The sequence below is a fragment of the Asterias rubens genome, chromosome 10 (assembly GCF_902459465.1).
Source record: "Asterias rubens chromosome 10, eAstRub1.3, whole genome shotgun sequence".
NCBI lineage: Eukaryota > Metazoa > Echinodermata > Asteroidea > Forcipulatida > Asteriidae > Asterias > Asterias rubens.
The window spans coordinates 10,690,817-10,834,995 of record NC_047071.1 but is presented as its reverse complement, the minus strand read 5'-3'; the positions used below and the strand labels follow the sequence as shown (position 1 = coordinate 10,834,995).

Sequence of the window (144,179 nt, the reverse complement as noted above, 5' to 3'; positions counted from 1 at the left end):
TAATAATACCACGAGCGCTCCCAACATTTGCACCAACATTTTATTGAGATTTTGTGTCGTTTATCGCGCACAAACGGACACCAAATACTTCAGAGTATAGTGAGAGGTGTTGAGTTAATAACTGTAGACTATCGTGCTGCGTAGCTCAGGACTTCGACAGATCTTGGCCCAATTCCACGGCTCTGCTTACCGTTAGCAAAGAATCGGCACTTACGGAAGCAGTGAATTATGTGCTTACGGCAAGCGTTTTTCACGGGTTAGCGGGGAAGTTTGGCTTCTGCGCGTGCGTACTCAATGTTATTAACGGCATTCTACGCTTACAGGGCTATGTGAGTAAATTAGGCGCTTGCACCGTGGCAGGGAATTGTGATCTTAAGCCCAGAATCGACGGTAAGCGGAGCCGTGGAATGGGAATCTTGACGTTTGCTTCTAGAATAGTTATTCTTATTTGTATAACTCTGTATCCGCAAAATGAAAATGAGCAAATGCTCTGGTTTGAAAATTAGATTGAGTCTGAAAGATATGAGACCAACAAAAGAAGAAAAATAGATCTTCGGTGATTAGGTGCACAGTCACAATGCTCTATTTTATTTTATTTTATTTCTTGTGCCATTTAATTTGTGTCTTTTCTCGTTTTTCAATCTACTTTTATTTTAATCTTTTTACCCACGCCCCTCTAGACAATTATTGACTAAAAAGTGAAATAAGTTAATTTCCCGGAAGATGCTTATAGTGCATCTATATTTGTTTCCACCTAAGGTTCTAACTATCAGTTCATGTCAGTCTGTACCTTCAAGAAACCTGAATACTCGTAGTTATGCGAAGCACGACAAGGCCAGTGGTGACAACAGGGTGAACTTGAGACTTCTAAGCCGAATTAAATCGAACCATCTTTTTTTAAGAACAAACAAGTTCATCCGGAAATAACAAGCCCACTTCAGGGACTTTAGTCAATTTCACTTAAGGGATCTGAAGGAAGACTCGGAGAAGCTTAAAACTCAAAGACAGAGAAGAGTTTGTAAAATTAACCAGTTCAGTGCGTTACTATATTTATTGTACATTATACCCAAGAGAAATGTAAACACACTATTATATTGAACTCATCATTGGCTTTGAATTTTGCCCAAGCAGGACAACAATCATGGAGCTGCTTAAAGACACACACACTGCTGGTAATATTGTCAAAGACCAGTATTCTCACTTCAAAATCTTATTCTGAGGTCTCGAAATCAAATTGGTGGGACATTTTTTTCTTTCTCGAAAACTACATTACTTCAGAGGAAGCCGTTTCTCACAATGTTTTATACCATCAACCTCTCCCCATTACTCGTTACCAAGTCAGGTTTTATGCTAACAATTATTTTGGGTAATTACCAATCGGGTCCACTGCCTTTAAGCACAATAAAGTAGCTGTGTGCACAACAAAATAATGCTACTAGAAATGAAAAAGAATACCACCTAAAACAACTATGTCGCGTGTACACTTTGAGGCTGATATCCTGCTAGTTTCTGCTTAGCAGACAATTGTTAAGCATCATTTTCAACTTAAACAGCTTTCATAAACTGATCAAGGTTAACTTAATTTTAACTCACCAATGAGAAGGTTGTGGTAATTGTTTAAGACGAGGTTAATATAAAAAAAACCGTGATGGATTATAACAATGTCGCTGCAAACAGAGACGGCGGTGCTAAGAAGAAAGAATTCCATTGTAATGTGGATTCCCTGGACATAGTCAGCTCAAGGGTATCTCTCGGAAACTACTACGCCCGAAGAACCCCATTAAAGGCAGTGGACACATTTGGTAATTACTCAAAACAATTATGGGCATAAAACATTACTTGGTTACGAGTTATTTCGGGGAGGTTGATTGTATAAGTAAAGATAAGTAAAGATTCTGAAGTAAAGTTGCTTTTGAGAAAGAAGTAATTTTCCACGAATTTTGTTTCGAGACCTTAGACCTTGATTTTGAGGTCTCGGATACAAGCATCTGAAAGCACACAAATTCGTGTGACAAGGGTGTTTTTTCTTTCATATCTCGCAACTTCAACGACCAATTGAGCTCAAATTTTCACAGGTTTGTTACTTTATGCATAATGTTGAGATACACCGAATGAGAACACTGGGTTTTGACAATTACCAATAGTGTCCTGTGACTTTAAAGGAAGAAGAGGAAATAGGAGAAAAAGAAAAAAGAAAAAAAAAAACAATACAGGCAGTGGACACTATTGGTAATTACTCAAAACAATTATGGGCATACAACTTTACTTGGTTACGAGTTATGGGGAGATGTTGAGAGTATAAAGCATTGTGAGAAACGGCCCCCTCTGAGGTGACGTATAGTTTTTGAGAAAGAAGTAATTTTCCACGAATTTGATTTCGAGACGTTAGAATTAGATTTTGAGGTCTCGAAATCAAGCATCTCAAAGCACACAAGTTCGTATGTTAACGGTGTTATCTCGCAACATCGACGACCAATCGAGCTTAAATGTTCACCGGTTTGTTTTTACATGCATATGTCGAGATACACCAAAATGAGAAGACTGGTCTTTAACAATTAGCACTAGTGTCCAGTGTCTTAAAAGCAAGAAGAGGAAATATGGAAAAATTTAAGAAGAAAAAAAAAGAAACACAGTCGGAACAAACAAAACGCAGTAATAGCAGCAATACGTTTCTAATCATCTATAAATACCGTAGCTTTCTTGAGATGACACGGTTCGTTTGTGAAACACATTCGGCTTACACATCACAATTAGATAGGGTATCTCTCGGAAACTACTACGCCCGAAAAAAAAAACAATTAAAAGCAGTATGGACACTATTGGCAATAACTCAAAATAATTATCAGCATAAAACCTTACATGGCTACGAGTAATGGGGAGCGGTTGGTAGTATAACACATTGTGAGAAGGGGTTCCCTCTGAAGTGACGTATAGTTTTCGAGAAAGAAGTCACTTTCAAGGAATTTTATTTCGAGACCTCAGAATTAGATTGTGATGTTTAAAATAACCTTACCATCGCTTTCGCTAGTGCCCTGGTCATAGAGCCAATAAATGTTATATTCTTAAATATTCTTCTCAAGTGTATACTAACTAATTTTAAACAATTTTTTTTCCCGTTTTTGATAAAAACATCGACATACAGAAAGTATGTGTGACGAATCAGTCACTGATTCGAGATGAGCCGGAAATCGACAAAAAGACCATGTCACTATCCAATCGTTAACAGATCTTAGAACAAACGTTTTAGCTGTCTCTTTAATCTCGTTATTGTAGGTTTACAATTTACAAAAATGTGTATGTTCAAGTAAACAGTCATGTATGGTTGGGAGAGGTCGGGGTTGGGGGCTGGTACAAGTTGTTAATTCTCTCTAAAGCCGATCCATGCATGTCTGATTTCTAAAAATTTAAACACGCGGTCGGTTTGAAGGTGTTTTTAAACTCATTATGAGATCTTCCCAACCTATTTTAAATGGAGACATCATTCGATGAGCATATCTACGAAGACTACGAAGACATGAAATTTTCATGAAATGGTGGCACAAAAGTTTAATAGAGGAACGCAATTATTATTAAACTTAAGAAATATGGATTAACAAGGAGACCTTGCTCTTGCTTAGACCTTGTGCTCGCCGCTTAAATTGTAATCTACTTGCAGGTAGTAGTCAATCTTCTATCTCCAGACAAGGTCTTTCCCCAGACACCTTGAGAGACCAAATTGACATAGTTTATGACCCTTTATAGGTATTATGACTCATTTACTCTGAATCTTCAGTAGGAAAACACTTTTCATTCAGACAACAAGTTTAATGTTTCGAAGTGAACAAGATGTACCCCTCAAACGATTGCTTTTCTATTTTGCAAAGACTTCAACGACGCAAATAAAGGTTATAATCGTTAGTATTGTTTTAACGGAAAACTTGGAAATGCTAAATATGTAACCGTGTAGCATGTTATATTTTTAAATTAAAGAAAAAATCACATGGTAGTATTTCTCAAAGACAGTGGACACTATTGGTAATTGTCAAAAACCAGTCTTCTCACTTATATTAGTGTATCTAAACATATGCATAAAATAGAAAACCTGTGAACATTTGAGCTCAATTGATCGTCGAAGTTGCGAGATATGAATGAGAAAGAAAAAAACCTAGTCACACGAAGTTGTGTGGTTTCAGATGCTTGATTTCGAGACCTCATATTCTAAACTTGAGGTCTCGAAATCAAATTCGTGGAAAATTACTTCTTTCTCGAAAAGTACGTCACTTCAGAGGGAGCCGTTTCTCACAATGTTTTATACCATCAACCTCTCCCCATTACTCGTTACCAAGTGAGGTTTTATGCTAATAATTATTTTGAGTAATTACCAATAGTGTCCACTGCCTTTAAGAAACATTACATAATTGGTTTTGCTAACAAAAAAAGTTGCTGACAGTGTAAGAACTTTATGTAATTCACCATATACATAGACTGACTAACCTGTCGAGATCGATCGGCCGTCTTGGTCACGAGAGAATAGTGGCAAACTGATAACAAATTTTGCATTGCATCGATGCCAAAACAAAAATGAATAAAACGCTCACTGAGTGATAAACTACAAACGCGAAATTATATTATTTATTACTCATCAAATATAAAATTTTAGACAGAAATGGCATTGGATATTATGTTTCCGTGTGCCTCCTTTTAGCGCTGGAAACATTAAAGACCCGCACATTCAAAATTAAGTGATTTTTTTATTCAAAGTGGAAACTACACGAAATTTCTTAAGTGATCTGAATACCATTTCTTTGACATATTATTGTGGGGAACTCTAGATGGATGAAAGGGACACTTCGCCCTCAAATTTCCAGTGACCTTATGTGCTACTTAAGAAACAATGTGATCATGAGGAACATTGTTGTTAAGAAATGTAATTTAAGTGCCATGTATGATACAAATCTTCGAGCAAAGGCCACACGTTTTAATGTTATTGGGCCGGATAAATAAAAACTATCAAATACTTATCAAGTTAAAGGTCCAGCATTAGCAAGAAGACTGAAAAGTAAAAGATCAGGCATGAACATTTTGCTCGCTGGATTACCTTTCACTTATAGACATATAAATAAAAACGACATTTTACTAACATACTGTAGCAATTACTTGTATTTTTACAAGCTACTGCATGAGGAGCTTGAGATTTTACTTAAACAACAGTGTTGCATATATGACTCGGTATCGCGTCAGTATTAAAGGGTTATTTTTCCCTTGGCCTAATGATCCAACTACAAATGTTACTTATAAATTTGTTGTGTACTTTAATTGCTCTAAAAGAACCAATCTCTGGATCGCTGGCGTGGAGAGGCTGGATGTTTCCTCATAGCCACTGCCGCCATCAAAAACTTTGACTAAGTGGAAACTGCCCTGCCTGCATTTCAGTTAATCGCTATTGATCAGCGAGTCCATGCTTCTATTGTTATTCTCCTGAATACCCCGATATTGTGCTTTTCTCCGACCACTTACTAATCCGTTCAAGTACATGGTGTTTTTCCAGTAAAAGGTTAGTTATAGAGATTTGAGCAAATTCTCATGCCTGATCTTAAACTTATCGACATTTTGTTAATGCTGGCCTTTATACGGCCCAGTATCTTGTGAAACTATCAGGTAATAGTAAAATGTCGGTTTTGTTTATATCTCAATAAGAAGAGTCCCACAAGCATTGATTTTACCTACTAGTTCGACCAATTACTAGCAATATTAAGGCTTACTTTTATTTATAAGGATTTATATAAAAGACTAGTAAAAGCAAATGCTAGTTTTTATTTATCTGGCCCATTGTGTGTACCCCCATCCAACCGTTGCAACCGCATTATAATAAAGACTTCAACATGCTTTCTTTTCATGCTAGTCTGTGGTCTGATTAGTGCATCTACAATAGGTCTCGGTATTCTAATGGGTAAGACACTGTTCTAGAATTGCAAGGGTCGTGGGTTCAAATCCCAGCCGAGTAATATGCATGTGAATTTTTGGTTCACAGGTCTCGGGAAAGTACCGAGATAAAGTGCTAGACACACATTGCTGTATGGGTGAAAACCAAAACTAATACAAAAGTTCTGTCCAGAAAAATGCAGAAGATGAAGTCAACTTATTTGAATTGTCAGATATGGTCTGTATTGATTAATCCCTTTGATTAACATGTGAACATTAAAGACAATGGACACTATTGGTAGTTGTCAAAGACTAGTCTTCTCTCTTGGTGTATCTCAACATAATATGCATAAAATAACAAACCTGTAAACAATTTGAGCTCAATGGTCGTCCAATTTGCAAGATAACTATGAAAGAATAAACACTCTTGTAAGACAGTGTTGTGTGCGTTCAGATGCTTGATTTGGGAGACCTCAAATTCTAAATCCGAGGTCTCAAAATCAAATTGATGGAAAATTACTTCTTTCTCGAAAACTACAACATCACTTCAGAGGGAGCCGTTTCTCGCAATGTTTTATACTATTAACCTCTCCCCATTACTCGTTACCAAGTGAGGTTTTATGCTAACAATTATTTTGAGTAATTACCAATACTGTCCATTGCCTTTAAGTTTGGAACTAGTTTTTGTTTCTGCCGTTGGTACTGTAACCTGGCTCATTTCGTTTATTTATTAGTTGTTTATAGATCTAGGGTTGCTTGTTCGAAGCAACGAAAGTGGCAAATAATTGGAAAATTACTGAACACATCAATAACTAAATGAGATTATTAAAACTTGTGCTTTAGATAAATTAATAACTACATCAACTTAACAATCCTGTCTCTAATATTAACAGTCGTGGAAATCGTGGAAACTTAAAAAATAACAAGACAATTTGTGCAATTTACGCCCGTTGTGGTACAGTTAAATTAACACCGTGTTCATTTGACTCGTGCCTTCTTTTTGAGTCGACAACTCAATGTCTTTAATTTGACTGGACATCGGAACAAGTGCCTGGCCCTGTGAAGTACCTGCGGCTGTTAACGTAGTGGGTATCCCAAACCTGATTCCAGTGACGTCATCTACTGCATTCTTCCGATAGACTACGACCACCTGTGAAATACAGCATTTGAAATGAACATGTTCAAGTTTATTTAAAGATGCTATGTCAGATTTTTGGCCGATTTGACCCCAAAATATTTGATTTAAAATTCAATCGACTTTTTTAATGTTTGGGTCAACAAATCTGACATATTATCTTTAAGTTTAATATGCTTTCAATAACGAATAAGGAAACCGATTAGAAATAACTTTTATATTAAACACTTTATTACCTTCGGAAAGAACAACAAACAGAGCGAAGCCGTGATGCAGAGGAGCAGGAAACCGGAAACGAGGGCAAAGGTCACACCAATGGAGGACACCGCAAGGAACGATAACGGCACAGCAACGACACAGCAGATGACGGTGTTGTAGATTGACAGACCTACGTAATAACTGTCATTCAGACCAGGAACGTTGATATTTCTGAAAACGGTGAATACAAATAAATGTTCATTAAATTTGTTAAAATAAGAGCGTGTCTCCCTTACACAAGTGTCCTTCGGGGTGGACGTAAAGCCGTTGGTCCCGTGTGTTTGATTAGCACCATATTGCGCCACAGCACCTTGAAAACTATTACATGGGGTGGTATGTAAAAGAAGAATGTCTCATACTTCCAAACGTATTCGTACACATGTAATATTGAAATAGACAACATACGAAGGAAAACTTTTCACGCCATGTTTTCATTCATTACCTTGTAGACCAAGTTAGAAAGACTCCGAACACCACAACAAATGTCTTGTAGATGAGCAGTGCCGCCATCCAGATAGTGTTGTTTGTTGACGTGCAGTTAACGTAGAGAAGCTGACGCTTTTCAAAGTTGGCCAGGTCCGTCTCAGTCTAAAAACAGAATGAAGAAGTTTAATGGACAAAAACTAATGAGACACACATGGTTAAACAATCAATTGTATAACATAATGAAAAAAATATTATGAAGAATCCTAATGTTACAATGTACTTCAGTTAGTCCGGTGTCAGATGCAATTGCGTCCGCCATGCAATACGCAATACTGTCCGCTCCGGACACGTTTGCATATGCAATCGTGTCCGGGGCTATGCAAAAACCGTAAAGTGGACATGTACATGACTGTACATGTATTTGCGTATGTAGCATGAATATCCACGTATTTTATGATTGCAGCAAATACCCGACGGCCGAACATTTCCCATGTCATTCATGACATGCACTTAGCTAGTACAAAATTGAAAACGTGTTCCGTCGGCCAAGGGCGTTTAATTTACTGCAAGGACGGTTTTGCACGGGGGCGGACCCAACTGCATATGCAAATGTGTCCGGGCGGACTCAATTGCATTATGCAGCAGCTTCCGGGCGGACACGATTGCATATGCAAAACCGTCCGGCGGACATTATTGCATATGCAATCCGGATAGTATTGCATAGAGGACATAGTTGCAGGCGACACCGGGACAAATTGCTTTAAAGCCAGTGGACACTATTGGTAATTGTCAAAGACTAGCCTTCACAGTTGGTGTATCTCAACATATGCATAAAATAACAAACCTGTGGAAATTTGAGCTCAATCGGTCATCGAACTTGCGAAATAATAATGAAAGAAAAAACACCCTTGTCACACGAAGTTCTGTGCGTTTAGATGGTTGATTTCGAGACCTCAAATTCTTAACTTGAGGTCTCGAAATCAAATTCGTGGAAAATTACTTCTTTCTCGAAAACTATGGCACTTCAGAGGGAGCCGTTTCTCACAATGTTTTGTACCATCAATCTCTCCCCATTACTCGTCACCAAGAAAGGTTTTATGCTAATAATTATTTTGAGTAATTACCAATAGTGTCCACTGCCTTTAACTATTTATTTGTCAACAACCTCTAACGAAGGCCCTCAGCAACTTGACTTGGATGCAAAAGACATTCAGCTGACATAAAATAATACTTAACACATTGACAAGTAGTACCTACCACTTACGTGCCTGGGCCACGTGCAATCGGTAACAGACTACAAACAAACTAACGTTAGGAATATTACAAAATGAAGAGTTGCTTGCAGAGATATTGAAGCCATATTTTATTAACAAGATTTTCAAAAAAGTTTACTGATGTCCCAATGAATTACGTCGCCATTTTGGGGGACAGAATCTCCACGGGGGACTGCCTGCCACACGGGAATAGTGAAAACGAAAACGGCTTCTCAAGAGGACAAAAAGGCCTTTATACATTTCCCACAAAAGTCACTCGATTTAAATATTTCGTCTGATGTGTCTCTGCTTGTGTAATTGAGCAAGGTTGCCAGTTTTCAATGCTTCCATTGCCTCTTTCCATGAGCGCTAACCAATTTATAATGTGACAAGACTGTCGCAATAAAACCTTGGAGTGGTGAAACCACTCATTTATGGGTATTTTTAGAGTATAATGTGACATACAGTTGTATCAGATGTAAATAAAACTCAGGACACATTTGAATGCGTTGAGTGCGTCGTTTAGTTTCACTGGGTCTACCCCTGGCGCTAACTCGGGTGAGCCCCTGACTGTATATGCATGACCTTCACAACATTCTCATTCCTCTTTCGACAAAAGTGAATTAAACCATGTGTTTAGAAAAAATCCCCAATGTGGAAATCTTTTCCCATTTTAATAAAGCCTGGACATAGTGGCTGTTATGGGTTCTTAATATTGGAGACTTAAAGGAAAGATACATTGACTACTGGACTATAGACTGGTCCCCTGTCTTCATCCGCAAAGGGTAAATACATGTACCTGCTACTCAGATCCAGTGATTCCATTGGATAATAAATGCAGTGACTAAGTAGCTGAGTTTGTTTTGATTGGTCTGAGGTCACCCCGGACGAACAATCAAAACACAGATGTGGCAAGCTTACTTTCGTCGTCAGCATGCTGATGTCCACTTACGTGTGTTAGGACGTGCTTGTGCGGCATTTACTGTTGGTGTATAATTTGACTACGTACCTCTCCATGTGAAAGGTGAATGTACAACGCGGCTGGAGGGCCGGTGTCAGATGCAATTGTGTCCGCCATGCAATACTGTCCTCTCCGGACACTTTTGCATATGCAATCGTGTCCGGGGCTATCCAAAACCGCCCGGCGTACATGTACATGTATGTGCGCGCTTTAGCGAGCGTGCATGCAGTGAACCTACGTACTGCAACATGAACATGCATGTATTTTATGATTGCAGCGAATACCCAACGGCCAAACATTTCCCATGTCATTCATGACAGGCACTTAACTTGTAAATAAAATGGCGAACGTGTTCCGTCGACCAAGGGCGTTTAATTTACTGCGAGAACGGTTCATTGCACGGGGGCGGACACAACTGCATTTGTCCGGGCGGACACAACTGCATTATGCAGCAGCGTTCGGGTGGACACGATTGCATATGCAAAACCGTCCGGCGGATAATATTGCATATGCAATCATGTCCTCCGGATAGTATTGCTTAAAGGACATAATTGCAGGCGACACCGGTCTCTAGCGTTATTCACGAGCCTCGGAGTGTGACGTCAGATGTTCAGGCTACTACTTGACTTTCTAAAGAACTAGAGGGCGGTATATACACACGAATGTTATACTCATAATTCTTCACATAATAACTTGCAAAAAACTTTCGAATAGACTGTTGTTTAAAGGCATGTTAATGCTATACGTTATACAGTATTGAAATCGATGGGTTACCAAAAATGTTTCTCCCAAATAAATTTTATCAACCATCTAGCATTTAGATGAATTGATTCTCGTTAAACTGAAGGCCTAGTGACGAGCTTGAGTGGCCTTTTTGAACATTATGATAACCTTACAACAATAGAAAAAACGTTGGTTAATTCACTATGAAAGACAAATTACTTCTTGTAATATCAATATCTAACCTGACGAATGTGGTGTGTTTCGTCTTCGATGTGAATCGGATCAATGATCTGCCACGGAATGAGGATTAGGAAATCCAGCAACAACATCACCCCGATGATACCGAAGAGAAAGCGGTCTCGTATCACCTTAATTAGACAATAATTATATAAAAAAAAAAGAAACATGAAAAGAAAAGACATAGGTCATCATTTTGAAGCAACATATACTTAAAAACGTGCATGTTTATTGTTGTCTAATAACATCCTTTTTTTCAGTGCGAAAATAAAGTGTCCACATACACAATCCATGGTTCTCATTTTTTTCGTGTCCGTTAAGACATTTTGAAAACCATTAGTTTACTATTTTTATATCTTTGGGCAATCCGCACCATAGCACCCGTGCCCCCTTTCAATCCTCATTGGGGGGAGGGGGCGGGGGGGGAGGAGGGGAATAGTCAAATTGCGAATGGTTGGCCCAAGCATGAATAGGCGGCCCAAGCATTTTGGCCGGGATTTAAGACCTACCTTTCTCTTGGTCTTGTTTGCGATGACGATGCTATACACCCTCCACGTCTTACTGAACATTCCGCCAAAGGCCAAGGTGAAGGCAATAGGAATGAGCCATGACCGAACCTACAAAACACAAAACCAAATTACAGAACGGAGTTTTGATAAATTTGAATAGAGAGCAATTTCCATCTTGTTCATATTTCCCTTGAAATTCCTGAATGAAGCGTTTTGTTGACAGCCATTAAAAAAGACCCGTTAAGGATGCAATCCCAACTCTGTTTCCTTCACCCATACCCATAAGGAGAATAAGACACCTTATCAAAACTTTCCCCGGACAACTTGTGGAAGGGTTTTCCCGAAACCATTTGGGAACAACTGCTGGCTCCCAGTAGATAGCAATCTAAGTGTGTGCGGTTTTACCAATTTTAAACAAATGACCCATAGAACTTTCCTGACAACTTTTCATGGAGTTTATACAGGATGCACAATAATTTTTGACAATCGATGGTAATCTGCTATTATAGTATAAACATTGCGAGAAACGGCTCCCTCTATAGTAACTTAGTTCTCGAGAAAGACGTAATTTTTCACTAAAATATTTGAATTTGATTTCGAGACTTCACAATTTGATTTTGAGGTATCGAAATCAAGCATCTGAAAGCACACAACTTCGCGTGACAAGGGTTCACAGATTTGTCGTTTGTGCATTATGTTGAGATACACAAAGTGGGAAGACTGGTCTTTGACAATAACCAAACGTGTCCAGTGTCTTTAAAGGAACACGTTGCCTTGGATCGGTCGAGTTGGTCTTTGAAAAGCATTTGTAACCGTTTGTTATAAAATGCATATGTATAGAAAGATGCTGTAAAAGTAGAATACAATGATCCACACAAACATGCCTCTAAATTGCACAGTTTTCTTTTTACCTCGTCGACGAACACGGTCGGCCATTTATGGAAGTCAAATTTTTGACTCCCATAAATGACCGACCGTCACGTTAGTTCGCACAGTAAAAGGAAAACCACGCAATTTCGAGGCAAATATGTGTGGATCATTGTATTCTACTATTAAAACGTATTTCCAACCATATGCCTTTTATAAAAAAAGAATGGTTACCAACCCTTTTTATAGACAAACTCGTCCTATCCAAGGCAACGTGTTCCTTTAAGTGTACTGTTTGGAAAATCAATTACATGGATATAGCAGTTGTACGTTGCCGAACGCAAAGGATGTAAAACTTGTCAGCCTCTTTCGAGGAGCATTCCCGTAATTACTTAACATTCATGAAAACCTTACCTTGCAGACTCGGAGTAAGGCATCTCTGCTGACCATCGATCTATCTATACCCAGTAGAATGACACTCACGTACGCCACCATTATGCCGAATGCAATTATGTTGTTCAGTTTGGGGCTCGACATCTTCACGTGTCTGTAGATATCAAAGACAAGAATCACAACTTTTCAAATTAACAGTTATACATGTTGAGTTATATATTAACATAAAACGCCGGTGTCGCGTACATTTGTCCTCTATGCAATACTATCCGGATGACATTATTGCATATACAACAATGTCCACCGGACGGTTTTGCTTATGCAATCGTGTCCGCCTGGACGCTGCTGCATAATGTTATTGTGTCCGCCCGGACACATTTGCATATGCAGTTGTGTCCGCCCCGTGCAAAACCGTCCTTGCAGTAAGTTAAACGCCATTGGACGACGGAACTCGCTCGCCATTTTTTTTACAAGCTAAGTGTATGTCATGAATGACATGGGACAGGGTATTCGCTGCAATCATAAAATACGTACATATTCATGCTGAATATACGTAGGTTCAGTGCATGCACGCTCACTTACGCGCGCACATACATGTACAGTCATGTACATGTCCGCCGGACGGTTTTTGTATTACTATGGATATGCAAAAGTGTCCGGAGCGGACAGTATTGCATGGCGGACACAATTGCATCTGACACCGGACATACCGGTATCCATGTTAACTTTTGGTGCCAATAAATGACTGAATCGTTGCACATATAAAATGTTATATTGATTTTGTTTGTTCTGGTTATATCTGCAATAAAAACAAAACCGCACTTTTCCCACCAATAGGGTGCTTAAGACTTGAGCAAAGAGAAACACCTATATCCATGGTGACTTACTTGTGTTTACGATACCATACGTTAAAGCCCAGGAATAGACTAGCCAGAATGATACCCAGTCCAGCTAGTGTAGATACAGTAGCCATGACAGAAATGGGCGTGGCTTGAAGGACGTCGATAGTCACTGTGATGTCAGAGTCATGGGGCGGTTTGCCTCCTATTTAAACCGAAGAATATAACAAGACAACACATATAATTAAAGGCACTGGACACTATTGCCAATTACTCAAAACAATTGTTAGCATAACAACTTTTTTTTGCAACGAGCAATGGAGTGCTGTGGCAGTATAAAACGTTGCCAGAAACGGCTCCCTCTGAAGTAACGTTACTTTTGCGAAGCGAAAGAGTAATTAATTTTTCACTTGATTAATCAGCTGAAGTATTTTAATATGCATGTGAAATCACACAATTATAAGCAACAATGTTTTTTTTTCTTTAATTGTTCTTTTCAACTTTCGATGGGCAAAAGAGCAAAAAATCTGAAAATTCTGTTATTATGTGCTATGTTGGGACACACCGAGTGCAACTACTGGTCTTTGACAAATTACCAAACGTGTCCGTGCCTTTCAGTATGAAATAAATCGTGCGAATCTTGACCGTTTACTCGAACTTATGAGAATGTTAAAGACAGTGGACACTATTGGTAATTGTCTAGACTAGCCTTCACAGTTGGTGTATCTCAACATATGCATAAAATAACAAACCTGTGAAAATTTGAGCTCAATCGGTCATCGAACTTTCAAGATAATAATGAAAGAAAAAACACCCTTGTCCCTCGAAGTTGTGTGCGTTTAGATGGTTGATTTCGAGACCTCAAATTCTAAACCTGAGGTCTCGAAATCAAGTTTGTGGAAAATTACTTCTTTCTCGAAAACTATGGCACTTCAGAGGGAGCCGTTTCTCACAATGTTTTATACCATCAACCTCTCCCCATTACTCGTCCCCAATAAAGGTGTTATGCTAATACATATTTTGAGTAATTACCAATAGTGTCCACTGCCTTAAAAAGGAGACACTTCATTCGGGTTTGGCGCTTTGGGTTTTAAAAAGCGTAAATTATGAATATTTATGGTTGGAAAGATGAAGCACTCACCACTGTAGTACCACATGTTACCAGTCGGAACATTCCATTCGATGTACTTGGAATGTGTGCCCATGGTACCCAAGATAATAGTTTGACCACCTAAATATAATTAGATATAACGTGGAATCAAATGTATTATTATTTTTTTGTAACTGATTATAAACAAGTACATGTTTCTTTAAAAAAACCACAATTGATAAGAGTGACATCTGTCTCTTTGTCTGCATTATTTGATTTGCTCTATTCAGCCTAGAACGAGACATCTTGGGGACTAAAGAAGTGACTGTTTTAATGATAATAATGTTTGAATTTATATAGCGCTTTTTCACTCCCGAGGGTGTCTCAAAGCGCTTCAAATTAGTACCCCTGGTCACTGGGCCTTAATTCACTCCTTAAACCATCTCAGCTCCCTGGGGAGTATACAGCCTCGTGCAACAAATGCGCTACTCGGCTAAATCAATCACAATAACCATCTCTGCCCTCACAGGTCCCCATTTACCCCTGGGTGGAGAGAAGCAATAATAGTTAAGTGTCTTGCTCAGGGACACACGACAACTTACACCAACCCAACATGATAAAAATGATCTTTGTTAAAAATAAAACTTAGATAGGTTCACTACCAAAATAATTGGAGCCTTTTGTACTGTTATGTTACTAACTAAATGCAATGCACTTCAAACTACTGCTTTTGCCATTTGCCATTTTCCTTTACATTGTTCTAATTAAAAGTAGTTAGTTTTACATATAGCTTGTGTAGTTTTGTATATTAAAGAAGTTTGAACAAAATTGTTCCCGGGGGAAAAAACTTACACCAACCCTCGATTCCCATAGAAAAGTAATAATACTTCTAATAATATTACTATAGCAATTAAAAAGCGCACTAGCAGGATTGGCAATTGTAAAAATTGAGCTCATCTCGTTGGCTCTTTATTGAGATAAAGTTTAAAGGTGTGTGCTCTTTTTATGTTTAAAGGCCTTCCTAATAAATTCGTTACGCATTCGCGGAAGAACGTGGATGGTTCGTTCGAACTGTAAGGCCGATCAAGAGTCTACAGATTAATGTAATGTGTAGCAGCTACGTATTATTTTTGTAAAAAACAAACAAAAAAGAAACCTGATGTTTGATTTAAAAAAAAGGCAAATAAATGACCCCTGAGGATGTCAGGTGCAAAACCACACCAGCCCATATTTGTATGTAGAGTGTCGTTTTAACTACATAGAAAAAAGGACCAAGGTAATTAATCATATTTATCTGACAACCGAAATAACCTCAGGAATACAACTCACCGACATTTTGTTTGATCAGCACATTGTCAAACACATGTCCAGTATCAGAAAACTTTATTGGCCCCTAAAGCAAAGGAGGGAAAAAGAAAAGAAAACAAAAACACATTGGAAATCGTACTCTTAAATGACATTGTCTTTAAGCGAAACTCTGTATTTTTCTCTCAGCTGGGTGACGTCTCGAGGACAATGGTGTTTTTTTTCCATTATTATCTCGCACCTTCGGCGACCAATTGAGTTCAAATTTTCGCAGGTTTATTATTTTGTTGGGATACACCAAGTGAGAGAACTGGTATTTGACAATTACCTAAGCTGGTGTCCAGTGCCTTTGATTATACCAAGATTTGACCCCTTTTAACGCATTCACTCTGCTGGCACGGTTTATTGTTTCAACGAGCGTATGCAACTCGAAAATATCTGCATTCACGAAGAAAAAAATTGAAACCTTATAGCCTCGAGATTACATCTTCACTGATTTACAACTTGTCAAAATTTAGTTGGAAGACTCTAACCTTCATTCCAGTAAATTCCTGCTTGAGAATCATCTCTCCGACAACCTTGGCGAACTCTTTGTCGCCATAACGGAAGGAAACAAGACTACGATTCAGAGCACGTTCTGCATCCTGCAATGCCAGTGCCAGGGCCCACACGCCGTCGTATGCAGAGGCAGTCAGGCCCAGGTATATGTTGTTACCAAAGACTTCAAACATTTCCCGGCGGAACTCTTCTGGCGTCTAAAATAAACAAATAAATAACAAAATAAATACAAAATATTCAGTAATTAATTATAAACAAACAACTAAATAGAAAAAGTAAATTGTAAATGAATAAATATAGGCCTCTAACAAAAATACAATACTTTGTATGATTTTTGGTGCCGTTATGGGCCATTGAGCCACTACACGCCACTAGGCACATTATTGGCGACACTAGGCGCCACAGTAAATTGCAATGGCGCAAACTGGCACCAACTGGCGCTGGCCCAGTGGACTCCTAGCATAATTACAGGCGATTCTAAGGGTTTTCTCTTGATGAAAGTAAAACTATATTTTGTTTCCCTACTAAGAGCAAAATTCTTTTAATTGCTAAACACTAACTAACATGACTACACTAACACCACCACCACCACCAACACCAACACCAACACCAACACCAACACCAACACCAACACCAACACCAACACCAACACCAACACCAACACCAACACCAACACCAACACCAACACCAATAACAAACCAACACCAAACCAACACCAACACCAAACCAACACCAACACCAACACCAACACCAACACCAACACCAACACCAACACCAACACCAACACCAACACCAACACCAACACCAACACCAACAATAAACAATCAACACATCATATAACCTTTCCACACCGCCCGACTTCATTTCTGATAGGTTTTGAGGATGCAATGAAGCCTAAGTACCCCTCTGAAGCCATCTTAAGATCTTCCGCTGAGCAACTGACGCCATCTTGTTTTACTGACTGCCAGTCGTCTGCAAAGTAACCCGGTATCATCCACACGTAATTTGCTCCATATATCCCCAGTTCAAAAGCCTAACATGTGAGTTGGGTGGTGGTATTGTTGAGGGGTGGGCAATGGGAGGGGATTGGGTGAAATAGTTATATTAATAGATCCATAGTATACATAAATCATATATAGTTCACATAAAATGTTCTTTGTTAGGTGTTTGTGGATATCATGTTAACAATCTGTGCATGTTTTAATCTGCGTTCGTTTCCCCCTTTGTTTTCAGTCGAAGTCGTTTCTTGACAGGTAATCTTGATTATATATGCAGCGTGTCAAATACACCATTACTTTGGATTAGTGACTACTTCATCTCAGAGGAACTAAGATTAGAGGTTAATGCTAGACATTTCAATGTTTAAGAGGGGAAAAAGAACAAAGTTATTATGAATCAACTCATGACAAAAAAACAATGATGCAGAAGTGATGAAGATCGATCTTGGAAAACAATAAAGGTTGGAGTCATTATAAAGAGTTAAAAAAAATAAGCAGCAGAAGAAAAATGTGTATAGTTTCCATGAGCATTTGCAAACTTAACACTTACCCTGCAAAAAACTTTGCGAACTTCGCCTTCGAAGAAGGTACCGACTATAATTCGAGCATCCTTGTCCTGAAATGGAAACATAACACAAATACAACCATTGGAGGACTGGACAGGACATCATTCATGCGTATTTCTAACCAAACTTTAAAACAATTTATGAAGTATTAGAAAACACCCTCTACAAGAAGTCTATGCTTCAGATGGTTCTGGAAAAGAATGGTTATATTAGAACTTAATCACGAACCTGACCATTTATTTAGTCTGATATTGAACATGACATTCACATGGTGGTACAGTGAATGTCTTCTTTTCATTTGGATATTGGACAATAATGTCAGAAAATGTGATTGTCCAATATGCAATATCGAAATCGTTGTTCACACCTAACTTGAATGTCTGTGTCCAGCGAGCTTTACTGATAACATTAGATCAGCAGCTATAACTGCATTTGGGCTGATAACAATTTAGAAACCCGGTAGAAAATACAGTTTCATGTGTGCTGTCATTGACAGAAACATGGCAAAATCGAACTGTCCAGACCTTTATACGTTGTAAGGCCTCCAGCGGATCATCATGAAAAGTTTCTGAGATGACGAGAGAGAAGTTGCTTGTTAATGCTTCCGTTTGAAGCATTCGGATGAGCTGAAAGACAGAAGAAGGAGGAGGAGCAGAAGAAGAAGAAAAACAAACATACACAAATTCAGGTCATGGCTGAGAGCGGAGATCCGGATTCAAGCTTTAGGCCTAGTGTTTCTGATCAGCTGGGTGTTAGTTTGAGTCACGGTCGTGGCACCCGTGTCTAGTCATTCACCTGATGGGGCATTACAAAGTCGTAGGTCTTAGCAGTGTGTACGTATTAGACTTGGTAGCGCACGCAAATAATACCTATCGTGGAAGAGTAAAGGTTAACCACGGTGTTTCTGGTTCACATAGCAAACCCTTGTTTACATGTTTCCTCGGGCTAGCAAGTTACACAGCATTTTTGGTTTCAAGATCATGTAATAGGCATACTACATACCAAATAAATTACACTCAACATATACAAAAATAAAAAGCTTTGACAGAACGCACCAATTTTGAAGTTAAATACTTATTTCCTGTTAAATAATGTTCTGTTGCATATACAGGGTTTGTAAATAATATGTCAATTCGTTCCTTTACTTTATTTTTTTATTCTTAATGTTGCTTTTGTCGCGTTTGTGGATGTTGTAGATGTTGTCACTTTTGTTATTGTCGTCGCTGTCATCGTTGTTGTTGTTTATACTTGATGTTACCAGAAATGTTTTTGCTGTAGGTTCGCTATATGCTTTTATATGCCATTTTCGGAACAACGGCATCGGCTTTGGATTCGGCTCAGGCTAGCTTGGCCCCGCCGGTTGTTTTGACAAATTTGTGTGTGCTTTGCGTATACGCGCTCGGGACTTCAGACGAGAGAACGGAGCCTCGAGCCGAATCCAAAGCAGAAGCCGTGGTTTTGAAAAGGGGCATAGCTTCTGTTATTTTTTTGTCATCATTCATTTACCGCTCCATGTGGTTCAATAACTCCCTGTAGAGTAGCAATCTTCCTCCACCCAAACGTACGGATGATCTCAGCTTCTGCTATGCTAGCCTCACTCCATAAGGAACTGGTGCGGTACACGTAGGGATACTTTATACGATCTTCGAAGATGGTGCTGGTTGCGCCAGGACTCATCTCAAAGGGGGAAAACAAACCACGAGTTAATTTTGAACAATCAAGTTTGATCTAGTCAGATTTGCTTTTATTACCTTCCGAGCCGCTGCGGGAAAGTTGTTACATGCTTGACCAAGAGGGCGCGATTGGAAAGCAGGGCCCAATTTCATAGAGCTGCTAAGCACAAAAATATGCTTAGCATGGATTTCTGCCTCGATAAAAACAGAATTACCAACACAATGTCCACATGATTTTCAGGATTCAGCAAACATTAGCTGAATACCAGTAACAAGCAATATGCAACAAATGGACATTTTGTTGGTAATCCTGTTTTTATCAAGGAAGAAATTTCATGCTAAGCAAATTTTTGTGGTTAGCAGCTCTATGAAATTGGGCCCAGATTGTTTTACGAGTAAATAACTGTGTGTAGGGCACAATTCTTTTTGTTATGGTCTGAAACCTGAAAGTTCCTTAGACCCACACACTAAATATTAAAGCATTCTTACATGTTAACATTGTTTTACTTCTATTTTACTTCTAATTTGCAAATTCAAAGGATTACGTGTTGTGCACACATAGGAACAGTGTTGTTCACTTTAAAATGGGTCTATAATGGACTAATCCCACACTATATCACGCAACCTCCAAGTTTACACCCGGCAAACATTACAGTTTATGAAGAGTCGTGTGCAAGGGAAATTGTAACAAAATCAGCGAAATAGATCCACACATTCTGTATTTTTATAAAACAAAAAATGTAGGCTGGTCCAAAAGACTTCCCCCCCCCCCAAGATTTTTTTTTTTTTTAAAGATTGTCACGCCTTAATGCTTACCTGAATAACGTTTCTACGTTTCAAAACCTGTGCCACTACGTCCGCAACTGGAGACTGTACTGGTCCAAAAAACGCCACTAACATCTCTGGCTCTTGAAGCATGTCGTACAGGCTATCCATTGACACCCCGATCTCAGCCTATAGTTCATCATTGTAAAACAAAAATATATACCATCGTGTTTGTTACGGTGTTGAAAACACACACTTTTACATGAGTGTCGTGGCCGATCGATAGGAGCACCGGACTCAAGCTCTGGGCCCAATTACATAGAGCTGCTAAGCACAAAGATTTGCTTAGCATGAGATTTCTTCCTTGATAAAAACAGGGTTACCAACTAGCCCTATATAGGACTCTTTCTCTGTACAAAACGAAAGTGTAAGGCCGCCAGGGCTAGGTTACCAACCAAAATTTACGTTTTAATACTTTCCTGACTTTTGAATCATTTGAAATTTTGACTAGGGAAACGAATCAATGTAAGCCCCTTGGAATAACATTTACCCCCCCCCCCCCAAAAAAAAAAAAAAAAAATCTACTTGAATAGTACAATGTGAGGAAAAGACATTTAACCCAAAACTAATTACAGCAGTGGCCCACATTATAATTGCTTGTAATCCTTAAAGCACCCCCCCCCCCCCCTCCGAAAAAAAGAGTATTGGGAAAAAGTACAGAAAGAGGAAAGGTCGCCTAAATGAAACTGGAAAACGTTAGCAATAACACTAATTATCGAGAGTACTACTGACTACAGGAAACATATTTCAACCTGAATTATACTCCACCACCAACGGTCGGGAGTCAGTGTAAGCTCACCGTGCACAGCGGTCAGGTTGACTGGCCACCGTGCTCAACAGGCCCGGCAGTCGTTCATTATAACACGCTGTGCAAGATCGCTCAGCGGTTATTAGTGTCGACATCTTTCGATTGACACTGTGCCTTTTCTTTGATATTTCAGATGCAATGATTTCAGCAACATATTGAACAATAAACTTAACTGCATTTATATAGCGCTTTAATAATGTTTCAAAGCGCTGTGGAGATAAAGCACAGGTACTGGGCACAAAGGTGGACGGTAATGCTTTAAATGTCAGCATCTTGTGTTTGGTAGGAGTTCATTCAAACTTAACTCTCTTGAAATTCCACCAACATGACTGTTTAGAACTCATAGTAATTTTAATTTTAATAGAAAAAGGAGAAGGACACACGAAGGAAACATTGAATGATGACAAACAAAGGAAGATTGCGCTAGAACTTAAATATATAATGAGAACACACACATATAAGGCGGAGAAGCAAAACAAAAATATACTTATAATGATGACAAATAACGGAAGATGAATTCTTACATCCTACCAAAAAAAAACTTTACCAATTTCATTATAAAGGAAAATCATCGATAACATCTTTGCAATTTTAGAACGAAGAACACAAATTCATTGCCATAAAGATAAAAATGAATTCACACTAATAATACAACATTATTTATATAGCGCAATCAATATGAATTAAACATCACGCCATGTCCTTCACTGTATCAATCTAAATTCTTGACATTTCATTTGGAACTACAATTTCAACCTTATAATTCGCTTTTTAATTTTCCCTTTTTATTTTTTTATTAAATGACGTTGGTCTTTAACTTCGTCGATGTAATTTTGCGTGTAAAGGCACTGACCACCAAAGACCAGAATTTCCACTTGGCGAATCTCAACATAGTTGTGAAAAAAAAGAAAAAAACAAAAACTGCGCAGTTTGAAATTGTCGTCGAATTTGCGAGAGAATACTAAAAGAAGAAAAAACCTTGTCGCACAAGTTGTGTGCTTTCAAGTGCTTGAATTCCAGACCTCAGCTGAGGTCTGGAATTAAATTCAAATTACTGAGAAATTGTTTAAAAAGAACTACGTTATTTCAGAGGGACCTGTTTCGCTCAATGTGTTAAAATATAAACAACTCTCCATTGCTCATTACCAAGAAAGCTTTTATGCTAACAATTAATGAGTAATTTTCAATAATGTCCACTGCCTTTAACGATGAAGAATCTAGTTTGTACACAATCCAGGAACTTCCAAAGTTGCTCACTCATCAATAGCAACAGGCAATATTTTCATTAAATAGAGTTATGCTGTGTGGTAAAAAGTATACTTCTATACATTTTGGGTTGAAACAAAGAACATGGACCAGAGCGGGGGTTGAATCAAAGACCTCCGGCTTAACGTCAAAATCCAGGGTCGTTGGTTCAAATCCATTTTTATATAATTTTTTTTGTTCAATCCGAAGTGATTGTTTTAACCAAGTCAGGTTCCCTTGTGGTTCATAACAATTGGTATTGAAAATATTGTTAGAAATATCAGGAAAAACTCATCATTGCCTACAAGTTATGATTTTATCATTTGTGCTTGACACCTAGGGGATGAGTTTAGACAATCCTAAGTGAAAAAAAAAGCAATACGAGTGTAGTGGCCTTTTTTTCAATGTTATACTGAAACAAAAAAAATACCAGCAAATCGTGTATAAGGCCCCCACTTCAAAATTGATTATTCGGCATTGTTATTTGCTGTAATAATAATAGTTCAGAAACATTCAGACTTACCCGAGTATCATTGTATTTGAACTTCAGCTCGTAGTCCGGCAGCACATCCCTATTCTCATTGATATCTCCAACCGCACGTTGGGCACCAGCAAGGGCAGACTTTCCATAGAATGCGCTCGGTGCACTTCCAGACAAGTGAAGTAACCCACCTATCTGAAGGGCTTGGTTCAACGAAGCGACTCTGCCGATAAAACACACCAAGACGGTAAGAGGTACAAGCTCAACCACCAGCATTTTCGCATCCCATCTAACAAGCGATCCCACTTCAAGATCGCTTTAGAGACACGGATGCTTCGCTTTATGTGATTTCCCCAAGGTCTTTTCTTATTAGCTTTTGTTGAAGACGGCCTTTATAAACCCAGCATAACCATGGCAATAAGGCAAAAATATTTAAACGGGCCAGAGATATAAAACAAACAAGGGAACCAGCGATTTCACTTGAAGGAGATAAGGACTGAAGATAACCACTGAAGACAGCTTCAGACACACGGATTCTTTGTTTGTTACATTTTTTATATGATTTCACAAGGTCTGTTTTGTAGCTTTAGTGGAAGAGTGCCATACAAACCCAGAATAAGTAAGGACACAACCATAATATTAAAAGGGGACGAAATACATATGGAGCTCAGACGAAAGCTCCTTAGAGATTTTGCAATTGGCAAAGTTACCGAAACATGAAAATCTGGGACATGTTGTGAGGGTTGACCTACCAATCCAAATTTCATTTGAGTGGTTTCATTTGAAAAACAATTTAATGAAATGGGTTATTTGGCAGTGATGCCTGTCTCATTCACATTATACTTTGTTACAGGGTAGCGACGAGTTTTTAAACTGCCGTTCAAAACCGAAGGGTCGTGGCGGTGTGATATAAAGGCCCGAGCCGAAGGTGAGGGCTTTTATCGCATGCCACGACCTTGCAAGGTTTTAAACGGCAGTTTACGAACGACTCACTACTCTTAAAGACAATGGACACTATTGGTAATTGTCAAAGACCAGTCTTCCCACTTGCTGTATTTCAACATATGCATAAAATAGCAAACCTGTGAAAATTTGAGCTCAATTTGTCGTCGAAGTTACGAGATAATTATAAAAGAAAAACACCATTTTCACACGAAGTTGTGTGGTTCAAATGCTTGATTTCGAGACTTTAAAATTCTAAATCAGAGGTCTCGATATCAAATTCGTGGAAATTTACTTTTTTCTTGAAAACTACTCCACTTCAGAGGGAGCCGCTTCTCACAATGTTTTATACTACCAGCCTCTGCCCATTACTCGTTACCAAGTAGGGTGTTATATTTTTGTATAGTAATTACCAAAAGTGTCCACTGCCTTTATATTAATGGGTGCGTTCGTTTAGCTTTCCTGGGTCTACCCGCTGTGCTCACTCGGGTGAGCCCCTGACAAGAGCTAAACGAACGACCACTCACCGCTCTCGTAGTGACGTCGTTTACCTGGGGCCAGCCCCCAAGTGACCCACTCCACGAGCAGGGCACTTGGGGCTGACCTGGGTGAGCCCCTGGAATGACGTCAAGAGCTATTCGAACGCACCGGGCAGACCGGGGATGACCCAGGGAAGCTAAACGAACGCACCCAATAATTCCCATTTATAAATGCTTTTTTTGATTAAAAGGCGTTATAAAGTAAGAAACTCTGTAAAACTTGTCAAATTTCCGGCGTATTTTCCTTGAGCTCTGTACGTCCGTGTGTCGCATTTTTATGACTGAGTCAGTTTTCGGATCTGCATTCGGCCCGTTGTAGTAGTAGTAGTATGTAGTAGTAGCAGTATTAGTAGTAGTAGTAGCAGTAGTCTGCATCCTCGTATTCATGGGCCAAAATGGCACGGCGAGTTCGATCACCTATGGTAACGGGGTTGTAGGCTAAATGTATCCGAAATCAACCGGTGATACAGCTGGTCACTATCAACCGTTTAAACACCACACGTGATGTGCTCTTCAACAATAGGAATAGCAAAACTGTCTGATGTGTTAATTATGAAAAAGATTTATAAGCGCTTTAGACGTTTTACTTGAAACCCAAACTATTTCAGTAATTACAGTTTTCACGAGATTTCTTTGATATTTCTAAAAAACAAAACTTATATCAAGAATAAACAAAATTAGTAAAACATTTGGAGTGGATTTTAGTATTTTCTGTTACAATGCAAGCTTGATCAAAAGCCATCTTTTAAATGTGAATTTCCTCCGACTATTGATACAGTCACTACGTATTTTTTGTTTAATATTCTTTTTTAAATTAATATCTCGCAACTTCGGTGACAAATTGAGCTCAAATTTCCACAGGTTTGTTATTTTATACATAATGTTTGAGATACACCAAGTTGGAAGACTGGTCTTTGACAATTACCAATTGTGACCAGTGTCTTTAAGTTATCTAGTGCCTAATAGTCCAGCTGCTAAGGCCCATATGTGGACAAATTGTGCACTTTGTGGTAAAAGCATGAAACTTCCTACAGTTGTTACATACACCCTAAAGATCATTTTAAGACTTGGACCCATCTTGGATCTCACCCATTTTAGGGGTGGGGCTACGTTTTAAGAAAGTGGGGGTAACAAATTTAATATGTCAGTTTTGACTATTTGAAAAACAATTCTGCTCATTTTTTTAGACTAAAATACATGATAACACGTCCTTTCCCGACACTTCGATATGCACGATGTTGCGGTTGAACATGCCCACCGGGACGGACGCGCCCCTCATGGGAGATCACCACACATCCTGGTAAAACTGTTATCATATCGTGACAAAATCGAGATAATGAAACAAGCTAAATCTGCCCTAAAGGATACTGGCTACTTCATCCTTGACGACCTAACCAAAGCTGACCTGACCGAAAAAAAGAAGTGGTCCAAACAAGTCAAGGAACTGTACGATCAAGGGAAAAAACTCAAATTCTCTGCTGGGAAATGGCGTAGGAACGGCCAGCCTTTCACATTCCGTGAAGCTGAATAGAGAGATCTCTTCGGTAAATACCCCCAGGATATTATATCATGAACATTATATAAATACAATTCTCTTTCTGAAATTGTGATATACAATGCATATATGAATGCATATATTATTTGTTATAGCTGGGGGATCTGGTTGGATCTGGTGTAAGCTCACACATGTGCTTACTGGTGTTTTCGTGTATTGTCCTCTGCTGTCTGTTCTCAACTCAATTTTCCTTTTAACTCGTTAGGCCTACTTGTGTTACTGATCACCTTTACATGAGTACCGTAATTTGCCTAATTGTTAACCCATTTATAATTATGTCATTGTTCTGTGTTATTTTGTGTTTGGTTGTTTGTGTAGGTGTAAGACAAGTTATCAGCCCATACTTGACTTATCGAATGTGTTCGATATGAACTCGCCTGTAATGATTAAATCACTATCTTGAGTAATGACAATAATGTAACACATAATGACGTTAATTCTAGTATAGATCCAGATTTAAACTTTGAGGCACCTGATGTAAGTTGTGACTACTATGATCAAACTGAATTCATGAATTACTTTAATAAAAACACTAATGTTAAACTACTACATATAAATGCACGTAGCTTATATAAGAATGTGTCGCATATTATCAACTATGTCAACCTTCTAAATAATTGTTTTTCTGTCATTGGTGTATCTGAATCATGGTTAAAGGATATTCAGGATCCACTCATTCAAATTCCAAATTATTCTATTGAAGGTTTTTGTAGACAAAATAAGAAAGGTGGCGGAGTTGCACTTTACATTAAAATGATCTTGTGTATAAAATTCGTAAAGATCTGTGCATAAATAACTCTGAAATAGAATCTTGCGTTATTGAGATAATCAACTCCTCTCAAAGTAATATAATAACTGGAGTTGTATACAGACCACCTAGTGCTTCATGTAATAACTTCACAGACCATATAAATGAATTATTAGGGAAAATTAGTAATGAAAATAAAAAATGCTACATTATGGGTGATTTCAATATTAATTTATTAAATTATGATGTGGATGTTGCAGTACAAAACTTCATGGACACTTTGTCTTCTCAGTCCTTTTATCCAACTATAAAATCTAAGCCTACAAGAATAGCTGCAGGTAGTTCAACTCTGATTGACAATATTTTAACAAATGACTTGCTGAATCATGTTGCTGGTGTCTTGCTAACTGACATAAGTGATCATTTACCTGTGTTTCTGATTATTGATGCTCTAAAAGATAGAGTGCAAAATAAGAAAAACTATAAAAAACGTTATTTTACTGATAATAATACCCAATGTTTTATTAATGATTTAAATGCAACCGACTGGGATGTAATAACATTGCAAGATAACATGCATGACATGTATACTACCTTCTTAGATCATGTCCTTAAACTTTATGATAAACACTTTCCTTTACAAGAGGTTAAATGTAGATACGATAAATGTAAGTCACCATGGTTATCTGATGGTGTTTACAACTCAATGCGGAGGAAAAACTATCTGTATAAAAAAGTTCTTAAAAATCCTACTCTGCAAAATAAATATAATTATACTACGTACAAAAACAAGCTAAATTATTTAATAAAGGCTTCAAAGAAACAGTATTTTAGTTCGAAATTTGAAAAAAATAAGGGCAATATTAAAGGTACTTGGAAAGTGATCAATTCTGTGTTGAACAAGGGCAACCACAAGCCCAATCCCTCTTATTTTGTCCAAGATGGTGCGTCAATCGAAGGGAACAAAGAAATTAGTGAGGCATTTAATGAGTACTTTGTTAACATTGGCGCTTCACTTGCTAGAAAGCTTCCCTTATGTAACACTACTTTTCAATCCTTTCTTGACGATAAATGTTCCCATTCTCTGTTCCTTAGTCCTATTTTACAAGAAGAAATTGCAGATGTTTTAAATAATCTCCCTTCTGGTAAATCGCCAGGTTGCGATTCTTTAAATTCTTTTGTTATCAAGAAAGCCAGGTACTCCTTAGCAAAACCACTAGCCAAGATTTTCAATAGGTCTATAAGTTCTGGGTTTTTTCCAGACGGGCTTAAAATAGCTAAAGTCATTCCGGTCCACAAAGGAGGGGATAAACATGTCATTGGTAATTTCAGACCTATCTCTGTTTTATCTACTTTTTCCAAGGTATTTGAAAAGTTGATATATAGTCGCCTCATTGCATTCATAAATAAACATAACATTCTTTCTGAGTCACAGTTTGGTTTCAGGGCAAATCGCTCTGCTGAGCTAGCAACGTCTTATGTAATGAATGATTTGCTAAATGCCGTTGAAGAAAACAACATTTCTATTGGTGTGTTTTTAGACCTTTCTAAAGCTTTTGACACGATTAACCATGATATTTTGATATGTAAACTAGCGCATTATGGAATCCGTGGAGTAACCTTGGAGTGGTTCAAAAGCTATTTATCTAATAGAAAACAGTTTGTTTCATATAATTCTGTCCATTCATCTGAAAAACCTATTTCTTGTGGAGTACCTCAGGGTTCTGTTTTGGGTCCTCTTCTTTTTATTATTTAAATTAATGATATCTGTAACACATCTGAAATTATATCATTTTGTCTTTTTGCCGATGATACAAGATTAGTGTACAGCCACAGAAATGTAGATACAGCTTTTCTTACCCTTAACGTTGAAATGGTAAAAATAAGTAAGTGGCTTGTTGCTAATAAACTGTGTATTAATCTACTGAAAACAAATTATATGATATTTTGTCCAAGACAACGTAAATATATTCAATCTGTGCCTTTAATCTTAAATGGAATTGACCTACAAAGAGTAACAAGTACTAAGTTCCTTGGTATAAGAATTGATGAAAAATTGTCTTGGAAAAGTCATATTAATGATGTTGCGAGTAAAATATCAAAGAATATTGGTATAATTAATCGTCTAAAGAAATTTTTACCAAGCCATGTCTTATTAACTCTATATAATTGTTTTGTTCTTCCCTGTTTAAGTTACTCAGTTCTTACTTGGGGTGGTTTGCCTACACAATGTAATAGGCTTCATACTTTACAAAAGCGAGCTGTTAGGATCATTTCTAATGCTGGTTTTCTTGATCATACTACTGCATTATTTTGTAACCTTAAATTGTTAAAATTTAATGATCTTTATCATTTGAAATTAGGTAAATTTATGTATAAGTACATGAGTAATGCACTACCACCTTGTTTTAGCTCATTTTTTACTCTAACTACTGGCATTCATTCATACAAAACTCGAAGCACTTCACAGAAAAATCTTTTTGTTTCTCGCAACCGAACCTCAATGTGTAAAAACAGCCTTGTTCAACGCGGTGTTACATACTGGAATAATTTGGATGGTTCTGTTAAATCTGCAATCACTCTACCTATATTCTCAAAAAAATTAAAACAATTACTACTCAATGCATATTCATTATAATTTTTTCATGGCTTACTTTTGGTATATTGTTGATACACCTACATTTGTTCGTATGTCCTTGTAGTCCCTTGTCTTGTGAGTCTTAATGTTTTGTTAGTCTGTCAATAGGTTAGGGTACAAAAGCCAAGGCTTCACCCAATCCTAAGTTTTGCCCTTCTGACTTGTTAATAACTTTGGCTACTGTTTACAACTGCCACTGTTAATATTTATGAAAAACCAATGATGTATTATATCATGTGAGGACAATACTGAAATAAATGTTTATTGAATTGAATTGAATTGAATTGAATAACAGTTCAATAATTATTTGAAAATTAATAACTGTCTTGAATTTCGCCCATTTTGTGGGCGGAGTCATATTTTTAAGAAAGAAGGGGGTAAAAAATGTAATAATGTTAATTTTGACTAAATTTGCTTTTCTCTGCTCATTTTTTTTAGACTAAAATACATGATAACAGTTTAATAATTATTTAAAAATTAATAACTGTCTTTATTCCTGCCCCTTTTGTGGGGGGAGTCACATTTTTTTAAAGTGGGGATAAAATAAAACATGCCATTCTAGCCCCTTGATTGTTGTACTGATACATGCAAAACCGTGTAAATACATGTACATGTATAGACATTTAATTACAATATTTCTACATTTTCAGTATGCACTACATAGTTGTTTGCAGTAACAGCGTTTACAATTTACCACAAAGAAACAAGACAACACCCTCCACCACAGTTTCCAATGAAAAATAACCAACATTGACCGTTGTACACCAGTTCTTCTTTCATTACCCTAGCATCTAAACACACCCTCTTGTTCAAGGTTCCTACAACTTTTGTCTATGGTGTTCAGGACAGGATAGCCTTTGTCGGAGTTGTGAGTTGGTCTGTTGGAGTTGTGGGTTTGCCAGTCTGATTGATTCAATGCCGCCGTTCTGCTTTCTTTTGTCATGTCGCTCGCCTGGCTGACAACACCCCAGCTAAAAACGCTCTTTGCATCGCCAGCAACTCCAGGGGAGGCCTAGCACCAGCTCCTGGCTGGAAAATATCCAGAGGCCGTCGAAGATCATCTTGGGGTAAACAACTGCCTGGCCTAGTGAAATCGACCACAAAGCTCTATAGGACGTGGCAATTGTAGGGTCACCGCAATGGTATGGACAGCTACAGTTTCAACCAGATTAACACCACCAAGCCGCCCCAAACTTAACTATATGTTCCCATACCCAAGGTCAACCACATACCACTACTCACTTTCTTCCGTGTATGTTCCATCAAGCAGCCATAAGGCCAATATACCCTCCGCTCACAAGAAACTTCATCATAAAACGAGGGATTCTTTAACCGACCACCGAATAGACTATAGTGCTGCAGAGCTCATCACTCTCATTCAGCCTTTTATCTTTGTAATTGAAAAGCCAAATGCCAACTGAACGTCTCCTGGTCTGGGGCTCTTCTTGAAAACTGTGACCATACAGTGTATCTAGGTGTCACCCTAGACCGCTGCCTCTCCTTTAAGACCCATGTTGCGAAGACCAAAGCCAAAGTCTGTGCAAGAAACAACATTGTCAGCAAAGTTACTGGGAACAAGATGGAGTGCCAGCCCAGACACTCTTCGATCAACAGCCTTAGCCCTTTGTTTTTCATCTGCAGAGTATGCGTGCCCAGTCTGGGAAAGATCTACCCACGCTAAGAAGATTGATCCAGCCATCAATACTATATGCCGACTCATCACTGGATGCCTCAGACCAACACCAACTGATAGCCTGTACAAACTTTCTGGTATAGCCAGACCACGAGCGAAACACTCCATTCAGCCACACACCTGCTAAGAATAGACTCGGTCCAGGAAAAGCTTCCTCAACAAAGTCAAACCAAGTGCAGAAGCCGGGGCTCTTCGTACTGCCATGTGACATGAGAGACTTGGTAAACTTCCACCTAGAACATCCATGGACATACGTGCTTCGGAAGAACTCCCCCCTGATGCTGACTCAGGTTGGGCTGAATAGAAGTCCCTCAACAGACTTGGAACATCAACTGGCCGGTGCAACGTGTCTCTCAAGAAGTGGGGATATCTAGACTCTGAAGACGTTACCTGCATATGTAAGACAGAGCCACAAACTATGGAGCAGGAATACAGAACAGAGGACCTTGCAGAGTACAACGATCTTGCTAGGAACTGTGTCCAGTTCTGGCTGAAACACAATATATAGTGTGTGTGTGGACACGATAAGAAGAACAAGAAGCCTTTGCACCGCGAATGCATTAAAACATCAGCCTCCACCTAAGTGACATTTGGCTCCTACTCTTCCTGACCAATGGATATCGACCCTCTATCCACAGCACGTTTCCTAAACCCCCATTAACTTGGGTCGTACTGGTAGATTTCAATGGCCTCTCTAATGGCCTCATCAAATACCAACTCACCACTTTTCCTTTTCCCTGTACATGTTACCTATTTCAGTATTCCGACATGTATGCTACAGCTCAGTGATCATTCCAACACATCCCAACCGAATAACTACACTGTATGAGTGGATTCTTCGCCATATGTTTAACTGCAAACCTTTCTCAAAATTGCAAAAAAAATGCTAATATAAATGTTACTTATTGTTCTGGCCTGCATGGCATGGTGCCAGATCACACTGTGCGGGTATAATGGCGTGATTTGAGAGCTTGAGTTTGCCATAGCCATAGTATACATAACCGACGATTTTACAGTACATGTATGTCTGATGTCATTACTATGACAGAGTATCAGATTTTGCTTATCAGATACTTTTATTCCTGTATTGTTGATGAGATTGTTGGCTGCTTGTGCATTCTTGGCTGTATTACACATGTGTAATTTAGCGAACCCTCGTTTACTACTCTGGCCCCGCCCACAAAAGAGGGGATAAATAAAGAAACTATTTAAACTCATGGAAAAAATGTATTCTTTTATAGTATTTCTATTCAAATAACATAAATCAGCTTAAAAAAACAATTAAAAAACAGTAATAGTTCACTAAAGATAACACTTTGTTTTAAAAACGCCCACTTTTAGAAATATTGAAACTCCGCCCACAAAAGGGCATTTCTTTTTACTAATTTATGTTCAAACTCATAATTATGATTTTCAAGTTTATATTTCTGGTCAAAAGAACAACAAAAAATTTATTCTAAGTATGATTTTGCCCAATATTTATATCAAAGACCCCCCTTTTTATGCAAATGAGGCTCCGCCCCCAAATAGGAGAGACCCAAGATGGGTCCAAGTCTAAAATTGATTATTAGCCCAATACCAACCATCATAGCAAATTTCATGCTTTTACCACAAAGTGCACAATTGTTCACCTTAGCAGCTGCACTATAAGCGTAACTGGGGACTATAAATCATCGATCAGACAGGACCTAACAAATTGCAAATGGCTCATTGTGTAAGCAGATTTTGCTCTTATCGTGATTAAAAACGGCCGTCAAAGTAATTTCCAATGGATTTTTCTGAAAAGGGTGCATTTTTCCACTTTTATTAATTACGTTATCCCGGTGGTTTTTTAAAACCTGAATGCAAACTAGAACGCAAAATCTGAACCTTTATTGACGCGGTTTACTAGTCAGCTATTTTATTCCCTTGATCCATAGATGTATTGTGAATTACCAGAGACTACCAATGTGGCAACTAAGCTAATAAGAATTCAACGACGATGAAATTGCTTGATTTTTTCCACCGATGATGCTGCTGCCTGCTTCTAATTGAGTGAAGTCTTTCAATGACCTTAAAAGGTTTTAGGATTGATTGAGTTGAACAACAAAAAATGTGCTGGTTTTGTTACCATCAACCATACACGCGGACTAAAAGCATTGTACACATTTTGGGCCTCATGCGTTGTGTTACTCAGAATAATAGAGGAAAACCATGAACAGTTTGTTAAATTTTTAACAAGTTGTCCTTCATGATGTGTGCAATAACCGAAATCAGCTGCAACATTTTTTCTAGGTTAAAAACGCAACGGAAAAGAAATAAAATTGTGACGGAACAAAACTAAAACGCGATGGAAACAAATGAAAATGCGACGGACCCCCCCCCCCCCCCCCCCAAGGAGTGGCACATATGGAACACCATAGTTTCCAGATACAGTCTCCATGCATGTTTTTATTTAAGAGGGAAATATTTTTCAGAATAAATTGTTTTTGAAGGGCCTATGAACCTCATAATTGTTAAGCTTGTCGGACTAAAATTAATCCGGATGATACTGTTTAGTACTTGGGGTTTCAGTCTAATGCCGACGAAAATCGCTCCATGGGTTTTTCTCTGGACTCTACAATTTCAAAACTATGTGATTGTTTGTTATGCGTTTAGAAATACGGCAAAAATTGCCTAGTTTATAAATCAATTCCATTCGACAATTGTTATTTATTTCAGTCTAATGCCGACGCAAATCCCTCCATGGGTTTTTCTATAGACTCTGCAATTCAAAACTATGTGATTGTTTGTAATGCGTTTAGCAATACGGCAAAAATGGCCTTGGTTTATAATTAAATTCCATTCGACAATTCATATTTATTTCCATACTGTCAGAAACACAGCATTACAGAGTGCATATACATTGTAACAGCGATCAGAGTAAGGTAAGGTTTGAACAGTTAACGAAAATTAACAGTTTTGAGGCCGATTTGATAAGCCGAGGCTTGTGGAAAACCAGCCTGTGGACGGACAGAGACCATAGATAAACGGACACACAAATGACGTACGAATAGGAACAAAACAACTTACAAACAACAACAACAACAACGCTAAATAAACTAAATGTGAAAATATGTAGTATTTATGAAATGGAAAAAAACATGAAGATATACCTGGCAAGGCAGTCATTTGAAAGAAAGCGACAAGGTAGCTAAATAAGAAATATGATACAATAAATTAATCATTATAGTGCTTATATAGCGCACATTTAAAAAAGGCATTGGGCACCCAGCCTTGAAGACCCAGCAGGGTAGATACGTGCGCATTACATATCTTATTATAATTATTTTTGATTTTGGGGTTGAACAAAGAATTGACTGGAGTGGGATTCGAACCAACGACCTCCGGATTAACGTGCCGGCGCTCTACCAAGTGAGCTATCTAGCCCTATATTGGCGGTGCCCCTATTTTGTCAATATCTTTGTTCGGAGTGCCAGTCAGAAGCCATACAACCGTTAACTGCCGTGTAGCCAGGGATCACACCCAAATTACGATACAACCTGGGAAGCGGCAGCCAGGGGATCACCTTAAGGGGATGCGACTTTTTTTTGTTTCAGGTATCAATATAAACCACAAGGGAAACTGACTGGGTAAATTTTGAAATGATTTTGGGGTTGAACTAAATTTACCCAGTCAGTTTCCCTTGTGGTTTATATTGATATCTATAATTATTTTTATTTACTATTTCTGTTACTCGTGGCGCTTGGGCAGTCTGTAGACAAAACAGAGATATGTAAACAGATGACATAAGAAGACGAACACTGAGACAAAATTACAATAAAGGTCCAATACAGAAAAATTAAATTGAATGAAGTCTTTGTGGAAAGCATTCAGTTCTTACACCAGAATAAAGAAATGATAACGTCATGGTAATTGAATTTGCATCCATGGCACCATCCAAAAATAGGTCGTGTAGGCTAATTCCTTTCAACAAAAGCACTTGCATTGTTTGCATAACATGTTTTTATACACGTTTCTTAGCAATGGTTTCGGCTCCATTTTAGTTCAAATATCTTATTTGATTCTTCTACACTATAAAACGTACACAATTATGTTAAATTCTTTGTTCAACCAGCAAAATCAAATATAAACAATAACAAAAACAGTTAAAAGAAGTTTCTGCAATTGTTTAACTTTGAGGTTTTGCCTTTGAATAGCGTCCCTTATATAGGGTCTATACTCTTACTATTAGTAAATTTACACGTAGTTTGCACAGCAGCGTCTTGATGACAAGTCATTCGCGCTGCCTGTTACAAACACACATTCTGCCGTTCATGCAACAGTCACAGTGCGATTATACACTCATGCAACGGTCGTACGCCTCTCTTAATACTTATGCATGAGGTACGTCACAATGCTAACCCAAAGCGAGGCGATGGGCGCAGCCACTGCAAGTGATGGGGGACTTGCGCCCATAGCCTCATCTTGGGTAAGAGTTATGACGTCATGCATAAGTATTAAGAGAGGCCCCATCACTTGCAGTGGCTGCGCCCATCGCCTCGTTTTGAGTTAGCATTGTGACTTAACTCATGCATAAATATTAAGAGAGGCGTATGATCTATGATCCACACAAACATGCCTCAAAATTGCACGGTCACCCTCGTCGACTATGGGAGTACAATTTTTTACTCCCATAAATGGCCGACCGTGTTAGTTCGCACAGTAAAACGAAAAGCACGCAATTTCGAGGCAAAGTTGTGTGGATCATTGTATTCTACTTTTAAAACATCTTTCCAACCATTATGCGTTTTATAAAAAAAAACGGTTAAAAACGCTTTTTTATAGACCAACTCGTCCGATCCAAGGCAACGTGTTCCTTTAATGGATCGGTCTACTGCGACTGACTCACACTCACATTCTGGGAAGGAGGATGTGTGTACCGTCCCCGTAACTACACCGCGCTTAATAATTACCGACTTGATTTCAAGACTACATTTTTGGTAAATAAAACCTCATTCTAAAATAAGTGGCGAACTAAAGAGGTGGCAACGTCGATCGAGACAATAATGTTTTTTTTTTTTTTTTTTTTTTTTTTTTACAAACAACAAAAGAAAAACCACTGCGAAAGAGCAGGGGGGAATTGTTAACAGGAAAAACATCGATTTCACAAAGGGCCTTCCGTACGACTGGGAAACATCCAGAAATATTTACTACGTCTTTGTTATTTTCTCTTGACATTACACTTGGAGTAAGGTTATTATGGTGCCGAATTTCCATGAGTTGATTCGACCTGCCCTAGTTTTAACTATCGCTGGAAACTGCCTATAGAAGACGGAATAGAAGGCTATTCGTATAGGAAACTGCATCCCTCGGAGCAGAAGCTCCCGAAACAAAACCTTGCTGACAACTTGCGCCTCTATTGGAAGGCCCTTCGAATTATTAAATGGAAGTCTCAAAACAAAAGAAAGGCGCTCTAAAATATTATTATGATTTACCTAAACATTAGTGTCAACTTATTTTGAACAAATCGGTAGGTATACTACTGGGCAATTCATTTTACTGTTTTAGTAATTTTTCGTCAACATCGAACTTCATTGTTTTCAAACGCAGAGCAAACCATTTAAAGCCATTATACACTTTCGGAAGAGAAAAAAAAGTTCACAGATTTACAAATAACTTACAGGGTTTACAAAAGGAAATGGTAAAAGACTTCTCTTGAAATATAATTCCAACTCAATCCTGGAGAACAGGGTGTAACATGGTGTAAAAACCATTTATACATTTATACCTCACCATACAATATCTCAATTCCCATGTCTATCGTATTTTGTAGCGAGAGGGCGCAATGGCGACGTATTTGTTTCAGATGCATCAATCTCAATTCTTTGGTGTAAAGGTAGCCCCTACAGCTACGCAGTGAACCAAAACTTCAAACAAGGCAACGGAATTTCAAAAGACCCCATACATTTATATTACCTGTGTTCGGCCAACCGAAACCTGTTGATATTGCTTTTCATAATACTTACAACAAACTGTGTCCGGTTATTCACGGCATCGGGTGAAGCTGCAGTTGGTTGCTATGACTCTTTGAACACGATAACGGATTGTATCTCTCTGGGGGCCCACGAATGAGGAATAATGTGTTGTCAACTTTGGAACGTGGATTGGATACTGTAGGATGCCAAACCTAATCGTTGAAACTAAGAACGACTTCTTAAAACGAAGGCGAAGTTGATTTAATTTATGCTCAGTTTAAACACATGTTCCCTTCCCTGGTAGCAAATATCGCGGCAACTCAATCTACACGTAGGGGGCGCTAGCAAGACTCAGCAGTGGAGCACTGCTGATAGACTGGGCCGCCTGTCTTTATGGGTGCGTTCGTTTAGCTTCCCTGGGTCAACCCCGGTGTGTGGCGTTTTTTTTTTTCCAGGACGAACGTGGTAATTATCTGCAAACGTTTGTCCTGGAAAAAAACACGCCACACACCGGGGTCGACCCATGGGAGCTAAACGAACGCACCCTATACACATGAATGCAGTTCAAAGGTGCATGAACACACCGGCTGGAGGCCGTTGTCGCATGCAACTATGTCCTCTATGCAATAATAACCGGACTACATTATTGCATGTGCAATAATGTCCGCCGGACGGTTTTGCATATGCAATCGTGTCCGCCCGGACGCTGCTGCACAATGCAATTGTGTCCGCCCGGACACATCTGCATATGCAGTTGTGTCCGCCCCCGTGCAAAACCATCCTTGAAGTAAATTAAACGCTTGGTCGACGGAACACGTTCGCCATTTTTTTTTTACAAGCTAAGTGCATGTCATGAATGACATGTGAAATGTTCGGCCGTTGGGTATTCGCTGCGGTCATAAAATACGTGAACATTCATGCTGCACACTCGTAGGTTCAGTGCATGCACGCTCGCTTACGCGCGCACATACATGTACAGTCATGTACATGTCCGCCGGATGGTTTTTGCAACACGATTGCAAAAATTATGCAAAAGTGTCCGGAGCGGACAGTTTTGCTTGACGGACACAATATTGCATCTGACACCGGTCTCCGGCGTGATTCACGAGCCTCGAAGTGTGACGTCATGTTCAGGCAACACATGGGGAGCGTTTTGGCGGACAAAACCGATAACTGTTTCGGTTGAACTTGTCATCGGTTAACCACTGGCTAGTGACCGAAACATTTACTGGTTACGACCGCCAAAACGCATCCCCGGTTTCCCATTTCGGTCGATCGGGAAAACCTGTTCGCCAGAGAGGGCGTTTTCTGGCTTTGTCCTTCTCCTTCGTGTGTCGAGTGTGAGAAGCCCCGGAACAAGTTGTTTTATTGTAAACTTTACGGGGGCTTAGGCCTACTACTTTGTATGTCGAGCCTTGTTAATAAATAAAAAAATATAAACATGCAGATATTCTTCCTGGCCAGACCTTCAGGTTGGGGGGGGGGGTGTAAGTTTAGCCAAGAAACCTTCAATGGTCAATTTATTGGCAAACACACACGAGTAGACTTACATTTATATGTATTACTAGTAAACTTATTATTGCAAGCGTAATATGTTCACTACAGTTTATCAAAAACACATTTTTCATTCAAACTGCTATTTATTTCCATACTTCATGAAAACAGAGTACAAACAATGTTTTTAAGGAATAACCAATAAACAAAGCTATTTAGTGAGGGTGAGAAAAATAAATACATAGAGTATGGAGGCATCATCTTGAAGCCGAGGCTTGTGTAGGGATGCCTGGGGACAGACAATTAACGGGGACAAGAACGAACGGACTGACAAAAAGAACAAAGACAGACATGATGAAGACAACAATGATGAGAACACAGAGGTAAAGAATGAACGAAAGGAGGTGGGTAAAAGGTTGTGGGTGAATTTGTACATGAAGATATCCGTATGAAGTTGAATAATGTCTGCAAGTGCTAGTGAGTGTAACTGTGCGAAAAGAGGTGCGGTGTGCTCCCGGGGATGCGATAAGGTGCATATCCTGATGGCCCTTTTTTGAGTGGTTAATAGTGAATGGAGTTTGTTTTTAGAAACTTGTGCCCAGATGATATTACAATAGTTAAGATATGGCAGAATGAGGGTATTATAAAGTAATACCAAAGATTTGGGAGGAAGAAAAGCACGAAGTCTAGACATAACACCAGTGTTGCGGGAAATGGTTTTAGTAATGGAAGAGATGTGTTCAGACCAGGAGAGTTGATCATCAATAATGACACCTAGAAAATTAGTGGAGTGAACTTGAAGGATAGGATTATTGTCGATACGAAGAATAGGAATATCTTCTGAGAGATGAGAGGATTTACTGAAGAGCATGAACTTCGTGTTGTGTTCATAGAGGGAAAGTTTGTTTCTTCAACCATATAAAAGCACACAACTACGTGCGACAAGGGTGTTTGTTTACTTCATTCATATCTCGCAACTTCGACGACCATTTGAGCTCAAATTTTCACGGGTTTGTTCTTTTATGCATATATTTAGATACAACAAGTGAGAAGACTGGTCTTTGACACTTACCAATAGTGTCCACTGTCTTTAAAGGCAGTGGACACTATTGGTAATTACTCAAAACGATTATAAGCATAAAACCTTGCTTGGAAACGAGTAATGCATGGGGAGCTGTTGGTAGTATAAACGATTGTGAGAAACGGCTCCCTTTGAAGTAACGTAGTGTTCGAGATAAAAGTAATTTCCACAAATGTTATTACTTGACCTCATAATAAGATGGTGGGGTCCCGAAAAGAAGCATCTGAAAGCACACAACTTCCTGTGACAAGATTGTTTTTTCTTCCATTATTATCTCGCAACTTCGACGATCAATTGAGCTCAAATTTTCACAGGTTTGTTATTTTATGCATACTTATGTTGAGACGTACCAAGTGTTAAAACTGGTCTTTGACAATTACCAATAGTGTCCAGTGTCTTTAAAGAAATTTCAAATTTAGATTGCTACGGTGTTAATAGCACTCGTGCATCCCTTGAGGGGCGACACGTCTGCCCCCTTAGTGTGGGTGGTTTGACTGGAAGAGGGAACCGTTTCCCGATCACGTGCTCTGGCGCCTGGTATTACACCTGGTGCTGATGCCCCAAACCTTATCCCACTGACGTCATCAACTGCATGCTTCCGATAGACTGTGATCACCTGGGAAAGAAAATCACATGAAATGTATTTGTATAAATTAAAAAATTACGTAGAAAAACTAGTGGCACATATTTTTAGCTTCCACATCATTTAACCTAAAGTTATGTTTAAAGTGAATGTTTAAAGTGATTTAATATTATACCACAAGAGAAAATTGATTGGGCTTCATTTTCAAAGCGATTTGGAACCCTGAAGCGTTTAAAGTTTTTGTACACAAGTTATTTTGCAAACCTTACAACATAATGGCCAATAATCGACTGAAAACCAACACAAACATGTTTATAGTTATCTTCTCGTTATACTCGACAGTTTCGTCAGTATTTGCATGGACCTTTTTATTCATAATGATGCCATAGACCGTATCGCAAATACCAATGCGCACGCGCAGACTATTGAATGAGGTGCATTGTGGGATATATATGGATCAAATTAGGATACCAGCAAGACCACAATGCACCTAATTCCTAGCTTTACGCGCGCGCCCCGGTATTTGCGAAAAGGTCTATGTTTTTCTGAGATTCGTTCGGCAACGTACCTTCGGAAAGAACAACAAACAGAGCGAAGCTGTGATGCAGAGGAGCAGGAAACCGGAAACAAGGGCAAAGGTCACGCCGATGGAGGACACCGCAAGGAACGATAACGGCACAGCAACGACACAGCAGATGACGGTGTTGTAGATTGACAGACCTACGTAATAACTGTCATTCAGACCAGGCACGTTGATATTTCTAGATCACAAAATTGAAATGACTATTGTCAATAACGATCATGGGAGCGAGATTGTTGTAAGACCTGCGGCATTAAGGGCGAGGGGAGGCTCGTATTAGTCTGCTACATTCCGCTTGTAACACTCTTAACGCGGACATGCCTGTATCTTAGTAGTCTTGTCCTAAACATCAATGTCTCACAACGTAACGTAACGTTAACAACACGTAATGTAACGTTGCGTAACAAAACGTGGTGGCGAGGCTGGGAAATAATCTGGCCGTTTTAAAGACCTCGGCACCTAGACTTGTATTTTAACTAGCAGCCCCTAATGCCAAACTGACAATATGGTTTGTGAGCCATGTTTGCCAGAAACGAGCTGATTAATTTGACTAAAACATTATAATATCTAAATCGTACAATGCACTAAGCCATTGGACCCTTTCGGTAAATTTTCACAGGTTTGTTATTGTATATAGAAGTTGTGATACACGAAGTGTGGGCCTTGGACAATACTGTTTACCGAAAGGGTCTAATGGCTTTAAGGGTAAAGACATACCAATAGTTATCGGCACACTCATAGTTCCTCCAATACTATTCAGAGTATTATTTGCTAGAGTAAGGAAGTCGCTTCTACAATGAAAGTGAAACAGGGGGTCGGTTTCACGAAGAGTTAGGACTAGTCCCAACGTAGAACTAGTCCCAGGAGATATTAAAAAAAAACGCATGGCTAGTCCTAAGTCCAAGTTACTTGTCCTAACTCGAGATAAGACTATAGTCCTACCTCTTTGTGAAATCCACTGCAGGGACTTTTTTACCCTGGATGTACCCTATTACCATGTTAAAAAATATTACCTTGTAGCCCAAGTAAGAAAGACTCCGAACACCACAACAAATGTCTTGTAGATGAGCAGTGCCGCCATCCAGATAGTGTTATTTGTTGACGTGCAGTTAACGTAGAGAAGCTGACGCTTTTCAAAGTTGGCCAAGTCCATCTCAGTCTAAAAACCGAATAAGCAAAATAATTTCGATCGGATGATTTTGTTTGTATGTGCACGAAAAGTTTTGTGAACCCACGAACTGGTTTTGTGAACATGAATTGACTCCGCACGAAATACAAAGCTGTGCCTACTTTTTCTTACGTGATTGATTGATTGATTGACATCTTTATTTAGTGTTAATTAGTGTGGTTTTTTTTTTTTTTTTTTTTTTTTTTTTTTTTTGGGGGGGGTCTCCCACCTTGTTCATAAGGGACCCTCCCCTTTTGTCTCCATGGAGTGATATTGTTATAATTCTTGAGCACGGTCAGGCAACTCATAGGGGTAAGTGCTTTGACCGTCAATAGGGGACGCTATTCTTATAGAGCATGATGTGATCAGTTTAGGCGTTAGATCTTTTCTTCCGCGGTACAAAAAAAAACAAAAAACAATAATCCCAACCGGTATTCACTGCACGCTTTGAGAGCCTTTTAACCGGGTACGTTCTTCCAGACCCGTTTCGGGTCCGATTTGGAGCTGAATATTAAAAGTTATTGAATTGGTTAGGATTAATAGCTCACCGATCCATCTCCCTGGCCATACTTCCATGGGAGTACATAATGGGCGATTTGTTAGATGATTATTGACTGTGGGGGACTTATCACAGCTTGATGTTGTGTCTTTTATTTGGTTCCAGGAGGGGTGCCAGTTAAGGGTGAACTCGACCGCTGAACAACAATGGCTCAAAAGGAAGCAGCTCGAAGCTTGGCCAATAACCCCGTTGTAAGACACGGTTGTAAGACTCTGGATGGGATACCTGGGGGCGTTTTTTTTCTTTTCTTTTTGTCATTACCGTTGAGGAAAATATCTCATTCATTAATGGCTGGGCGAACACCGACAATTTCAGTGAATCAATCACACATTTTACCACACCCCAACTGAACTGAAAATCTAAATAGCTGAAAGTGTAACTCACAACCGATAAAGCGTTACGGTTGGACGGGCGAAAAAATTGCTAACATCTTTCTGCATTTTGGGATATTGCAGCGTGATTTCTGAACTTGATCGGCGTATTAGAAATCATGGTTGGTTTAATTAGGAAATAATCCAATTACTCGTTCAAAATAGATGTGTCACCTGAGGAACGGGTTGTATTTTGTCTTCGATGTGAATAGGATCAATGACCTGCCACGGAATGAGGATTAGGAAATCCAGCAACAACATCACACCGATAATGCCGAAGAGAAAACTGTCCCGTATCACCTTACAAAAAAAAACCAAGATCATTGCGATTGTTAATTAGTATATCAAAGGAAACAATGAGGAAGAACAAAGTATGAAGCTAAATAAAACCTCAAATTAACTAAACACCACACGTTATGGCAGGTAACTATCTTACATAAGGTAAGACCAGCGCGTGTTTTTATTCTTGCTTAAAAAGACCGGGGACCAGTCTAGCTCGTTAAGTGTTTACGTAAGATTGTTCTTGCAGTATCAAGTGAGGGCGCTGTGTTCCCTTATACACATACTGTGCATAATTTGAAGCAGTGCATGATGAGGTACAAATGTATATTTAATTTTTTTTTCTGCAGTAAAAATGTGTGTGTCTAAATGCAGGTCGATTTTGTTCTTTTGGGAACTGTTTTGCTTCATAGCGCAGCGTATAATTTTCGGAATTCGGGATACTTTTCAGTTCTATAAAGAACTGTCCTTACGTTGAACTACATAGGCGGATAGTATAAAATCGGGCGGATAGTATAAAATCGGCCGTAATTACGACAGCTTTCAGAGAAATGTTATTAACTTCACGGTAGTTCTCTAAATAAAAAAATCTATCTGACCATAAGACACACATAATGGTGTTTCCGCAAACCATTATGACTGCGTCTAAGATGTTCAAAGTGTTCCCTTGAAACAGGATGGGACTGACAGCCATTACAAACAACCAAGTCCTTATGCCTGTATACGTAAAATACCCATTGCACTTATCGAAAAAAAGAAAGGGTTTCGCCCGGTGTTCCTGGCTGTGGCTGCTGTATGCGCCGTAGCACCATGTGAACCCTTGCAATTTGGTCTCAGAATTAATCACTTCAATGACATATCTTTCTGAAACTTTGCATAAACTAAGTACCTCGAGTACCTTGATAGCTTGAAACGTGCGCTATATAATACCTCGATAGTATATTATGATTACTGTCATGAATATCATTTTTATGATTATACCGACCTTTCTCTTTGTCTTGTTTGCAATGACGATGCTATACACCCTCCACGCCTTACTGAACATTCCGCCGAAGGCCAAAGTAAAGGCAATAGGAATCAGCCACGAGCGGACCTACAAAACACAAAAGCAAAAATAACACAGATTAATGCTATTTCCATAAAGAGCCAGTTCCCCCATATTCATGTCCCCGTCACCCACTACAGCTAAAAGTTAGTAGAACAAGTCGCGAATATTTTCGTCTCCTACAAGAACAATTTGTTTTAGCATGTCAAACGTATTTTCGCGACATTGTTTAACTCATTTCTCAAAAAACTACAGTACCTCAACTAGTAATATTTAAAGGTTAGCTTTCTACTATCATTTTCTTCAAACTGTGTAAGTTTAGTGTAAATCTGTGGACATCGAGTTTTGTGTTACAAACAGTATCCTAATCATCTAACAGAGAATATTCCTACACAACATATTGTGGATAATTACCATCGGGAATTTCACTTTTTATTTAATTATTCAAGTGAAGGCGTATCAAACGGTCTTGAGGTGCCTAAACATGCTTTTTTAATATTATAGTTTGTATATACAATAATTATTTTTTTAAGTTAGTAATTTAGCTCAGAAAACACATAACTTGTGTATTCTTAGACTATTGCCTTCTTCAAACACATTATATTTGATATTTCAAGTTTTGTTTGTTGGTACATTCTTACTTGTGGCATATCGGTATGATTTTGAAAAACAAAATCCAAAGGACAAAATCGAATCACTTGACCAAGATAAAGCAGCTGTACAATATTGTTAGTCTCTATGATGGTCTGCACGCATTTTTTTAAGCTTAGGACACTATTGGTAATTACTCAAAATAATTATTATCATAAAACCTTTCTTGGTGACGAGTAATGGGGAGAGGTTAATGGTATAAAACATTGTGAGAAATGGCTCCCCTGAAGTGCCATAGTTTTTTTGTAACGATACAAAAACATAACATTTCAGGAATGAATTGTTTAAAAAAGTATTCCGTTATCACGGAGAGCTACTACATGCATGAAAACCTTACCTTGCAGACCCGGAGTAAGGCATCTCTACTGACCATCGATCCATCTATACCCAGTAGAATGACACTCACGTACGCCACCATTATGCCGAATGCAATTATGTTGTTCAGTTTGGGGCTCGACATCTTCACGTGTCTAAAATTTAAAAGGAGGTTAAATAAAGTTGACAGTAAATTTCGTTCGAAATAAAAAAAATGTATCGAGGAGTCATGCGCGTTTTTAAGACATATTTTGTTTTTATTAACCCATTAATTTAATCACATGGTGATTATTAAATGGTACTTTTAATTGATTTATTCAGTGAAGTTCGGCGGTGTCTCTTGCATTATCGGATGGTCTAAAGCCTAGTCCTGAAATGAGTAGCAAGGGGACATTCGAAGGAAGTACCTTTTCTTCACTTATTTACCTACGGTTCTGAAACCTTAAAGTTCTTTTTTTTTTATTTTCTTCGCAAACTGTTGTACTTTACTTAAACCTGTATAATATTACTGCCGAAGTGTTGTACCAAAGAACTCTGTTTCATGATGACGTCAGTTAAAGTTTTAAACTTTTCCCAAGAAATTTCTAGTAGTGTGGCTTACTAACGATAATAGTGACTCACTTGTGTTTACGATTCCATACGTTAAAGCCAAGGAATAGACTAGCCAGAATGATACCCAGTCCAGCCAGTGTAGATACTGTAGCCATGACAGAAATGGGCGTGGCTTGAAGGACGTCGATAGTCACTGTGATGTCAGAGTCATAGGGCGGTTTGCCACCTTCAACGCACAAGACGACCACCAAACAAAAAACACGTGACATATTTAAGTGAACTTAACTTAAACTGAGTAATTTCATTCCTTTTAAAGGCAGTGGACACTATTGGTAATTACTCAAAATAATTATTAGCATAAAACATTTCTTGGTGAAGAGTAACGGGGAGAGGTTGATGGTATAAAACATTGTGAGAAACGGCTCCCTCTGAAGTGCCATAGTTTTCGAGAAAGAAGTAATTTTCCACGAATTTGATTTCGAGACCTCTTCGTTTGACAAGGGTGTTTTTTTCTTTCATTATTAACTCGCAAGTTCGATGACCGATTGAGCTCAAATTTTCACAGGTTTGTTATTTTATGCATATGTTGAGATACACCAACCGTGAAGACTAGTCTTTGACAGTTACCAATAGTGTCCACTGTCTTTAAATGTTTCAACATTAATATGGCCGTTGTGGCAGGAGATTCTGTGTCCCCCCCCCCCCCCACCCCCGAGATTCTACCCCAGTAATGGGGAGCTGTTGATATTATAAAACATTTTCATAAACGGCTCCCTCAGGAGTAGCGTAGTTATTGAGAAGGGGGGTAATTTCTCACTAAAATACTTTTTTAGGCATCTGAAAGCACACACATTGTGCAACAAGGGTGTCTTTTCTTTCATTATTATTTTTGCAACTTTGATGACCAATTGAGTCAAAATTTTAAAAGATTTGCTATTATGCATACATTGGTAGGCCTATTACATAAAATTAGTGGGAGTACTGGCCTTTGACATTACCCAGGTGTCCAGTGTCTTTCAAAAAATTTTTATTTCATGATCATAAACTCACCACTGTAGTACCATAAGGTTTCTGTTGGAACAGTCCATACAATGATCTTGGTATGGGTATCCATGGTTCCCACGAGTATCCCTTTACCACCTTTTAGTAATGGATTTAAAATGGTATTAACTTGTAAGAATTTGGAAGACAATTCATAATACACGAATCATGAAAAAGAGACAATGTACATCAAGTGGCTGTGTTCAACGTGAATTTTTTTAATCTGTTGTTTAGTTCTTGAGATATGGTCCCACTTCCGGTTGACCTGTAAGTAAAAGGTCAATATGGGTCGCGGTGACCTAAGGCTGATCTCCAATGCCCAATGGGTCTTTAACTGAAAAGGGGTTTTAAAATCGGTTGTTTTGTTCTTGAGACAATGGTCCCACTCCAGTTGACCCGGAAGCAAATGTCTACCCAGGGTCATGATTACCCAAGGCTAATCTCCTATGCCCAAAAGGAGTCTATAACTGAAAGAAAGTTTCCAAATCGGCTGTGTACTTCTTGAGATAAGGCCCCACTTCCGGTTGACCCGGAAGTAAAAGTCAACACGGGGTCGCCCACGGTTACCTAAGGCATATATTCCTATGACAAAGAAATCTTTAACGGAGAAAAGTTTGAAAAGCGGTTGTGTAGTTCTTGAGATATACTCACACTTCCGGTTGATCCGGGAGGTCAACAAAAGTTTTAAAACAAGTTATTAGTTGTGTAGCTCTTAAGACGAAGCAGATCATAGAGGAAATGACATTATGGTATACAACGCACAAAAAGGAGGAACATTGTTTTTAATAGGATGTAAAAAAAAAAAAAAAAAAAAAAAAATCATAATACTCACCGACATTTTGTTTAATCAGTGAATTCGCAAACACATGTCCAGTCTCCGCAAATTTGATTGCTCCCTACAACGATAAAAGTAAACAAAGGGAATGTTATTTTCCTCTGAAATGACATTTTCGCCGACGGCGATGGTTCTTGAGAGAGCTGAGTGCTCAAGATTTTACCTAACAATTAACCTTCAGTTGTCCTTCTTTTAGAAACGTCTAGACCAAAGCTGTAATGTTTTTTTTTTAACTCTGCGTAGGCAGGATTGATCTTGTTTCCGCTTCATATTGTATTGCAAACAAATAGACCGTGTTTCAAACACGAGCTATTATTATCCAATCTATTTAAAAGCAATTGTTGCGAACATTTGATGCAATTAACGTAGGTTTTTTTTTTTCTTTTCTTTTTTCTTTTTAAATCTACTGCCGCTGAGTGGATTTTGGAATAGGGGAGACTATAGCTTTGAAAAGAATTATCCAAAGGAAATCAGCCGTTGTCCTGGGGCCCGGAGACGTCTGTCCCCCCTCCCCCCACCGGAGATTCTGTGTCCCCTACCCCCCCCCCCTACCCCCATAGGAAACTAACACGGGCTGGACAAGGAATATTCCAAAAGGGGCACCAGAAGAAGTTGGTGCATAGTTCGCCGTATGGGAACATAAGGGACTTTTCGTTTTCGACGACAGATGGTTTTGCGACGGTTGTTCAGCTAAGCGTTGTCGTTTTCAGCAAAACGAAGATTCATCCCAAGTACTGTCGTAGAAATTGAGGGACGACCGTCCTCAAAGCCGACGCATGCGCAGATGACGCCAAATGTCATCTTTACCGTCGCAGAACCATCCGTCGTCAAAAACGAAAAGTCCCTATTATCTCCAGGGGAAGGGAACATGATCCCATGCCACACCGCTTTTTAGTGGATGGAGAGGACTTAGTACAAAACAGTTATCGTATACCGAAACATAAATTTCCGACAACGGAGGCCAAAGTCCCCCCCCCCCCCCTCAGGATTCTTACTCAGTTTACCTTCATTCCAGCAAATTCCTGCTTGAGAATCATCTCTCCGACAACCTTGGCGAACTCTTCGTCGCCGTAACGGAAGGAAACGAGACTACGATTAAGAGCCCGCTCGGCATCCTGCAATGCCAGTGCCAGGGCCCACACGCCGTCGTACGCAGAGGAAGTCAGGTCCGGATCATTTAGAGTTACATTGTAACCTAAGACTTCCGACATTTCACGGCGGAACTCTTCCGGTGTCTAAAAAAAAGAAAGATAAAAGAACAAGAAACAGCAAACAAAAAACACCGTAAACTGAATTCAGTATTTTTTTTTTAAAGATGTTCACGGGCCTGTATGATGATTGGCCACTAATACACTAAACACTATTGGTAATTGTCAAAGACCAGTCTTCTCACTTGGCGTATCTCAACATACGCATACACTAACAAACCTGTTAAAATTTGAGCTCAATTGGTCGTCAAAGAATCAAAGATACCAATGAAAGAAAAAACACCTTGTCACACGAAGTTATGTGCATTCTGAGGTCTCGAAATCAAATTCGATGCAAATTACTTCTTTTTCGAGACTACGTTACTTCAGAGGGAGCCGTTTCTCACAATGTTTAATACAATCAACCTCTCCCCATTACTCATCACCAAGAAAGAATTTTGCTAATGATTATTTTGAGTAATTGCCAATAGTGTCCACTGCCTTTAACCCGACCATGAGATGCAAGGAACGGGGTATCACAATGTGCTTCTCCGTTTGTTCAACGTGCAGTTACTAAGTGTCCACAAAAATAAACCATGAACGAGTTGCGATAATTACTATTAATTTTCATTTTACATTTTTAATGTTCGGTTCTTAACAGCAGAATAGTGGAACAATTTACATTCATTATTTCATTTATTCCACATGAAATTATTGTCATCATAAAGAACCCGAAACAAACAAAACGATAACTCATTCTGTTTATTTCAGCAATAACCAAACCAACAAATATAAAATATATATATACACAGAAATAGCCTTCCCGCTTTTTTTCTGAATCCCCCTTAACCCCACTCCTCGTTTTTTTCTATGATTGTGTATGTATTTGTGTTTGTTCTTGATTATGCCTCTGAAGACGGTCCAGTTTGGATCGAAAGCTAAATAAGGCCATCTACCATACTCATTATATATACATAAATACATACATGACAAACAACACCGTACACAAATTATTCTTAATAGTAAAACACCTAAAACTACCTTTCCGCATCGCCCTGTATCTTTACTGAAGGCATGCAAGGCCGGTGTGAAGCCAAAGTACCCCTCTGAAGCCATCTTAAGGTCTTCGGCTGAGCAACTGACGCCATCTTGTTTTACTGACTGCCAGTCGTCTGCAAAGTAACCCGGTATCATCCACACGTAATTGGCTCCATACATCCCCAGTTGAAAGGCCTTGAGGAGAGAAATTGTAAATTTAAAATCATAAACAAATTCAGATAAAACATGGTGGGGGAAACGGTTGAATTAATTGTAGTGCGTATTGCGTTGTCATCTCATATTCAAGAAAGATTCTACTAAACATACATGCCATTAAAGACAGCGGACACTGTTGGTAATTGTCAAATACTACTATTCACAGTTGGTGTATCTCAACATATGCAAAAAATAACAAAGCTGTGAAAATTTGAGCTCAATCGGTGGTCGAAGTTGCGAGATAATAATTAAAGAAAAAACACCCTTGTCAAACGAAGATGTATGCTTTTAGATGTTTTGTTTCGAAGCCTCAAATTCTAAATCTGAGGTCTCGAAATCAAATCAAATTCGTGGAAAATAACTTCTTTCTCTGAAACTACATTATTTCAGAGGGAGCCGTTTCTCAAAAGGTTGTATACTATCAGCCTCTCCCCATTACTCGTCGTCAAGTAAGATTTAATGCAAATAATTGTTTTGAGTAATTACCAATCGTGTCCACTGCCTGTAAGTGTTTTAGGCAATCCTACGAATAATGATAAAAGTGAGGTCGAGTGGAGAAATCTTATATGAAATCTTAAAACAACTAAAGATACGAGTTGGTGACAAAATAGCAAAATAAAAAATACTGTGAGTGTATTGTGTTTTCACTTGTCCTTCGCGAAATCTATAAGTAGGCTGTTAACTGTTTCATGCATAAACATAATGACTGACGGGGGGTTGAGGGGAGATGTTGATTTTGAGGTCGGCTAATTGGACAATACGGCTAACTTGATTGGACAATTTTGGATAAAAGTGGTTGGAGAAAATGTGTAAATAATTTAGTTCTGATATGATCTGCTGGCGTAGACTCAATCAATCTTGCACAATTTTCCGCAGGATGCTGGCTCCACGAATTTTCACTCTCCATTCTTTCTTATCTTTCGCTCTTCGGTGTTCCAGGTAGAATATGCTGTTGGCGATGATGTCATTTATCCATCTCTTCTGAGGCCTACCCCGTCTATTTTTCACATATACTATTTTTACAAATCTGTTTAAGTGTCACAAAACCAATTCCCATGTTGTGCTTTTGTTTTTCAAACAAAGATGCAAGACAACCAGATACCCGCAAAAAAATAAAAAATAAAAAAAAAATAAAAAAAAAAAAAACATCCGCAGGTATACTTCCTAATAAGTCGACTTCGAAATCTACACTTACGCTGCAGAAGACTTTACGAACTTTGTCTTCGAAGAATGAAGCAACTATAATTCGAGCCTCTTTGTTCTAAAAAGGATAATGACAAAAGGTAGACAAATATAAATAAAACATTTTGTTTTCAGAAAAGTGTAAACATCGGTTGCGAAAAGCACCAGCATCGTACAATGACATAATAATATCAAAGTCTTATGTGAGTGAATACAAACTTTCAGACAGGTTTTGCAGTGATGAATTTCAAGACACAATTTATATAGCACCTGTAATGGTTTACAAGGTGTTGCGGCGCATTTAGCAGCCACAGCCAGAAACACCGGGGCGAACCCCTTCTATTTTCGATAAGTTTTATTCTGTACCAATGCTCTTTCATGTGCCTTAAAAATCACAAGTCAATTATATATGATGCCATTGTTTAAAGGCGGTGGACACTAGTGGAGAGCTGTTTGATAGTATAAAACATTGTGACAAAACGGCACCCTCTGAAGTAACGTAGTTTTCGAGAAATAAGTAATTTTCCACCAATTTGATTTCGAGACTTCGGAATTAGATCTTGAGGTCTCACTCGAAATCAAGCATCCGGAAGCACACAACACTTTGTGTAACAAGGGTGTTTTTTCTTTCATTATTTTCTCGCAACTTTGACGACCAATTGAGCTCAAGTTTTCACAGGTAGGTTGTTCTATGCGTATGTTGAGATAAACTGAGAAGACAAGTCTTTGACAATTGTCAATAGTGTCCCGTGTCTTTAATGTATCTTAAACATCACAAGTCAATTATTGTTTAATAAAATATTTTAGTACCAACAAAGAAATCGCCGGGAATAATTTAAAGCAAGAGGATATATTGTGGAGGACATCAAAATATTATATTACAAACCGAATTGATTTGCGATGCAAGAAGTGTATTTCAAGGTCTGACCTTAGTACTGAGTACCGCAGGTGGAACACTAAAAGATTGTTTAACCTTTATATTCTGCAAGGCCTCCATCGGATCATCACGGATAGTTTCTGAGATGACGAGAGAAAAGTTGCTTGTTGACGCTTCCCTTTGAAGCATTTGGATGAGCTGAAATATTTTAAAACAATATCAATGTCAAACTCGTCTCCTGATGTTGACTAGAGCAAGCTAGTCCAAGTGTTGAGACCAATTCAAGAACCGACTCCGTGCCGTAAATTACGATTCTACATAGATTGTTTTGTAACTGTATTTTTGATTTAATCAGGTCGTGAAGCCAGGGACCTCAGAAAAGCCTGATCAATCACTGTAATAGCCGATAACCCAACAATAAAGGATACAAGAAAGGATTGTTGTGTTTTGTGGGAGAAAAACCTGGGAGAAATATGCAAGAGAAATTCCACGCAGTCGGTCAGGGACTAAATAAACATGCCCAAATGTGATTTGAACCGAGGTGCTAGAGATTTAAGGCGATGAAAGATACCAACTATACACCAACCCCTACCAACGGAAATTTACAACACTTTTCAATGAATTTCTACCGACTGTTTGTAAACTATTTAAAGGCTGACAAAATGTTTGCGCTTGCGAAATTAAGTGATCTCTACGACCAAATTAACTTATTTGATTAGTGAAGGTCAAAATTGCTTAAAATGTGAATTTTATGAAGTGAAATGGGCCACGTTTTGCCTCAACTGATTAAGAAAACATTTAATATTATTTATCTTTTTAATATTATGTGTTTTCTTAATCAGTTGAGGCAAAACGTGGCCAATTTCACTTCGAAAAATTCGTATGAAAAAGGAGTAACGCACTTCACAAATACACATTATCTGTTTGCTCTTTCTGCTGCTCTGCTGGTGCATGGAGGAAAAAATCTTCACGGTTGGTGGTATGTCATATCTGTGATTGTTTTTTATTTTTGGTTTTTCGTTTTTATATTGTTGTTGTCCTTTTTGATTAGTTGGCCTTCTTACTGTCATTGTTGTGGTCATCGTCATTGTCGTTATTGTTTATGGTAACAGCTGCTGCTATTGTTCGTCTACAGGAGGAAAAGCTTGACATTGTATGAATTCACTTACCGTTCCATGTGGTTCAATGTCTCCCTGTAGAGTTGCAATCTTCCCCCATCCAAACGTACGGATGATCTCAGCTTCTGCTATGCTAGACTCACTCCATAAGGAACTGGTACGGTACACGTAGGGATACTTTACACGATCTTCGAAGATGGTGCTGGTTGCGCCAGGACTCATCTCAAAGGGGGGAAAACACACGGACGTGGTTGAAACGAGTTGTAATGGTTAACGGCAGTGGACACTATTGGTACTGACTCAAAATATCATCAGCATAAAACATTTCTTTATTACGAGTAATGGGGAGATGTTGATAGTATAAAACGTTGTGAGAAACGGCTCCCTCTGAAGTGACGTAGTTATCGAGAAAGCAGTAATTTTCTACGAATCTGATTTCGAGACCGAAGATTTAGAATTTGAGGTCTCGAAATCAACCATCTTAAAGCACACAACACAAGGGTGTTTTTTTGTTTCATTATTATCTCGCAACTTCGACGACCAATTGAGCTCAAATTTTCACAGGATTGCTATTTTATGCATAATGTTGAGATACATCAAGTGAGAGGACTGGGCCCAATTTCATAGAGCTGCTAACGGTCGATTTTGTGCTTAACGGGTGCACCTAGCAAGTTTTTCATTTCATAGCCTTGCTTAAGCAAGGTTTTTTGCTTAAAACGGCGAGGCAAGCAAGCAAAAAGGGTCCTTAAAGCCCCATTGCTTAAGCACCCTGTTTAAGCGCCGGGCCCAGTTTCAAAGAGCTGCATCCCGTAACGGTCGATTTTGTGCTTAACGGGCGCACCTAGCAAATTTCATACCCTTGCTTAAGCAAGGTTTTTTGCTTACATAGGTAAGCAAACAAAAAGGGTCCTTATAGCCTCTATTTTGCTTAAGCATCCTATTCACACAGCGCATAGTGCAACACTCGTTGCAAACGATGTTATTGTGCCGGCACAGCGGTGATTGTACGTGCGTTTGTATGGTAGGTGTAGCGAACAAACGAGTGTCTAAAATGCTTCACAATCATGCTGTACAATGTATTATCTTCTTGTTTACTTTCAAGTTAGTGTGTAAACCTTTCGAGGGGCACTTTGAACCATTACAAATAATACATATCAGACACAGAAGGTGATGAATTTTTGTTATCGCCACTCGAGTGCACTCCGCATTTATTTCGCCCGCCATTTTGTCAGCACCTTCTTCTTTTTCGCTTAAGCAAACGATCTAAAATGTTGCGCGCGCAGTTTGTTTACGTGCTTAAGCTAGCAACCGCTGGTGAAATAGGTTTACGCTTAAGCAATTTTTGTTGCTACGTTAAGCCAACATATTTGCTTACCGTCAAGCAGCCCTAGGCCATGCACACAGTGCAAAATACACTGCCTTCTTCTGTTTTGCTTAAGCAAACGATCTAAAATCTCCGCGCGCAGATTGTTTGCGTGCTTAAGCTCGTGTACGTTTAGCATGGAATCCGAATGGTTTTAAGCAACTATTTTTGCTACGTTAAGCGAAAAAATTTGCTTACCGTTAAGCAGCTCTATGAAATTGGGCCCTGGTCTTTGGCAATTACCAATAGTGTCTAGTGTTTTTAAAACCCGTAGAAATGGAAGAATTGTGTATGATAGTTACTATCGTTACACAATTCTTCCATTACGGGTTTGACAATTCGTCACGAATACAAAACAAAACGTACATACAGGCAGTACTAAAGTCAAGTTAGCATACAAACTAACTTGGTAAGGAGCAATGGAAAGCTGTTGACAATATAATACATTATGAGAAACGGCTCCCTCTGTAGCCTTAATCAAGGCAGTCGAATTATTCACTCCGAAAAAAGACCGCCCGTATTCACTGTGCGTAACATCGCACGACACGATGCCCCCATACACTATCCGCATGCTGACGGCCTCCCCATGCGGTTAGTGGTACGAGTGCGGATGACTTGTGTGCACAGTAGTCGTACGATATGACAGTGTGTATACGGGTGGGTCATGCGGTGTGATCGCACGCACCACGCACAGGGTATACGGGTGGGTTTACAGCGGCGTTTTTTCGGAGCGAATAATGCGACTGCCTTGAGCAAGGCTACTCCCTCTGAAGTAACGTAGTTTTGGAGAAAAATAAGGTAATTTCTCACATTTCAGACCCGAAGCCTTAACAAAACAAATCGCACTATCTTAAAAAGAAATAAGTATAGGCATCTGAATGCAAACAAGGCATATGAATGCAAATGAATGTGCACAGCAGGGTGTTTTTTACTTCATTATTATATAGAAGAGTTTGCGGTAACACCATGTAATAACAATCTCTAAATGAGTTGGTGTGGTTCTGTAAAGAACCGTTGGGTTAACTCGACGTTTCGATCAGTATGCTCCTCTATAACTTATTTCCACCATGCAAAGTTTCAAATCCTACTTACTTCATTATTTTCTTGCAAGTTTGAATACTCATTATTTGTTTGCAACATTGAACGTTCATTTGTACAGGTTTGTGAATGTATTCTGGTGTTGGGATACGCCAATGAGCATACCTGTCTTTGTTAATAATTACCAAAGATGTCAAGTGCCTTAAAAGGGAGGGAATACGTTTTGTAAACCATTCTTTGAACTTAGTGCAGTTAAAATTTATTGGTGATTAAAGATTGTGCAAGCCCATTGCGGATTATCTTCACCGTGGTGCGTTTCAACCGATCGGCGATATCTCAAGCACGAGACAAGTTTTAAATTGAAATGTCCACAGGTTTGTTTTATTGAATCAACAAACATGACTAAAGCAATCAAATTGTTTAAAAAAAAGGTACACTTTCTCTTTAAGATATTGCGAATTGGCTCTTTTTTAAAGGCACTGGTCACTATTGGTAATTACTCAAAATAATTGAAAGCACAAAAATGTACTTTGCAACAAGCAACGGACTTCGTGTGACAAAGGTGATTTTTCTTCCATTAGTATCTGGCAACTTCGACGACCGATTGAGGTCAAAATTCAGGTTTAATTGTTTTTTTGCATAATTATGTGGAGATACACCAAGTGAAAAGACTGGTCTTTGACATTTGCCAATAGTGTCCACTGCCTTAACAAGGGTCAATGTGTATCCGATCAAGCACAAGCAGAGACCTTACGTCCTGATTAAATCGTGACTATTGAAGTAATTGGGAAATTCGTGCAGACTTGAACAAATAACGAGTTTCCTGTTTAAAGGCAGTGGACACTATTGGTAATTACTCAAAATAATTATTAGGTCAAAACCTTTTTTGGTGACGAGTAATGGGATGAGGTTGGTGGTATAAAACATTGTGAGAAACGGCTCCCTCTGAAGTGCCATAGTTTTCGAGAGAGAAGTAATTTTCCACGAATTTGATTTTGAGACCTCCAGTTTAGAACTTGAGGTCTCGAATACAACCATCTAAACGCACACAACATCGTGTGACTATGGTGTTTTTTTCTTTCATTATTATCTCGCAAAATCGGCGACAGATTGAGCACAAATTTTTACAGGATTGTTATTTTATGAATATGTTGAGATACACCAACTGTGAAGGCTAGTCTTTGACAATTAACAATAGTGTCCACTGGCTTTAAATGGCGAAAAACAGTAGATTGGGTTTTTGCATTCCTGATTGACAGAGAACGTAGGTCAGCATACTTTCCTAATTAATTGATAATCCGTGTCGAGGTCAAAAGCGAGTGGGGACTGTTGTACTTGTGAGGTCGTTCATTCAGGCAAAACAAATTAATTTTGTTTTGTATCACACAATTTAAACTTCTGGTTTTGGGCAATGGCAACCAACAAAGAAAATAATATGCAGATGGTCAAAATTATCACAACTGTCATAATAGTAAAACTCTGGGAAGGTGCTACACTATAGAGGCCCGGGTCCCACTGCAACGATAACGAGAACGATAACGATAACGACGCAAAGAGAACGCATTCTATTGGTTGAATTGCTCCGTAAAGGACACGCCCTCGCTTATTCAACCAATCGAGGGCGTGTATTGATAATGTTGTCGTTGTAGTTCTCGGTGTCGCGGACTGTGTAACAGGGCCTGTGTATGTCTTACAATTCAAAAACTTGGCAAATCTGTCTTGAAAACGTCATAAGCTGCGATAAGAGTAATTTTCATTGCGACACATATTATTTTCATTTTGTACAACACATTTTTAATAATGGGTGCGTTCGTTTAGCTTCTCTGGGTCATCCCCGGTCTGCCCGGTGCGTTCGAACAGCTTTTAACGTAATTCCAGGGGCTCACCCAGGCCAGCCCCCAGTGCCCTGCTTGTGGAGTGGGTCACTTTGGGGCTGGCCCCAGGTAAACGACGTCACTACGAGAGCGATGAGTGGTCGTTCGTTTAGCTAATGTCAGGGGCTCACCCGAGTGAGCACCGTGGGGTAGATACAGGGAAGCTAAACGGACGCACCAAATGTGTGGTTTTAGACTAGATTGACAAACCCGACGACATCATCGGGACAACATCTCCAGTATTTCGCATGCATACCATTTTTAGTAAGATACTTAATTGTACAAAAATTGTGCTTTGCAACTGCCAAAGAAGGAAGTCATCACAATTTTATATTACTTGGATATACCAAGGCTCCGTTTTAACATCGAACACTTAACCGGTCTGAAACCACATTTCAATTAAGCCGAGTCCTCAACAAGGGGAAGAAAGAGACAATTTTACAATTCCAATTCTGGCGGTAAAAATAAGGAAACTCAAAATAGCTAACATAAGAGAAGTGTAGTATATTATTCGTTTCGTACAACAGCCTTGAATCAGTTTTATCCGACGCCTGGTTGAACCGTTGAATGACATTTAATTTGGTTTGAGCAAGGCTAATAACGGAAGTTCCAGTCACAGGAAAAGAACTACAAGTAGAAACATAGCTCACAGAGATGTTCGTTCAAACACTTACCTGGATAACATTTCTCCGTTTTAAGACCTGTGCTATTACGTCTGCAACTGGAGACTGCACTGGACCTATAAACGCCACTAACAACTCTGGTTCTTGCAGAAAGTCGTACAGTATATCCAATGACACCCCGATCTGAGACTTTGTGACAATGACATAAAGCAATTGACATGTAAGTTATAACACTTTAATTGTTTTAACAAGAGGGCTCTTACGAAGATGCACATTGGAGTAAAAGCAACGCCAGTTGGTCCTCGTACAAATAGTGTCTACATAAGGCCTAAAACCGTCAACATTATACAAACAGCTCAGTTGGTTGAGAGTCACTAGGTTAAGCTGCCGGTGTTCGCAGGTTCGAGCCCAGCTCAAGTAGATTTGTGTTTAAAAGGACAAAAGATACGACTGCAATCCCTATTGGTTTTTGTACACAAATGACTAGTGAGGACCCATGAAAACAAAGAACTGACTAGTGAGGACCTATTGCATACACACAGTCGTGTTTGGCCATTAGAGGACACCTATTTTACTTTCTGTTGTTCCTGTATTGAAGCAATTCCCATTGGTTTTTGTACACAAATGACTAGTGAGGACCCATTAAAACTAAGAACCGACTAGTGAGGACCTATTGCAAACACACAGTCGTGTTTGGCCATTAGAGGACACCTATTTTACTTTCTGTTGTTCCTGTATTGAAGCAATTCCCATTAGTTTTTGTACACAAATGACTAGTGAGGACCCATTACACCAAAGAACCGACTAGTGAGGACCTATTGCAAACACACAGTCGTGTTTGGCCATTAGAGGACATCTATTTTACTTTCTGTTGTTCCTGTATTGAAGCAATTCCCATTGGTTTTTGTACACAAATGACTAGTGAGGACCCATTACACCAAAGAACCGACTAGTGAGGACCTATTGCAAACACACAGTCGTGTTTGGCCATTAGAGGACACCTATTTTACTTTCTGTTGTTCCTGTATTGAAGCAATTCCCATTGGTTTTTGTACACAAATGACTAGTGAGGACCCATTACACCAAAGAACCGACTAGTGAGGACCTATTGCAAACACACAGTCGTGTTTGGCCATTAGAGGACACCTATTTTACTTTCTGTTGTTCCTGTATTGAATCAATTCCCATTGGTTTTTGCACACAAATGACCAGTGAGGACCCATTACACCAAAGAACCGACTAGTGAGGACCTATTGCAAACACACAGTCGTGGTCGGCCATTAGAGGACACCTATTTTACTTTCTGTTGTTCCTGTATTGAAGCAATTCCCATTGGTTTTTGTACACAAATGACTAGTGAGGACCCATTACACCAAAGAACCGACTAGTGAGGACCTATTGTCCCTATGAAAAATGTCCTGGGAGGGTAGGCAATACAAACACAAACTTGAAGGCAACAAGATATAAATGAAAAACTTTATAAAAGGCTTAAATGGCTTACTTGATTTTCATTTGAAGAAAATAACCTTGTGAAAATGAAGGCATGAAACCTTTTTACACGCGTCCATTCTTTGTGCCTCAAAGGATTTTCCGAAACAGCCTAAGTTTGTCATTGTCGTCCTCACGTTGTTATTTTTCCTGTTATTGGAGTGCATCGAGCTATTTATATTTTAAAACTTTTCATTCCCATAAACCTTTTCTTATGTCACGTATTTCAGAAATAATGTAGGAAAAGTATAGATGCGAGAATCCTGATCGTATAACATAGGTTTTCTCGGTCAATTTCGGAAAATGAGCAGCCAATTTAATTTTCATGCGTTCGAATTAAAGCTATTTTGCCTCTCCGGTTTATACACTGCGTTTCAAATTCAGAATTCGGCCATTCATTTAGTTTTGAGTCGAGTCAAATTCCTTTAGCACTCTGTTCAATTTAGCGTATCGTCATTCTTTTTCGAGACACACACGTCTGTGAATTTGAATGCTGCTTTGATGAATTGTTAAATTTAATGATTATTATGTTAAATCGAATAACAAAAAAGTACATGAATAAAAGGGAGGAAATTAATGTTTGGTAGTTACTCAAAATACTTTATTAGCATAAAACCTTAATTGATAGTATGATTTCGAGACCTCAGAATTAGATTTTGAGGTCAAGAAATCAAGCACCTGAAAGCACACAACTTCGCGTGACAAGGGTGTTTTTTCTTCCATTGTTATCTCGCAACCTCGAAGACCAATATTATTGAGCTAAATTTTCACAATTTAATTTTTTTATTTTATGCATATGTTGAGATACACCAAGTCAGAAGACTGGTCTTTGACAATTAGCAATAGTGTCCAGTGTATTTAACTGATTGGTCAAAGGCGCGGATTTGGTAACAAACGTGTTTTTTTCTGAATATGGACTGAAATGTTGTTTTTTGTCAATTCATTTTTATGTCGATGGATCCTGCCTACAAGCTTTTAGCCAGCCTCTTTGTGATATTTTCGCCTGTAGACAGCGTTCAGAAGATATTTTGTACCATAAACAAAACAAAAATGCAACAAAAAGAATACAAACAGCTGCATCCGCGAGTCGCCTGATACGATTTTCACTGATTTGTCGAGATGTTATTCGCTCAATTATTATACTATGTCAGCTTCTTCCAATGGTGCTTCTGGTATGCGTGAATCCTAGGGCGTAACCCCCCCCCCCGGCTTAACGCCGGTCTTTTACAACGCATACAAGATGGATATGATTGAAAATGACACATCATTAGGGTGGTGGTAAAACCTCTTGCCAGCCGATATGATCGCCCACCCCACCCTGGTTTTAATTGACACGCATCCTCTTCAAAATTATGGAAGATGTTCAGCTTAATCTGATTCTTTCAGGAAAGCCTTTCACCAGTTCTCCATTTCTCCCTATCCTGTGCTGTATTTTGCAAAATTTCATTTCAAATGCTGGTGTACAACAACCCAACTGTCGAACTAACTGTCGCAAAGGTGAGCCCTCTTTAAAGGCAGTGGACAATACTGTTAATTAATCAAAACAACATAAAACCTGATTTCGTAACAAGTACGAGAGCTGTTGATTGTCCATTGTTATTTCGCAACTTCGATGACCAATTGAGCTCAAATTTTCACAGTTTATTTGATATTATGATGTGTTGAGACACACCATGTGATAAGACTGGTCTTTGATAATTACCAAATAAGTCCAGTGTCTTGAAAACAAACTTACCTCTGAATTGTTGCATTGGAACTTCAGTTCGTAGTCCGGCAACACATCGCTTCTGGCGTTGATATCATCAACCGCACGCTGCGCCCCAACAAGGGCGGTCTGTCCAAAGAACACAGCCGGTGAACTTCCAGACGTGTGAAGCAGCCCACCTATTCGTAGGGGTGCCTTTAGCGTATTGGCAGTGTGAGTCAAAAACACCCAGACGGCGAGGGGTACAAGCGATCTTACAAACATATTTACACGCTGGCCTTTGAGCCGAAAGTGTTTCGTTAGGCAGACTGCTGCCAAGAGCATGTGCATGATAGCGTTGGGTTATTCTGATTTGTTCCATTTTTTTACGGGGGAAGATAGAATAGTCCATTTTCTTATAATACTTAAACAAGATAAAAACTGATTTTAAAACCTCAGAATAATGAGAATGCTTATAAGAAGTAGCGAAACACGAAATAAAGGCAAAACAAAGTCAACTAAATGATGCATTATGACCTGAGGCCTGGTTTAATTTGTTTCCTTGGGCTAAGAATTGGAAATTAGTATGCACGAAACATTTTCACATAAGATGAAATAGTTTGAACTCCTAGTAACAGGCATAAAACACAGCCAACAGCATAGGTGCAGTCTGCTATTATAGCGGCAATTTTAGGACTGATGGGCGAATCATTCGCGGCTTAAAACAAACAAAAAACTACCAAATGGGATTTTTGTGCACATGGCTGTCAAAGAGAAAATTACAAATTAGTATAGGTAAATTCGACCACAGACTAATTCCCAATCTGAACACGTTTATCACCATTGGATGGCCATTTTCAAGAGTCTTCTTCACGTATTTGTTTATGTATGTTTGCTATGACGAGTTTCTAGGCGGGGCCAAAATTTATCCACTGGGTAATGCATAGGGGCCATACACACAGCGCGTGACATAAATACAAAAAAAAACGACGGAATTTTTGTTTTATGTAAAAATGGTTTGAAAATAAATCTGAGCCAAACTCTTCAATGATATAACTCGGGAACTAAAGATGCTAGAAAGACGCAGTTTGTACCCGACTCTTTTTGGCATCTCCTTGCATCCGATTTTTAAAAAGGCACCTGGAAGTGGTATTTTGTCCAATTAAATCTTTTGTCACTAAAATATGTGTTCTGATGAGTGGATTATGAATAAACAATTAACTAAGGTTTAGAAAAACTAGTTTCCATGTTATTTACAAATTTGAAAATAAGCCCGAACCGAGAGGGCGCTGTTCGTGACGTCAATCGAGGTGCGATGAATCGCGTGCAGTGCCAATTTAAGATAGTGATGTCTGGCGCAAGCTAAAAACATGCCCTCAAGGTTGAAACAATACCTTATTTTTTTCACGATAGGCAAATGCTCTTTTAGGTTCGTTACGTCTTCCAGGTGCCTTCTTCGACTTCCCCACTAGCTGGAAAAATTGTTGGGATGGCGTCATGTTTTAGAAAAGAACTTTTCTCTTCATGTCAAAATAGCACGACGGCTCGAAATGTTTGCTGCACAGCGCTGGAAAAGACGTCGGACCGGACCTCTTTGCAAACGGACCCCATCTTTATAATGCAAGATAAAAACTTTTTCGAAACGTACAAGCTCACGACTAGGACTTGAATGTACTTGCACGTACGTTCGTTCGATGTTCGAAGTCTGCCTCAGTTGACGTCACAAAAGGGGTAGGCGGAGTCACCCCCCACACACAACTTTATTTTTGTAAACATATAAATCGTTAAAAACAATTACTCAAACAATTATTTTATTGTTCAGAAACATTACTCTAATGTTTGAAGAAAAAAAGTTCTATTTCCAGGTGACCTTAATAATAATAATAATGTACTGAATAGCGCATTTTCCGTAAACATGTTCATGTTTGTATTACTCATTCGAAACACGCTCCTTTGGTCGCAAGTAAACAGTGCACCCCCCCCCCCCCCCCCCAGCCTGATCGAGTTGCTGAAGTATTGTATGCCTACTCGAAAACACAAATAGGTCACATACTAGTTTGCAAGCATTATTTGAATGTTTATTCATGCAGGTTTTTCTTTTGTATTTTTACTATGACTATTTCATCACAATGACCCGATGAAGTATGTGTAACACCAGATCGAAGTTGGCATTGCGAAAAATTCAAACGCACGACTACACATTTTAAATGAACGAATGCTTGGGTTATACTCTATTGAAATACACTCACAAGGATACACTCATAAGGAAAACGGTGAGTTATTCTTCTCTTAAAGTTTCTTTAACTAACCGCCAAAAGACTCGATCGAACTTTGTGCAGCATTTAGCAACTATAATGTTAATGTCTTTATTCAAAGTGTGCAGACTTAATGTAATTTGACGGTCAGATTAGACAACATTTGTTGCCAAAAATATTGGAAGTACCCATTTTCTTTTGGTACACAACAGATTTCCGAACAAAAAGCATTGTAAACATTAGCCTTGCATAGGAATCTTCCTATGCGCTGTAATATAATACGAAAGTGCAAGGCCGCCAGGGCTATGTAAAATGTACATAAAACATGCTAGACCGAGCAGTTGGTTGAAGTTCAACGCTAGTAAGTAAATTTGTAACTCATCACGTAAGCATACGCTCCAAACTTACATTGAATGTTTTACTTGTTCTATGTTGCAGTGTCACTCAATTCAGTTATACCTATACCTAGTAGATTTATACAAAAAGTTAAATTGCTATTAAAAAAAAAAAAAAAAATCAAATCAGTTCTAATTTGTAGGTTCTTCATCACTGCTACACTATAACGAGTAGGCAAAGTGCAATGTGTTTTGTCGTCATGCAGATCTTGAGTCCCGTTTAATAAAAAATATCGAAGTCTTGTATATAGGGAACGTATCTACCAAACAATGTACTCAGGGCGGTGACTATGTACAAACATGTTATATGCAGTGATGAACTATGAGACCCAAACTATGTAGCACCTTATATTGGGTTTACATAGTGCTAAGGCAACATCCACATCCAGGAACAACGGGACGAACTCCTTCTCTTTTCGATAAAGTGCAGTGGGTTCTTTTACACGTGCGTTACACAACACATGGGACCATTGGCTTTACGCCCTATCTTAAGGACAAATCAATGGTTAAGTGTCTTGCTTAAGGACACAGGTGTTACGGCTGGGGATTCGAACCCACACTCTGCTGATCAGAAACACCAGAGTTTGAGCTCCGTGCTCTTAACCGTTCGGCATGACCTAAACAATTATCTTGAATTTTTTCTTACAGATATGCTTTGTTATACGAGCTGAGTCCTGTCGGGATCTAAAGACGTGTGAGACTATTTCACTCGTCGCCATTACTTCTTTCCTCTACTCGATGCAACCCACTAATAATACACACAATGGCAAATGAGTCTACCACAATCTCCGCGGTGGAAAATGACACGTTTATTGTCAGTACCATGTTCGAGAATTTTACTGATGAAACTTCCTCCAGCTTAATGTCAGGGGACACTTTTACAACTGTGACGAAATTGTTTCAAAGTACAAGTTTCACCACCCCGTACGGGACGTCTACCTCTATGGGGGACGGTCAAACTTTCCGCTTTGAAGACTACACGCAGCGAACCATCATCGGCAGCCTCCTCTGCTTCGTGGCTTTGGCTGGCTTCGTAGGGAACGTCTGGGTGATTCTGGCCGTTGTCTTATACAAGAAGCTCCAGACCAGCACCAATGCCTTCATCGTCAACCTCGCCACGGCCGACCTGATAACATGCATCACGTCACCATTCTCTGCGGTGGCGTTGTTCAGCATGAACGGCTACCCATTGCCTGGGTTGGTTTGCTCCGTGTCAGCTGCCATATACTTCATTACCCTTGGATGCAGCATCATGAATCTTACCATCATCGCCATCAACCGCTACGTACTCATTACCAAATCCATGCAGACATACCAGTCTATCTACACACCCAAGAAGATAGCAGCCATGATGGTGATGACGTGGTTGTATCCAGCATTGGTCTGTTCCCTTCCCCTCTTTGGTATCGGTAAATGGGGCTACTCGGACAAGTACAAGACTTGTGCTGAAGTTAGCTCGAGTAAGTTCAGCGATCTCTTCAGTCAGCTGGGATCTGCTCTCATATTCCCCATTCCACTCATCATTCTGTTCGTCTGTTACTTCAAGATCTACCGCTACATCACAGGCCACATGAAGAAGATGATGGGAGGGGGCACAGAGATGTCTGACACTTCCAACCGTTCCAGCACCAGCAGCACTCAGCTGCACAGGAAACGAGCGGCAAGCTTTAGCAAGAGACAGGTTGAGATCACAAATAATCTCTTCATTGTGGTGTGCGCCTTCGTCGTGTGTTTCGCCCCCTTCGCCGCCGCTATACTGATACCGAACAGCGATCCGGCCCTCCCGTGGACCGGGATGTTTGCAGCCTTCAACAGTGCCGTCAACCCCGTCATCTACGGGGTGAAACACCCGCACTTCAAGGAGGTGTTCCGTCACATGCTCCGGTGTCGGTACCACGCGATTCCAGAACCATCTAGCTGTCTCAGAAAGATGAGATCAACATAGACAGTAGACACAACTTCGAATGGGCACCTTTTCTATCATTTCACAACGTCAAATGAAGTCTTTTATTAAAGGCAGTGGACACTATTGGTAATTGTCAAAGACTAGCCTTCACAGTTGGTGTATCTCAACATATGCATAACCTAACAAACCTGTGAAAATTTGAGCTCAATCGGTCATCAAACTTGCGAGAAAATAATGAAAGAAAAAAACACCCTTGTCACACAAAGTTGTGTACGTTTAGATGGTTGATTTCGAGACCTCAAGTTCTAAACTTGAGGTCTCGAAATCAAATTCGTGGAAAATTACTTCTTTCTCGAAAACTATGGCACTTCAGAGGGAGCCGTTTCCCACACTGTTTCATACCATCAACCTCTCCCCATTACTCATAACCAAGAAAGGTTTTATGCTAATAATTATTTTGAGTAATTACCAATAGTGTCCACTGCCTTTAATTGGGCTGAGAACTGTGATTGATGGTGCTTATTGAATGGCTTATATAATTTATGCAGGTCGTTAAAACTTCCGCATTGAGCCGTCGCTCATTGTTTGAGTGTCCGTTTAAAATCAAATAAAAAGTAAGTAGTCCTCACTTTGTTTTTCTTCAAAATCGAATATAAAATCCACACTATATTTACATGCAGCTAAATATCATGTCAATGGTCTGGTTTAACTCAATAATACTCATTCTGGAAGCTCAATAACACGCATGATTGTACAAGGAAACATGTCTCTATGCGGTAGGCAGCAGGCTTAATATGGCATGATATCTGTGGTTTTAAACACACCCAACCCCCAATGCCGGCAAACCGGGTGGGCTAACTGGGTGAAAGATGATGTCACTTGCATGTGGTTATCTAAATTTAAAAGAAAGTGAGCTGAAAGAATTATGAACGTTTTTGGTTTGCTACTTATAACAAAATTAAAACCCGGTTATTTAAAAAAAAGAAAGAGGCCCAAATAATCCTAGACAATAGCTGGGCATGTGAAGAAGTCATTAGTTTTTCAGGGCTGTATGCTTCGTTTTTGAAAGGGCAAGGGCACCGAGGCAATTTCTCTTTGGCAAAGGGCACCCTATGAGGAAATTTTAAATTTCTACTAGAGCATTTCAAGGGCACCAAGGCAATGGCAAGGGGCAACGGAGGCAATCGCCTCCGTTGCCTCCGTGAAGTATCAGGCCTGGTTTTTTGAAAATGCACACAAAAGCATTTGTTTAATGGTTTGGGTGGTATGACTACAAATATTGGAGCTCCCCAGCGTCGGGATAGGAGGGAGACTGAAAGTATACAATTGTTTTTGCTCTGGAACTAAAAATGCTAGAGAGATGCAGTTTGTACCTTAGTCATCCTGCCATGTCCCTGCGTCCATTTTTTCCAAGGTTTAGGGCGACAGTGGCTAAATAGTTAATGTCGTTAGTTTAAACAGTGATTATCAAACTGCAATATAATTCCTTTAATGGTTAAGCTGTGTTCATGTTCGCCTTGGAAACGAACTTCTCGATATACATTGTACAGGTATAACCGTTTAATTTGCATTTTAAGTTTCAATGTCATTCATGTTCAAAACAAGCAGGGCATAAATAATTCTCCTTTTTCTTTGTCTTAACCACATTTTTAGTCAGATATCAATATAAACCACAAGGGAAACTGACTGGGTAAATTTGTAAATGATTTTTGGGGTTGAACACAGAATTGACAAGAGTGGGATTCGAACCAACGACCTCCAGACTAACATTTTTAGTCAGGTTAGATTATTATGCACTTTTGCATGCGAGTAGAGTTTTGTTGAACCACATTTTTTACCATTACTCTTATAACTGTTGTTATTTAGTGTATTTTCAAATTGTACAAATGGAATATACCCCCCCCCCCCAAGAAAAAGAAAAAAACTAAGCTCCAAAAAAAAAACGTGTCACGCACTCTTGTCACACAATTGTCACATACTTGTCACCGGTTTGACACAAAGCGCCCACACAAAATGAATCATAAGCAACACCGTAAATTGACCTTGACAAAAGTGGTCAGTGACTACAATATCAAAAGTCTTTATTGTGTTCCAAAGTGTGTCACTTGATTTGGACGTGTAGTTCGGTGTCTATTGTCTAGTGAAACGTGGGTTGGCATTGAACTTGTTTACAGTGTGTAACACAATAAATTGCCATTTCAGCTCCAGCCTCGCGTTGACGATTGTGAATAATATTACGGGTAAGTTGGCTTTGATCATTAAACACTAATTTCCCAAATTTGTCAACTAAGAAACGATGGTAAGAACTTAATTAAACTTCAAACAACCTGTTTTAGAGTTTTGATGCATTTTTCTATAATAGATAATATTTGGGGTAAATAAATGAATCCACTTTGATTGATGAGGTATGTATAGTTAACATGCAGAAGTTTCAGTCTCATTGGTTGTGAAGTTTCTGAGAAAATCAACGAGCAATGTTTTCAGGTCGCGTTAATATTTTGTAGGCCTACATGTTCAATTAATGTTCATCTCCTGAGACGAAAACTAGTTTGGCGACTCAAAAAATTACAGCACCTAAGCAAGAAGTTATTTTAAAAGATGCTTTCTATATCATTATCTTCAAACCGTGTAGGCCTATGTTTAAATTTGAATTGTGTGGCCCGTGTTCCTTGTGTTGCCATTTAGTCGCCTATTGTTTAGAAAAAAGGGAAAATCACAGAGCAATGTTGTCAAGAGAATCGCGTATAAACCCGTTGTAAATGCTTAAAATTGATTTCGTCGCACTGAGACATGGTCGAAAATATTATCTGATCTGATATTATAGAATACCAAGTTATCTGTTCTAATACCAAGTTTGGACAACTGAAATAAATTAGTAGAGATGCCAATAAATATACAGATATAAAACGTAGAACATGGACATGGTCGAATATACCCATTTCTGTTAGACCGCCACGAACTATAATAGAAACCGGTCTACAAATTAGATTAAATTTCAAAAGGTTTCCTGTTATGCACTGAGAATTAAAATGTGTTTAGTGATTGAGAACATCCATTTTATAATAACAATACTTTCAACGTACATTTAGATAATCTTTAGGAAACGTTTCCGTATGGCGCCACCACTTTTTCATTCGATATGAAATAATATAGTATCTTATTTACCTCAATGAGATATCCCTTTTTGTAAAAATGGGTGAAAAAGTGGTGGCGCCACACGGAAAGTTATCCAATCTTTACTACGATAATTCAATGAGTCCAACTCATTATACATATACATTTTTTGTGTTGAAATTCGGGTGTATGTCTACATTAGGCCCCCATAAACATGCGAACATCACAATTAAAGCCATGACGCCTTTGGTAATTGTCAAAGACCAGTCTTCTTACTTGGTGTAACTCAACATAAAAATGCACAAAATAACAAACCTGTGAACATTTGAACTCAATTGGTCGTCGAAGTTGCGAGAAAAAATAACAATGGAAGAAAAAAACACCCAATTGTCACACGAAGTTGTGTGCTTTCAGATGCTCGATTTACGGGACCTCAAAATCTAATTCTGAGGTCTCGAAATCAAATTCGTGAAATTCCTTTCTTTCTCGAAACTATACGTCACATCTGAGAAGCCATTCCTCACAATGTTTTATACTATTCATTGCTTGTTAAAAAGGAATTGTGTCATGCTAACAATTATTTTGAGTAATTACCAATAGTGTCCACTGCCTTTAAACAACAGAAATGAACATTCTCAGGAACTCACCATAGTATAGTCTTTTGCACATCAGGTCGATAGTAAGTGTATTTCACCAAAAATCATGATAATGGACAGTAATTTAAGGTGACCTTACTTGTGAAACGAAAGTCAACCAAGAATTAACAGCGCTCTGTATATAGTAAAACCCTTCTCCCCGGGTGCAGTGCAGGAATTACTTCTTTGCAAAACTCACGCTGCAACGCTTTCAAGAGTAATGGCGTCTTACGTATTTTGCATTCACAAATAAAGGAATGCCCGGTATGGGGCACCGCACATTTCGCATTTATTGTATTGTCTCCGTTTAGTACAATCAAATGAGTTTGCAGAATGTAAGGTCGGTTGGTTATAATAATGTTGTTAACTGTTTTCAAACATCGGATTTTGGTCAGGCGAGATCAACACTTATTGTTCGGCTCATTTCTCAAAGAATACATTCAGCGTTTCAAGTAAAAAAACAATTTCGAGAGAAGTTTATCAATTACACCATGTAGGCTTATAGAATATGCGCATCATTCTGTGAATATCAATCTTTCGTTACACAGATAATTTGAGAAAACTAATGGATTTTACAATTTGCATGGTAGGAGATAAGGAGAGGTTTGCGGTTCCACCATGTGAACATCTCTTTTGTTTTCTTTTGTAGTGTTTGGTGGTTCTGAAAACCACTTCTAAAAAAATAACCACATCTGATGACTAACATAACCACAAACATTAAAAAAAATGAACTTTGTAATGAAAATCCCGCCGCTGTCATATTCAAACATGATTATAATATTAAGGCCTCTTTTTTTTTCTTCGATGTACAACCAGTTTGTTGTGTCTGATACTTTCTATTATAGGCCGGTTGTCGTCGCCATAACAAAAGACATCCCAACAACCAAAGCTATGGGCACAAATTCATGGTTTTGTTGACTGTTATGTTAATTCAAAAAAAAATAAAGTCGTTATCCCCTATGCAAACTTAACATCTGTCATTATCATTGCGGTATACGCGCTGCCAAAACATAGGATCCGAACTGCCTCACCCGAGTAATAGGCCTGGCCTTTTTTTCATATGACTCGGGAAAGTGCCGAGTATACAGTGCTAAAACACATAGATGTATTAGTAAACAGAAATTATATTCTTTAAACTTGATGCAAGTTTAATATCTAATCTAACAGTACTGTTCAAAGTGTGTGCACAATACATCTACATGGTCTGGCTGGGAAAACTTCCACTGAAATGTTTTGCTCGAACTACACAGGTTACAAAGGACTTTTCGTACCACACATTACCACCAGCAAGCATTATTCGCATATAGTGGTGGGGCAACGTACTTTCAGCATTCATTCAAAAAGGTTCTAGTGACAAAACAAGAAGTTGCGTTTTCATTCAACCAACCTTTGAATTCTAAAAAATATATAAACCTACAAAGACACACGCGAGTGCGCACGTCCGTGATGCGGCTCAATATTGTGTTTTCTATAAAGTGACTTTTGGCGGCAATTGTACAACACAATAGAAAACAATACAGCTCATTAATAACAATGGCATTATAAATGATCAGGTACTATACAGGCAATACATAACAAAATGGTAAATAACAAATCATGATTGGTATTTTGTTCCCATGTGCCTTAAAGGCACGGACACTATTGGTAAATACTCAAAATAATTGTTAGCATAATAATTATTTCTTTTTCAAAAACTACGTTTTACTTCAGAGGGAGCCGTTTCTCACAATGTGTTATACTATCAGCTGCTCTCCATTACTCGTCCAGTGCCTCAAAGCGATCTGATCAGTTCAGGTAATTGTACGGTTGGGTAACCCCCCTTACAAAACCCGTCCTATAGGGAAATGAAATTATACTTGATACCGTTTTGTTTCACTCTCAACAGAATGATCTATGCTAGAACTAGAGGAACAACAAATCTTCTTGAGTTTAATAACTGTCAGGAAGGGAGGCAAATGATATTGATGTTATCACCATGGCTACTACAAGTGACCCCTCAGTTGACCTCATCACCATCTCACCCAACAATGCAAATGATTCATTGCTGAATACCAGCGACGAATTCCGCTTTGACGATTACAGACAGAGGGTGGTCGTTGGAAGTGTCTACTGTCTGGTGGCTGTGACTGGCTTCGTAGGGAACGTCTTGGTGATTCTTGCCGTTATCTTATCGAAGAAACTTCAGACCCGCACCAACGCCTTCGTCGTCAACCTCGCCACGGCCGACCTGGTGACTTGCACTGCTGCACCGTTTACCGCGCTAGCGTTACTCAGCGAGGACGGCTGGCCCCTTCCGGATGCTATATGCTCCGTAGCTGCAGCTGTTTACTTTAGCTGTCTGTCGTGTAGCGTGATGAACTTGACTGCGATATCTATCAACCGATTAATTGTCATTACCAAGCCATCATCAACATACCGGTCCATTTATACAACCAAGAACATAGCAGCCATGTTGGTTTTCACGTGGCTCTATCCCATTATAGTCTGCTGCCTTCCTCTGTTCGGGTTGGGTAGATGGGGGTATTCCATCAAGTACAAGACGTGTTCGCTAGACTCCTCGTGCGAAACGAGTAAGCTTTTCAGTTTGGTCGGGTCGCTCCTCATCTATCCAGTCCCACTCGTCATCCTGTTCGTCTGTTACTTCAAGATCTACCGCCACCTTAAAGGCCACACGAAGAAGATGATCGCAGGGGTCGAATTGTCTGACACCTCGGTGTCATCAAGTACTAGGAAACAGTCGAGGAGTTTCAGTAAACGACAAGTCGAGATCACCAAGAATCTCTTTGTCGTAATGTGCGCCTTTATCGTGTGTCTCGCCCCCTTCGCTGTCGCTATAATGATACCACCCAGCGATCCGGTTATCCCGTGGACTGGAGCGTTCATCATCTTCAACAGCGCCGTCAACCCCGTCATCTACGGGGTGAAACACCCGCACTTCAAGGAGGTGTTCCGTCACATGCTCCGGTGTAGGTACCGTATGATTCAAGAACCATCAGGGTGCCTTCAGAAGTTCAGACATTAATATTATCTAAGACAAAGACAAGTTGGCCCGTTAATGACGAATCGAACTTGCCTTAGGCCTACACCAAGAGTCAATGGTGTCTAAAGCAAAACATTCTGAAACCGTTCCCCAACGTCACGAGCTCCGACAGCGCCCTCACTGACTTCAAAGAAAGCCATTTCATTTGAGGCCTTTTGTCAAGAACATCGTGGCTTGGAGAGCCGCGAGCCCAAACGACTGGAACAGGAGACCACGCACGCGAGTGGCGAAGCTTCGGCACTCAACCCGTGCGTGTGGTCTCCCATTCCAGTCGCTGTTTACACAACGAAGGCCTTGATTAAAGGTTTTTTTATTGGCTGAAAGTTTAATGTGTCCACTAGGGTGCCTTCTTCGGCTAGCGCCCTGTGTATACGTCTTTGGATTAATAATTTGTAGGCCTACCTTAAAGGAACACGTTGCCTTGGATTGGACGAGTTTGTCTAATAAAAAGCGTTTGTACCCGTTTGTAATAAAATGCATATGGTTGGAAAGAGGTGTTAAAAGTAGAATACAATTATCCACACAAATATGCCTCAAAATTGCATGGTTTTCCTTTTGCTTTGCAAACTAACACGGTAGGCCATTTATGGGAGTGGAAAATTTGTCTCCCATAATTAAATGGCCGGCCGTTTAAGTCAACGAGGTAAAAGGAAAACCAGGCAAGTTCGAGGCATATTTGTGTGGATAATTGTATTTTGCCTTTAAAACATCTTTCCAACCAAATGCATTTTATAACAAACGGTTAAAAATGCTTTTCAAAGACCAACTCGACCGGTCCAAGGCAACGTGTTCTTAGGAACACGTTGCCCTGGATCGGTCGAGTTGGTCCTTGAAAAGCGTTCTGTAACCGTTTGTTATAAAATCGTTATGGTTCGAAAGATGTTGTAAAAGTAGAAAACAATGATCCACACAAACATGCCTCGAAATTGCGTGGTTTTCTTTTTACCTCGTCGACTAACACGGTCGGCCATTTATGGGAGTCAAAATTTTGACTCCCATAAATGGCCGACCGGGTTAGTTCGCGACGTAAAATGAAAACCGTGCATTTTTTAGTGATACTTATGTGGATCATTATATTCTACTTTTAGACATCTTTGACAACCAAATGCATTTCATGACAAACGGTTTCAAACGCTTTTTGAAGACCAACTCGACCGGTCCAAGGCAACGTGTTCTTTTAAGCTTAATAACGTGAACTAAAATTACAGAATTGATCAAACGGCCAGCCGGAAATTATTATTTTGTCACTATATGTGTTTTTTAGAGTAAATGGAGTAACTATTTTTGTAGTCTATATTTCCGGTAACCAAGGATACCCATTTGTCAACTTAATAAAAGTCGCAATTCAGAGGAAATCTAAACAATTTTACTATTTAATTCTAGATAGATAAAGGGACCTAAATGGCTTGTCTCATCTGAAAGGACAAAGTTGTAATTGAGTCATGTTCTCTTCACCGCTGGGCTATGACAGTTTAAACCCGCCAATTAGTATTAACTTTCAGTTTCACACAGTCCAGCGACGCAATATTTGGTTTTGTTTCAACGACATAATATATACGTCATTTTCATTATTAAATAATCTTTTGCCAATTTTGTCGTAATGTTGTATTGGAAGATGACATTGGGTCGCCTTCAAAGAGGAATCTATAAGTAACCATGATGTATTTAAAAAAAATTGTTGCACACTCTGTGATGGGGTCCGTGTTTTTCAACCTCATCAGGGCAAGTGCACCAATGACCTAGGCTTTGAGGCCATTTCCACCCTCGGGTGTACAAAACACCATGGACTCCCATGGACTCCTATAATGTCCCCCATGTTTTGCTCTCCTTTATCATAAAGCTCAATTAAAAATGCCTCATCCGCCTATATAAAGCAATACACTGAACATGCGGTTGGAGGAAACCTCGCTAGTTATGTTCGGAGACAACAAATAATAATTTAACATCCAAATAAAACTTGACAGTCATTTAGCACGCATTGTTCAATCCATCCGTTTATATGTCATTATTTATTCCCCCGCCCCCTCCCACCTTTCACAGTTGACTTGTAAAATGTCGACGATAATGATGATTCAAATAATTATCATTTAGCTCATTTTGGCAACAAAACGCTCGTTTGTAAAAAAAAAAAAAAAATCATTGTCTTTCATCATGACGATAATTGTCGTAAACTAATGGCTTATTAGCAATTAATCAGTACGAGCATTGAGCCTTGAGAAGCTCGTGTTCATTTCAACGTTTTCATACAAAAATAATTGCCATATTAATTACCGGTAGCCGTAGCGGCGTTTACTTTTTACCAATTTGAACCACGAGTCTAGTAATTTACTACAAGAATCTTTAAAACTAATTACTTTTCCGGCAAACTCGGGCGGTGCAGGGACTTGAGGGTTAAAGGCACTGGACACTATTGGTAATTGTCAAAGACTAGCCTTCACAGTTGGTGTATGTCAACATATGCATAAAATAACTAACCCGAGAAAATTTGAGCTCAATTGGTCATCAAAGTTGCGAGATAATAATGAAAGAAGAAAGCACCATTGCCACACGAAGTTGTGTGCGTTTATTAGATGGTTGATTTCGAGACCTCAAGTTCTAAACCTGAGGTCTCGAAATCAAGTTCGTGGAAAGTTACTTCTTTCTCAAAAACTATGGCACTTCAGAGGGAGCTGTTTCTTACAATGTTTTGTACCACCAACCTCTCCCCATTACTCGTTACCAAGTAAGGTTTTATGCTAACAATTATTTTGAGTAACTACCAATAGTGTCCACTGCCTTTAATGGACATGTTATGTAGTACATGTATATCAAAAGGCTGAACTATGAAGTGCTTTGAATGTCAGGAGGTTGATCTTGTATTGAATTCTGAATAGCCAGTACATGTATATAATTGTGTAGGATGGGATGGGAGAGAGATGCGACAACATGTATTTTTTTTTGTACCTGGTGGTTATCTCACAGCAGCATTTCCGACTGTTTGCAAGTGACCCAGTACATGCCAGTAGTTAGATGCAGCTCGGCGCGGCAGTGGATTCTGTCCACCAATGGAGAACCGTGTACAAACTACTTTTGATAGCGCCCTCTTTTGAATCCAACTTCCCCAGCCCATGTTAACTTCCCATTCTCGGAGACAGAATCTCCAGGAGACAGGAGACAGTTTAGGGGATACGGTTGCCCCCACCCCTCCCCGACCTAATTTTACTGCAAGTTCCGAGAATTTAACCCCAAACTGCCACCAGGAAGCCCTTCAAAACTTTCAAATTTCAGCCACAGTACTCTTCCTTCATGATAGTCTTGGCCCAAGGCGTCGGTGATCGATAGTGGATAGTATACTGCTCACTCATTGCAGATCGTTATAGGGCGCTCTTTCAACTGAAAACACAGTTCTCTTTGTATCCACTATCTATCACTGACGTTTTGAGCCAAGACTACCTCCAAAATACTGCTGCCCGCATTGTGACACTGTCTAGAAAATCGTGTTCTATCACCCCCATTCTGAAACAACTACACTGGCTCCCTATCTCTCAACGAATCATCTTCAAGCTGATGCTCATTGTCCACAAAGCTCTTAATGGCAAGGCTCCCCACTATATTTCTGAACTGCTTCAAGTTTACACTCCATCAAGGAATCTTCGATCAAGTTCTATGCTTCTCCTCATTGAACCCAAGTCTCGACACTCATGGGGTGACAGGTCTTTTTCTTCAGCCGCGCCACGCATCTGGAACTCTCTACCACTTAATCTTCGATCTTGTCTTTGTACTGCAAAATTCAAGTCTCTTCTCAAAACTTATCTTATGTCACAGGTTTTCAATGACTAATTTTGTTGTGTCTGTTTTTTCTTTGTGTTGTGTATTGTTTTTGTTTTGTTTTTTGGTTTTACTGCGCCTTGAACACCCAGCAGGGTGGATATGTGCGCATTACAAGTCTTATTATTATTATTTATTACCTCCATAACAGATTCATTCATTTTTATAAAATTTGTAAAGGGATTAATAGTGAGTTTATTCAATGCCCTTCTAAGGGGGCAAACATTCTCATTACAAAATGTTGAGTTTACAATTTACAAATTACACACAGGATAACTTTATAAACTAGCAATGGAATTGCTCTATATATTATTCTCTGTATGCACATGTTTTGTCGTGAGTGTTGTTTTTTCTCCATTATTTTACACAACATTTTTCATCTTGTAACGAAAACAACTCATGTTAGGCCTTTTCAGACTGGTGTTGTGATAATAATTCACTGTGTTTTCAAACAAATTACAGCTTTTAAATATCAAAATCGAGGATTTCCAAGTAAGCTTCGCTTCAAAACAGCAGTGTTTTTTTAAGGCCTTACTTAAGAAAAAATAGAGGAGTAACTTTTACAATACTCCACCGCCAGTTTTACACTCAATATGACAAAAAAACTATATTCTCTGTCATGAAGTATGAACCAGGCTTTAACACAGGGGGACACTGACTCCCAAAATGGCGCAACCACGGTTTGTGCAATGGTGACAGAAACCGAATTGGGTCAATAACCCGAGAACACATAAGACATGAATGTTCACGTTCCCTGTAAATACAAAAGGTTAAATACAACAAGACATTCTTAACCAATGAAAAGTATTCAATGATACAAGTTTACCACCAAAACTTTTAACGAGGCATAAACTTTTTGGGTGATGCTACATCTTAACTATTGAAGTACAAAATATTAGAAGAAAAACGAAAACAAAAACATTGCTTGAAAACATTGTTCAAAAACAGACGAGTTGTCAGCTACACCCACGAAACTATTCAAGACTTAAATAATGTATAAAATCTCTGATTAAAAGTAGACTTTTCTACCATTGTCATCACTAAACCCAATATGCTATTATCGATTTAGAAATGAATAAAGTCTGGTACAATGAATTGCTTAGTCACAAGTAACAGCTCACATTTTAATTCCTCAGACTATGGGTGCGTTCGTTTAGCTTCCCTGGGTTGACCCCGGTCTGCCCCCGGAACGTTCGAACAGCTTTGACGTTATTCTAGGGGCTCACGCGGGTAAGCTCCCAGTGCCCTGCTTGTGGAATTGGTCACTTGAGGCATGACGTCATTACAACAGGGCGAGTGTGATCGTTCGATTAGCTCTTGCAGGAGCTCACCCGAGTGAGCACTGCCGGATAGACACAGGGAAGCTAATCGAACGCACTCTAGTAGAGACAGTTGCTATGTCAAATGGTTTGGGACATGGCATAGCAACTTCAAGTTTTAACCGACAAGATAAACCAGTCCTTGACAAAAGCACCACAATGTTTCAGCTGGAGAAGTCTACTTTGCCATGCATGAAATTAAAAAGAAAAAAATGTTGACTACCGTCGAGGTTCGTTCCCAAATGAACAAAAAAACAATATAGCGAACCCCAGCTCTCTATAAGGGTGGTTTCGTTGTATGACATTTAAAAATCCAGGGTTTCACCAATGAACCAAAAATAAAATACATTTTCTTCCTAAATGGCCCCCAGCTTTAATCTTATAACTCATCTGGTTTCTTGCCGCCTAACTTGACGGGCTTTGTGGACTCTTTCTTGATGAATTTTATAAAGTCGTCGACCTCGCGGCCTCCTTGATACTTGCGAGGGTTGTTTTTGTCATTGGCGGGTGCCCAGTATATTGTGGGGAACCTGGAAAAGAAAAACACAAACAAAGGCATAATGAGGGGTTAATAACACTCTAAAAACAAAAAACAGTAGCAGAATGGAGATTCGAATCCTGGTTATGACACTTGTGCCCTTGAGCGGGGCACTTAACCATAATTGCTAGGTAACAAGTTGAGAAAGTTAGGGTTAAGTCCACCATTCAGGCTCCTAATGGATGATACCCATGCCAACATCCTTACAGACTGTGAAGGGGGTAACCCTTTTTCTGCCCTAGAAGTAGGTGGCAACACTCATTGGTAAAAGTTTATTTGGGTCGAAAGCCCAAATATGGAGAAGATTGGTGTCCTAGGAAATGTTTAAGGAAGCCTTTCACATGACACACTATCTCTCTGCTGGACTGTTGGGAAAAAGGCAGCCAACAGGCATGTCTCAGCTTAAGTGTTAGTGCTGCGTTTTCACAGTCGCAACTACTAAATGTTCTGGTTGAACTTGCCATTGGTTGATCACTCTGGCTATTGACAGAAAGTTATTTGTTATGAATGCAAAAATAACGTGCACCATCACGCAGGCCTCAATTTTCCTCATGTAAGGGGCACTTCTATTGGAAAAAATGTAAGTTTGTTTGGAACCTTGCTGAGGGCACCGCAGCAAGAGCAAAGGCCACCACGGCAATTGCTGTGGGTGGTAGCTGTGGGTTATTTTGAGGCCTGATCATGCAAAGGTTAACAATGAGACAGTCATGATGCTCAACGACAAAACTACAAGGGATAAAACTGACAATGATATGATGGTAGGTTTCTTACCCTGAAACGGCATACTGCCCAGGTGAGTCGTTGGCGGTCGAGTCAATCTTAGCAATTGTTACATGTTCAACATCCTTCAACTGTGAAAACAAAACAAAATGCAGAAATAATGTTACTCAAATGTAAGAACAAAAATAAAACTGGGCACAATTTCATAAAGCTGTAAAGAAGAAAACTCTGCGTAGCAAATTTCTTGGCTAAGCAAGAAATGACCAATGGTAACAGTCACGGCAATGGTTAACTGAATGGTATTTTTGCTGGTAACGTGTTTTTGCTCAAGGCTTTTTGAAAAACTGAACAAAAAAGAAATTAAAACACACATCATAGGACACACGAGCAATGAAATATCCAGGTACTCAGACAATTAAAAAGGAAAGACGAACAGTCTAAACAGGGTTGAAAACTGACCGATAAGAAATTCAACTGAAAAATACTTTTTTTTTTTTTTATAAAAGGTAATGCTGGCAAAATAGCTAAGGGGAGGGTGCATTACTTTCAAATGTTTTCTTGGGATGTCATCAATTTATTTAGCAATGAAAACCACAATGGGGAGGTATTAAGTGGTTAGAGATCAATCTGCTTTAAACCAGTAAAGCTCGCTCAAACTTCCTGCGATAGTGAGCGCGATACAAATTTGCACGTCACGTGGCTGTTTTTGCAGCGAATGTTTTGCAGAAAAGTTGAGCACATGTCAACTGAAGCACATTATTCATTGCGAATTTGTGACGTCAAAATTCGTATTGCACACGCAGTATGAACCAGGCTTATCATGACTATGAAATTTTGACTACAAGATTTGAAATTCCTTCTGACCTTCTCTCCAAGCTCATTGTATTTTGGCTCCAAGTTTTTACAGTGACCACACCACGGTGCGTAGAACTCAATCAAGACGTCTTTTGTTTCATCCATGACGATGTCTTTGAAGTTGTTGCCGACGACCACCTTCACCGGGCCATCATTGGGTTCCGGTATCGGCTCGCTCTTCAAGTGGTTTGGGATCTCGCCTGCCACAAACTTGGCCACGAATGCATCTAAAGCCTTGCCATCGGTACTGCAGGGACAGAAAGAGAATCAAGATTAAAGAACTTGTGAAAATGAAAAGGCAAGATGCGCTGTGTCCAGCCGTCGATTTCACAAAACTCTTCCTAACTTAAGACTAATCTTAGGACTTTAGGACGAGTCCCAACCCTGCAGTGTAGCATGCAGACCTTAAGATTAATCCTAAGTTAGGTCGAGTTACTTCGTCCTAACTCGAGATAAGACGAGTCCTAACTCTTTGTGAAATCGGCGGCTGGTGTAAGACCTGAAACTTTACTTAGGCTATGGAGCCTATAGCCGTAATCGGTGATTGGAGCCAAGTGACTCATAGTGGGTACATACAAGAACAAAAACCAAGCAAGCGAAGCACAGTGTGCATGAAAAAGCATGCCTGCAGAAGCAAACAAAAGATGCCATGGTTTTCCATGCATACCTAGCTTCGCTTGATTGCTTTGTTTACATTGTATACGCACTACGAGTCACGAAACTTTAGTCGCCGATTGTGTCTTTTGTTTCCATGCCCCTGGGCTCATTTCACAAAGAGCTAAGATTGACCTTAAATGGGAATCGATCTTAATTGCTGAGGAAAGTGTGATATCACTTAACAAATCACTATGGTACGGCTGACCACTCATCTTCCAGATGGACTCCAAGGTCAAACTAATTTTTTGGGATGCGCTCAATTTGCAATACATACATAAAATACTTCCTAATGAAGTGGGGAAAAAATTACAGCGCCCTATTGTGCATCTTACGTGAATTCTTCTTCCATCTTGAACTTGTCTCCGTCCGGTCCCCAGGCAGCCACATTAACAGCATCGGATTCAAACGCGAAGCCCAACCCATCCATCTCACGGGCAAACTCTGATTTGGAAGCAATCGCAAACGTCAGTTCGTTGTATTTCTTGGCGATCTTCATTACTCTAAAAGAAAAAGGTTTTTCAGAAGACGAAATCATAAATCATGCTGCAAAAAAGGAGAAAAATCCAGAAGAAAAAAAAAAAAAAAAAAACTTCAAACGTGATCAAAATATCAATTAAACTCATCAAAAAAAAGTATAAGTTTTTGTTACTCTCTTTTATAACACAAAGTCGATACGAAAACAAAGGATTGTAATAATCCTGCTTCTTTTTTATTATTATTATTAATATTAATATTAATAAGTATTATGCGCCAAATCAATGTCAAGAGACTAACATGATTAAGGCGCAGAGAAGCAGAGACAATGTAAACATAACAAATTGTGAAACAAAAATAGACTCACCTATTGCGGAAATAGTTGGTTCCTGCAAACAAAACAACAGGGATAACAGTCAGGGATAACAGTCAATAATGGCTACAGATGCAAATATATACCCATGCAATCTGGTCCTTTATGTACATATTTACGTCTCACGTTACTCCTCCTACTGTCTGAACAGTGAATATTCTCAAATGTTGAATAATAAATCAAATCTAATATAGACGATGTGACCTGTGACATCACATGTTTACAACAGGGCCACCAAGCCTGGACTTCCTGCAGGCAAGATTTGTACACAGCTCAATGGAAGAAAACATCAAATCTTATATTTTATGGAAATTGCAGTCCAATTCTTATCAACATTTGGTGTGATGAAAAGGGGCACATCTCAAAACTTGTCCTGCTTTTACTTTCATAACTCTTGGATTTATGTGGAAATTATGACACAAAATGTCAACTTTCCCATATGACCAGTGTAGTACATGTATCTTGCCTGCCAGACTAGCCAAAGAATGCACAAGGTCACACTTATTGTGAACAAAGGTCAAATGTATGTACTCAGTACAGTTAACCCTCCTACTGTCCGACCATTAAACATAATCTAAAGTGGTAATGAATAATTATACTCTGCCAGCCTGCAATACAGAATACAATGTTGTGAATATCAGTACATAGTCAACCTTCCTACCGTCTCTTAGGAATGCAATGCAATGTGTAAAAAAAAATATTTAAAAAAAAGCAAACCTGCAATACAAAATATCATGTAGTAAATATTATTATTATTTTAAACCAGAACATACCTTTGGGGTTCTTCTCATAGTCAACTTGGAAGTAAGCTACGACGACAGGCTTTTTGAACAGATCCTTGTTGTCAGCTTTCATAACTCCACACATACCCAATCTATTTGTTGTTTTCAAATGAGAGACAATCAATTGATGGCAATCATTACAAAAAGTACACTGATACAAAGTTGTTTTTATCAAGCATATCAAAGGGAAAACAAATCTTGGTTTTTGTAATTAAAATTAAACACAATCTAAGATATGTTACAGTCAGAACCGCTTCTCAGATTTCGGGGGATTTTAAAAAAAAGGATAGATTTTTCCATAACTACATGTACCTTACTTTGAAGTGAAATAAATCTCAAAATCAGTGCTCAAAATGCTTCCAAAGCTACATTTTCTGCACTTCTAACCAACTAAGCTTGACTGAAAATAATTTAAGAGTGATTACCAATCAGATGTACCTTCCCTTTAAACATGCTTTCCAGAAATCTGAATGTGTATGCACATGCTGTGTAATAAGCACAAATGAAGCTCTGACCAGTATGTTCACGTAACAAATCCAAAGATTTGACTGGCAAATGATAGTTCATTTTCTTCCGACTGTGAATACAATTCTGTTTTTTTTTCTCCAAAAATTATTTGAAGGAGTGCGAGAATGCAACCGCTCTCCTTACCAAAGTATTGTCTGGATCTACCTCAAAGCAGATATCAACCCCTTGCACGCATGTCACACGCGACGACTCTGCCACGCTCACCGCCTAAAATGCGCACTTCACAGTATAACGCACAGTGACATAGCCCACCAATATGGCACATCCAAGATAATTCGGATGATGATGTCAGGTGAATTGGGTCACTACACACACTGCCATGATTGCATTCTGCTGGTTCTGTTTGTATACATTAACAGCTAGTTCTATTGAACTCGACAAGTGATGATGGTGGGAAAAAAAAAAAAAGCCAGTTCATTTGTTTGCTATAACTCAATACAATCATTGATTAATTAGGCCAAAACTGGCACACTTTATTGGTGTCAAGTTCATCCCAGGAAGTTGTTAAACTCACCCGTTGATTTCGGCGAATTTCTCAATGTTGGACTTGGTAACGGCTTCCGTCATTTGCAGAATGCCCTCTTCAAATTTGTTTTTCAGAAACCTTGGTCGGAAAAGGGCTACGGCACTGTAAGAGAGAAAGGACTTAAGTTGATAAGTATAAACAAAAACAGCTAACAAAACAACTAGGAAAACGAGTATATTAATTCCAAAGATCAACTCGATTGATAGCAGTTGTAGATGGTGTTTGAAGCTTTGCATGGTGTGGAGAATAAGACAAACCATAAAAAATTAATATGAATAGTAGACTTGCCGGTACAACCATGTGTGAAAATCTCTTCTGAGGGAGTGTTGGCTCTGAAAAGAGCCGGTTTGGTCTCAACGTTTCGAACAGTATACTCTGCTCGTCTTCAGGAGAATGCTGGTGGTGGTTGTGCTTACGTATGGCTTGAGGGATGCACATTTGGACGGAAAGGATCTAAGCTGTTCTTGGATAGCAGTTGTGTTTGACAAAAGGGGTGGGCCTGGCGTCTGGGTTTCTTGGATTGAGACGTCCCAGGTCAGAATCAGGCACTTTCAGAATCAGCGAAATGGCATTAAAAGTGAGTCCATGGAACATCAGCCAATGTGATGTGATTAAATACTTTTAAACTTAAATTCTCATCTACATTGATGAGCAAATAAAACTTAAGCATAATGATCATTATTTTTAATTGCACTAATGTAGAGTCGGTATTGCGTTTTACTATTTTTAACAATGTAACTTAGGGATTTGACTTTGAGTTTTGGCATGTTTGGGGTGCTGGCAAGTGTAATTGAAATTTAGATTTTTTTTAAAGAGTTTCAGAGTGATTGGAGATGATATTCTTATCTAAGAATTGAAGCGAACATTGTTTATTGCAAATCTTATACTTACTCAGAGAAACCATAATTCTTGCTGACAGCTTCCGATAGAGTATAAAAAAATTTGTAGTTCTCGTGAAGTTTACCAGCCGCTTGAACAAACGCTGCCTTTTCATTGTTATCCTTAGAAAAGAATCCTAGAAAAGAATCAAGCTGAATTGTCAGTTTTTGGCAGGATGATTCTCAAAAAAAGTTTAGGCCCTACAGCTAATACAGGAACACATTGCCTTTGGATGAGGCACCCTAGGCTATAGAAGCATTTGTTATGAAGTGAATAGACCGATCCAGTAAGCTCCGTCCACGACGCACCTGATAGCAAGAACTCGTGTGGTTCTCCAAGCCTTTCTACACAACTCTGCCGTGCGCACCAAGCATACGCACACGCATGTCGGACCTTATTTGTCGGACCTTCGCTGCGTCGTGATTGGTCAATACGCAATGGGGCCGAGCTTAATGGATCGGTCTATTCATGGTTGGAAAGATGCTTCAGGAGTAGAATATAATGTTTCACACAAATATCACTCAAAATTTTGCAGTTTTCCGTTTACTAAGTGATCTAGTGTCAAGGTCCATAATTTTGTGGAGGCAAAATTGTGTCATACTGGCTAGATTAAAATGAAAAAGCTTTCAAAATGATAACAAAATAGTACTACTAAATATTATTTGTCTTCCCTAGCATCCTAGTGTGCTAAAGATTATGTATTGTCCGGAGAAAATTTGGAGGCAAAGGAAAACTTTGTTGGAAAAATACAATACTTGGTTTTGTTCAAAGCAAGGCAGGGCAACTCTGCATGACTCCAGTCATAGCATTCACTGAAAGTTGTTTATTTATAGCCCATGACATGATCTTACAGCAAAGCTATGGTGGCCTACTAATGCCACTCCATAACAGGCACCTCTACAAAGGATAATTGGAAAGTCTACAGGAACATTTCCTAGGGCACCAAGGCGATCGCCAGTACCATAGAGGGCAACCTCTACTGCCTCCATGAAATGTCACTAATCAAGTTTTAGATCTGTTTTCAAACCAAATGCCTCACCTGCTATAACAGTAGTTTCGGTTTTGCTCAAGACTTTTTCCATGTCTGCTACACTGCTAATCTCCTTTACAAATGGCCCGGCCATTTTTTTCATGTGACTGATGATGCCAGCTTCAAAAGGAAAAGAAACAAAGATGCTTAGTTACACATGGGAGAAGTCAACTGTATGTTTTCTTCACAGACTTATTGCAATATATACATTTTCACTAACCCTGTTTATTTGGCCAAGTAAATGTTGTGCACACCATGTACGCGTACACTAAAATGTATGTTAAATCCAAATCTGGCTGGTCGGCACTAACCAGTTAACAAACAAAAAAGACCAGCATGCATGCCATTACTTTTTTGCCGTCGGTGAAAAAAAAAAAACCTGACAATCTTTTTCTTTATTTTATGCAATACAAAAAAAACAACCACTGCTACAATGACCCCCAAGTCAGACTTATAAACCAACTTTTATCAAACAAGAATTCCCTGCTTCCACAAGTGCAGATTCTTTGCTTACAGTAAGCAGAGCCATGAAGTTGGGACTAGTTGTTTACGTCATCCAAGTTTGAAATTTTAACAGAATGTATTTCCGGATGAGTCAGCGCTTCAAACAACTGTACCTTCAATTACTCAATACTCACCCGAGTCTCTTGGACCACTGTAATCAGCAGAAACGGCTCCATTTCTGAATATTTTGAGGGTGGGGTAGCCAGACACACCATATTTTCCGCATGTATCCTTACCACCGCTTTCGTCGGTGCAATCCACCTAAAGTAACAACAGAAATCAGAAATGATTAAGAAATTTTCTGAAGCTTTAACTTTTTGATTATGTAAATTTCTAGTGGAAATACCAAAGGGCACCAATCCAGTGCCGCCCCCCTCAGATTCAAATTTTCAACGTGGGACAGTTTTACTCTTTCGCTCGGGGATCTGGTAAGTTTTTGTCCTTTTTCTTCAAATTATTTCCTCAATGGTGTTTTGAGTGATATGGTAGGATTCATTAGACATTGAGGATCAAGTCCGGTTCCTAGAATTTGTGTCATGATTTTCAAAAGTGGTAAAAATGGAGCAAATCTGCTGACTACATGTAGCTGTCAAAATTGTACGTTTTTAACCATTTCGCCCTGCACAGATTGCGGAAGCTTCGTAACCCTCCGGCCTGGCGGCCGTCGGGAGGAGGATTACATTATCGCAACTACACTAGTACTTGCAATCACAAGGTTCTGGGTTTGAATCCTACCGAGCTAACCACTGATTTCACAATGACTGGAACATTCTTGTCTACTCTAGTTACTGAATCAAAATTGGTGTCTACAGACGTTAAACCAATATTTGTTTGAGAAATTCCTTGTAGCCAGCTTGTGTATCCCCTCTGTGGAAGCTACACAGTTCCCTTGACAGGAAGATCGTCTAAACTAACAAACTAACAATCTATCAATGACATGGGGCGTTGCAGTCCTGGAATTTCATCTTTGAAAGAGAAAGGCCATTTTCATTTTGTAAAGGGCACTTCAATTGGAAAATCTAAGTTAATAATGGAAATTTTTTGAAGGGGCACCAAGGGCCAAGACCGAGGGCAGCGGGGGCAATGGTCTCCATGTAATTCCAGGCCCGGCATAGGGGCAATTGTTTTCCATTTTGAAGTATCAGGCCTAGTAGGTAGGATCCAATGTAAAAAGCTGGAGCGCGTTTTGGGGACCCCAACCAAATTCCAACTAACTCAACAAGTCGGTTACCCGTTGGTCTTAACAGCATCGTCACTGCGCTCAACCGAACACGCAAACAGGCTCAACCGATAACCAATGTTTCTGGTTGGGGTCGCCAAAACGCACTCCTGTCCTACCTTTGCCAATGGGACTGGTGGATCATTCTGAGCTAATGCTGTTGCTGCGTGCTCGTACCCGGGGGCTAGTTTCTTGCAATGGCCACACCTGTTGATAACAAAAGTACATCTTGGTATTAATATGGTTTTAGTTGAGATAATTCGTGACATCACATCTTTAAAAGAGAGACAATAAAAAACAATGACAAATGGGAAAGATGTTCGTTTCCTGCCGCGCCTCTAGTTGCGATAACGTAACCCTCCTCCCTACGCCTCCCACTAACTACTGCCAGACCAATTTTTCACTAATTTTCTTGTATTTACCAACCAAGCAAAAGTGGGAATATAAAATGTTTGACTTGAGGTCGAGTAAAATAAAAAAAATAATAATGAAAAAATATTCCAATTTCCATAACGAATTAAAAAAGTGGTGGCAGTTGCAAATTTATTGTCCAAACCCTTTAAATCAACCTTTTCAAGAATTAACCAGTTTATCCAAACTTGGTCTATGGTCCCCCCCCACCCCCCCCCCCCCCCCCCCCCCAACAAAAACTAACGTTCCCTAATGACAGCTAGCTAGGAGTAGGAGTCGTATATTGAGGAGTCGAGATGCAGGAAAGAGTAGACAAACGCAACACTAAAATAATATATAATAAATAAAGTAAGAGAGTACCACCACCTACCAAGGAGCAAAGAACTCCACAAGCATAATGTCACGTCCCTTAGCTTCTGCTTCAAATCCTCCATCTGAGAGATCCAGAACATCTGAACCAAGCGCCAAGCCAAACAACACGAAAATCACAGCAAATTTCTCCATTTTTGACTGATGTTTCTCACACGTCGTCACCACCTCACACTTAAGCAACACCGGTTGGTCGAGCGTTGTGTGTTATCAATTCACACAGCAGTATTTAAAACCCAGTGAAAATTGCATTCATTTCGCGCATACACGATCGCGTGTACATGGATGTACGCGTGTGTACATAGTTTGTGCACAGGTTTCCACGTGTACTTGCTGCATGGTGTCGATCCCTGATTGGCTGCATTGGGATAATAACATTCTTCTCTTAGGGGGGTTTTCTAGTTCAGCATTATTCGTCCATTTATTCAGACACTTTTCACTATGGCTAAGTTAATGAAACGAAATTAAATACAAAAAAATTAATACAAAAACAGTACACTGTTTTGTTTTTTGATTTAATTTTGGAAAAATTGTAAACAAATATTTTATTGCAATTTCAATTCACCCTTATAAAATGGATCATCTAATGGCTCACGGTGGACACGGTGTATTTACATTTAAGTATTATGTTTTTCCAAGCTAATGTAACGGGTTTCCGTAGTGTAGTGGTTATCACGTTCGCCTAACACGCGAAAGGTCCCCAGTTCGAGCCTGGGCGGAAACAAATTTTTATCTTTTTTTCACCCAATACATTTGAATATTTTAAATAAATGGTTACTTGTTCCCCTAAATTTTGTTTTCATGATAGTAAACATGCTATACACTCTTTAATCAGGCCTGAGCATTATTGTATTATTACTTGTTCCGCCAAGGCCAAACTTAGCTTCCAACAATTTGATAAAGAAGGAAAAACAAAGTGAACGTTGTGTTTCTGTAGGTTTTAAATAGGCAGATAAAACAAATAATAGTCAAGAACTGACAGTCGCCGTGCAGTGCATCAAGTTCTGTCCATGGTGAACAAAATAACTGCCGTCAAAAAGATAAATATTTCGCGGGCGAAAACTGACTGCGGGGCACATTTTTTTCAAAGATGTTCACTTTGAGCAATATACTGTTTGACAAACTTCTTTGCTATTTTAACCATTGCGATGAGACTAGACGGGCACCAACAGTTTGGGTAGCCTACAGCCGAGGGATTCCCACTGTCTGTGGGGCCGGGGCTGTGCTTACTCCCACCTCTCAGCAGATTTTTGGGCCGATTTTGACCCGCGAAAGTGGGCGATAGGTCGACCAGCTTCATGCTTTTTGTGATAACTCCTTTTGTTAATTCAGAGCAAGGAATCAAGAAATGGGCCCCATCTCAAACTTAGACCATCGTCCGTAACTTACACTTGAAGTCTGCCTTCCGATCGCAGATGATGGGTCCATCATGTGTTTTTCCCCCCGAATTTAAATATTGCGACGATTAAACCAAGCTAACATTGGTTATACATGTTTTTATATGATGTATTTTCGACAGTGACATTTTGCACTGTCCCCTCCCCAATCCCGGGAAACAACATTTCAAAGATGGCGCATCTCGCTCTCATACAGCCTCTCAAAATTAATCAAATAAATCTCTACTGTTACTACTCTCTCGTTGCCAGCTGTCATGGCGGCGTCCGCAAGTAAATCGTGAACGAGTGGAGCGTCTACGACAGTAGTGCAAAAAATAATCACACCATAAATAATAAAGTATTTGAGGAGTGGGAATTACAAAGAAAGTTCATCTGAAAGCCGGAACAGAAGAGGGTTTTTGGTTGCCCGTCGAAAAAGCACCTTTTTGATTACAAAACAGGTCTCAAAGATTTACTTGCAGCGGTAGAGGGGGGGGGGGGGGGGGGGGGATTCTACCTCCATGGTAAAGCAGAGCAGAGACTCACGCCCGCAACGACAGCATGCTACGTCATCCCGGAGAGCTTGACACGCCGGTGTCAGAGTGTCCGCCATGCAATACTGTCCACTTTTGCATATTATGCAATTGAGCTTGATAGAACGTGAGTACTGCGTGCCGAAATGCCCGGTGACGTCACCCGGAGCTCTAAGGATGCAATTGTGTCCGCCATGCAATACTGTCCGCTCCGGACACTTTTGCATATGCATTTGTGTCCGGGGCTATGCAAAAACCGTCCGGCGGACATTATTGCATATGCAATAATGTCCTCCGGATAGTATTGCATAGAGGACAATAATATTGACTTGGTGCGTCTCATACCAATAATAATATAACAAACCTGTAAAAACGTTTACTCAATTATTGGTCAAGACAAAGTTGTGAGAGAATAATGGAAAAGACCCTTGTCGCAGAGTGACACAAGTTGTAGCCTTGAATTCGATCGAGATCTCAGCTGAGGTCTCTTCAATTTGAATTAATTTCAGTGAGAAATCTTCTTTCTCAAAAACTAAGTTACTTCAGTGAGGGAGCCGTGTCTCACAATGTTTTTTATAGTTCTCCATTGCTCGTTAAAAATACCAAGTAAGTGTTTCTGCTTACAATATTATTATTTTGAGATTAATACCAAAAGTGTCGTATTAAGTTAATTTTTATGAGTTATAAAATAACCTCAAAAGTTAAAACACCGAACCCCGGGTTTTGATAGATTCTTTCATACACAATCTATTGTCTGTACAAAAAAAGGGTGTAAGGGCTCCCATGGATCGAGCAGGGAAGCTATTATATCGAATCCACCACCAATCACCAATCTTATTCAAAGGGCGCCACCTTTTGCCCAAAGATTCACTTTGCAAACAAAGATCGGTTTCCTTCTTCTCTATGTTGTAAGAATTGCGTTGCGGAATTTGGGGACCAGACTGTTCTAAATCTGTTTGTTTTTCTTTTTTTCGCGCAGGCGGTTAAATTAAAACTCGTAAAACGTGTTCTTATAAAACGACGTTACAAAAACCGTACAGGAGACCTTTTGAGGTAAGTAATTCAACTGATTTATAGTCTGGTTTTATGTTTTTATTTTGCCTTAAATTCCTACTCCTTTTTGCGATCAAACTCAGTCAAAAAGTTTGTTTTTCATCACCAGTGTGTCTGTGTCAGTGACACATGTCGGGTCACCCACATCCACATCATCACGCTTCACATCATTACAGTTTACACCATGCTTACACTCACAGTCACACTGGCTGCACTTTTGTAGTATGCAACGGAGCGGAGGAGTCCAACCTGGGCTACACAATGGCATTATATCATTATGTACTTCTAAGTTCTAGAAACATGCTGTCTAACCACCTGTCACTGACCTAGGCCGTTAGCCCCACTTGTCTTGGACTCTTGTGTGGCCAAGCATAGCTGAATCCTTAATTAAGTTGCACTGCTTCCAATCTGTTCTTTTGATCTTGGGTATAAGGGTCCCAGACTGATGCACAGTAGTCCAGCTTCGGGCGGACTAGGGTCTTGTAGGCTATGTCCTTCACCTTCCGGGGACAGCTATACAGGTTCCTCCGCAGGAGGCCTTTGTTTGCTTTGAGTGTAGTGGTGTTTACGTGATCTGCCCAACTTAGTTTGTTGTGGGGCTACACAAATGTAGGCTTTCGCGGTGATATCATTCTGAGATTTCTCATACCTCAACATGTTTCTTCAACAGCCATTAATGTAATTGTGAGAAATGTAATGTCTCGCATACTGAGGCAATCCCCAAGGCGGGGCCTCCGACCTTTACGAGAACGACTCAACGTTGACAATGTAGAGAACACCAGTCCAGTCTCAAGCGATGCTGATGCAGATCCAGATATGCCTGTTGCTCAGATGAAAAACATATTCGAACAGACTCCCAAAGTGAGACCTCCAGTAACAACACCCCGTCATCATCAAGCCCCTCTGCAAAAGAACGTTGCAGTCCAAAAAAGGTGGGGGAAGGATGCAACATCGGTGAAGAACAGACTCGAGAAGACCATTTTGGGCGGAGTAACAGATGATGATGAGAAGCAGGTCAGCCCTAGTCTGAGACAACTCAGGATGACACCAGGTAGGATTTTAAAAGTTTAAATGTACAATAATTATTAGTTGTGATAATCAGTGTTGTAGCCATGGTGGGTGGTGCCGGGCAGGCCTGCCCAGAATCTAATGAAATTTCGCCCAGCACTCTGCTGAGCAAAACACACTGTGCTGACCAACACAGAATTCCCCCAGATTGCACTTCATGAATAACGACCCTGTATCTAAACAGGAATAATTTGTTGAACCGCTTGTCTTGGTGGACTAAATTGGATTTCGAACCCGCCACTAAAATTGGGCAAGGTACCACACTGGTGATAAACGTAACTTTCAGTCCTCCTGACGGCTGTAGTCCTGCCGAGCAGTCTACAAAATGAAGTTCCCCAGACCCAAGCTCTGGTGTTGTCAGAATCCTGGTCATGACACTTCTGCCCTTAGGCAAGGCATGTACGTGTGTTACTGTACATACTGTGTAATCACAGTTGCTTCTTAAAAAGTTTGGGAAAGTAACATTCTGCTCTACCGACCATGCTCATAGAGTTGATGATACCCATGCCTACATCATATGAAGGGGTTTAATAACTCTGTTTCAGCCCAGGAGTAGGTTGCATCGTGCCCCTGGTGACAGTTGAGCTGAGTACAATGTAGGCGTACTCATTCACAACAGGGATCTACCTGTATAAATAAAAGGGTACAATAGAGTCCACTGTTCGGGAAAGGTCCACAGTACCAATAGACCTTTTCACAAATACTGGGACGCGCGCGTAAAGCTTGGAATTAGGTGCATTGTGGTCTAGCTGGTATCCAAATTTGATCCATATCTATCCCACAATGTACCTCATTCAACAGTCTGCGCTTGCGCATTGGTATTTGCGATAAGGTCTATGGGAGATGTTGCAAAAAAGTTAAGAGTAAAAACAAAAGAGGGACAATAGGAGTTCCACAGTTGCAATGGTATACAAGCTTGTAAGGGATGAAAGTCCAAGTCAGTTGTACCATCATGACCATAGTACTTCTACTCTTTGTTAACAAAGGAATTTCATCTAGTCTACGGAAAATTATTGATTCTTAAAATTTTTCACAGGAAGGGCTTTGCAGAAGCAGAAAATTCTTGAGCGTAAACACCACGAGGCCAAATCTCGAGCCCACACCCTTGGTATCGGTGGCGGAATCAGCCTGTGGCCACAGATGGAGAATATGAGGTTGACCCAGCGGCAAGTAGCAGCATTGACGGGTGTTTCTGCAGCGCTGGTCGTGGGCGTTGTGTTTCTCTTTCACTATTTACATGGTAGGACTGGCCATTACTATTTCTTATTCAGCTGATTTCAATGAACAGCCAATGAGCCATCTGGAAGTCAAATTTGAATAGTGACTGCTACATTGACTTGTATAGTCATGAGTTACCTTTTTAAAAAAAAATTTTTATTTGAATTCCTCAGACTACTGTGAAAGGTCAAGCTAACTGGTCCTTCTTGCTAGTCACTAAAACAAGTCCATATATATTATGTACATTGTTTTCACATGTGTCCACTCCATACGTAGGAGCACCTTCATATCTTCAAGAACTCATTTCTTTCAAATCATCCGCCTATGCCACACGCTCATCGTACGACAAAACACTTCTTCACATCAGTAAAACTAAATCACGCGCAGGAGATCATGCCTTTCAAGCCGCTGCTCCCTGGCTCTGGAAGTCCCTTCCCCGTAACAACCGGGAAGCCAACACACTGGAACGGTTAAAAAATATGCTCAAAACCCATTTATTTGTTTAATCCGGCCATTTTTGTTTTTGCTTGTACTGTTTTTTGTATCTTTGTCTTTGCATTGTTTGTTTCTTTGTAAAGCGCTCCATTCTTTGTGGGGCGCTATATAAATGCTTTCATTATTATATTATATTATAAAACATTTCCTTAGCTTTAAAATGAATTGCTTTGGAGAAAAAGAAACAGTGGAAGAGAATCTATGAGCTTTGCTTTTACCAAAAAATTTTGATTTTGTTTCTCCTTATCAGGAGCTGTATTGGATGGCTTAAGATCCTACTACAGACAACTTTCAAGTTTCCCACAGAGGAACAGGATTGACCCCACAGGCCAAGAGAAGTTTGACAAGTCTGTCCTAGCCTGGCATATGGCATTCACAAACCTAATGGTGAGATCAGTATGTATTTATTTCATTCATTGAGGGCTTGAGGGGTCAAACCAGCTGAGAATTACCAAGTAAGGTTTTATGCTAATAATTATGAATAATTGAGTAATTACCTATAGTGTCCACTGCCTTTAAAAATATTATCCAAACCATATTACTTCGAAGAAAATCCTTTCTCAAAATAGGTTCAGTAGCTGCAGTGCCTCTCACTCAGTAAGTTTGTTATTGTCATAAACATTTTGGAGTATTTGGCCCTCCTACACAAATGTATGACCCATAGTGCTAGCTAGAGGGGGTGTCTATAGCCCTTTTCTAATAATGGCTTTGGCTCAGGCTAGCTTGGCCCCGCAGTTTTAACAATAATGATAATATCGGAGTCTTATATAGCGCACGTATCCACCAAAAAAGGTACTCACTTTCAGAAAGATAGGTTATTGAAGTAATGAATTCTGAGATCCAGCTACACAACACATGGGACCAATGGCTTTACGTCCCATCCGAAGGACGAAGCAATGGTTAAGTGATTGCTTAAGGACACATGTGTCACGGCTGGGGATTTGAACCTACACTCTGCTGATCAGAAACACCAGAGTTTGAGTTCGGTGCTCTTAACCGCTCGGCCACAACCCTTGACAACTGAACTGTGCGTGCTTTGCGTACGCACTCGGGGCTTCAGAACAGAGCCTGAATAATCCTAAGCGGAAGCCATGTATTTGAAAAGGGCCATGTTTCCTTCGGACACCGTGTTGTATCTCGCTTTTTCACTTTTTAATGTGTTGTAAGTGAACAGTTTGGATACACAGTTTTTAAGTTTTCAACAAATTTTTACACCAAACCTTGGTTTAAATCTTGACCCAACACTTTTAACCATTGGTCATTTTATAGGATTCACTACATGGAGATTTTGACACCCAGTGGCCGAAGACTCTAGGGATGTACCAGATGTGTGCGATATTCTACATCATATTCATTGGTCTCTTACTGTACTATCTAGCTGATAATATGCTGACCACGAGCCGCTTGACACCTCAGAGGATCAAGATATGGTAAGCGTCTTCCAATCATTCTATTGGTGGCACGGTTGGCTTGTGCGTAAAGCGCTCGCCTCTCACCAAGGTGACCCCGGTTCGATTCCCGGTCGGGGCCATATGTGAGTTGAGTTGTGCGTTGGTTCTCTGCTGTGCCACGAGGGTTTTCCAGACAATCCGGTTTTCCTCCCTCAGGAAAAAATCAAACACTTTCGATCTTGGCTGTGCTCCGTGGTCATAATGGGTTGATGTGGCTGGCAGCTGAATGCGCCCTTGCATGCCTGCTTCTCGAACACGTTGTAGCCGCGTCCTTCGCAATTCAGCTCTTAGCTGCGAGTAAGGACGATTAGCCCCCCAAATTATTATATTGAGTAAGTGATCAAATGCTTTATACGCTGCATATTACTCCCTTGCAGTTTGTACCGGGGGTAAGCCTCCTAATACTAACAGAGTCAATTGACTCAAGTTGTTGTGAGACTGGTTTTTAAGACTAGTTTTTTACCAAGGGCTGTACTGTTGTCTTGTGTGCAGAATTAATATGAACGTTTTGTGACATGTGAAGCTGTTTACTGTTAAGCAGCGCTATGAAATTGGGCCCTTGTGAGCATTAGGCCGAGTAAAAAAAAAAACATGTTTCACGTCCGGGTTTTTCAAAAAAAGGAGGAAGAGGGGCTTTTTATTTTTTATTTTTTATTTCAAGATGGCCGCCATTCTTTGTTAAAATGTCAAATATCCATTGTTTTTTCTACTGCTGAAATACACAAAACATAAATGAAACAATTTTGTCGAGGCATTCAGACAAGACATTCAGATTGTTTTTGCTGAGATCATTTAAAATAACCCTATTTAAAAAAAAATATAATAATAATGTGCATAAAAAAATAAAATAAAAAATAAAATAAAAAAGGAGGCGGCCTGTAAAAAGGAAGCGGGCGGGGACGCGAAACATTTTTTTTTTTTTTTTACTTGGCCTTACGCATTGTGTGTGTACCGTTCTGGTCAAAAACATTAATCTGAAATATGCAAAAGAGGCCAAAGGTAGGGTGGGTTAGACTATCGTAATGACCCCAATAATAACTTGTATTGTTAAAAAGATGTTATGGTTTAGTACGCATCCTGCAATTTGTTTTCGTCTGAGCTGCCCCTGTTGATTAGAGATCATGTTTTAAACAAAGGTTATGACTTCTGCTTTCTTATTCAGGGTGTCTCTATTGGTTGTTACTGGTGTGTGGAGTATACTAATGATGTATCTACTTGTCAAAGCACAGCAACTGGAGATCAAAGTCGAGTCGACTGTACACTCTCTAAGCGATCATTTGGTAAGCATTAATGTCGTCGCGTCAGTGCAAAACAAGGTTTCTTGGCACGTATTTGTTTTGTGTGTGTATGTCCGGTAAAAAAATAACAGTTCTCTACATTATATATGCAGATATTTTGGTTCATTCCCAACTATTTCAGTGGGAAATTTGAAACATGTCTTAAATAATAATAATAACCGTATTTATAACACGCCTTTTGCCAAAGGACACAAAGCGCCAAGTATTATTACTGCAAGGAGTGGGACGAAGGGTGAAACAAAAGACCAAATCCTTAGCATCAAATACTAGAAATTGACACAATTTTAACATAAGGTTAGAGACTTGTAATTTGTTCACCACTCATATTAGGAGTTTCTCTATTGGAATGTGAATACATCACACAATTAAGTTTGACATATTCCTTGCTCTTTGAATCTGATTGTGTGGTCTTTCTGTTCAAGCCTTTTTCTCACCTTCTCTTTCTGTTTTCTATCAGAGTGATTTAGTCTTCTTGGACCTGAATCTTACACGCTACAAAGATGTCCTGATGTACTGGAGGATACGTTGCCTTCCCCCTACGACCACGGGTACACTCAGCATCATGGGATTCCTCCAGGTACGAGACGTTGCATACTACCTGCAGTATTACAGTCTGCCTGTGTTGACGGTACTACTAACTCCAGTGGTACGACTTGTGTTAGCAGTCAAGGAGGTCTACAGTACAAGCAAATCCAAGTAACTTTGAAACTTGGCTTCTTTCATCATCGGGAACATTGCATTTTGGATAGAATGCAGAAGCGCATTGGTGATCTCATTGGTGGAGTGTTAGGATCAACAGTCTGCCTGTGTTGACAGTACTACTAACTCCAGTGGTGCGACTTGTGTTAGCAGTCAAGGAGGTCTACAGTACAAGCAAGTCCAAGTAACTTTTGAAACTTGGCTTCTTTCATCATCAGGAACATTTCATTTTTGATAGAATGCAGAAGTGCATTGTTGATCTTGTTGATGAAGTGTTATGATCAACAGTCTGCCTGTATCGACGGTACTACAGTACTAACTCCAGTGGTACGACTTGTGTTAGCAGTCAAGCAGGTTTACAGTATTAGCACGTTTAAGTAACTCTAAAACTGGGCTTCTTTCACTTGGAACGTTTCAAATTAGATTAATGCAGAGGGTATTGTTAATGTTGTTGATGGAGTGTTATAGTGTCTGCCTGTGTAGTCTACAGTACAAGCAAGCCGAAATAACTTGAAACTTGCCATCTTTCATCAGGAACATTTCATTTTAGATTGAGTGCAGAAGAATATTGTTGATCTGCTGGTGGAGTGTTAGCATCGTCTTCTGACTGCTTTCTCCTAAAGACGATCAAAGCATACTGATCGAAATGTTGAGTTAACAACATCGGTTCTTTTTCAGAACCAACCAAAGATATTTTCACCTTAACATGCATGTATGCTTCGTTTTTGAAAGGGCAAGGGCTCCAAGGCATTTTCTCCTTGGTAAAGGGCACTCTCTGAGGAAATTGCAAATTTCTACTGGAGCATTTCAAGGGCACCAAGGCAATGATCAGGAGGCATGGAGGCAACTGTTGTCCTTGCCTCCATAAAGTATCAGGCCTGTCACCTAATTGATTATACCAGTTGTATTTCAAATCCCTCGCTATGTCTCCTGCAGATTTGTATTGCGCAATAAAGGCAAACCAAAAACACCATTGGATAAAAGGAGTTGTATTCAGTAAGATTTAAAACAAGTATTCATTTCTTAACAGGGGTAACATCAGAACATATGTTTATTTATTTCCACATAAATGTGTTATACCTAAAGTTATATTGTGTGACCAGGGTATATTATGTCCACTTTTAATATTTTCACAGTCGTAGTTGAGTGAGGGTGTAGCGATCAATTTAAAAATTCACCTGGCAGACCATTTGGCTCATTTTCATAAAGCACCACGATTGATCCTAGTATGAGTTATCAACATCATCATCATAGTGATTTGTGTTCTGATATCATGCTTCAAGTTACCGAAAAAATTGATCTTTTCCTCTTCACTTCCAGCTGTGAAAAATGTCTTTGTTGAACTTTTGTTGAAAATTGTATGACATAATCGCTGTTTTTAAAATGAAATAAAACTGTATTTGAAAGCCTCAATCTGTTCAAACAGTACTACATGTACGGTATCTAGAAATGAATCTTTTGATTGTTTCATATAAATATGTTTGTTTTGTAAAGTAATTGTTATGTAATTATGTGAATATGGAGATACTTCAGCATTTGTAAATTGATTTAAAATGATGATTAAACACAAATAAATTCTAAAGAGTGGAGTTTTTTTGTTGTTGCCCAAATCACCTCTTTCCTGATGCCATCTCTTGTGTTAAAGGCAGTGGACACTATTGGTAATTGTCAAAGACTAGCCTTCACAGTTGGTGTATCTCAACATATGTATAAAATAACTAACCTGTGAAAATTTGAGCTCAGTCGGTCATAGAACTTGCAAGATAAAAACGTAAGAAAAAACACCCTTGTCACACGAAGTTGTGTGCATTTAGATGGTTGATTTCGAGACCTCAAGTTCTAAACTTGAGGTCTTGAAATCAAATTTGTGGAAAATTACTTCTTTCTCGAAAACTATGGCACTTCAGAGGGAGCCGTTTCTCACAATGTTTTATACCATCAACCTCTCCCCATTACTTGTCACCAAATTACGACACTATAACTAGGGTAACATTTTAAGGGGGGGGGGGAAGACAATCTGGCGTGTGTGTAAACATACATTGGCAGGGTGTAAATGGAAACATAGTTGTTAAAACTATCAAAATAAAATAGGCAGAGTGTGAAACATTTAACTCTGAGATCCCAAATGTTATGTCGAATAGGGGTGGGGCACAGACATTTAAGGGTTTTTTTCGGGGGGGGGGGGTGGCACTGCTCCATTACTGTAATTTCAAATATCTAAATAGTTGATAATTAATTCATTCGTTTAATGGGTGTTTTCTATTCATTTTGAAGCAATCTGACTGATTACATTTAAGAACAGAAGTGGCCTTCACAAAACTTCAAAAAGGCAACCACTGATCAGTTTTCCAGCAGTTGGATCATGGAGGTAGAAATAGAGTAGTAGCAGGTAAGCTTAGGCCGTGTCCGAAACGACGACTTCGGCTACAGCTACGTCTAGATCAGCGCGTCTACCAGTGTTGAAGAATAGGCAGACGCGCGCGATCTAGCCGTAGCTGTAGCCGAAGTCGCCGTTTCGGACACGGCCTTAGGCATGCAGCTCTGCCTTTACTATCCTGTGGGAAAAATATACACCACAGCGGTCACCAGGGCACTGTGTCGCGCTGAGGTCAAGCATGTACAATACACACAATCCCAACCGCAGGAAAGTTCGCCGCTCGATTGCATTGATGGTGGATGTTGACATTCGAAACACCTCTATGGAAAAAAAGCCGGTAACAAATCCATTTATAATCACCTCTTCTTAATGAAATAGTTTGATTCTCATCATTCTTATGAGTTTGATGTTACATTGTACACGAGTTATATTGTATATATGATTGGGTAACTTTGTGCTGGGGATCACGAAGTTTACTTGAATTACAAAATAAACGAATTACACCGGGCTCTCCGCACCGGCAGTTCATTGAGTTGTCGTGACTCCCCTTTTCATTCAGATCAAAATTTGCACTTCTTCTTTACGCCTAGTGTAGCACTAGCACTATGGCAAATATAATTATGGCTTCCGTGGTTAGTGCAGTCTGCCGTTTGCTACCAGCAGCTTATGGCGACTGTGTACTTGTTTGATTCAAGGAAATTGTGTTCTTTACATTCTTTCTTCAGACCAAATCAAACTGTGTCACTTTTATTTCAATTATGGATGGATTCAATGAAATCTAAAACAGTAACACTCCAGCACAACACTCCCTATTATTACATACCTGGGGGACTAACTAGTATTAGAATTAGTACCATTACAATAGCACTAGGCCTAAAGCATGAGCAGTAATAGTTGCGATAACGTAACCATCCTGGCGCCGTCGGCAGGAGGGTTTACGTTATCGCAACTAGCAGAGCAGTAAACACAGCACAATGTGTTTGGGGCTATCCTTGGTTGGATGATTTTTGTGTTATCATGATCATTATTATCCTACTTGTTTATTTATTTTCATTGTAACCATCCTCTTACTTATTATATTACTGTGTGTGGTTCTGGTTCTGGTTCTGGTGGTTTACTGCACAATCTCCACATATCGGGATGTACACGTGCAGGTGACTGAGCAGCAATGATTTACATGAAGTGAGCCCCCCCTGATGATGTTACCCATATCCATAGCTTGAAGTTTACTCTTAAAAATACTAATAGTGTTACTGTTTAGTTTGTTTTGCCATGTTCTTGCTGTGTTTTGATCTGAATAAAATTGCAATCAAATAAAAATTTCTTAATACGAACAGTCGTGATTAAGTAAGCAAATCAGAAATAAAATGTTTTTTTGGGCGATGAAACATGTACGTACATAAATGTACATATTTTTTGTTCAAAATGGTAAATTCAGAGATGCCAAGTCCAAAGGCCAGCTATGTGTGAGATTTTTTCAACGCTTACCACCGCCCCCCCCCCCCCCCACTTCCCCGAAAAAAAATTGCCAGTTTTAGAAGGCCTATCGAAATGCCGCCCAACTTTTGCAGAAATTCAATTGTGGACAAAAAAGTGTTTCAAAATGCATCACAAACCTCTTCAGAATAATTAAAACTCACATGAGGTACACAGGAGATGTTGATGGTTAATGTGGAGGTACGATTGGGTCAGATTATTTCCCCCCAAAGTAATACAAAAAAATCGACTAAAAATGATGTCCAAAATTCTTCTGCTAGTGGAGCGCATTTATCGAATATGCTAAACGAATCGGGAAAAACTCATGCGCAATAAGCGTTTTGCAATCTGCAAATTTGCGCTCTGTTTGTACGGCAGCTCAAGTTGATGATTCTGATAAACTGCGTGCAATCTGAAGATTGTGCAAACATTGTAGATTGCGTTTTTTGTACACACAAGCGCGATTTGGCAATGCATTGTCGTTAATTTTTATTTTTTTCCCGGTCTGGCCCCAATGCGTGAGAAAATGGTTGCTGTGCGTGTGAGCGTGAGACAGAGCCCAAATGCGTGAGTCTCACGCATAATGCGTGAGACCTGGTAGGTCTGTGGTAAATTGCAGCATCATGCGATGAACATTACATTTGCACCTTCCTCCAGATGTTCCCCCCGCAGTTGTGCGGGACTGTTTTTTGTTGGTTTCTTGAATAGTACAATTAAAATTTGTCTACATTGCCCTTGATTGTGTTTACACTGGTACATGTAGCTTCTAATTCTATTGCCTCCCTCATGAGTTAATTCCAGCAGTTGAACACACTCTGGCTTAACCAGAACTTCCTGAGGTTAAGGTTTCAGTTTCAGGTCGAGCCCCTGTGCTGAACAGTGACAAATCATCAGGAATTTCCCTTTGAAAAATGAAAATTGCCTTACCTTCTTGAAGAGAAAATTCCAGGCCTAAAAACCATAATAATGTTTATGTATTACAAAAACAAAAGCCTTTCATTTCAAATACTTTTTGTTGTCCCCCTGCAGAACAATCTGTGACTAAATAAACCAGTGAAACTCAACTGTGGATTATGGCAATGGGGAACAACTTCCAAGTCAGTTGTTGAGTTTGTAACATCCTCAACGGTTGCCTCGTAATTGCATGAAGATGAGCAAAGCCAAGATGGAGAAAGTTTTAAGCACACCAGGGTGAGTCATTATGATTTTAACATGAAATAAATCTAACAAATCTTATGTACACCTGCTTCAGACAGGCGCTCCAGAGTTGCGTCGACCCGAATTCTGAATTAAGTACATGAAAAGTTTGACATCTAAATCAGTTAGGAGCGACTGGACGTGCTAGAAGTTGAAATATCGACGGTTGCAGTTGGTGGGAACGACTCTGGAGCGCTGTAATTTCAGACGTCGATCTTGTCATGAGCCGAACCTAATGTAAATGTTCCGTTTAGTTCGCCTGTCTGAAACCAAAATTTAATTGGGACGACCCAGAGTTGCTCCTAGTCTATTTGGTTCGGCGTGACTCTGGAGTACCTGTCTGAACCAGGTGTGATACATGTGCATGTATCTTTTGTCTCTGATGCACCTCCAGTTCTCATCTTTGTGAGAAACATCCACAAGACTGCAGGCTTTTAAAGTAGATTACAAAAAAATTGGGGGCCAGAATTGTGTTAGGCCTACAAGGCCAGAATCAAAATGAGACATTGTAAGCTATCTACAGGGTGTCACAATTAAACTGTTTTTACAATGTATTAGAACCGAGCTCTAAGGGAAGATTGATTTCATTTGCCTTATATTGAGGAGCCTATACATGTACATACGTGTATGGGTAATAATAGATACTCGACAGAATAGACCGATCCATTAAGCCCCGCCCCATTGCGTATTGACCAATCACAACGCAACGAAGGTCCGACACTATGGTCCGACATGCTTGGCGTGCGCGGCAGAGTTGTGCAGAAAGGCATTGGAGAGGCTCACATGTTCTTGCTCACACACGTGCGTCGTGGGCGGTGCCTACTGGATCGGTCTATTGAAAGAGATGTATTTGAATACACAAAAGATGCAGTGAGGAACAGTAATTGATCAAAGACACGAGACCTTGCCTCACTGTCCTTAGTCCTCAGGCATGTGAGAAAGTGTAAAACCCCTGAGCCTGACAACAAGAGAGTACTGGAGAATTACTTTCCAAGAAAACATCTCAAATGTAAAATTGAAATTAACAAAATTATGTTAATATTTTTGCTTAAATGTTCATGTATCTAATTATTGTAGGCCTAATTGCTCTACATCGCTTCTGCATCAGGAGGTTCTTTTAGACATGTAGGTATTGTATGGCACATCATAATTGACCACTGTTATTAATATAATTTTGTGACCAGATCCAGAATTGGGACACTGCTGTACTCTTTGGAGAAGCTGAACAGCTCCAGCTCTGATGATGTGGAACAGATGCGCTACACTACGGCCAAAATATTACACTGTACTAAAGACCAAGGTAAAAAATAAGGCACTTTTACTGAGCCCTCACTTTAAACAGCCAGTAAAGGATGATCTCAAATACAGCTATTAATAGCTGGAGTCCATAGAAAACATTAAAAAAACATTAACGAGTCTCTTACCTCACGTTAAAACATGGTAAAAATGCTTTTTCTACAGAACGCTTCTAGCCAAATTTCTAAAAAACGCGGGGTCAAACAAACCTGAGCGACAAAGGAATCTTGACGTCAGTGGCGGCTCTTTGGTGTGGAAAATAGCGCCCTCAGTTTGCCAAAGCTGGAGAACTGTGTTCACACCCAATTAGGGGAATATCGTCACTGGCGTCAAGAGGTCATTATAATATATAAGCCGTTTTTGACTCTTGGCTGAAAAAGCCGCGCGGCCCGGTGCATTTTTGACTCGAGTTATTCGTTACTAAATGCAAATTTTGAGAGTAAAATGGTTATTAACCGGTAGGCCTATCTACGATATCTATTTGACCATACAAAAGGTAATAGTTGAAATATTGAGATCATCCTTTATTTGCTCTTTAATACATGTATACACCAGGGCCCAGTTTCATAAAGCTGTTTAGCAGAAAATACTGCTTAGAGAAATTATAGGGGTACCAATTGCAACATTGTAAACTTTTATGAAATGATACAACATACATTAATTAGCTGATAACATGTTTCTGCTAAATAAGCAAGATTTTTTCTGTGTCAGAAGAAAACCCCCAACATTAACACATTTTGATATACATGTACATGTATCAACTTATGTACTGCACCCTGTTGACGTAAGAAAACATTTAATGATAATATTATAATAATGTTTGTTGACCAGACATAAAGTTCAAAGCAAACTACATGGAAGTGATATAACTAATGGTTGTGTATGTACAGTACATAAAACAAGTCATGCAACTTGTTTTCAGATCAGCTACATTTATGTAAAAATCCTCTCTTTACTTTTACTCTAAAAATGCCGTTAAAATACAGTACGCAGAAGGTGTGTTAAACGTACTTTGAATTGCCGTTCCTCACTGTTTTCTGGTAAAAACAAAGTTGCATATCTGTTTGAAAACACAGTAATTCAAATATCAGAACGATTACAGTTTCAAAGACTTTAGGCCAAACAAAATAAATGTTGTGTTTACTGTAACGCCCTGAAAAAATTCCAGGTAGGTAGGTAGGTAGGAAAATAATTTTATTTTGTTAATTATTTTTATTTGTTAAGTTCTTGAATTTCGAGGTATTTGTTCATATTTTGAAGCAAGTTTTGATATCGCCATGATTAGGGGCCTATCGCAAAAATGCATTACACTGGTAGGCCCTAAGTCGTGATAAATAGTTTTAAAGTGAGGCAACATGTTAAAATTCTCATTTTTAATTTTACCAACTCACAAAATATTTAGAAAAAAGTTTTGAGTTCGGCAATTTGGCCGCAAAAAAATGAGGTCGGTCGGGTTACCGTAAACACAACATTTATTTTGTTTGGCCTTAAATTTCTGACATTACCTGTAATGTATGTGTTGGCTAAACCAACAATAGAATAAGAGTCTATCAACAGGGTTGATACTTTTCTGTACACAAAGAAAGCCACTTGAGATAACATTGTCATCAGATTTATATTGTCCAAAGTACAGCAGTTAATGTGTGATGTGATGACAATTGTTCGCAAAAGGTTAGATAATTAATTTAGGCATGCAGTGCTCTTTATCATGTTTGTTGTATACAGGTCTGGAATTTCACGGAGGCCAGTGCCTCTATACCCCTGGTTTTGGCCTTGGTGCCCCTTTAAAAGTTTCCCATAGACTTCATGATTTTCTTATGGAAGTGCCCTTTGCAAAATGAAAATAATATTGATAGTGACATCACAACTTTTTTTTTTAAAGCTTCCTTTTATATTTATTGCTTTGACCATGTTGACCATTGATTTTTTTCAACGCAGAACAAGTCCGCAAGCAGATAATATCAAAAAATACAAACGGCTTAGAGATTCTACTTTCTACACTGGAGGTGAGTATGACTCTATCTTTAACAGGTTTTGCTCGTTCAGTCAGGAACTTTCAAAAGTTGTTCACCTCAAAATGTCAAAGCTGAACTTTGGGAACCCATTTGTTCATAGATTAAATCTATTGTTCCATTGTTCAGTCAGATTATCTTTGCGGATAGTCGTTTGTGATCTCTCTTGCTACCGATAGTCAAGCTGAACACTCTGAATGTATGCCAAGCTTTATCAAAATGTTTCCCTGCCATTCTCAACGCAGTTCATTATTCGGCCATCGTTTGGCCAGAGAATTTAACACATGGTTGAATGTGACTAGTTACAGTGACATTCTTTAGTATCTTTCTTTCTTTCTTTGTTCAGCTACGTGTATACATGTATATATTGACTAGAGCGCCAACACCCCGTTATACAGGCACTAAGGTTTTGCAGTCGTGTGGGCGCATCCATGTTTATGTACAACCAATACAAAAGCTTGAAATTTTGTACGGCAATTGTACGGCTATTTGCATGATAGTGTTTTTGTTCTTTTCTGTGTCAAGTATGTGTCATCGAACCAAAAAATGCAGTAAATGTGAACGCACAATCTGCTGATGAGCGTAAAATGCAGCAAATGTAAACGCACAATCTGATGATGAGCGTACAAACTGCGAGCGTCATGTGCGTCATGCTTAGAAGGCGCGTATACTTTTTTAAAGTCGAACTTAAGGTTTTCGTAGCGCGGACTACGCGATAGGCAGTCTTGTACGTATCATATGCGCACACGCCGAGTGTAAAAAAAATCAAGGCAATGTGTGTTCTCTAAATAACTATTTTGTTCCGTAGTCACGCAACACATCAAAACGCAGAGCAAGTTAGCGCTCTTGTCAATATATATAGCTCTATGCGCCTAACTGACCTTATTGATAGATATAATATAGGTATTATTATTGGCCTTAATATTAGGAAAGAGTTTCAGGCCTGTATGCTTTGTTTTTGAAAGGACACCAAGGCATTTTCCCCTTGGTACAGGGCACCCTGTGAGGAAATTGTAAATTTCTAATAGCATTTCAAGGGCACCTAGGCAATGACCAGGGGGCATGGAGAGAATTGTCTTCGACGTTGCCTTCGACGTGAAGTATCAGTCCTGGAGTTTTCCCAATGAGGGACTCTAGGTGGCAGCAAACTTACATGTACCAGGTAAATCCATTGTTCCTGGTTATAGTGCGCGTGCTCAGAACAATGAAACAATGAAAACTTACCCGGTAAGTCTGCTGCCATCTTCCAAAGTCTCCCTTTACCATAATTCACTTTGGTTTTGATTCTTCCAGAGTTCCACAGATAGCAATGTGTCTCTCAACGTTTCATCAACGTTATTGGAGATACTATTCACGGGTAAGCGAGCTTCGATCTTTGTGACTCACAGAGCCACTCAGATTCTACTCACTGCCCTTGGGACAGCATCTCGTGGCCAGCCAGTATCGGATGAGCTCATGATTACACTGCATCAAGTCCTCAGCAAAGTGGCCCCGAAAGGTATTGATTATAAACAAATTCTGTCACCCTTAAAAGTCCGCCCCATCCCCAAAATAAAAATATCAGGCCCCAAGTTCATAGTGCTGCTTAAGTGTAAGTAAATTTACATGCTTATTATAGCAGAAAAATATGCTTACTTCTGAAGTTAGCATACTTCATAGGTATTTCTTAAGTTAGCAAGAAAATTTAGGCGGCCAGTTTAGATTATCATGCCTTTTTGTGTTCTTATTGTCACTATGAAATGGAAGCTCGTACAATAAGCACAAAAACTACTTACGTGTAAAACAGCTGATTTCCTCTTTTTGGGTTTTGATTTTCCTCTTTTTTTACTTTACTTTCTGTGTACAAAAGTATAGGAATATAGTCTTTTCCTCTTTTTTTCTTCATGTTCTTGCCCGGTTGTCTCTGTTCCTCTTTTCATGGATAGTTACTCACATGTCTGTTAAAAGTAGCTCTTTGAATTCTCTGTCCTTACTCTTTGTTGAAACTGGGCACTGGGCTGGAAGTTACCCCTAGACCACAGGCCGAAGCCAGTGATTTTAGTGTTTGTGTACATGTAGTAAACTTTCTTCCGGACAAGTCTGGCTGTCTTGTATTTTTCAACTGAGTAATGCTCTTTGGTGGCAACGTTACGCTTTGGCGGGTGTGTGTTGCAAACAAAGATTGCAGCGAATCAGGAAGCAACTTTGACGCTGGTTGCTCAATGATTCATGTTGAATTTTGCTGTGTTTTTTTTTCTCATGTGAATTTGGCCTAGTGAACAACATTTTGGTCCAGTCAACATTCTGAGCAACAGGCCCTGTGGTGTTGTTGTTTTTTCCCCCAAAATATCACCCTCTGATTAATAATAATATCGAAGTCTTATATAGCGCATGTATCTACCAAACAAGGTACTCAAGGCGCTGAGTATATACAAACTTTCAGAAAGATTTTTTAGCACCTTAAAAGGGTTTACAAGGTGCTATGGCGCATTAAGCAGCCACAACCAGGAACACCGGGGCGAACCCCTTCTCTTTTCGATAAGTGCACTGGGTTCTTTTACATGCGTTACACAACACATGGGACCAACGGCTTTACGTCCCATCCGAAGGACGAAGCAATGGTTAAGTGTCTTGCTCAAGAACACAGTGTCACGGCTGGGGATTCAAACCCACACTCTGCTGATCAGAAACACCAGAGTTTGAATTCGGTGCTCTTAACCGCTCGGCCACGACACTTCCTCTGATTATCAGAGCTGCCAACTCTCCCCAAGTCTGCAGAAAGTTACCTAAAAGTAAACCAAACTTTTCATGTTCTGATGAACTTATTTGACAACCTCCCTGATTATGGAAATTTCCCCCCTCTTCTCTCTAACTGAGGATACTGTTTAATAGTGTGCCAAAAATTTCTTTGAAATAGGTAACTATAGGGGTTCAAATATCCTCATTTCAACATGCCTCCTTAAGTTTGGATCCTAATTTCAGACCTTTTTGTGACTCTCATCTTTGATAAAATATATACAATTAATATATAAAATTCTTCTAAAATATTTATTGAATGAACAAAGGGAATGAAAACTAACATTTTGTTGTCGTTTGATCACGATGGAAAAAGTAAAAAGACATTCAAATCTGTTTTGATATGATCCGTGTAGCTGTTAGCATTGCGTTATTTAGTCTTAATTTTAATTGTTTCTCTTTTACAGACAGGAAGTTTGGTGTGAAAGCTAGGCTGAGTGGCGCCTTACCAATTACATTCGGCCTTATACGCACCAACACAGGAAACTTTGAGATCTTACAACCTTCACTTCAAGTACTCAAGATCTACGCAACAAACTGTAAGTTCTTCTTCTTTTCTAGACTTGATGATAAGTCGTTAGGCGCTGCCTATCACAAATACACATTCTGCCGCTCATGCAACAGTCACAGTGCGATTATGCATTCATGCAACGGTTGTTGGTAGCGCATGGCAGTAACAGACCGATCCAATAGGCTCCGCCCATGACGCACGTGTGAGCAAGAACACGTGGGGCTCTCCAATGCCTTTCTGCACGACTCTGCCGCGCGCGCCAAGCATACGCGCACGCATGTCAGACCTTCGTTGTGTTGTGATTGGTGAATACGCAACGGGGCTGAGCTTAATGGATCGGTCTATTACCACTGACTCACACACACATACTGGGATCGAGGATGAGTGTACCGCCCCCGTGACCACACCGCGCTTAACAATTACAGACTTGATTCCAAGACTAGTTCCTTTCTAGTGCAGCCTTCATGATTGAAGATAGTCGCACTGCCAGACACACTGGGCGGGTTGAACCCTGGGGTCTTTTGTCATGTGTTGATAGTTTTTATAACAACATACAAGACCTACAACTTTACTTCCCTTTCGAAGGCTAAAGGTTTCTGTGATCCAATTGTGAGACGAAAAGGAAACATTTCTGAATAAAGCAAAGAGGCGTTTCTGATGTTTTAAAGACACTGGGTACTATTGGTAAATGTCAAAGACCAGTCTTCTCACTTGGTGTATCTCAACATATATGCATAAAATAACAAACCTGTGAAAATTTGAGCTCAATCGGTCGTCGAAGTTGCGAGATAGCTTTGAAAGAAAATATACCCTTGTCAAACGAAGTTGTGTGCTTTCAGATGCTTGATTTCGAGACCTCAAATACTAAATCTGAGGTCTCAAAATCGAATTCCTTGAAAATTACTTTTTTCTCGAAAACTTTGTTACTCACAATGTTGTATACTGTCAACAGCTCCCCATTACTCGTTACACATTAAGGTTTTATGCTAATAACTATTTTGAGTAATTACCAATAGTGTCCACTGCCTTTAATGACCATGTTTCTTGGGTGATCTGACCATAATTTGTGTCATTATTTTTCTTTCCTTATCAGCTGTCAACTCATCATTCCTGGGTAAATCCGGAGCAGTGAACTGTATTTTCAGGATACTGTCGGTGTGTGGTCGCAAACATAACAACACTCTGCGTCTTGCAATAGACATCCTGTGCACCCTTGTCAAATCAAGTAAGATAGAAAACTTGTTTTTGATTCAAAATATTTGAAAAAGTAAAAAAAATACTTTCAAACTAACCAATTTTAAATTAAATTCCGGTGCACAAAGAAAAAATGTTAACTGTTGCAGAATTTGAGCCTGTGGCCTCTGTATATATTATGAGCTGGTGCTCTACCAATTGAGCTTTATAGCCATAATTATGTATGTTGGCATTTTTTTCTGAGATGATCTTCCCAACAAGGAAAGCCGGGAAAATCACCCACATCGGGATATAAACACCTGTATGTAGCTGGCAACAGCCAATCTCTCTCATACTAACAATGGTCAGGCGATTCTCCTGACAGCATTGCTCTGTGATTTTCACTTTTTTTTCTCAAAAACTTGACAGCTTATGAAGCTTAAAGGAACATTACAGAATTGGTTTTGCTAGCAAAACAGTTGCTGGCAGTGTAAGCACTTTATGTAATCCACCATATACATAAACTGGCAAACCTGTAGAAGTTCGAGATCAATCGGCCCTCTGGGCATGCTGGGTCACGAGAGAATAGTGAAAAAGTGATTACAAATTTTGCATTGCATCAAAGCCCAAACAAAAATGAAAAAAAAAAGCTCACTGAGCGATAAACTCCAAACGCGAAATTACATTGTTTATTTCTCATCAAATGTGAAATTTACAATAGAAATATTTCGGGGTATGTTTTCTACTAGCATCATCATTAGACCGTGTCAGTTTTATGTAAATCTGTGGTCTTTACGATTTTTGTTTCTTACCAATTCTGTAACGTTCCTTTAAACTTCTTCATGTAAATACATTGTACATACTGTACTACAACATGTACATACATCTTTATTCACAGTGAGTAGGGATACATGTCATGGTCAAAAACTTGATCTACAAAAGGTATCAAAACCCTTTTTTTACTGATTTTCTGTCGGGGTTTGTTTTTTTGCAGAGAGTAATGCTGCTAGAGCTGTTGGTCAGGGTGGTGTCAGCATGCTACTCACTATGATGTGTGACTGGCACAAGAACGATGTGAGAAACAGGCATGTGAAGATACGCAAAGCCATCTTGAATACCATCAAAAATGTCACGGCTCTCAGTAAGTAGACAACCACCGTCATGGTGTTTTTAAAAGCTTTATGATTGTGGCTCATTTCCAGATTCAAGACTAATGTGCTTGGGCTTAGGATCTGTTAAGAAATAAGTACTTTCCTTAAGGAAATTCAAACTGGTGGACAAGGCCCAAGCAAGAGCCAGTTGCGCAGACTCTGTGGTTTTAAAAATGAAAGCACTTTTGAAATTTCCTCAAGTGTTGCTGTTTGTAAACTGATACTTTAATAGCAGTACTTTTATAGTAGTCCTTCAATGGTACATGTAGTACTTCAATACTGTCTATAGTAGTACTATCTTTGTTAAGAGGCACCAAAGTCATGTCTCAAGTTTGACTCAAGATCCTTTCTTAGAGTAGATGCCTCATTGTGAGGATGAGCTTTAAAACTACTGTCTTGGGAATTGTTAATTTGTGCCAATTGATTGATTTGATTACTTTGTATTTCAGAGTCAGGAAGGAAGGCTTTCATGGACTCCAATGGTATAAAAGTCTTGTATGACATCGCTCAGGATTATAATAATAGTCACTGTAAGTATATATTGGATCATTCTGGGGTTTTTAGTTGAGGGGTGAGAGAATGTCAGTGTTAACAGGTCTGATCTTACGGTTAAAGCCTACAGGGACCTGTTTGGTTTGAAAGCCCCTGTGGTACATGATCGTCAGGATATTCTTCCTACTTAAAGCCTGGTTCATAATTCCGAAGTGAAGCGAAAGTGATATCACAAATTTAGGACGAACAAGTCTTCCCAGATGCTGTGACGTCAAACTTTCTTTGCATTTGCATTCTCTGGAAGTATGAACTGGGCGTTAGTCTTATTTCTGCCCCTGGCTAAACCAGAAATATTGTCATGAAGTAGCCTAAATTGTCTGTTAAACCCATAGAGCTATATATATTGACTAGAGCACTAACACCCCGTTAAACACGCACTAAGGTTTTGAAGCCGTGTGGGCGCATCCATGTTTATGTACAAACCAATACAAAAGCTTGAAATTTTGTACGGCAATTGTACGGCTATTTGCATGATAGTGCGTTTGTTCTTTTTATGTGTCATCGAAGCAAAAAAATGCAGCAAATGTGAGCGCACAATCTGCTGATCAGCGTTCAAACTGCGAGCGTCATGTTTAAAAGGCATGTATACTTTTTTTAAGTACGTCAATCAAGTCAAAGTTACGGTTTTTCGTAGCGCGGACGTACACGATTGGGCAGTCGCGTTCGTAAGCGCACACGCCGAATGTAAAACAAATCACGGCAATGAGTGTTCTCTTCAAATTAAAATCGTTCCGAATTCACGCAACACATCAAACATGTCTGCACCCAGAGTGGCTTAAAAACGCAGAGCAAGTTAGCGCTCTAGTCAATATATATAGCTCTATGGTTAAACCCTACACTTTTTATGTAGGTCAGCACTTGTGCTCAATTAAATGTTCCTACTCTTTCCAAGGACCAAATAGCATGCCTGTCAAAATGATTTTGTCAACTTTTGGTCTCACATCATTTCTTTTTCCAGGCAAGGAACTAGATTCCCTTGTGAATCTGACCAGTGTTATACTCAGGAAGTGTTCTCCTCGTAACCGTCTACCGATAACCACCATCAAATCCTGTGTGACCTTCACTTTACCTCAGACCACCAATGGCACCTTACCGACTGTACCAGAGATTGAAGGTTAGTTACCACAAGGGCCCGCCCATTTAATATCAATAAGAACAATAATAATAGTTTTGTTTTTGTATTGTAAATAAAATACACATATTGACTGGCAATGAGGTAACTAGTGTACGTCTATTGCCCCGAGGGACTTTGAGTGACCAGAAGAGGGACCTATTTCCCGAGGCCGAAGGGCGAGGGAAATAGGCCCCTCTTCTGGTCACTCACAGGCCCGGAGGGGAATAGACGTACACTAGTTACTGAATTATGCCAGTCAATACTATGTGTTTTAAACATACCTCGCTCTTAAACATGTTAAATGTGAAATAAGAACAGAAATCTGGATATAAAGGAAGTTTATAGTTGCTGTTCACGTCATGAGAGGGTGCTGTAACCGGACAATATTTTCAAGGACTAGTGCCCAGTGGGCACTAATCCCGCAAAACATACGCGCGCGATCACTAGACTATATTAGTTCAGCCCACATGACCGTGTTTCAGCCAACCAGAATACAGAACAAGCAAGAGGTGTGTTAAAATACCTATTGTTTGGTATGTTGCATCAGAGCAGATAAGAACACCTGACTCAAGTGCTGGTGTTTTTGTATAGGATAATGCCCGAGGTGTGCGCCATTCGTATTCTCATGAATTGGACGTACACCGAGGGCATTATGTGACTAAGTAAGTATCAACAATAATGCATTGTTTTCTTTAGAATGTGGCCAACTTATTTGATTAAACTGTCAAGATCACTTGCGTTTTGTACTTGTTTAAAACTTGGGGGTAATGATTGCATGTTTTCTTTCAATGACCTTTGACCTATTTTTCTTTTGAAGGTGATGATGTCATAGATGACAGTGATGACCAAGATGATGATATCAGCAGCAGTGATGAACAGAAGGAGAATGAACAGGTAGGTCTCATCATAAACTGTACAAACTTTGCGAGTAGTCAACCCTCCAGACCAATTGGTCCTAATGATATTGAGTTTTATATAACACCCCTTACAAATATTCTGCCTTTTCATTGGTTGAGAGCGCGTCACATGATATGTCTTAGTTTTACTAGAAACGGCAGCCAGGTGATAGTGCATCATTTGCTGTGTGATAACTCGACAACTATCACACGGCGTGCAGTACCCAGATGTCTTTGTACCCACCTCGAACCCAATCAGTTGTGCATCTGTGTATCTGAAACGCGCGTACGAACAATACGTGGCACGGATGATAAATAGTCTGTTGGGGGTGTTATAAATAACTATTGACTGCTTTTACTCGTGCTATGGTTTAAACTCTGACTCCCTCGGTGATCCCCGGACAGTTCCATTTTCCCTTGGCTGCGCCTCTGGAAAATAGAATGCTCTGGGGATCACCTCGGGAGTCGTAGTTTTAACCCACTCGAAGCAGTCAATATTACTGTGTGTGCGTGATTCTGTTTCATCAATCACTTTAGTTTATAGGCACTGGACACATTTGGTAGTTACTCAAAATATAGCATAAAAAGTGACTTGGTAGTGAGCGATAGAGAGAGCTGTTGATAGTATAAAACATTGTGAGAAGCGACTCCCTCTGAAGTAGCGAAAGTGGTAATTTCTCACTAAAATGTTTGAGTGTGAGAAAGACTTAAGGCCTCAATGTTTCATAATTCTCCAGCACTTTTTACTAAGTAAGTGTTTTATGGTCTTTACCTTGTGGACAAATTACCAAAGTTGTACCCTCCTTACAGTTTATGGCTGTGACCAATGTTTTATACTATTGGAAAAGTAAGTTGGGCATGAAATAAATTAAAGCTAAAGACACTGGACACTATTGGTGATTGTCAAAGACCAGTCTTCTCAATAAAATAAACCTAAAAATAAAAATTTGAGCTCAATTGGTCGTCGAAGTTGCAAGATAATTTGGAAAGAAAAAACACCCTTGTAACACAAAGTTGTTTCAGATGCTTGATTTCGAGATCTCAAATTCTAATTCTGAGGTCTTGAAATCAAATTCGTGGAAAAAAACTTCTTTCTCAAAAACTACGTCACTTCAGAGGGAGCCGTTTCTCACAATGTTTTATATTATAACACCCCTTGCAAGTATTCTGCCTGCTCATTGGTTTAGAGCGCGTCACATGACATGTCTTAGTTTTGCTAGACGACGGCCGTGTGATAGTGCGTCGGTTTGCCATGCGCTAGTCCGAAGACTAGCACACGGCGTGCAGTACCCAGACATCCGTTGCGTGTACGAGGATGATAAATTAATAGTCTGTAACCATTTCGGATTGCACGACACTACATGCAGCACAGTAAAAGTGTTTGCAATCTGTACATGCTGTATTCGCGTCGTCCGTGGATTGTAGCATTCAGGTCTGTAACTTAATAATAATAGTACAGTATTTAGAAATGTTTGGGGTGTTATAAAACAAATATTGACTGCTTTTACTCGTGCAATGGTTAGAAACTATGACTCCCTCGATGATCCCCGTTGCGTTCTATTTTCCCTTGGCTTCGCCTCGGGAAAATAATAGAACGCTCCGGGGATCACCTCGGGAGTCATAGTTTTAACCATAGCACTCGAAGCAGTCATTATTTGTATACTATCAACCTCTCCACATTACTTGTTACCAAGTAAGGTTTTATGCTAATAAGTCTTTTGAGTAATTACCAAAAGTGTCCACTGCCTTTAAATAAATGATTAACTCAACAAAGAAAAACAGAATAAGACTGGACCTCTGTTTAACTGCCGTTCATGTTATCATTAAACCTATGTAAGGGTCAAACGAAATCGGGCATGAAACCCATACTGTTAATGTAGGATTTCTACAAAAGTGACTCAATATAAAGTAGTTTTTTATTTTATCAAGTTGTTTGTGACATATAAAAGTTTAAGGTTTATTGATAAAATCCTGCTCTGGGTATCTTCAGTTTCAAGAATTGTTGATAAAATAAATTTAAAAATTTCATTTAATAAAATGTGTTTTTTTCTGGCGTTGTCAAACACATAAGACTTGCTCAGTCTATTGATGCACACCTCACATGAATGCATTTACTTCAAATAAATTCAGGTGAGTTGACAATGCCCCTTATTTTTGACCGCGCGGGGGCGCTATAAATAGTATTTTGATCACTTCTGGGGGTACACGCGATTCGCCCTGCACAAATTAATAGGCGTTCTGTCACTTTTGTTGCGCCGTAGTTTCAATTTGCTTTAGAGGTGGATTATAACGGCTCCTTTTAAAGTCTTATTGTCTGTGATGGATTAGATGTCTGTGGTTATAATGTGTTCCAATCTTTAAAAACTGTTTTGCGTATGAATGAATATACCCCCGGAAGTGATTGAGAGCGCCCTCACGCGGTCAAAAATATGGCCCATTGATAACAACATGGATGAGAAGTTTCCAATTCATACTTGTTATGTCTGCCTGGTTAAAAATATGCAGATGTTATTTACTTCAGACATGAAGAAATCATGTTCTACAGGGCTGAGGAGTATACTGTTCCCAGAGTCCATTATAAAATCTATGACTCCAGTGGACATCATTTACATAATAGTTGTATTTGCAGTGATGGCTGAATACACAATGTCTCCATTATTAAGCCATAGCCCCCTCTTGTGACACAATTTTGCCAGTTTCTACTGAATCATAAAGAGAACGCCTGGATTGAAGGCCACTAACCTTTTGCTAAACACGTCTGGCAAAAGTCGTGGACCATTATCAAGCCATAGCCCCCTCTTGTGACACAATTTTGAATCATAAAGAGAAAGCCTGGACATGCTGGATGAAGGCCACCAACCTTTTATTTAACACATCTGGCGAAGAATTTGTGTGGACCATTTACAACTAAAATTTTATCCCAATGTTTTATTCTTTACTTTTGCTGAGATTTGAAATGTTTCTAACTATACGTGTACGTACATCATTTGAAAAAGTGACATATATTGTTAAATCGGCTCAAAATTTACAAATTGTCAATATTAATTTGTTGACACCTTTGATTCTTTTCTTGTCTTTAATCTCTTTATAATTGACTAATAATAATCTTTTTATTTCATCAAATTCATCACGATTTGGTTGTGAACAAAAAACTAATACACAGACTATTGTTAAATTTGCATCGGGATGAAGACTATTCCTTATGGTTTTTACCCGTAGTGCTTAGTGTTAGCACTGTATGCTCAGTGATTTCCTGAGTTTTGTGAAAAAAAAAATAACAGGCTTATTATTACTTTGGTGGGATTCGAACCCATGACCTGTGCAATTATAGAGCAGTGTCATCTGCATCTACATCTATTTAGCTACTTGTTATACCGACTAGACCACCGAGAAAAATAACCGCCTACGTGTATCACAATAGTGACCTATAGTGAAACGGCTCTAAAAGAAATAACAGTAGTCAACCAGATCCAAGAATCGTAGACAATTACCCATTCAGAAAATTTGAAGTGGTTTTTATACTTTAAGCGCTATGATTAATGTCTGAATCTTTTTCGTTAGCAGCTCTTAAAAAAAAAAAAAAATCCAGCTCATCTGAAAAGATATGTCCACCTAATAACTCTTGGCAAGGCCAAACAAAGTGGATGTATTATGAACATTCTAATTGTTGGCTGAGATTAGGCCTATAGAGTTTGCTTTGAATAGAAGTGGGGGAAAAAAAAGCGTGCTGGATTCTTGTATTGAAAAACAAAATGCTCCTAGGTGATTCGGTTTTGACAAAACTCATTACAACCTGGAAATGTTCATCCCTTGCAGACGCCAGGCCGTACATTTATCAAAACAAATGCTGATCAGCAGAACACACCTAGCCACTAGACGCATTCTTTTTCAAAAAAATCCAACAAAAACAGGCACTCGAAAGATCTGTGTTTATCTGTGGACTACCAAATAGCAGTCGGACAATCGCTCCATACAGGATAGATGAAACGAGCTACAATGGTTGCCGTAACCATGCCGTAACACAGCACCTGGACTTCCATGGAGCATTTCAAGGAGACATCAAATCATGTCAATTCCCCCACACTGGAATTAAACAAGCATGCAATGTTTGTGTTTTGGATTAAGCCAATCTTTTTTTAATCCATCATGTTTGTAACCCATGAGTCCATTTTGATCAGGCTAATGACCCCCCTCAACAAACTCAAGAGAGTTGTGACTGGCAGGGACACACATTATTGCCTCAAGTTAGCCCACTGCACCCACAGTAGTTGCAATGTTGCCCTGTGTTTTTGTTGTGGCGCCCTTTGCAAAGTTTCAATGACCCCTCAAGAGAGTTGTGACTGGCAGGACACATTTATGCCTCAAGAAAACGTTTCAATCTGAGAAACGATTCTCAGATTGTATATTGCAATTATGGATTATTCTTCCGGCGTGGACATGACCGGTCAAGATATGGGGTGATATCCCAAAACACTATCACCATTTTAAATTAAGGGAATCAATGTGTGGTGAAGAGGTTTTCAACTAGTGGTTTAAACCCAACGAGGCCTGGTTCTTGATTATTTTACCGAGACGAAGTTGAGGTAAATTATCTAGAACCAGGCCTCGCGGGTTTAAACCACTAGTTGAAAATCGATTCAAGACACTTTGATTCCCATTCATAAATACCTTTTCGGTCGGAAAACATCAACACTTTTGGTAAAAAAGTAAAACAAATGCAAAAATTATAATTTTTCAATGATTTCTTTTAACACAACACCCCTCCAGCCATGAAATAGTAAGGCCCAGTCATGGCCCTCGGGTAAACAACTCCTTATAAGGGAATGCTGTGCGCGTCACGAGTATCGCATGATGTGGCAGAACTGTCTTGGCTGTTGGTCTCGACCAATGAAGAAAGTGTCTTAGAAGCACAGTGCAAGCTCGCGTGTCATGTTTCAACACTTTTTACTGGTCATAAACAAAGGTTTATACACACCCACGTGACGCGCTCCCCACCAATAGGAATAGCAAAGCTGTCTGCGGTATTTACGAATGAATTTTCACCTACATGTAGGTTATTTTGTTTGTACATGTGATGTATATTTCTACATGTATGTTGGATCAAAACAGTCAAAAAGATCCCAAAAACCGAAGATACACTTTGCCTTTTAGAGAAAAAGATCTTTTAGATCAAACTTCAAGCCATTGGACACTTTCGGTAAACAGTATTGTCCAAAGCCCACACTTCGTGTATCACAACTGATATATAAAATAACAATACTGTGAAAATTTAGGCTCAATCGGTCATCGGAGTCGGGAGAAAATAACAGGAAAACCCACCCATGTTTCCGCATGTTTCGTGTCATGACATGTGTTTAAAATAAATCCGTCATTCTCGATACCGAGAATTGATATTGTTTTAATGTTTTCTCATAAAGTAAAGCATTTCATGGAATAATATTTCAAAGTCTTTCACCATTACCTTCTGTAAACCCTGTAAATTATTTATAAATCTATGAACTTTTAATTTTTGTTCTGTACCGAAAGTGTCCAATGGCTTTAAGGTGCACTTCATAACTTCATAAATCCTGTTTTTATAGTTAGTCATTGTTAGTGAAAGCAGCCAGATTAAAAGCTGATGGAGGCTACATTTATGGTTGTGGGGGCAGTTTTTCAAAAGATGTTTTAAGTCATTGAGCACTGAAGGGGCGGTAGGATCTAGTAAACACACATAGGACTGTACATGTACTCTGTAATATTTTTTTTTTTTTTTTTAGCAAGCTGCTGTAAATTTTTTAGGAGGGGTGCATGTTGTTTACATGTATTTTTAGTGGCACTTTCTGTCTGATTGCACTTGCTACATGTATATTCAAATAAATTAAATTTTACAGGGACTTGTACAGAGTCATGGGATTAGGACAGTTGGTTTCCGACAACAAATCACTAAAACCTTAAAAAGTACTTATCGGAAAGTTTTAATGGTCCAAGAAAAGTAGGTCTTTAATGTTTTCGTACAAGTGAAATGTTTTTTATTGTGCAGCAGATTGCAAGTACATAGTAAATATGGTAAACTGTGGGACATCCGTTGCATAATTTAGCTCTGTTAATAGCGTACTCCACATCTGAAATTGCCATTTTTGTAAAATACACAAATCCAGTGTTTGAGTTTAGAAATTGGGAAGCTCTGAAAATAGCAGACAAACACTTCAGCCCACTGTGATTTATTTCCAGTACTTTTATGTTGTAAAGTTCCCAAACAGTCTCAAGGCTTACATAGGGCAGACATTTAGCAGACAAATAAATCAGTGCAATTGCTGCGCCTCTCTCAGGCGAAACATTTCTTAGACATTCTAGTAAATTGCCGCCCATTTAGTGCAGTAGTTACTGTCGCAGTCTCTTCGGCACCTGGTGAAGCACCTGTGCGGACACTGGGACTCAGTGAGAAGAATAGATTGAAAAGGCAATTAAATCCAGGAACTCCCAACACCTGAGGATAGGATGGCCTTGAATACACTGCCCTAACAATAGGCCAGTTCCTGGGGTTTTAGAATATGGCAATGGGTTCCTTTTTAGCACTCGTCTTTTGTGATAGGAAGCTTGGTGTCTCTTTACTCTGCTGCAATTTCTTTCTTTTCATTTTTTGATGGCTCCTCTTGAATGTAGCTTAGGATTTCTGATTAAATTGGGGAAATTTGACTAGTAGAGGTATGACATAGGTTATATTTATAACCTGACGCATAGAGCAAGGACTTAAGTATGTGTTTTCAGGTTCGCAATGGTTTGGAGGGGGCGGGGGCAGAGGTTAGGCAACATTTTTTGTATAGGTTATTGACTTGCTGTTTTTACATGTATGTAGACTTAAAAGCAATGGACACTATTGGTAGTTACTTTTTAAAAATGAATTAGCGTAAAAAATTACTTGGTTATGAGCTATGGAGAGCTGTTGATACAGTATCATCGTGAGAAATGACTCTCTTTGAAGTAACATAGTTTTCGAGAAAGAGGTAACTTTCTCAGTTCAATAATAGGCCTTAAAGGCTTAAGGTCAGCCATCTGAAAGCACACACATTTTTTTGTGCAACAGGGTGCTTTTTCTTTCATTATTGTGTTGCAACTTCGATGACCAATTGAGTCCAAATTTTCACAGATTTGTTATTCTATGCATACACTGTATGCGGAGATACACCAAGTTACAATACTGGTATGAACAAAGGTGTTCAATGCCTTTAGATGAGAAATATTTGGCATAGAGTGTATGTAGAGTGTGGGCTTTGGTAGGTGTTTTGATGTGGGGTTTTTAATTTTTCAATTTGTTAATGTGTTTTTTTGAAAATGTGACACATGTGTCACACGGGGCTCCTCAGGGATAAAACGCTCACTGAGCCATAAACTCCAAATGCGAAATTTGATTTTTTTTTATTTCTCATCAAATACATGTATGAAATTTCAGACAAAAATATTTCAAGGGATGTTTTCTAGTATCATCATCATTATACTGTGTAAGATTTATGTAAATCTGTGATCTACACGATTTTTGTTTCTTACCAATTCTGTTCCTTTAAAACTGTTTTTATATTCTACACAGTGATTTTGCTACTCAAGTTTAATTTATTGGATGATGGAGGCATGTGTATGATGCTTAATCACATAAGTAAATTTATTTCATTTTGTTTGCCTTTCTTCAGGTTCCTGATAGCACAGACACGGAGAAACGCACAGAAGTTGAGAAGCGGTCTGCGGAGGATCTCGCAATGTATGATCACTTCTTCAGGGAGCTCACTGATTATGAAGAGGTAAGATTATCTTTTTTTTTTACTTCTTTTAGAAAAAAAAACTTTCAAAAGAAAAACTAGCTGGGAATTCTAAGCAGATAGGTTCTGGCTCTGTAGCATAGGGAAACTAATCAACAATTGTAAATATAATATTTGGTTTGACTCCTACACCATGTTTACTCAGTTGCAGTACTTTCCTGATTCCTGCGAAAGCGGTACCCACTGCTAAAATGTAGGATTCAAATAACCTCAAGCTCAAGGGCATTTTCGATGGTCTAGTGGTATGACATCTGCTCATAGAATTATCTCACAGCTACATGATTTCACTCTTCCCTCTGTAAATAAAAAATTATTTGTTTAACTGATTTTTCTACAGATCATGCAAGAAGAGAGTGATTCCGATCCTGAGATGGGAGACGGTCGACCAATCCTCATCCCTACAGGGACGTCTAACTCCCCAAGCCGACCTTACAGAACCCAATCCTCTAGTGTCATCCACAACCACACTACCAGGAAAACCCTCAGAGAAAACCGTCTCAGCTTGCCCAACCTGTCTCGTATCAATCGCATCACCGGCCAGTCGATGGACACCACAGACCCTCCAATACAGAACCTTGCAGTCAATGTCGGTGGCATTCGCCTTGATCCATCCCTCCAAGAACAGCAGTCGGACTCAAATCAATCTAGAACTGCCAACCCATCGATGGATAGAAACGGTAGCAATATTGACATGACGGTCAAAGGGGGTCGTGCCTCCTTCACCATTGGCACGCAGAAACCCTCGCCAAAGCAAGCCAGCAGGTGTAACTTACGATCCCCGTCCAAGCTGCGCAAACTGTCCCGGTCGCTCACGTCCCTGAAACACGCAGCGAATGAACCGTCCTCCCGCCCGGGATCCAAGTCGAGTAAATGGAGGTTGGATCCAGAGTTCGAAGATCAAGACTCGCTCCGAGCATCGATGACGATATCTCGGATGACGCTCAGGTCGCCAGAAGCCACGCCCCAAAATGCCGTCTCGTCAGCAGAATCGGGCTCCCTCAATCTTAACGAGTATGGTTCAGAACTGTATGCAGATTTAATGTGTAAAACAAAGAGGGTGTTGCCGTTCAGGAGGATAGCTCAGCCGGAGCTGCGTGGCCATGAAAGTCCTGAGTTACCCGAATACTTATTTGAGAAAGTGCCAAGTGTGCAAAGGTAAGATTTCTGATGCCTCAGTTTAAAAAAATATTTGGAACAGTTGCTTTCTTGAGTTTAGCAGACTATTTGTTTCTTTAGAAGATCTTTCCATCAAAGGAGCTCGGCAACAATCCTACAATACAATGTAAATGCCAAGCTGGCAACAGCCAATTCCTCTCCTTTGAATTAACGTCTAAGATTATGAATTGCACAAATCAAGAAATCGTGATTCAGTTACTGGATGACAATACTTTGGGTAGTCACTGTGAAATCAGCGGTTAGCTTGGTAGGATTCGAGCCAACAACCTTGTAATTGCAAGAGTCAAACCATCTTATGTTGAAACAGGAGGTTCTGAAATCTGTTTAGGTACAGACCCAGTCCTTGAACTTTTGCTCTGGAAGGGGCACCGCACTTTTCCTCTGGTAAGGGGCACTTATATTGGGGAAATTAAAGTTTGTATTGGAACATTGCATAGGTCACCACAGCAAAAGAACAGGGCCCAATTTTATAGAGCTGCTAAGCACAAAAATTTGCTTAGCATGACATTTCTTCCTTGATAAAAAGAGGATTACCAACCAAATTTCCACACGATTTTTCAGGATAAGCAAAGAACAGCTGAATACCAGTTACAAGCTTTATGAGGAAGAAATTTCTTGCTAAGCAAAGTTTTGTGCTTAGCAGCTTACGCTATGAAATTGGGCCCTGGGCACCACAGCAATTGCTGTGGATGCCATGGGTTAATTCTTAGCCTGCATAATTTCTTGCTATTTTGTAAGAATTGCATATTATTGATGTACATGTACGTCTCTTCTTTGCTTGACAGAGCCATGATATTTGAAGACATCGATCGGGTTATTCATCCTGATAAAGTGATAGACAGAGTCGTCTTTGACCTGGATGCAGAAATAAAGAGCAGATCATTTGGTCTGGACTCAACGAGTGGCGCTGAGTTTCCATCAGACTCATCATCTGCCAGAGATAAAAGGTAGGACTGTTTATATAATCATGTAAATTGATCTTCAATAGTTACTGGCACTGTAACATGTTGGCCTGGAGATACATGTACTATGTACCTGTTCAAAATTCCCAGATTGGTTTTTAGGTGGGCAGGGAGAAGTGGTTTTCACCTTTGATTGTTGAATTTCATTCACTATCTTCCCCAGGTCATCTGACCAGCAAGAACATTCACCTTTGACCTTTGACTCCCAATTTGAGTGCGGCAACCTGAGGAAGGTCATCCAGGTACGGCAGGACGAGTATGACCTGATCCTGAACTCTGACATCAACAGCAATCATCATCACCAGTGGTTCTACTTTGAGGTGTCCAGCATGAGGGCGGGGGTGACCTATCGCTTTAACGTCATCAACTGTGAGAAGACTAATAGCCAGTTTAATTATGGTGAGTTGTACGCGCTTGTCTATTGCACACAGTAGAGTTGTAGTTACATGTAGTAGGCCTTACAGTAATTGTCTTTGTTTCACAGTACTGCTAGAAAGCTCAATTATCCGGGAAAAAACAAAAACAAAGTGAATTAGTTGGCAAGGCTCCTAGTGGATGATACACACACCTATTACATGTATATCCTTATGGGCTATTGGACACTTTCTGAACAGAACAAAAATTCAAAAGTTCACAGATTTACAAATAATTTACAGGGTTTACAGAAGGTAATGCTGAAAGACTTCCCCCTGAAATATTGTTTCATGAAGTGTCTTCCTTTTTGAGAAAACATAAAAACAATTATCAATTCTCGATATCGAGAATAATGGACTTATTTTAAACACATGTCATGACACGGCGAAATGTGCGGAAACAAGGGTGGGTTTTCCCGTTATTTTCTCTCGACTCCGATGACCGATTGAGCTTAAATTTACACAGGTTTGTTATTTTATATATAAGTTGTGATACACGTGTGGGCCTTTGGACAATACTGTTTACCGTTATTGTGCGATTGCTTTAAAGGCAGTGGACACTATTGGTAATTGTCAAAGACTAGCCTTCACAGTTGGTGTTTCTCAACATATGCATAAAATAACAAACGTGTGAAAATTTGAGCTCAATCGGTTATCGAACTTGCGAGATAATAATGAAAGAAAAAACACCCTTGTCACACGAAGTTCTGTGCGTTTAGATGGTTGATTTCGAGACCCTCAAGTTCTAAACTTGAGGTCTTGAAATCAAATTCGTGGAAAATTACTTCTTTCTCGAAAACTATGGCACTTCAGAGGGAGCTGTTTCTCACAATGTTTTATACCGTCAACCTCTCCCCATTACTCGTCACCAAGAAAGGTTTTATGCTAATAATTATTTTGAGTAATTACCAATAGTGTCCACTGCCTTTAAGGGGTAACCCTGTTTCAGCCCTTGGAGTATAGGTGGCAAGGGGCTCCTGGTGGCAGTTGATTTGGATTGATAGCCCAAAATATAGTCCACACCTTGAAGTGACTGTTTGTGGCCTTGTGATGTTAGGCGATCTCTATTAAAAATGAAAAATCAACAACTACATATATTTGTTTATTCCAGGCATGCAGCCTGTGCTATATTCTGTACGAGAAGCAATGGAAGGGCGCCCTCACTGGGTGCGCGCTGGTAGCAACATCTGCTACTACAAGAACAACTTTTCGCGCAGTTCTTTAGCGACCGGTGGGCAGAAGGGGAAGAGTTACTACACATTAGTCTTCACATTGAACTTTCAGTACAGCAACGATATCTGCTATTTGGCATATCATTTTCCTTTCACCTACACTATGATGAAGGTGAGTGGAATAAATGAATTTATCCGAGTTCCTGTACTAGCTTTAACTGCCTTTGTGGCGTATCGTGGCCGAGCGTTTAAGAGCACCGGACTCAAGCTCTGGTGTTTCTTATCAGCAGAGTGTGGGTTCGAGTCTCTGTCGTGACACTTGTGTTCTTAAGCAAGACACTTATAGTGTATCTTTGAATGGAACGTAATCCCTTTGGTCCCGTATGTTGTGTAATGCATGTAAAATAACCCAGTGCACTTATCGTTAAGAGAAGGGGTTCGCCTCAGTGTTACTTGTGTGATTGGCAGCCTATTGTCCACAATTGTGCATAGCACTTTGTTAAGCATGACATGGTGCCACATGCAGTACCTGGCAGGTAAAAAATACCCTGCGGTTTGATACATGTATGCCCCTAGGGGTGTGATTAAGCACTATGAAAGAACCCAATATTATTATTGTTACTATTATTAACCCTCCTACTCATGGTACAATTGTTCAGTGAGTTGACCCCTCATTCAACCGCCTTGGTTGTGTAGGAAGGCAAAACAGTGCAAATAACCTAGCTATGTGTGTACTGTGCATGCTGGCATAGTTTATCTACATCATGCAAAACCACAGTGGGGGTATTGATTGGTCAGACAGTAGGAGGGTTGACTGTACTGTGTAGATGCATTCACCGCATGTCATCATTTAGCAGGCTGGCATAGTAGATGCATTCACCGCATGTCATCATTTAGCAGGCTGGCATAGTAGATGCATTCACTGCATGTCATCATTTAGCAGGCTGGCATAGTAGATGCATTCACTGCATGTCATCATTTAGCAGGCTGGCATAGTAGATGCATTCACTGCATTTCATCATTTAGCAGGCTGGCATAGTAGATGCATTCACTGCATGTCATCATTTAGCAGGCTGGCATAGTAGATGCATTCACCGCATGTCATCATTTAGCAGGCTGGCATAGTAGATGCATTCACCGCATGTCATCATTTAGCAGGCTGGCATAGTAGATGCATTCACCGCATGTCATCATTTAGCAGGCTGGCATAGTAGATGCATTCACTGCATGTCATCATTTAGCAGGCTGGCATAGTAGATGCATTCACTGCATGTCATCATTTAGCAGGCTGGCATAGTAGATGCATTCACCGCATGTCATCATTTAGCAGGCTGGCATAGTAGATGCATTCACCGCATGTCATCATTTAGCAGGCTGGCATAGTAGATGCATTCACCGCATGTCATCATTTAGCAGGCTGGCATAGTAGATGCATTCACCGCATGATATCATTTAGCAGGCTGGCATAGATGCATTCACTGCATGTCATCATTTAGCAGGCTGGCATAGTAGATGCATTCACCGCATGTCATCATTTAGCAGGCTGGCATAGTAGATGCATTCACCGCATGATATCATTTAGCAGGCTGGCATAGATGCATTCACTGCATGTCATCATTTAGCAGGCTGGCATAGTAGATGCATTCACCGCATGTCATCATTTAGCAGGCTGGCATAGTAGATGCATTCACCGCATGTCATCATTTAGCAGGCTGGCATAGTAGATGCATTCACTGCATGTCATCATTTAGCAGGCTGGCATAGTAGATGCATTCACTGCATGTCATCATTTAGCAGGCTGGCATAGTAGATGCATTCACCGCATGTCATCATTTAGCAGGCTGGCATAGTAGATGCATTCACCGCATGATATCATTTAGCAGGCTGGCATAGTAGATGCATTCACCACATGATATCATTTAGCAGGCTGGCATAGTAGATGCATTCACCGCATGATATCATTTAGCAGGCTGGCATAGTAGATGCATTCACCGCATGTCATCATTTAGCAGGCTGGCATAGTAGATGCATTCACCGCATGATATCATTTAGCAGGCTGGCATAGTAGATGCATTCACAAAATGGCATCTTTTTTTACTCCTCTGTCTGGTCTAGGTACACCTTCTGAAGCTAGAGGCATCTTTAGGTGAATGGAGCAACATCTACTTCCGCAACCAGACTCTGTGTGAAACGCTAGGTGGCAATCAGTGTCCAGTGTTGACCATCACAAGCAATCCAACAACACTTGACAGGGAAGGAATTACGCAGTTCAGTAAGTACTTTGTGCTGCCATTTTGCGTCATGTTCCCTGTGTGCTATTACAGATTTGTATGCTTCACTCCATCATACCCTACAGGATGACAGGGCTCAGACTAATATCTGAAAAACGAAACCACCTTTTGAAATGAAATTTTCAGATGTGTTAGTTTTATGTGTACATCTACATTTATGTGGGATTAAAGCAACCCGACGGTTCTAAAAACCAAAGGTATACTTTCCTTTTAACAGTGTTAAGGCCAAGTTGCACTGTAGCGATAACGAGAATACGCAGAATACACCCACACTTACTCAACCAATCGATTTTTAACATTCTCGTTTTCGTTCCCGTTATCGAGGCCTGTGTGGCCTTTACGCTGGCAAAATGCCAGTTAAAGCAACCAAGGACCATTAAAAATTCTCTCCAATGGGAGACTTTGGAATGTTAGATGGCATTATGTACATCTACATGTATAGAAGATTAAGAATCAAACGGTTCAAACAACCAAAGGATCATTGTATACTTTGCCTTTAGAGCCTACAACATGTGTGCATCTAGGGAAGGCTGTATACTCAAAAAAATATTCCTACCAAATAAATGTCACGCCTGTTTAATATCCCTGATGCAAGTTAAACATCTACTAGCAATCCATTGGTCTAATACTTTGATATTTTCAGGAAGTAGACCCTATATCCTGTTATCGTCTCGCGTGCATCCTGGAGAAAGTAACAGTTCTTGGGTCATGAAGGGAGTCTTGAAGTTCCTGATGAGCTCCCATCCTGCAGCGAGCCTCCTCAGGGATACCTACATCTTTAAGATCGTTCCGATGTTGAATCCGGATGGCGTCATCAATGGCAGGTCAGTTTGAATGCATGTGATGAAGGTGTAGATCTCTGGGACCATCGCACTGTCAAACAGCTTCACTGAGTGGCCACCAGGCTTCGTATCCAATCGGCTCTCAAAATGTGCTTCCCTGAACCCTTCCGTTATTGAATTATTCGAACATAAACAACCTCTGGTGACCGCATTAATTGACCACACCACTCAAGCGTGAAGCACACATTCTTACCAAATTGCATTTTTCTCCTTGAAGATATTCTTTTGAAGCACTGTTTTTATGGGCTGTTTACCTTATTTTTGGTCCATCGGGTTGAATCTGCATCAGTTGTTTTTATCTTTGGAATTCTTAGGCGATATCTCTTAATAATTAGTAAAGCAACTAATGCAAAAGCCTCTTGAACAGATATACAATGAGTGAAAGATACGTTTACAAGCAAGCAGATTACAGATAAGCAGCTTCAAACAAATGAGTTTTTAACAGACACTTAAAACATTGTGAAGAACTAGCCTGGCGAATAAGCAAAGGAAATGGAGCAGTGTAACAGACAAATTCTTTGACCATAACAAATGGAATTTCAGCTCTTGTAGTTCAAAAGCAATGACTGTTGAGATTTTCGTAAAGTCCGAGTATGGAAATAATGGTGAACAAGTTCAGATAAATAAGCAGGAGATTGTCATATTTTGAGCTTTGAAAGTTAACAAAATAATTTTATAAAGTTAATTGTACGAAACCTAACTAGAAGCTTAGCAATAATTACATGTTGTGTTTCTTTATTCTAGTCATCGATGTTCGCTTGTTGGTGAGGATCTGAACCGGCGATGGGACGCTCCAAACTCTGATCTCCATCCGACTATCTACCATACAAAGGGTCTACTACAGTACCTGGCCGTCAACAACAGGAATCCTATGGTAAACGTCGCACCCACTTTCATTATTAGTCAGAGTTAAAAGTGTGTAGGCCTGATGTCTGCAGAAAAATCTGCAGTATATTATTTTGAACTCTTTCAGTGCCTGCTTTTGTCTTTAGTTTTGAACCTAAAATGACAGCCTTTGAAGGTTTTTTTCCTTAAAATTATTTATTAAAGACACTAGACACTATTGGTAATTCTCAAAGACCAGTCTTCACAGTTCTCAACATACATAAGCATAAAATGACAAAACTGTGAAAATTTGAGCTCAATCGATCGTCGAAGTTGCAAGATAATAATGACAGAAAAAACACCCTTGTCACACAAAGTTGTGTGCTTTCAGATACTTGATGCAGTGTCCACTGCCTTTAAATCAAGTGGTATTAGATGAAAAATAGGGGAAAATGTGTACCATGTGAACGACTTTTGCCCTCTTCCCATCAGTATATACCATGTTACCTGTTGTTTACTAAAATTGTGACCTGGTACAATCCAAAGCATACCATGGCATGCGAGATGCTACTGTACACCAGTCATTCATGGCATGCGAGATGCTACTGTACACCAGTCATTCATGGCATGCGAGATGCTACTGTACACCAGTCATTCATGGCATGCGAGATGCTACTGTACACCAGTCATTCATGGCATGCGAGATGCTACTGTACACCAGTCATTCATGGCATGCGAGATGCTACTGTACACCAGTCATTCATGGCATGCGAGATGCTACTGTACACCAGTCATTCATGGCATGCGAGATGCTACTGTACACCAGTCATTCATGGCATGCGAGATGCCACTGTACACCAGTTATTCATAGCATGCAAGATGCTACTGTACACCAGTCATTCATGGCATGCGAGATGCTACTGTACACCAGTCATTCATGGCATGCGAGATGCTACTGTACACCAGTCATTCATGGCATGCGAGATGCTACTGTACACCAGTCATTCATGGCATGCGAGATGCTGCTGTACACCAGTCATTCATAGCATGCGAGATGCTACTGTACACCAGTCATTCATGGCATGCGAGATGCTACTGTACACCAGTCATTCATGGCATGCGAGATGCTACTGTACACCAGTCATTTGAACTTTGTTCATACATTACATGTAAGTGCAACATAAATGCAAACTCTACCTGGCAAGTACATTGTAGATACACACATGGTGTTACCGCAAACCAAATATATATAAATGCAAGAGCTGTTAAAATAACAACTTTGCAAGTTTTGAAAGTCCATTTGCTTACATGTTTGGCTTCTTCTCTTGTGTGAAGTTTCTCAATCACCAAACTCGCCTTTTGATTTCCTGTCAGGTATTCTGTGACTTCCACGGTCATTCAAGAAGGAAGAATGTATTTATGTATGGATGTAGCGAGGCCCAGTCACAGCTAGTGGATGACGTAGCATTGACGAATGGGAATCGACAGGAGGATACCAGTTACAAGGTATACACAGCCTAGCACCCAGTCTCATAAATTTGTTTACACATGATTTGCTGTACAGTACATGTATGTGCATGTAGGTTACCAGACCAAAAAGTATATTTTAATATATCAGTTTACCTTCCAGTACGCGCTAATCCTCCAATCAGATGCTCGAACTGGGAGTGTGATAATAAAGCAATAACCTACTCCTAGTTTTAATATTGATGGTTGACTTTGTACATTGTAGATACATTCAGCTCAAATATATTGAAAACTGGCACAGCGCATCTATGTACCATTTAAAACCACTGTGGATAATATTGGATGGTCAGACAGTAGGAGGATTGACTGTGTACTCTGTAGATACAATCCCCACATGATGCATGATTTAAGATTGTAGGTTGTACCATGCATCTGTCATATATTAATGTGGATGATATTAAATAAGAAAATAGAATAAGCTGTTACAAACTGCTTACCAACCAAAAGATAATGGTATAAATGCAAAAAAAAATTGAATGAAAAAAGAGTTGATATTAAATAGTCAGGCAGTAGGAGGGTTTTAATGTTTTCATCTGTGTTTCTTTCCACAGACCCTTCCTCGTATATTGAACCAGTTGGCGCCCGCATTCTCTCTAAGCTCCTGTAGCTTTGTAGTAGAGAGGGTCAAGGAAGCTACAGCTAGGGTGGTGGTATGGAAGGAGCTCAGGGTGCCTCGTAGCTATACCATGGAGAGCACTTACTGCGGCTGTGACCAAGGACAGTATAAGGTTAGTTTGGTGCCATTAGTGGAAGTGTCGTGGAAGTGTCGTGCCCGAGCACTTAATTCAAACTCTGGTGTTTCTGATCAGCAGAGTGCTAAATAATTGGGTCTCAGAATTCATCACTGGAAGTGCAATAACCTATCTTTCTGAAAGTTTGTACACCGACATGACCGATACATGTACTTGTACTTGTACCTTGTTTGGTAGATACATGATTGTGCACTATTACTCAAATTACTTCGATATATTATTACTCAATACTCTTTTATATCATAGAGAGTAGGTATGCATCCAGTTTGTGTTATTTTATTTTATTTTATTTATTCTGTAGAGTGTTTATGGGTATAAACCAAAATTAATATTCCTTAGCCCCGATGCAAATTTAATCGATATCTTATTATCGTTGCGGTAACCGCTGCCAAAAACATACATGTAGGATTCGAACTGCCTCTAGCTACCGGGCAACCTCGGTAGTCTAGTTGGTAAGACACTGCTCTAGAATTGCAAGGGTCGTGGGTTCGAATCCCACCCGAGTAACATGCCTGTGATATTTTTTTCGCAGGACTTTGGAAAGTATTGAGTAAACAGTGCTAACACACATCGGTGTATGGGTAAAAACCAAAATTAATAATTTATTCTGGTTGTGAGCCAGGGATTCACAGAATACCAAACTTGTACACATGTAGCAATGGAGAGAGAAGACAAGGAAGTTTCAGTTTTAGATGTGGGAGGAAATTAAAAATACAGAAAATTATTTAAGAAAAAACCCATGCAGTCAGGTATGGACTGAAAACCTAATCCACATACATGTAGTACCCTCGGCATGGTTCCAACTAGGGTCCTAGAGGTGGAAGGCAAGGGAATGTACCACTACGTACAGATGTGTAAGGACACAAATGTTGCCATTGACCACGCCAAGATTCGAACCCACCATCTGTGAATACTAGCACTCGAGTCCATCGTCCTAGACCACTCGGACACGACACTACACAATCCTACCCAAGTAGCTTTGCATCATTTCTTCAAGATGTTTCTGTCTTTCTTACACCCCATCCTCCAGGGTCTTCAGATCACCACCGGGATGCTGGAGGAGATGGGAAGGAAGTTCTGCGAGGGACTCCTGCGTCTCATCACTCGCCGCTCATCAGAGCGATCTGCATCCGACAAGTCTCAGTCGTCTCTCTCTTCCGGTAAGATCTATCCAGGAGTGTTGGAATCCAGCATGGAGAAGGACAGTGATGAATACGGCAGGTGAGAGATTCTTATGTACAGTTAACCCTTCTACTGTGTGACTATTTAATATCATTTTGCTGTAGTTGGCGTGTCGTGTCCGAGCAGAGAAGAGAACTTGACTCGATTGAATAAGAGCACTACAGTCAAACTCTTGCGTTTCTATTCAGCAGAGTGTGGGCTCAATGGTGACAAGTCCCAATGGTGACACGTGTGTCCTTAAGCAAGAAATTTAACCAATATTGCTGCATCCTTTGGATGGGACGTAAAGCCGTTGGTCCAGTGTGTTGTGTAATGCATGTAAAAGAACCCAGTATAAATATCAAAAAGGGGTTCACACCAGTGTTCCTGGTTCCAGGAGTACATGTGGGTACCGGCGTAAACAGGGGTGAAACATGCGATGGATTGACATAGAAATATTTTCAGTCATTTTATGCCAAGGAAACCTGATATAAACCCAACAAGATGAGTCATATATTCTCTCAGGACAGACTTTACTTTTTACATCATCAGTTTTGACAATGATTCAACCAGCTGTCTTTGTTCAGAGAAAGAGATTACCACAACAGCAAACTCGATCTTTAAAATCGTAAAAGTTCATTGAAATCCAACAGTCTATGGTTTGCACCAAAGCCAGCTTCATTCAAGATATTTTGAATGTTTGATTTACAGTCCTGGTGAAGACGTTGACGCCTTGATCCAAGCTTCCCTTCATGGTATGACTTCATCATCCGGCTCACCACATCAACACAGCAGACGGAAACGACGGAGTAATGATCTCGATTCAGGAGACGAGGAAGAGGATGATGAGGAGGGATCGGAAGGCAGTGATACCGGAGGAGTTGGGGCCAGCGAGGAGCCGGAGGAAGTGTCTCCGGAAGGTAGTGCCGCAGATTAACACAAGATTGCCTCCCTCAAGGTTTGACTACCAGGGGCGTGTTCAGTTGCGCTCAGGTCGACTTGCAACCATCGGGATCAGAGTGATTGTCTTGGAACAATTGTCAGCTCGACAAAACCGTGCTCATGTCACCCACAACCTAAGGCCAGTTGCTATAGCTTGTTTGGCGTTATTAGCAGGACAAGTGTTGACTCGCATGTGACCTTGATTTTGCTTGTGCTGCGACGCAATCCATCAGAACCAAGTGTAAAATTAACACTCGGGTCACTATAATCAAATGGGATTGTCGTTGAATAAGCGTCACCTTGACAAAACCTTGCTCATGTCACCCACGATCGTAGGCTGGTAGCTATTGTTTGGCGTTAGTAGAAGGACAAGTGTTGAACCATTATAGCTATACTCGGGTCGTAAACTTGATTGCTCTGCTAACCGCCGAATTCTGCGCTTCTGATCACCATTCTCCGCTTCTGCGCTAGCCTTGTAAGCATGTAAGCTTGTAATGCCTAGTAACGTGGAGCTTGCATGCACACAAGCCCAAATTCACTGCTAATCTGCAAAATATGCTTGACGTAAGCGCAGAACTCCCTGCTCCCGGCCCTGATATCTTCCTGACAGTATAAGCTCAGACGCAGTATCATCCTGAAAAGTCAGTTCGTTGCAGAACAGCTTCATGGTTACCGTTGAGTTTCTGATGTGAAATTAACCAGCCAAAATAATTTTTATAAATCACTGTTGCAAAACCTATTGCCAAAATGCTTAACATATGTGGGTCATTCCATGTCAGACCAACGCACTTTTTTACCTCATGTCTTCCGATTTTGATAAAAATTGCTGTGATTGTAGGTCCTTATGAGCAATGAATGCACAGCAATTTTTAGCCCGATCGGACTTACCATGTGGTCAGGGCAGAAACCACTAAAATCTGACATTTTTAGGGTAAAATACCACCTTTTTGGTAAAAATATGTCATAACCATGTCAATTCTCATCACATATATGCAAATTTGGTATCAAAATGATGAGAATTGCATGCTAAAATCAGTTCTTTTGTCAAAAATAAATTTTCTGAGATGTAGGTCACTGTAATCTTTAATATGTTATCGTGACCTTTGACCCAGTTTTTGAAATAATGTATCATTCCAAAAATCAATGAAATAAAAATCTCTTGATAGAGCATGTCTTCCTCTATCAGAATCCACTAAGAAACAGTTGGTCTGACATATGTCTGATGCTCAAACAATTTTATTATAATGTTCGTTCTCCCCAAAACACACCCCAGCAGTTGTAGAAGGATTCTAAGGGTTATCACCAATTTCCAACTTGGATGTAAAGTTAAACATAGTGTTCTGTTAAACCATGGAGGTACCTCCATGGTTAAACCATGGAGGTAAACCAACGTGGTAAGTAAATCAAGTGTTAGCAAGTGTTAGCAAGCTGTGTGTGAATGAAAACCTGAAATGTGATTGGCAGTTTAAAGGCAGTGGACACTATCGGTAATTACTCAAAATAATTGTTAGCATAAAACCTTAGTTTGTAACAAGTAATGGGGAAAGGTTGATGGTATAAAACATTGTGAGAAACGGCTCCCTCTGAAGTGACATAGTTTTTCGAGAAAGAAGTAATTTTCCACAAATTTGATTGAGAGACCTCAGATTTAGAACTTGAGGTCTCGAAATCAACCATCCAAACGCACACAACTTTGTGTGACAAGGGTGTTTATTTCTTTCATTATTATCTCGCAAGTTCGATGACCGATTGAGCTCAAATTTTTACAGGTTTGTTATTTTATGCATATGTTGAGATACACCAACTGTGAAGGCTAGTCTCTGACAGTTACCAATAGTGTCCACTGCCTTTAAGGGAAAATAAAACTACATGTGTACATGTATACCAGCCTGCAGTTACACACATGTATAGTACGGGATAAGTGTACATAGTTTTCAGAAAACCGTCCTACTGACAGACCTTCAATATCATCCGCTGTGGTTTGGAACAATTTTTTTGTATGAATTATATACCGGTACTACATGTATGCCAATATTATTTCGTGTGGTGAATGCATTTTCCCCCCTTGTACTGTCTGACCATTCAATATCATGCACTGTGGTTTTGGATAATTGATCAACTATGCCAGCCCATGGAGGAAGAAAGAGAACGAGCTCGAACGAAGGGACTTCAAAAGTCGAACCGTGGTACCGCGGTCGTTTAACGACACCTCGTAATCACCCACATACCTTATACAGACAATGGGCGACCTGGCGTATGTGAGTTTGCGCGTGCGCACTTGGTTCTTCACTCAACCATGGTGTCGTATGTTGTATGGATATAATACAGAAAAAACATCTTTTTTGAGACCTGATAAAAATTGTGTACACTTGTGCCCACCAAATCGAAAAACACAATTGAATACCAACCACCCTCGTGTGTTAATACCCAAATTTTGAACCACCGCTAGTGACCGGAAAGTCACAAAAAATTTAAAAATATGCCATGATGTTTCAGTGAAACACCACAAACGGTAAATGAAAACGTGTATATTCACAATTATTGTCTCCAATGATTCAACTTTACACGAAGGCAACGGTGCAGAGCGGCGGTACCGCACGTTCTGTACAAAGAGATCTAATCCTGCTCGTTAATCGGCCGTTCAGCTGGTCTCCTATCTTTTTCAACTGGTCAGACAGGGGCATTGTCAGGGTATTCTTTTGTTACTCTGCGGTTATGTGGGTCGTTCGAGCTCCTTCTCTTTCTTCCTCCATGGTCAGCCTGCAATGTTTTATCATGTGGTGAATGCACCTACATGTACACAGTTCATTAGCAACCCTCATACTGTCTATCATTTTAGTTTGTCACAAATGTTTGTTTCTAAATGATGAAGGCATTGTGCCTGCCTGCAATATGGTGCAATAGTACGTACGCAGCATGTATATTAAAACTACTGTACCATGGTCGATACAGCAGTTTGTTTGTAAATGTCAACTACATGCACATAAATTTTCCTTTATGTTATTAGTAAGCTTTGTTTTGATATTTTGTTTAGAATAAAGCAAGACAGTTCCCTAAGAACAACTCTACCTGGCAAGTAGATACACACATGGTGTTACCGCAAACCAAATATACATTGATACCTCGCCATGCAATGCCTCAAATCCTATATAAAAAAAAATAGCTATGCAATTTTCAAAGTCATTCCATGAGAAGGTGAATATCCTTGCATTTCTTTTTTTCAGTTGTAAATTCAAATGTCTTGACAAATTTTAAGTTGTGAAATGTTATCTTCCACGTTCTCCTAAGGGTTAGAAGAACCCTGAAAACAATGCAGTGAAAGGCAGTGGACACCTTTGGCAAATTGTCAAAGACCATTATTCTCACTTGGTGTATCCCCGTTATATATACATGTATATATATACATAAAATAACAAATATTATTTGAAAGTTTGTACTATTGGTATCGAAGTTGCAAGAGACTAATGAAAGGGGGAAAAAAACCTTGTTGCCAAAATATGTGCGCTTTCTGATTAAAATTTGAATAAGAAATTACATCTTTCTCAAAAACTACGACACTTCAGATTAAGCCGTTTCTTACAATGTTTAATACTATCGACAGTTTTCCATTCCTGGTTACCAAGTAAGTTTTTATGATTATTTTGAGTAGTTACCAATAGTGTCCAGTGCCTTTAAGTTGTTTCTGCCAACTGTCATCTTCTACTTTACATAAATATAAAGATGACGATATCTAAGAATTAAGTCTTCCATAATCTTCCGAAGCAGTCTCTTGATTTAAGTAACTCATAGATTCATGTCATCCATTGACCCATTTGGAAAGTAGTGTAGTTCAATTGAGTTGAAGACAAAGAAGGAAATGACAGAGGAGAGAGAAACACATGAAAATCTAACCCTTCCTGACAACATTGGGTTTATTAAAGACACTGGACAATATTGGAAATTGTCGTAGACCAGTCTTCTCACTTTGTGTATCTCAACATGTGCACAAAATAACAAACCTGTGAAAATTTGAGCTCTATTGGTCGTCGAAGTTGCGAGATAATAATGAAAGAAAAAACACCCTTGTCACACGAAGTTGTGTGCTTTCAGATGCTTGATTTCGAGACCTCAAATTCTAAATCTGAGGTCTCGAAATCAAATGCGTGGAAAACTACTTCTTTCTCGAAAACTACGTTACTTTAGAGGGAGCCGTTTCTCACAATGCTTTATACTATCAACAGCTCCCCTTTACTCGTTAACAAGTAAGGTTTTATGCTATTAGTTATTTTGAGTAATTACCAATAGTGTCCACTGCCTTTAAACAATAAAGCACTGGTGAGCTCCCGAACACTTACAAATTAGATTGCTACGGAAACCGCGGGCGGATCCCGCGCCGATCCCGCCCCCAAGCGGATCCCCACAGCGGATCCCGGGGGGTAGTCCCGGTAAATCGGGGAAGCTTCCTCACAATTAAACCAGGAAATGAAATCTCCGATCGGTAATTGTTCTCCAGGTTATATAGGGGAGAAAGCTCAGAAGACTTAAATTGAGAAATCTATAAGAAATCGTCTTGGGGTTTTTAATTTAAAGAGAGGTGAGGGAGCGGTTTACTAGGCAACATTTTTGAATTTCTGTGTGTGATTTATAGCTACGCTGTGTGATATTATTTTAGAACAAATGTCTTCTTTTTTGTTTAAGCCAAATCTTTATTGATCATCAAGTTGTCTTTCCATGTTCGTTTGTGTAAGAATAAGTAGATATCTTAATTTGATTGATTTCAAACCAGTGTATAAATATGGATGGTATATCATCTGTCAAAATATTGTTTTAAGCCAAATGTTGGTTTTTTTTTTTTGGTATAGCTATGGTGGACACTATAGACCTTTATCACGATGCAGACATCTTGAATTTCTCCCATTGATATCAATGTTACCAAACCGGAAGAACAAGTCTGGTTCCTAATTGCAAAATGATTATTAGCAGTCGTTATCGTTGTTCGATACGAGGAATATGACCAAAATGGAGGTAGCACGATAAAGGTCAATAGGAGTGTACCGTTTGGTTTAGGTGTATATAGACAAATTTATCTAAAACTGTTCTCACAATGGCTTATAAGTGTTCAAAATAAAAGTCAAACTTGAACAAAGTCAACAGCTCAACCAAAATTGTCTCAAACATAATTGCTTTTGGGTGGTTTGATATTTGGTTATTGAAAACTAACGTATTGCAGTGTGCCTTTAATTGCATCATAAAACAAAATGTACCTTCAGATACATGCCATTCAAGTCTCAGATTGCTTTAAATGTATGGTCATTGGTAAGATTTCCGGAACTATTATTACCATACAAACTTACTTGGTAAGTAGCATTGCAGCTGTGGACAGTACACTGTTTGAAAAAAAAAATCCCCTTCGAAGTAATACCCTTCACCCAGAACCATTTGATCAGATTTCTAAGGCCTAGTTGCAAAATGATTATTATCAGTCGTTATCGTTATCGTTGTTCGATATACGAGGAATATGACCAAGATGTATGGGGCGCCGTTTGTCCATTAATTGTTTGACACTTTTAAGGCATGTTTTTACCATGGTTTACAGCAATTAGATGTAAACTATAGAAACTGTTGCCAAATCCTGTTATGGTTTACATACCAGTAAAGTATTTGTTGTGTATAAGTTTATGGTTTACAAACCATGAACATACAAAAAACATTTACAAATCGTGGTTCATAAACCAATAAAATTGACGCATCTTAAAAACATGGTTAATAAACCATAAAAACTGAAGCATCAAATTCATGGTTTACAAATCATGGTTTATAAACCATGAAAATTGAAGAATAAAAATCGTGGTTTACAAATCATGGTTTATAAACCATAACAAATGAACCATAAAATCATGGTTTGTGACCATGGTTTATAAACCATGAAAATCGAGACTTCTTAAAAAACATGGTTTATAAACCATGAAAATCGAGACTTCTTTAAAAACATGGTTTATAAACCATGAAAATTTACACATCTCAAAAACGTTGTTTGTAAACCATAAACAAAATTGTGCACTTACAAATCATGGTTTACAAACCATAAAAAATGTGCACTCACAAATTATGGTTTACAAACCATAAAAAATGTGCACTCACAAATCATGGTTTTTTGTATGTTCATGGTTTGTAAACCATAAACTTATACACAACAAATACTTTACTGGTATGTAAACCATAACAGGATTTGGCAACAGTTTCTATGGTTTACATCTAATTGCTGTAAACCATGGTAAAAACATGCCTTAAAAGTGTCAAACAATTAATGGACAAACGGCGCCCCATAAAGATGGAGGCAGTATGATAAAGGTCAATAGAAGTTCACCAATACTGAAGCCAGAGATCCAGTTGGCACCAGTGTTATAGACGAGACCTCCAAAAAGAGTCCCAAGTCCGAGACCAAGACCGACCAGGGCCTAATTTCATAGCGCTGCTTAACGTTAAGCAAATTTGCGTGCTTACTGTAGCAGAAAACTTTGCTAAAAGGCAGTGGACACTCATTGGTAGTTGTCAAAGACCAGTCTTCTCACTTGGTGTATCTCAACATATGAATAAATAAACAAACCTGTGAAAACTTGAGCTCAATCGGTCATTGAAGTTGCGAGATAATAATGAAATAAAAATACCCCTTGTCACACGAAGTGCTGTGCGTTTACATGGTTGATTTCGAGACCTCAAGTTCTAAATCTGAGGTCTCAAAATCAAATTCGTGGAAAATAACTTCTTTCTCGAAAGCTATGGCACTTCAGAGGGAGCCGTTTCTCACAATGTATTATACCATCAACCTCTCCCCATTACTAGTCACCAAGAAAGGTTTTATGCCAAAAATTATTTTGAGTAATTACCAATAGTGTCCACTGCCTTTAAGCCTTAGCGTATTTCACAGGTTAGCAGAAAAAATGGGCGGCCATATTGCGTGTTTACCGTGGATTTGCATTGTGACGTCATTTATTTTCGTGAGGTAAGCGCCGGAAGGTAAGCATGCCTTTTCGTGTGCTTACGGTTAGCAGCGCTATGAAATAGAAATTGCACAGTAAGCACAAAATCGGCCTCTAAGCAGCACTATGAAATTGGGCCCAGGTCAACACTGGCTGGTAGCCGCTGTCATGTCACTTCGCTAAATGTGGATGGAATCGAAGTTCTTGTGAAAATACCGTGGCATTTGTTTGCTGTTTTCTCAGAAAGTAATCACTGTATTTAGCTGAATCTTTTACATGTGACCTTTATGGTATCTGTATTTATCAATTTGCCTAACAAATCACCTTAACAATGACACAAACGTAGTCTAGGGCTACACCTTCAGAAGTTGGTTTCGATATGACACTAAAATGTCACACGACAAAGCAATGTACAGAACCAAAAATCTCCCCAAATGTCCGACTGTCGCAAATGTTTTAATATTAAAGGCGGTGGACACTATTGGCAATTACTCAAAATAATGTGTAGCATAAGAACTTACTTGGTTACGAGTAATCGGGAGAGGTTGATAGTATAAAACATTGTGAGAAACGGCTCCCTCTGAAGTAACGTATAGTTTTTCGAGAAAGAAGTAATTTTCCACGAATTTGATTTCGAGACCACGGATTTAGAACTTGAGGCCTCGAAATCAAGCATCAGAAAGCACACAACTTCGGCTGACAAGGGTATATTTTCTTTCAATATTATCTTGCAACTTCAATGACCGATTGAGCTCAAATTATCACCGGTTTGTTATAGTATGCATAATGAAGTGAGAAGGCGACTTTGACAATTACCAAAGTGCCCACTGTCCTTAATTGAAATTATTTTGTGTTCATGTATCTGGGTTTGATTTATACTTCATGTTTTAATTAATGTTTTGTCCGTCCCTTGGGCCTTTAGTGTTAAATTTGTCTTTGATTCCAATCGAAAGGAAACGCGGATCCGTTTTGCAGCTGTTCATGAATGTACAATAATATTTTCTTTGAAGGTAATTTACAGCGTGGATCATGTACAAATCTACGTGCAATGACGTCACGCATTGGACAGACCGCACATGCTCTATTTTACCAGAAGGCCTATATACATGCGAGTTTATCTGATTTTATACCAATTTCATCAAAAATGTAAGACGCACCCCTTGCGAGTTATCTGATTTGAGCCCAATTGCAAGGGGTAAGCCTTGCATTTTGTTATGAAATTGGGCTTACCTCATGCGAATTATATCTGATTTGGGTCCAATTTCATTAAAAATGCAAGGCTTACCCCTTGCGATTTTATCTGATTTTAGCCCAATTTCATCAAAAATGCAAGGCTTACCCCTTGCGATTTTATCAGATTTTAGCCCAATTTCGTCAACATGAATGGGTTAATAAAAAAACGAAACATTCATTGGAAAGAATTGCTTTTTGCAAAAATGAACTGAAATTAAAGCACGCTTGTTACAGTCCACTTTGAGCGACATTAAGTGTATGTCAGACATACAGGCCTAGTGTCCGACAAACGCAGTGGACATAATGGTCGCTGTCGGATGCAGTGATGCCTATTAAATTATGTAATCTGCGCAGTATGTGGTGACATTGCTTGGTACCAATCTGTGTCGTGTTCCCAGCCTACTCTTGTAAAGTGCTTATTGTTAGACTGGTGCACATTCTACCTCCATGGCTTGCATAAGGGGCATTTGGTGCTCGATATGTGACATTGTGAATCCTGCCTCCCATTGCATCATTATTGTGCTCTGATGGGAATAGACACTATTGGTAATTGTCAAAGACCAGTCTCCTCACTTTGTGTATCTCAACATTATGCATAAAATAGCAAACCTGTGAAAATTTGAGCTCAATTGGTCGTCGAAGTTGCGAGGTAGTAAGGAAAGAAAAACACCCTTGTCACACGAAGTTGTGTGCCTCCAGTAGCTTGATTTCGAGACCTCAAAATCTAATTCTGAAGTCTGGAAATCAAATTTGTGGAAAATTACTTCTTTCTCGAAAACTACGTTACTTCAGAGCCGTTTCTCACAATGCTTTATACTATCAACAGCTCTCCATTGCTCGTTACCAAGTAAGGTTTTATGCTAATAACTATTTTGAGTAATTACCAATAGGCCTAGTGTTCAGTGCCTTTAAATGATGTTTTGGGGAGGGGGACTTCTGTACAAAAGGGACACCTTTATTAAGTGCTTGAAATTGGTTCACATGAACTATAAGGATACATAATACACAATATTTTGATGGGTGTTACTTTTGGAATGATACCAATTAAAAAAAAGGCTATATTTTATATAAAATACTCAAGGGACGTGTTGGGAATTCGATGTTTTTTTGTTTTGGGAAATTTTAAAATAATTTTGACTTCGTGATATAAATATGTTTTCCAATGTTACAGTAGTAAGTAAAAGATACTTCGGAGAATCAGATATGTGTTGTATCCAATTTATTTAATGTTTGACGGTTTAGCTTGTCCTCAGACAACAAAGTTGTGACCATCTTTGAAACTACAAGTCCTATTTGTAGTTGCTGACATCTTTTTTCTATATTTCTAGGAACAAAATATTATGTTTGGGTAATATTAAACAGAGTGGTATACAGGATGTTTGTAAAATCTTTACATTAAGAAAATATAACACTGAGAATGAAATCTGAAATGGAAAGGGTTAGTGCAAATTATGTTTTTCACATGAATGCTTCAATGAAATCCACTTATTAAAAATCATAGATTGTTTTTCCGGACTGGTAAGTATTTGACTTGCCAGAAGATGGATTTACCGTGACGCTGATGGATGGCATCATTTGATAATCAGGTATGGATTACCAAAGAAGACTTAACTCACGTAATGTGGTATCTCAATCATTACACCGGGATGAACCACAAAAAAGTCTGTCTACAGTCTTAAAGGGACTGGACACCATTGGTAAATAATCAAAATAATTTAAAAAGTCTGTCTACAGTCTTAAAGGGACTGGCCACCATTGGTAAATACTCAAAATAATTACTACCATAAAACCTTACTTCATAACGAGTAATGGGGGTGAGGGTGATAGTATAAAACATTGTGAGTAACGGCTCCCTCTGAAGTAACGTAGTTTTCGAGAGAGAAGTAATTTTTAACAAATTTGAATTCGACACTTCAGAATTAGATTTTGGGGTCTCGAAATCAATCATTTGAAAGCCAATGTTTTCAAAGACGCACTGGTGGACACCGTAGGTAATTGTCAAAGACCAGTCTTCTCACTTGGTTTATCCCAACAAAATAACAAACCTGTGAAAAATTGAGCTCAATATTGGTCATCGAAGTTGCAAGAGAATAATTCGAAAGAAAAAACAACCCTTTTGCACGGAATTTGTGTGCTTTCAGATGCCTTAAAAGGGCTTCAGGCACGAGGTGTTTTAATATTTGAGTGAGAAATTACCCCTTTCTAAAAAGCTACGTTACTTCTCACAATGTTTTATACTATCAACAGCTCTACATCGGTCATCACAAAGTGAGTTTTTATGCTGAGAATTATTTTGAGTAATTCCAATATGCCTAGTGTCGAGTGTCTTAATGTTGTTAGGAAGTGCCCACATTTAAAGTAAAATATTTTTAGAGGAAGATGTAATGACCAACCAACATTTTTAAAGACAATGGACACTATTGGTAAGTGTCAAAGACCAGTCTTCTCACTTGGTGTATCTCAACAAAAAATGACAAACCTGTGAAAATTTGAGCTCAATCAGTCGTCGAAGTTGCTAGATAATAATGAAAGAAAAAAACACCCCTGTCACACGAAGTTGTGCGCTTTCAGATGCTTGATTTCGAGACCTCAAATTCTAAATCTGAGGTCTCGAAGTCAAATTCGTGGAAACTCGAAAACTACATTACTTCAGAAGGAGCCGTTTCTCACAATGTTTTATACTATCAACCTCTTCCCATTACTCGTAATCCAGAAAGGTTTTATGACAATAAT

General features: G+C 39.4%; 7 protein-coding genes and 1 non-coding gene across 9 annotated transcripts; 5 read left to right on the top strand and 3 right to left on the bottom strand.

The window, feature by feature from the left end:
• Positions 1 to 6,535: 6,535 nt before the first annotated feature.
• On the bottom strand, positions 6,536 to 23,327 carry LOC117295667 (gamma-aminobutyric acid type B receptor subunit 2-like). Its single transcript, XM_033778378.1, has 16 exons — positions 23,094 to 23,327; positions 20,509 to 20,646; positions 19,526 to 19,696; positions 18,544 to 18,645; positions 18,004 to 18,069; positions 17,297 to 17,488; positions 16,431 to 16,652; positions 15,922 to 15,985; positions 14,644 to 14,733; positions 13,551 to 13,707; positions 12,685 to 12,817; positions 11,404 to 11,511; positions 10,900 to 11,025; positions 7,737 to 7,882; positions 7,273 to 7,465; positions 6,536 to 7,051 (listed from the first exon to the last, which is right to left on the bottom strand). The coding sequence occupies exons 1-16, from the start codon at positions 23,325 to 23,327 to the stop codon at positions 6,863 to 6,865; spliced, it is 2,331 nt and encodes a 776-aa protein (XP_033634269.1). The 3' UTR covers positions 6,536 to 6,862.
• Positions 23,328 to 39,988: 16,661 nt separating this feature from the next.
• LOC117295665 (gamma-aminobutyric acid type B receptor subunit 2-like) lies at positions 39,989 to 61,629 on the bottom strand. Its single transcript, XM_033778375.1, has 16 exons — positions 61,396 to 61,629; positions 58,224 to 58,361; positions 53,326 to 53,496; positions 52,253 to 52,354; positions 51,293 to 51,358; positions 49,885 to 50,076; positions 48,661 to 48,891; positions 47,654 to 47,717; positions 46,831 to 46,920; positions 45,850 to 46,006; positions 45,251 to 45,383; positions 44,203 to 44,310; positions 43,113 to 43,238; positions 41,854 to 41,999; positions 40,829 to 41,021; positions 39,989 to 40,293 (listed from the first exon to the last, which is right to left on the bottom strand). Exons 1-16 carry the CDS (start codon positions 61,627 to 61,629, stop codon positions 40,093 to 40,095), a joined length of 2,352 nt encoding a protein of 783 aa, XP_033634266.1. The 3' UTR covers positions 39,989 to 40,092.
• Positions 61,630 to 63,508: 1,879 nt separating this feature from the next.
• LOC117295874 (alpha-1A adrenergic receptor-like) lies at positions 63,509 to 66,062 on the top strand. The gene is made up of 2 exons (XM_033778658.1): positions 63,509 to 63,617; positions 64,643 to 66,062. Exon 2 carries the CDS (start codon positions 64,758 to 64,760, stop codon positions 65,937 to 65,939), a length of 1,182 nt encoding a protein of 393 aa, XP_033634549.1. The 5' UTR covers positions 63,509 to 63,617; positions 64,643 to 64,757; the 3' UTR covers positions 65,940 to 66,062.
• A 5,421-nt stretch (positions 66,063 to 71,483) lies between these two features.
• Positions 71,484 to 72,671, top strand: LOC117295477 (muscarinic acetylcholine receptor M4-like). Its single transcript, XM_033778147.1, has one exon. It carries the CDS (start codon positions 71,625 to 71,627, stop codon positions 72,669 to 72,671), a length of 1,047 nt encoding a protein of 348 aa, XP_033634038.1. The 5' UTR covers positions 71,484 to 71,624.
• Positions 72,672 to 76,667: 3,996 nt separating this feature from the next.
• LOC117295476 (protein disulfide-isomerase A3-like) lies at positions 76,668 to 87,985 on the bottom strand. The gene is made up of 12 exons (XM_033778145.1): positions 87,682 to 87,985; positions 87,020 to 87,107; positions 85,816 to 85,942; positions 85,187 to 85,297; positions 84,160 to 84,283; positions 83,257 to 83,370; positions 82,206 to 82,306; positions 81,427 to 81,448; positions 80,918 to 81,085; positions 79,938 to 80,175; positions 79,125 to 79,204; positions 76,668 to 78,345 (listed from the first exon to the last, which is right to left on the bottom strand). Exons 1-12 carry the CDS (start codon positions 87,813 to 87,815, stop codon positions 78,195 to 78,197), a joined length of 1,458 nt encoding a protein of 485 aa, XP_033634036.1. The 5' UTR covers positions 87,816 to 87,985; the 3' UTR covers positions 76,668 to 78,194.
• A 346-nt stretch (positions 87,986 to 88,331) lies between these two features.
• Positions 88,332 to 88,404, top strand: Trnav-aac. The gene has a single exon. It is a non-coding gene; the product is annotated as a tRNA-Val (tRNA).
• Positions 88,405 to 90,553: 2,149 nt separating this feature from the next.
• LOC117295866 lies at positions 90,554 to 97,650 on the top strand. 2 transcript variants are annotated; one of them, XM_033778650.1, is made up of 8 exons: positions 90,554 to 90,642; positions 91,313 to 91,693; positions 92,747 to 92,950; positions 93,674 to 93,810; positions 94,693 to 94,853; positions 96,037 to 96,154; positions 96,630 to 96,842; positions 97,030 to 97,650. In XM_033778650.1, the coding sequence occupies exons 2-8, from the start codon at positions 91,339 to 91,341 to the stop codon at positions 97,057 to 97,059; spliced, it is 1,218 nt and encodes a 405-aa protein (XP_033634541.1). In that variant the 5' UTR covers positions 90,554 to 90,642; positions 91,313 to 91,338; the 3' UTR covers positions 97,060 to 97,650. The 2 variants fall into 2 exon arrangements, with proteins under 2 accessions (XP_033634541.1, XP_033634539.1); XM_033778648.1 differs by having other exon boundaries at positions 96,630 to 97,650.
• Positions 97,651 to 99,512: 1,862 nt separating this feature from the next.
• LOC117295664 (cytosolic carboxypeptidase 1-like) lies at positions 99,513 to 134,090 on the top strand. The gene is made up of 23 exons (XM_033778374.1): positions 99,513 to 99,585; positions 101,754 to 101,915; positions 103,106 to 103,221; positions 105,156 to 105,223; positions 106,523 to 106,727; positions 108,412 to 108,543; positions 109,609 to 109,740; positions 110,683 to 110,829; positions 111,289 to 111,369; positions 112,350 to 112,505; positions 113,323 to 113,399; positions 121,066 to 121,173; positions 121,529 to 122,346; positions 123,153 to 123,314; positions 123,493 to 123,728; positions 124,854 to 125,086; positions 127,030 to 127,186; positions 127,849 to 128,029; positions 128,792 to 128,921; positions 130,247 to 130,378; positions 130,951 to 131,127; positions 132,182 to 132,372; positions 133,024 to 134,090. Exons 2-23 carry the CDS (start codon positions 101,869 to 101,871, stop codon positions 133,247 to 133,249), a joined length of 3,912 nt encoding a protein of 1,303 aa, XP_033634265.1. The 5' UTR covers positions 99,513 to 99,585; positions 101,754 to 101,868; the 3' UTR covers positions 133,250 to 134,090.
• Positions 134,091 to 144,179: the final 10,089 nt, after the last annotated feature.

What these genes read in the sequence shown, in the direction of transcription:
- LOC117295667 (XM_033778378.1), bottom strand. Translation starts at nt 23,327, where the DNA reads ATGCTGGTGGTTGAGCTTGTACCTCTTACCGTCTTGGTGTGTTTTATC. An exon ending in CAAACAAGACCAAGAGAAAG is followed by an intron (nt 11,026 to 11,403) that starts GTAGGTCTTAAA and finishes TGTCTAATTAAG; the next exon opens with GTGATACGAGACCGCTTTCT. An exon ending in TTTCTAACTTGGTCTACAAG is followed by an intron (nt 7,466 to 7,736) that starts GTAATGAATGAA and finishes CACCGTTTTCAG; the next exon opens with AAATATCAACGTTCCTGGTC.
- LOC117295665 (XM_033778375.1), bottom strand. Translation starts at nt 61,629, where the DNA reads ATGTTTGTAAGATCGCTTGTACCCCTCGCCGTCTGGGTGTTTTTGACT. An exon ending in ATACAGGGCGATGCGGAAAG is followed by an intron (nt 48,892 to 49,884) that starts GTAGTTTTAGGT and finishes TCTTTTTTTTAG; the next exon opens with ACACCGGAAGAGTTCCGCCG. An exon ending in TTTCTTACTTGGGCTACAAG is followed by an intron (nt 41,022 to 41,853) that starts GTAATATTTTTT and finishes TTTGTGATCTAG; the next exon opens with AAATATCAACGTGCCTGGTC.
- LOC117295874 (XM_033778658.1), top strand. Translation starts at nt 64,758, where the DNA reads ATGGCAAATGAGTCTACCACAATCTCCGCGGTGGAAAATGACACGTTT.
- LOC117295477 (XM_033778147.1), top strand. Translation starts at nt 71,625, where the DNA reads ATGGCTACTACAAGTGACCCCTCAGTTGACCTCATCACCATCTCACCC.
- LOC117295476 (XM_033778145.1), bottom strand. Translation starts at nt 87,815, where the DNA reads ATGGAGAAATTTGCTGTGATTTTCGTGTTGTTTGGCTTGGCGCTTGGT. An exon ending in AAATTCGCCGAAATCAACGG is followed by an intron (nt 82,307 to 83,256) that starts GTGAGTTTAACA and finishes AACAACAAATAG; the next exon opens with ATTGGGTATGTGTGGAGTTA. An exon ending in AAGATGGAAGAAGAATTCAC is followed by an intron (nt 80,176 to 80,917) that starts GTAAGATGCACA and finishes CTGTCCCTGCAG; the next exon opens with TACCGATGGCAAGGCTTTAG.
- LOC117295866 (XM_033778650.1), top strand. Translation starts at nt 91,339, where the DNA reads ATGTCTCGCATACTGAGGCAATCCCCAAGGCGGGGCCTCCGACCTTTA. An exon ending in ACTCTCTAAGCGATCATTTG is followed by an intron (nt 96,155 to 96,629) that starts GTAAGCATTAAT and finishes GTTTTCTATCAG; the next exon opens with AGTGATTTAGTCTTCTTGGA. An exon ending in GACTTGTGTTAGCAGTCAAG is followed by an intron (nt 96,843 to 97,029) that starts GAGGTCTACAGT and finishes TTAGCAGTCAAG; the next exon opens with GAGGTCTACAGTACAAGCAA.
- LOC117295664 (XM_033778374.1), top strand. Translation starts at nt 101,869, where the DNA reads ATGAAGATGAGCAAAGCCAAGATGGAGAAAGTTTTAAGCACACCAGG. An exon ending in TTCTACTTTCTACACTGGAG is followed by an intron (nt 105,224 to 106,522) that starts GTGAGTATGACT and finishes TGATTCTTCCAG; the next exon opens with AGTTCCACAGATAGCAATGT. An exon ending in TAATAGCCAGTTTAATTATG is followed by an intron (nt 123,729 to 124,853) that starts GTGAGTTGTACG and finishes TGTTTATTCCAG; the next exon opens with GCATGCAGCCTGTGCTATAT.